General features: G+C 38.5%; 3 protein-coding genes across 3 annotated transcripts; 1 reads left to right on the forward strand and 2 right to left on the reverse strand.

Annotated features, from left to right (window-relative positions):
* The first annotated feature begins 1,775 nt into the window (after positions 1 to 1,775).
* Positions 1,776 to 72,428, forward strand: LOC109064709 (integrin alpha-M-like). Its single transcript, XM_042767136.1, has 29 exons — positions 1,776 to 1,930; positions 2,631 to 2,736; positions 3,759 to 3,862; positions 3,961 to 4,031; positions 57,249 to 57,360; positions 57,478 to 57,608; positions 57,708 to 57,856; positions 58,102 to 58,249; positions 58,646 to 58,796; positions 58,958 to 59,031; positions 64,084 to 64,201; positions 64,284 to 64,423; positions 64,520 to 64,666; positions 64,778 to 64,981; positions 66,801 to 66,934; positions 67,028 to 67,164; positions 67,669 to 67,820; positions 68,004 to 68,135; positions 68,450 to 68,523; positions 69,308 to 69,449; positions 69,832 to 69,930; positions 70,007 to 70,086; positions 70,216 to 70,789; positions 70,918 to 71,013; positions 71,100 to 71,180; positions 71,297 to 71,407; positions 71,504 to 71,617; positions 71,890 to 72,000; positions 72,111 to 72,428. Exons 1-23 carry the CDS (start codon positions 1,891 to 1,893, stop codon positions 70,364 to 70,366), a joined length of 2,796 nt encoding a protein of 931 aa, XP_042623070.1. The 5' UTR covers positions 1,776 to 1,890; the 3' UTR covers positions 70,367 to 70,789; positions 70,918 to 71,013; positions 71,100 to 71,180; positions 71,297 to 71,407; positions 71,504 to 71,617; positions 71,890 to 72,000; positions 72,111 to 72,428.
* Positions 72,429 to 81,073: 8,645 nt separating this feature from the next.
* Positions 81,074 to 112,171, reverse strand: LOC109099391. Its single transcript, XM_042768258.1, is given in 26 exon segments — positions 81,074 to 81,545; positions 82,346 to 82,491; positions 82,603 to 82,871; positions 87,550 to 87,666; positions 87,668 to 87,746; positions 88,151 to 88,177; positions 90,033 to 90,168; positions 90,298 to 90,390; positions 90,643 to 90,789; positions 90,881 to 91,005; positions 91,121 to 91,195; positions 91,289 to 91,292; positions 92,059 to 92,334; positions 92,427 to 92,548; positions 93,810 to 93,945; positions 94,052 to 94,144; positions 94,667 to 94,788; positions 95,051 to 95,183; positions 95,298 to 95,393; positions 96,904 to 97,025; positions 97,729 to 97,969; positions 98,183 to 98,340; positions 99,177 to 99,466; positions 99,672 to 99,843; positions 99,919 to 99,942; positions 111,898 to 112,171. Coding segments are annotated over 26 exon segments (3,864 nt in total). The 3' UTR covers positions 81,074 to 81,158.
* LOC109099388 (sushi, nidogen and EGF-like domain-containing protein 1) lies at positions 93,159 to 95,388 on the reverse strand. The gene is made up of 7 exons (XM_042767141.1): positions 95,298 to 95,388; positions 95,051 to 95,183; positions 94,667 to 94,788; positions 94,250 to 94,528; positions 94,052 to 94,144; positions 93,525 to 93,945; positions 93,159 to 93,412 (listed from the first exon to the last, which is right to left on the reverse strand). Exons 1-6 carry the CDS (start codon positions 95,340 to 95,342, stop codon positions 93,793 to 93,795), a joined length of 825 nt encoding a protein of 274 aa, XP_042623075.1. The 5' UTR covers positions 95,343 to 95,388; the 3' UTR covers positions 93,159 to 93,412; positions 93,525 to 93,792.
* Positions 112,172 to 113,822: the final 1,651 nt, after the last annotated feature.

The raw sequence follows: 113,822 nt of genomic DNA on the forward strand, positions 1-113,822 counted from the left end.
AGCAGTGTTGCAGTTGCCTTTTTCCATGCATTTCCTGGAAATGTCTTAAATCAATTTCCATATTTCTAAATTGCGTAGGAACCCTTATTGTTTTAATTTAGGTACTTAAATATCTATTTATTGGATCACAAAGGGTCCCCAAGCTGGGACGTTAACGCACGTTGCTTGAAGCACTGCTTGTACAAGGAAATCAGCTTCGACTGTTAGAAGATGTTTAAATAGGCTAAATGTTATAATCATAACAAAATTATTATTTAAGTTAAACATGGCATAACTACGAAAAAAGATGGCTGTAAGACCATAAACATAACAGTATTATCAAACACTGTACGAAATTCTGGTTCAAGCTCCGCCTACTTCTTTTATCCAAATACAGATACAGATACGAATACTTCTGTGACTGATACAGATACAAATACAGATACAAATACTGGCTTCGCTGCACACCCCTAATATATATATATATATATTAATAGCTATTTATTGGACACTAGTACTTACAGTATGTAGTTACTAGTATTTATTTATTATTTACTAATATTCATTCATTAGCTACAACTTCTTATTTTTTAGATACTAGTACTTATTGATTTGCTACTAGTATACATTTATTAGATACTAATACTTATTTTAAATGTTACGACTAAGATTTTAAAGGCCATTCTGACTAACCATAAAATAAGTTAAGTTAATGTTTCTAGTAATCGTTACAAAAGATACTAGTGCCCAATGAATGACAACTAGTATCTAGTAAATAGGTATTGGAATCAAATGAAAAGTAGTAGTATTTAATAAATAAGTACTATTAACTAATGAATGCATACAAGTAATATTTAAAAAGATATTAGTCACAATTGGAATACATACTAGTCAGAACTGAATAGTTGAATCTGAATGACAGATCCCCATAGAAGTGAATGGCAAGGATTTAACTGGTTTACTAGTAACAATAGAATGTTTACTAATCACTACTGAAATAAGTACTAGTATCTAATAAACACAAACTATAATATCTAATGAATAAGTGCTGTTATCTTTAGAAAGATGCTAGTACCTAAAGAATAATCACTAGTACCCAACAAATAAGTAGTCCCCAATGGAATAGATAAAAAATAGGTATTAGAAGAATCTAAATAGATACTATGTTTTATATATTAAATGTTAAAATGGCTTGCCATACAGTTTTGACTGGTTGCTATTATTAATTACTTAATACTTGCTATGGGGTTCTCAAAACATTTCTCTCTGAGTCAGAGGCATTTTTTATGCAAAATCATCTTAGTATTACACAAATCTTGGTAATACACTGTAAAAAAATGACTTTTCCCCCCTAAGTTGTAAATAAAGATTATTGGAGAACATTTTACAGGAAAATATAATTTGAATTTTCCTACTTTCACTACTTTTCAGTGTAGCACCGAAACCAAGCATTTCAATCAGATAGTCAGGGACTGGAGCAGTGGTTATGGCAAAATAAAATATTACAATTGTAGGTTATGATACATTTAAAAACTCTTTAAACAACTCAGCTTTTTAGTTAATGCTTACTTACTATTATATTCACATTTTGGCGTTTCCGTTTCAAATTTAATGTCAGCATCATTGCTATTGGTTTTGAATTCAAAATATTATTTCCGAAATGCTGAAAGTTATTTCTCATTTAACTTAGTCACAGTAATGGTTTTAGAAAGAGGTGAGACACTGAGAAAAAAGAGGTTTTGTTGGTACCTCGTTTCCTCTGTGGAAGTTCCTCTTTAGTCACATGCATCACTCTATTACCATTAGATTTTTCTCTCAGTCCCAGCTAAGATTCTTCACTCAGACTTGTGACTCAATGAGTATCAGTCTCTTTTGTTCACCCTCCACCTCTGTTTGTACCTTGGTGCAGAAATGGACCAGAATTTCTGGTTGCCACTGTGTTTGTTTTATGGTAAGTTAAATTTTATCTGTAATTAAATATGTGGCATAAGCTATGAAATTACCAAATGCCATAAAGATAGCAATTAGAAATAAAAAGTATTTTCTTCACCTGTATACTTGTTGTAAGATGAACAGATTGTGGATTCTGTGATATTTTGCTTGATTATTTTTATTGCTACTATATAAATAAAAACATTATTACAAGAAAATTTCAGTGTGCAGGTATTTTGTCTAATCTGTTAGATATGCATTGCTGCCAAGCCCATGGTATTATATTTGATATGCAAATAATAATAATAATAATAATAATAATAATAATAATAAAAACAACTTGAAGTGATGTGTGAAGTGACTAAAATGTCTGAGCTGCTTTAGGTGAAAGAAACTTGCACTTAAAAATTTGTCAGTGCCATTTTTTTTTCCTCAACATGCACATCAGTATTTTTTATTTTTTTCTTAGGCATGTTCATGAAAGTTACTTAAATGTCCTAATTGAACTATGGCCTAATTTTGGCTTAACCAAAGCCCTGTCTTGTGAAACAAGGCCATAGAGTGACAAATGATATTTATATGCATTTTATGTACATATTCATTAATTTACATTAAGCAGAATTTCTTTTTCAATATCTGCAACAAATTGTTACAGAGGAAAGTACTTAGTTTCATAATTCATTTAAAGACTTGTCATTTTGCTTTCTTTTACATGATAGTATTCCATTCATTAACGGCCTTCAACATTGATCCTGCGACATGGAAGACCTTCACAAACAATGAAAACAGTGGCTTTGGCTATAAAGTGATACAGAAAGGTGCAAGGTGAGCTCACTCGACTTTACTACGGATCACTCAGAATAGCTGGACTGCTAAAAATAAATTCACGGCTGACTTTAAGAGCTACAGAATATTTGAATCCAAGACTGATGTGCATATTAAAGCCAGTAATATAAAAAGCCTTAATACCTGTAACAAATTAATGAATTACTCAAGTAATATCATTTAAGATGACAAACTCAGATAACGTATATAACAGAAGGCCGTCATTTGAATTTCTAAGCAAAACATTATACATCAGAGTTGTGCAATTGTGTTTCTGTTTTTCATTTTTAGTCAGAAGGCACTGTAAAGTAATTACATCTCTACTTTACAAATAGCTACTGTTGTCACTGTAATGTAGGTCAAGCTAGACATTTTCATTTGTCAATTACTAAATTAACATAAGAAAACAGAGCCACTGCGACTGTTCTGGTCCAGTTAAAAATATTCTTTGAACATTAATACTGTTTAATCAGAAAGCAAACGTTTTGAATTCCAAATTTTCCGGTAGTTTTAATTTCCCCTTTCTGTGATTTACTGTAATAGAAAAATATTTTGCAACACTATCCAAAAACCAAGCTGATGTACACACTTTTTTGTCTTTAATTTTGAAGTGAAGTGAAGTGAAGTGAAGTGAAGTGAAATGAAGTGAAGTGACGTGTGGCCAAGTATGGTGACCCATACCTGGAATTTGTGCTCTGCATTTAACACATCCAAAGTGCACACACACAGTAGTGAACACACACAGTAGTGAACACACACACCGTGAACACACACTCAAAGCAGGGGCAGCCATATTGCTGTTGCGCCCGGGGAGCAGTTGGGGGTTTGGTGCCTTGCTCAAGGGTCTCACCACAGTCATGGTATTGAGGGTGGAAGAGAGCGCTGGTTATTCACTCCCCTCAACGACAATTCCTGCCAGACCTGAGACTCAAACCCGCAACCTTTGGGTTACATAACCAGCTAAGAACGCCACAGACTTCTCTTTTATTAACATCTTATATTCTTTCTGTCGTCTTCCATAGTCTGCTTGTGAGTGATCCTTTAATACAACACAGCCAAACTCAAAGAGGACAAATTTATGACTGTTCTGTTACCAGAGGAAACTGCGTGCCACTGGCCATTACTGGTACTTAGTTTTTTTGTATGATGCTTTCAAGTATGTAAAATAGGATACTATTTTTATTATTTATGATAATAAATATTTCCTCTTTTTATTCAACAAAGTCCCAGCTGAAGCTGTCAACATGTCCCTTGGACTTTCAATGTCTCTAGATCCTCAGTCTTCAAGAACAGTGGTAAGTTTCATACAAACGTAATTCCAGAAAAGTAAGGGCATTTTATAAAATGCAATAACATCAAAAATATGTGATTTGTTAATTTGTTTATTTAATTGACAGAAGTACAAAGAAAGTTTTCCAATGTTTTACTGACCAACTCAACCTTCTGGTATTGTTCGGTCATTTTAGAATGGATTTTTATTTATTTTATTTTTTTATTTATTTTAAAAATCACTACTACATCAGAATGGTACAAAGCTTGATGACTTTTATGGCAGTCACTATGTGACCACAATAAATAAATAAATAAATAACTAAATAAATAAATAATACATGGAATTGATTCGAAAAAGCTAAATGATCGTAAAAAAAAAAATAATATTCACACTTGTGTTGTTCGCAGTCAAAAATGACTGCCATTGGAAATGAATGGGAAATATGCAAAAAAAAAAAAAAAGAAATAATATTTTGTGTGTACAGTCTACATATCATTCACAATGCAGAAAAAAATGCACAGCAATGAAGGGGTGACACTCTATAACAGGGTTCCTCAAATCTTGCCCTGGAGGGCAGAGTTTAGCTCCAACCTTGATCAAACTCACCTACCTGTGATTTTCAGATTTGAGGATCCCTGCTCTGTTATATCAAGAGTGCAAAACAGACACACCTCATGCCCCACCCCATCCGACCACAGACACACATTTATGAATTAGTCTGACTGGTACACACAGCATGTTTTTGCAAATACTGAAATACAGTTAATAATTTAGCTACAATTACTTAGCTATCTAAATGGGGAAATTACATAGACTTATGTTTTTATATACAGGTACATTTTTAACCTAAACCCACCCCTACCCCTAAGCCTACCCTTCACAGAAAACTTCCTACATTTTTACAATTAAAAAAAAAAACCTTTATTTTTATAACAGTTTTACAAATGAGGACGTCCCCAAATTGAGGTTTTTGGTGATTTTGTCAGGTTTTGCTCACTTTTGGGTACAAATTTGTCCACAAAATATGGTTAAGTAGGTACACACATCACATCACACACACACACACACACACACACACACACACACACACACACACACACACTATTATACACACACAAATGAACTGGATTGGCTGTAACAATAGGGCAAAGAGCAAGAAGACTCAAATAAGTGAAAGTGAAAGGACATACAGCCAAGTATGGTGACCCATACTCAGAATTCATGCTCTGCATTTAACCCATCCAAAGTGCACACACACACACACGCACGCACACACGCACGCACACACACACACACACACACACCCGTAGCAGTGGGCAGCCATTTATGCTGCAGCACCCGGGGAGCAGTTGGGGGTTTGGTGCCTTGCTCAAGGGTACCTCAGTCGTGGTATTGCCGGCCCGAGACTCAAACCCACAACCTTAGGGTTAGGAGTCAAACTCTCTAACCACTAGGCCATGACTTCCCCCTTACATTTTTGTTGAACTTTGTTGTTATGTGTAATACAAATGTATTTCTTTGTGTTCAGGTTTGACTGTAGTAAAACTAATGCAAAAACTGATATTTCAAACCAACATAAAAAAAATAACCTTTTAAAAAATCTAATCCTTTACAAAAAGTTGTTGTTGAGAATGTCTAAATATAAATCCAAATCCACAACTTAAAAAAGTACTATATATATATATAGTAAAATTATATATATATATATATATATATATATATATATATATATATATATATATATATATATATATATATATATATATATATATATATATATATAATATTTACAAAATTAATTGTTTGTGCAATTAATCGTTTAAAGACTTATTTCTTATTCCTGAATGACAACGATTCAGCTATGTCTATTACGACTGTTTCACATTTCGAGTGTCAGTGGAGCGTGAGAAGCACTTTTTGTCCATGTTAATGAATCATTCATGCTGCTGCTGATCCAGAAAGAGCAACACAAACAGTCTTTTCAATCAGTGTGTCCCCCCATAGATCAGCAATGGTTTGTTCCAAAGTCACATGTCCAACATCACGTGATGTATTTTCTTTTTTGGAGGGAAATTTGAAGACAATGTGGAAAGTCATAACTTCTCCTCTTCAATATTTAATCTAGATTATTGTCTGCACATAGAGTAGATGAATTGACCGTCAACTGTGTTATCAACATGTTCTGGTGAACTTGCGTCACATGTTATATTTATAAATATGTAGAGAAAGAATATAAATACAAAAGTTAATCAAGGTCATGTACTAACTTTTCCAAGGTCAGCCATTTGCACAAGGCACCAAAAATGGCCGAAATGTCAACTGTGTTATTGGTCAACTGCGTTACCCATCAACTGTAACACAGTTGACAAGGATTAACACAGTTGACAATGTTGGCAATTCAGTGTGTTGTTGATAAAAATATACTGTATATTCACAAACTATAGTCATTACACAGAAAGTACATAGGAATTGCCTAAAACCATGGAAAACAATGGCAAGGCAAGGCAAGTTTATTTATATAGCACATTTCATACACAATGGTAATTCAAAGTGCTTACATAAAAGAAAGTAAAATAATCATTTAAGAAAAAACAAAACAAAGTAAAACAATGAATTTAAAAACTTTGAAAATTATTGAAACATTGATTTGAAATTAATTTAAAACAGTTAAAAATAGAAAATGATTTTACATAAAATAAAGTGAATACATAAAATACAGTGCAATCAGTTCGGACATCGCACAACTAAAGAGATGAGTTTTGAGTCTAGATTTAAAAGTGGCTAATGTTTTATCATATCTGATCTCTTCTGGAAGCTGATTCCAACTGCGGGCAGCATAGTAACTAAAAGCAGACTCCCCTTGTTTTGTGTGAACCCTTGGTATTTCTAACTGACTCGATCCTGCTGATCTGAGAACCTCCCCCCACATACACATCGAAATGTTGTAAAGTGCAAATTAATGCCAACAACTCCCTTTCAATGGTTGAATAATTTCTCTGACACAAATTAAACTTCTTAGAAAAGAAGCTAATTGGTCGATCAATGCCGTTGTAATCTTTCTGCAATAATGCAGCTCCAGCACCCAGCCCACTCACGTCTACCTTTAAATGGAAAGGATGGTCTCAACAAGGTGCTGTTAATACGGGAGCAGAACTCAGCAAAAGTTTGGCATTATCATAAGCATGTTGACAATTTCAGGACCATTCATATTTCTGTTTGCCTTCTAACAAATCTGTTAAAGGAGCAGCCACTGTTGAGAAATTGTCACAGAATTTTTGATAGTACCCAATCATTCCTAGAAATCTCATTAGCTCTTTCTTCGTAGAAGGAACTGGGAAATTATCAATGGCATGGACTTTTGCCCGAACAGGACACACTTTACCTTGTCCTACCACATTTCCCAAATAGACCACAGTGGCAAGTGCAAATTCACATTTCGCTAAATTTACCATCAACTTTGCTGTCTCAAAATGAGTAAATAAAGTGTGCAATTGGCAAAGATGTTACTCCTATGTCTGGCTATACACCACCACATCGTCCAGAATTACTGCACATCCTTCAAGCCCAGAGATTACCAAATTCATCAGGCGCTGGAATGTAGCTGGAGCATTTCGAAGACCGAAACTCATTCACTTATAAGAATATAATCCAGGAGACGTCATGAAAGCACAGACTAGTTTGGCACATCACGGTCAATATATAGATGGAACCAGTTTTAGAAGGAGGTAATGGCCCCACACAATCAATCGTTAGATGCTCAAAGGGATTTTTCACCACAGGTATAGGATACAATGGAGCAGGAGATATCACTTCGTTCGGTTTTCCGACCAATTGACAGACATGGCAAGTTTTTATAAAAGCAGCCACGTCTCACTTTAATCAAGGCCAAAAGAAATAACGCATCATGCTGTGATAGGTTTTCTTCACTCTGAAATGACCAGCAATGTCATCGTGAGCAGTTTTTAAAATGAACTCCCACAATCCCTTTGGTATCACTATTTGAACCACCAGGTCACCCATGATCATAACATGGTTTTAACAATGGGAAACACTTCCGTACCCCATATTTTACTCCCAGCCAAATTATTTCCCAAAATCAAATCCACCCCTTCGATAGGCAAAACTGATCTTAATGCAATTTCTGACCTCTCCTTTCACAACATCAGAATCTATCTGAACTCGGTGCAGAGAAAGCCGAAAATACGTCTAATCCAATACCTTGAATTAGAGCGCTTTTCCCCGTATCTGATTTTGAAGAAAACGGTAGTTTCTAATCCAATAAGAAAGATTCAGATGATCCCGTGTCACATAATATCATAACAGGTACCCTCGTCAAATCTTTCAAAGACACAGTCCCCATAGTTATGAACGGTTCGTATCCTGCTTGCAAAATACCCTTATTACTTCTGTAAGTCTTTACTTCTCCTTCATCTGATTTTAAAATCAATCCGGTAGTAGACATGAGACCAACGGCTTTGGGAACCACAGACTTATACTTATTTCTTAATATAGGGCAGTCTTTTTACCAGTGATTCTTTTCCAAACAATACCTGCAACTCGAATCTGGATCCACATTTCTAGCATGCTCTGATTTGTTCGGACCCATTTTCACTGCATTTCCGCTGTTATTTGGCTTTTTATAAAAATAATCACTGGCGCTTTTATGGATTAGTACATATTCGTCCGCAAGAATGGCAGTCTCAGCAGCCGTTGTCACATTATGTTCATTTACATAAATCGCGACACGCTCTGGGATAATGTTTTTAAACTGCTCCAAAACTATTAGATTAGAAAGTTCTTCAAAGGTACTAACACACAATGATGTACGCCAACGATTAAAGAGACTTGCCAATTCCCTTGCCACTTCAATGTGTGTTTTACGCTCATCTTTTTTATGCTTTTAAAACCGCCTCTTTTACTACCTTATTGTTCTTTCGATTTTCAGAAGAAAGTGAAATGAAGGCTTCCTGAGATTTTCCTTTCAAAACACTTTGTAGTAAGAGTGTACGTTCAGCATCGTTCCATCCCCTATCCTCAGCCAAGCTCTCAAATAGAGAAAAAAACACATCTGGATCTCGATCATTGAATTTAGGTAATCAGAGTTTAATCATCTGTACTAAACCTGTTATTCGATTTCCACTCGCCCCTGCAATTTCCTGATCATTGAATCAACATTACCACCAGAAAGCTTTCCTTGTCCGATCAATTTTAACCGTTCTGCATCCTGAGCTAATTTCACTTCTTCCATTCTTTGTTGCATTCTCAATGTTTCAGAATTCTGTTCTTGTTCTCGCTCTTGGCTTTTCAGTTTCTGTAATTCAAGTTGTCTGTCCAATTCACGTTCTTTATTTTGTATCCTAAGGATTTCTAACTGTTGCTCGTAGGTTAACTTGTTAGGTTATAACAACGCATGAGGTGTCGAAGTACCTTCAGGTGTCACCTCTTTATCAGACTGTGTCTCGGAAGTCAAAACTAACATCTCTCTTAATTTCTCCTCTACAGCCCCTCGCAGAGGTTTTACCTTAGTACTTTTTGTTAAAGCCAATTCAAAATCGAAATGTTCAGCTACTTTAAATAATTGCTCTTTTGAAAGAAACTCTAATTTACCCATTGTAGGAGCAACAAAAAAATCCTGTTACAAATCCATTTTAACCTGACCTTGTTGCTAAAAGAACATTTGAACAATAAAATGGCCACTTGAGTGACAGGTGGATTGCCGCTGCTGACAATGCCGTCACGCTAGGTGGGCGTGGCTTCAGCAACCAGCTCCCGCCTTTTAGCCCATTTTCGATTATCCGGGAGAGTCGTGCAGTGACGCGCTGCCAAGATGGCGACGGACCGATCTGCACACTTTGAGCTTTAAAAAACGCTCTTCAGGAGTCTACGGGTGACGTCACGGACACTACGTCCATGTTTTTATACAGTCTATGGTATTAGTATGTTATGATCGACAGTGTCAAACGCAGCACTGAGATCTAGCAATACCAGCACTGATATTTTGCCAGAGTCAGAATTTAAGCGAATATCATTTATTATCTTAATGAGTGCTGTCTCTGTGCTGTGATGCGTTCAGAAACCAGATTGAAAATTTTCCAGGTATCCATTTGAGTATTGTTCAGCTGATTAAAAACTACCTTTTCTATAATTTTGCCTATAAAAGGAAGATTTGATATTGGTCTATAATTGCTCAAAAATGGTGTTATCAAGATTGCTCTTTTTTCAGGAGGGGGCTTAACAACTGCAGTTTTCAGTGAGTTTTGGATATGTCCCAGAAAGAAGTGAGGCGTTCACCACTTCTAAGAGATCTGCTTCTAAACAGTTAAGCACACTTTTGAAAAAAGATGTGGGAAGTGTGTCAAGCAGGTTGACGATTTTAGATGCTGCACTATTTCTTCCAACATTTTGCTATGAATTGCTTCAAAAATAGACATAGTATCCTTTTGATATTGCGGCTGAATCTGTCTGACCTCTGCATTACTTGAGGATGTGCTAATCGCCTTCCTGATATTGAGGATCTTCTCAGAAAAGAAGGAAGCAAACTCATTGCATTTGCTGACTGAGAGCATTTCAATGGGAATCTGACTTGGGGGGTTTGTCAGTCTCTCAACAGTAGCAAAAAGAGTACGAGTGTTGTTTAAGTTACTGTTTATAAGGTTTGAGAAGAAACTCTGTCTAGCTATGGCTAGTTTCACATTAAAAGCATGAAGGATGTCTTTATAGATGCTATAGTGAATTGCAAGTTTCGTCTTCCACCACATCCACTCAGCTTTTCTGCATTGACTTTTCATACTCTGAACTGCTATTGATTTTCTCCAATCTGATTTCTGTCTGCTAATTTTCTTATTGACTATTACAGGCGCAATATCATCAATAACATTCTTAACTTTTGAGTTAAAGGAATCAAGGAGAAGATCAACAGAGTCTGCAGAAATGCTTGGTGTAAGTCGCTTTGGATAAAAGTGTCTGCTAAATGATTAAATGTAAATGTAAAGATATAGTCTCCATAAACAGCACACTAGTGTTCTTGTTAATGCATCTCTTTCTGACAGAGACAGACCTAGACATAGTGGTAGCAGTGATCAATAAATCAAAGAAAATACAGAAGTGATCAGATAGTGCTACTTCCTTAATAACAATGGATAAAATGTTTACACCCCTACTGATGATTAAATCTAGAGTATGTCCACCTTTGTGTGTGGGTCCAGGCACATGCTGAATCAGGTCAAAAGTGTTTAAAACTGTTATCATTTCTTTTTGTAGTTTTGTTTTCTGCATTATCTATATGAATATTAAAATCCCCTGCAATAGCAAAACAGTCAAACTCTGAGGAAATCATTGATAACATTTCTGTGAACTCTTCAACACAGGCTGGAGAGTATTTTGGAGGCCTGTAAATAATGATAAACTGAATGTGTGGAGCACCTTTCAGCACAATCCCTAGATATTCAAAAGACAAGTACTGACCAAATGTCACTAACTTGCATTGGTAGACATCTTTAAATAGAGCAGCTACACCTCCACCTCTCCTAACAGCCATGCAGACACTCATGAAAGTAAAGTTAGGAGGGGCTGCTTCATTGAGGACTGTTGCACTGCAGCTGTCTTCTAGCCATGTGTCGTTTAGAAACATAAAATCCAGATTGTTTGTGGTTATTAAGTCATTGATTAGAAATGATTTATTTTTTAGTGAGTGAATGTTTAAAAATGCTTACTTGATGGCAGAGCTTTGTGTCTTTACATTAATCTTAGTTTGATGCATAATAGGCCGCAGATTAGATGATTTTTCCCCTTCGGCTTGAAAAGGCCCTTGGACTTTTCTATCACATGATATAAAACTGAAATAGAGAAAGCTACAGGTACACTGGGTTCCCGCTTATTCTGTAAACATTTGTGAATGTTGCTGCTGTTATAGCGGGGACCCGACACATATCACTGAGTGCTGCTATCAGTTGTTTTTTGTTCACCTACAGCAGATGGAGGGTTTGGGCCCTGGCGTTGTGGCAGAGCTGTCACAGGAGCAGGGCCTGTGAGAGCTCTAGATGATTGGCTGATACTAGCACAATCTCGGGATCAGTTGTGCGAGCACATGGACCTGGTGCTCTGGCACCTCAGCCTGTTGGGCCTTCGGGTCAGCTGGGGAAAGAACAAACTCTCCCTGATGCAGAGGATCTCTTTTCTCGGTATGGAGTTGGATTCGGTCGAACAGACAGCACGCCTCACAGAGGAACGTGCGCAGTCAGTGCTAGCCTGCTTGAATACGTTCAAAGGCAGGACAGCGGTCCCACTGAAACTTTTTCAGAGGCTCCTGGGGCATATGGCAGCTGCAGCGGCACTTACACCATTCGGCCTGTTACATATGAGACCGCTCCAGCACTGGCTTTATGGCCAAGTCCCGAGGTGGGCGTGGAAGCGCAGCACTCACCGGGTCCAAGTTACACCGGCCTGTCGCCAAACCCTCACCCCGTGGTCAGATCTTGCGTTTCTCCGGGCAGGGGTGCCCCTAGAGCAGATCTCCAGGCATGGCTGTGTTTTAAACGGGATGCCTCCACCACCGGCTGGGGGGCCACGTACAATGGGCATGCAGTCTCAGGGGTTTGGACGGGCCTGCAGCTGCAGTGGCACATCAATTGCCTAGAGTTGTTAGCAGTGCACCTTGCCTTGAACCATCTCAAAGGTCGCTTATGAGGCAAGCATGTGCTGGTCCGAACAGACAACACAGCGACTGTTGCCTACATCACCCGACAAGGTTGTCTGCACTCCCGTCGCATGTCACAACTCGCCCACCACCTCCTCCTTTGGAGTCGGAAGGTTCTGAGGTCATGCCGTTCACATTCCGGGCTTGCTCAACCGTACAGCCGGCGAGCTGTCTCGAGCAATGCTCCTGGGAGAATGGTGACTTCATCCCCTGACGGTCCAGCTGATTTGGAGATGGTTCGTTTCCGCTCAGGTAGACCTGTTTGCTTTTCCAGAGACCTCTCACTGCCAGATGTTCTACTCCCTGACCGAGGGAACTCTCGGCATGGACGCACTGGCACACAGCTGGCCACGGGGCCTTCGCAAATATGGGTTTCCCCCAGTGAGCCTTCTCGCACAGACACTCCGGGAGGATGAGGAGCAAGTCTTGCTAGTGGCGCCGTATTGTGTGTATTTGCCCACTCTGACCTGGTTCCCCCGAACTAGGGCTCCTCGTGACAACCCCTCCTTGGCCGATTCCTCTGAGTAAGGATCTACTGACTCAGAGACAGGGCACCGTTTGGCACCTGCGCAGACCTTTGGAAACTCCATGTCTGATCCCTAGATGGGACGAGGAGGTTCTAGGTGACCTACCCCAGGAGGTAGTGAACACCATCACTTCGGCAAGAGCACTGTCTACGAGACACGCTTATGCCTTACAGTGGAACCTGTTCGTCGAGTGGTGTTCTTCTCGCCGAGAGGACCCCCGAAGATGCCCGATTGTGGTCGTGCTTTCCTTTCTGCAGCAAGGGCTGGAGCGAAGGCTGTCTCCCTCCACCCTCAAAATCCAGGTTGCTGCTATTGCTGCGTACCATGACCCCATGAATGGGAAGTCTTCAGGTAAGCATGATCTCATCATCAGGTTCGTTAGAGGGGCCAGTTAAATCCTTCCCGGCCCCCCTCTATACCCTCTTGGGACCTGTCTCTAGTGCTAAAATCACTACAGCAGGGCCCATTCGAGCCTTTGCATTCAGCTGAGCTAAAGTTCTTTCATTGAAAAACTCTGCTCCTGCTTGCACTGGCCTCCATCAAGAGGGTAGGGGACCTGCACGCATTTTTGGTCGACGATTCGTGCCTAGAGTTTGGGCCGGCTGACTCCCAGGTAATCCTGAGGGCCCGGCCCGGCTACGTGCCCAAGTTCCCACTACACCCTTCAAAGACCAAGTGGTGAACCTGCAAGCACTGCCCCTGGAGGAGGCAGACCCAGCCTTGGCTTTGCTCTGTCCCGTCCGAGCATTGAAATGCTACGTAGACCAGACACAAAGCTTCAGGACCTCAGACCAGCTCTTTGTCTGTTACGGAGGCTGGCAGAAGTTGAGAAGGGTAATGCCGTCTCTAAGCAGAGGATGGCCCACTGGATTGTGGATGGCCATAACCCTGGCTTATCAGGGCACAGGGTGTGCCCTGCCCATTCAGGTTGTGAGCTCACTCAACTAGAAGTGTTGCATCCTCCTGGGCACTGGCTCGTGGTGCCTCGCTGACAGATATTTGTAGAGCTGCGGGCTGGGCCACCACTAAAATGTTCACTAGGTTCTATAGCCTTCGTGTAGAGCCGGTATCCTCCTCTGTTCTCACCTCAAACGGGTAGTGGCCCCGGTTAGTGTCGGCTTGCTAAAACTGCTCCAGAGTGTCCGTACTGTAGACCCTGTTTAGATCCTCCATCACCCTAGGCAGCTGGACATGGCGGAACTCGTATGTGTAGAGTCCATGGTATAGCCTTAGAGCCCGTGTTTCCCCGGCAGACTTCTGCCTTCCCAAGAGGGTTTGAATCACCTCAAACTTCTCCATATACACCTAAACGGATGCTATGTGTGTATTTGCTTACAAAAACTTCGGGAAGGATGGGGCTTCCACAGCGTCCCTGTTCCAAGCGGAAAAGGTACGTTTTCCCAGTGTTATCCAATCTCACCCAGTGAGGTAGTGCTTGACAAGAGTGGAACTACTTGTTCCGAGCCCCGGCCTACACCTAATAGGGGCACAGGCGGCTCGCACAGGGCACTGGAAGGGGCAGCACCCATGGCGCTTTGGTAGGGATCCCAATTAGTCGGTCACTGACGTGACGTCGAGAGTGACCCACTGAAAGGGAACGTCTCGTTTACATATGGTAACCCTCGTTCCCTGAATGAGGGAATGGAGACGTCACGTCCCGTCGCCACGGTTGCTGTACCACCGCTGAGCCGCCGGGTCTCCGGCTTGGCTCCTCAGCGAAAGCCTGGAATGCATTGCACCTGCTGCCTTATACTCACGCTGTGATCAACGGCAGCTGGATGCAATAATTGCATGCCAATGTGCATTGGCTCGTTTAGTTTACACTCAAAGTAGATTGGTCTATCGAAGCGATATCCCAATTAGTCGGTCACCGACGTGACGTCTCCATTCCCTCCTTCAGGGAACGAGGGTTACCACATGTAACCAAGACATTTTGGCTTGTTCCTCTACACTTGGTATAAACTGTTGAGATGCTGAGGGGGTCCCTGACAATGGTCTGCTGAGTGTTCCGCCTGTTTTGGAAGTCCAGCAAGTAACTTTGTCTCAAGAACCACAATCCATTGTAGAAGTTTGCAAAAGTTCATGCAACAAGTATATTCAACAGGAGGCATTTTCTCTCTCTTCTGTTAGAATATAGGCAGTTGTTTTCCCGTCTCTGGAATGTAAGCTGCTGGAAAGTGGGAGGCAAAGCCTTCTTTTTGTAGTATTATTCCAGTCCCAAAGAGTTTTTAGTTTTAGTGTTTGTGCCAAAAATCTGTTGTTTGAGCACTGTGCTGATCTGCTGAAGTAAAAATCTTAGAAAAATCAGAGAAAAGTACAGAAATAAGAAGCAAAGCGCAGAGCAGTAAGCAAGAACGTCCGAATGGTAGCGAAGCCCGCTATATATAGATAAACTTAACTGATCTAATTACAGCCACAATTTCGATGAACTCCATATCCATAATATTATATACACATTATATTCACATTTGTCAAGGGTTAAAATGCATTCAGAATTCCTGATGAACCTATATAATATTATAGATTTGACATATATCTATTTCTGCTTAGTCATGACTTCATTTACTGTTATAATAATATAATATATATTTATTAACGTTAAAATGTATATTATAATGTGTGTGCGTTTAAACTGCTTTATGGATACTAAGTTCATTCCTACCTGTCAACTGTGTTACTTTGTCAGCTGTGTTTTGTGTGGTTTTTATATTATAAATCTTTTAAATGTGAACTAAACCGTCAGAAAAAAAGATGGGGATATAAGTTTTTGGTAAGGATGGTGAATAACACTAAATTCAGCATACTGCAGATTTATGTTAAAAAAAGTAAAAAAAAATCCTTCATGATAGCATCCCACAGTACGCCCATTCATATTTTCAAATCAGTTAGACATTTAACCTTAAAAGTGGTGAATACACTCAAAAACCTTCAAACAAATGTGTAATCAAACATGTGGGACTTCATTCATGTTTCGTATGACACAACATTTGTCCGTAACACAGTTGACAAAATAATGAATCAAATGTTAATTTTCATTAACATATTTAAAAAGTCATTAGAGCTTAAGCTTGCCAAACAATTAATTTAGCACATTAAAGGGGTCATATGATGCTGCTAAAAAGAACATTATTTGGTGTATTTGGTGTAATGAAATGGGTTTATGTGGTTTAAGGTTAAAAAAACACATTATTTTCCACATACTGTACATTATTGTTTCTCCTCTATGCCCCGCCTTCTGAAACACATTGATTTTTACAAAGCTCATTGTTCTGAAAAGCGAGGTGTGCTCTGATTGGCCAGCTATCCAGTGCGCAGCATATTGTGATGCCCTGTCCGACCGGAGCAACGAGACATAAACATAAAAACCATTATACAGTCGAGGCCAAAAATATTGGCCCCCTTGGTAAATATGATGAAAAAAGGCTGTGAAAATTCATCTGCATTGTTAATCCTTTTGGTCTTTTATTTAAAAATTTCACACAAATGTATCTTTTCATTGGATAATAAGAATTTAAAATGGGGGGAAATATCATTATGAAATAAATGTTTTTTTTCTCTAATACACATTGGCCACAATTAATAGCCCCCCTTTATTCAATACTTTTTTAAACCTCCATTTGCCAGTTTAACAGGTCTAAATTTCTCCTCCTATAATGCCTGATGAGGTTAGGAGAACACCTGACAAGAGATCAGAGACCATTCCTTCCTTCATCCAGAATCACTCCAGACCCTTTAGATTTCCATCTCCATGTTTGTGCTTCTCCTCTTCAGTTCACATCCTCTCATTTTCCATAGGGTCAGGTCAGAGGACTGGAATGCTATAGACAAGCTTGGTTTTTTGAGCTCAGTGACCCATTTCTGGTGTTGTTTTTGAGGTTTGTGTTTGGGTTATTGTATGGTTTGGAAGATCCAACATGGCCCATTATAAAGATTTCTAACAGAGTCAGTCACTTACTGATTTTTTATCTGCTGGTATTTGATCAAATCCATGATGCCATGTATTTAAACAAGATGCAGGACCTCCAGCAGAAATATAGGTCCACAACATCAAAAATACAGCAGCAATATTTCATTGTAACACATGGGGTACTTTTTTTCTCTGTGTTCATCAAACCCATCTTGAGTGTTTGCTGCTAAAACGAAGCTCATTTTTTTAGTTTCATCTGATCATAGAAGCCTGGGGGGGGGTTTCGTTTTTCCGGCCTGGGTTTAGACCGTTTTGCTTTTCCCAAGCCCCTCTCACTGCCAATGTTCAAACCTCCCGGGCCCAGGGAATTTCGGCTTTGGACGCACGGGCCACCAGTGGCCCCGGGGCCTTCGAAAAAGGGGGGTTTTTTCCCCCCAGTGGGGCCCCTCCCCGACCCCCTAAAGGATGAGGACAAGTTTTGCTAGTGGCCCCGTTTTGTGTTTTTTTTCCCCCAAACCTCTGACCTGTTTCCCCCGAACTAGGGCCCCTTTCGTGAAAACCCCCTCCTTGGCCGATTCCTCGGAGAAAAGGATCTACTGACTCAAAAAGGGGCCCCTTTTTGGCACCTGCGAAACCCCTTTGGGAAAAATTCCTTTGTCTGATCCCTAGGGGGGCAGGGGGTTTCTAGGTGACCACCCCCAGGGGGAAAAGTAAACCCACCTCATTCGGCAAGAGCATGTTACGAGACAGGGTTTACCCCTTACGGGGAAAAACCTTTTTCGTCGGGGGGTTTTTCTTCTCGCCCGAAAAAGGGACCCCCGAAGATCCCGATTGTGGTCGTGTTTCCCCTTTTTGCAGAAAGGGCTGGAGCAAAGGGCTGTCCCCCCCCCCCCAAAAACCCAGGTTGTGCTATTGCTGCGTACCTTTGACCCCATGAATGGGAAGTCCCGGAAAGGCTGATTCATTGGGTTTCTTTAGAGGGGCCATTTTAAACCCTTTCCCCGGGGCCCCCTCTTTTCCCTCTTGGGACCTGTCTCTGTGCTAAAACCTACACCCAGGGCCCATGGGGCCCCTTTTTGCTTCAGCAAAGGAAAAATTTTTCTTTCATTAAAAACTCTGCCCCTGCTTGAAGGGCCCCCAAATAAAGGGAGGGTTTAGGGGCCCCTGAAACCTTTTTTGGGTCGACGCCCGTGCCTAGAGTTTGGGCCGGGGGGACTCCCAGGTAATCCTGGGCCCCCGGCCCGGTACTGCCCAAAAGTTCCCACTACCCCCTTCAAAGACCAAGGGGTTTAACCTGCAAGAAAGGGCCCCTTTAAAGGGGGAAAGACCCAGCCTTGGTTTTGGGCCCTTGTCCCGACCGAGTTTGAAATTGCACTTAACCAACAAAAAGGGCTCGGGACCTGCCCAAAGCTTTTTTTGTTGTTACGGAGGCGGGGCAAAGGGGTCCGGGCCCCAAAACAGGGGGAGGCCCCAACTGGATTGGTGCCAAAACCCCTGGTTTAAAATCGGCACGGGGGTTTTGGGCCCCTGCCCTTTCCCGGGTTGTGAGCTCACCAACTAAAAAGTGTTTTAAAACCCCCCTTTGGGGCCCAACGGGCTCGGGTCCCTCGCTGACAGATATTTGTAACTGCGGGGGGGGCCCACCACTAAAATGTTCATTGGGTTTTCTATACCCTTCCCGTGTAGAGCCGGTACCCCTCCCCTGTTCTCACCTCAAAAACGGGTAGGGGCCCCCGGGTTTGGTTGCCCGGCCCTTCCCAAAATGCTCCAGAGGGGGTCCGAAACTTTAGACCCTGTTTGATCCTCCAAAACCCGGGGCCACCGGCCCATGGGGGAAACCCGGGATGGGGAAGTCCATGGTAACCTTAGACCCCGGGTTTCCCCGGCAGACTTCCCCTTCCCAAGGGGGGTTTGAACACCTCAAACTTCCCCCTTCCACCAAAAGGGTATGTGGGTATTTGCTTCCAAAAACTTGGGGGAAAGGATGGGTTCCCCACAGCGTCCCTGTTCCGGGGGGAAAAGGTACGTTTTCCCAGTTTTATCCAATCTCCCCCCATGAGGTAGGGGTTGACAAGGGGGAACACTTTTTCCGGGGGCCCGGGCCTAAACCTAATAGGGAACAGGCGTCCAAGGGGCACGGGAAAGGGGGAAAAGCCCCCCAAGGGGCCCCTTTGGTAGGGACCCCAATTTATCGGTCACTGAGGGGGACGTCGAGAGTGGACCCACTGAAAGGGAACGTCTCTTTTTAAAATATGGTAACCCTCGTTCCCAAAGGGGGGAAAAGGGGAACTTCACGTCCCTTCCCCCAAAGGGTTCCCGGTCCCAAACCCGCTAAAAAGGGGGGTTTCCCCCGGCGGGGGCCCTCAGCAAAACCCGGGAAATTTCATTGCAGGGCCTGTTTTACCTTAACGCTTTTAATAAGGGCCCACCCGGGAAATGCAAAAAATTGAAATTCCCAATGTGCTTTGGGCCCCGTTTAGTTTCACTCAAAGTAGTTTGGTTTTCACAAAGCGATTCCCAATTTTTTTCGGCCCACCGACGTAAAGTTTCCATTCCCTCCTTCGGGGAACGGGGGTTTTACCACGGGAAAACCAAAGGGACATTTTGGCTTGTTCCTCTACCCCCGGTAAAAACCTTTTTGAGATCGGGGGGGTTCCCCTGAAAAGGGTTTGCGAGTTTTTCCGCCTTTTTTTGGGAAGTCCAGAAAAGAAACTTTGCTAAAGAACCCAATTTTTTTGTGAAGTTTGCAAAAGTTAATGAAACCCAAGTTTTTCCCAACGGGAAGGCATTTTCTCTCTTTTTTTTTTTAAAATAAGCATTTTTTTCCCCGTCTTTGGAATGAAAGCTGCTGGAAAGGGGAGGAAAAACCCTTCTTTTTGTAGTATTTTTCCATTTCCCAAAGATTTTTTTTTTTAGTGTTTTTGGGCCAAAAATCGTTTTTTAAAGCACTGTGTGTTTCCTGAAGAAAAAATCTTGGGAAAAATCAAAAAAGGAAAAGTACAAAAATAAGAAAAAAAGCGCGGGCCCCGGGGTAAGCAAAAAGTCCGAATGGTGGGCAAACCCCGCTATTTTATAGATAAATTTAACCCGGGATCAAATTCAGCCAAAAATTTCGATAAAAATCCATTCCAAATTTTAAACCCATTATATCCCCTTTGTAGGGGGAAAAATTTCTTCCCCAAAATTTCCCCTGATGAACCTATTAATAAAATGATTTGAAATATATCTATTTTGCTTGGGTCCTTTTGACTTTTTTTAAATTTTATAATAAAAAATTTTATTAACGTTAAAATGTATTTTTAAAAATGTTTGTGCTTTTTTTAAATTTGTTTTAATGGTTTACTAATCTTCCTCCCCTTAAACTGTGTTACTTTTTTCAGCGGTGTTTTTTTTTGGGGTTTTTTTTATTATAAATTTTTAAATGTGAACAAAAACCGCGGGAAAAAAAGATGGGGATATAAGTTTTTGGGTTAAGGGGTGAAAAAACCAAAATTTCGCATACTGCAGTTTATTTTAAAAAAAAGTAAAAAAAATCCTTCATGATACATCCCACAGTCCCGCCCTTTCATTTTTTCAAATCATTTGGGCCCTTTTTTAACCTTAAAAGGGGTTTGAACCCCCCAAAAAAACCTTAAAACCCAAAGTGAAAAACCCAAACAATGGGACTTCATTCTTTTTCCCGTAAAACCAAAACATTTTCCGAAACACGGGTTGCCCAAAATAATGAATCAAATGTTAATTTTCATTAACATTTTTAAAAAAGTCTTTTAGAGTTTAAAGCTTGCCAAAAAATTTAAATTTTAGCCCTTTAAAAGGGGGTTCTTTTGGATGCTCCTAAAAAAACATTATTTTTGTTTTGGGTTGTAAGAAAGGGGTTTTTGGGTTTTAAAGGGTTTAAAAAAAAACCACTTTTTTTCCCAAATACTGAAAATTGGGGGTTTCTCCTCATGCCCCCCCTTTTCTAAAAACACATTGTTTTTTACAAAGTTTCATTGTTCTAAAAAAAGCGGGGTTTTCTCTGTTTGGCCAGCTATCCAGTGCGCAGCATATTGGATGCCCGGGTCCAAACCGGACCCACGGAAATAAAAAAAAAACCCCAATTTACAGTCGGGGCCAAAAATATTGGCCCCCTTGGTAAAATATTGAAAAAGGCTGTAAAAAATTCATCGAAATTTTTAAACCCTTTTTGGTTTTTTAAAATTTTAAAAAAATCACACAAATGAACCCTTTCATTGGTAATAAAAATTTAAAAGGGGGGGAAAAATCTTTATGAAAAAAAGTTTTTTTTTAATACACATTGGCCAAAATTTAAATACCCCCCCTTTTATAAAATATTTTTTTAAACCCCCATTTGCCATTTTTAACAGGTCAAAAATTTCTCCATAATCCCTGATGATTTAGAGAACCCCTGCCCAAGAGATCAGAGCCCTTTCCTTATCCAGAAAAACCCAGCCCTTTAATTTCCAGTCCATTTTGGGTTTGTTCTCCTTTTCAGTTCATTTCCTTCAATTTCCCCATAGGGTTCAGGTCGAGGACTGGAAGGGCTTTTGCACAAGCTTGTTTTGAGTTTCAGTGCCCCATTTCGTGTTTTTTTTTGAGGTTTGGTTTGGGTTATTTTTATGGTTGGAAGACCCAAAAGGGGGCCCCATTATAAATTTCTAACAGAGTAGCCCAACTTACTAAATTTTTTATCTGGGGGAATTTTGGGATAGAACCATATGCCCTTTATCTAAACAAGATGTCCGGGGAACCTCCAGCAGAAAAATGGGCCCACAACATAAAAAAAACCCGCAGTATTTTCATTGTACACTGGGGAAACTTTTTTTTCTGGTTTATAAAACCCATCTGAGTGTTTCCCGTTTAAAAAGGGCTCATTTTTTGTTTCATTGTCAAGAAACCCTTCCCCATTTAAAGTTCCAGACATGGTGTAACGGAATATGCTTTATTTTGGGGTTTTTAAATGAGCGGGGTTTTAATTTTTTCCTTGAAACCCCCCCAAAACAACGTGTTGATGTAGGTTCTTTTTGCAATTTTTTTAAAGGGGTTTTCTGAACCAGGGGAAAAAAACTATTTTGAAATTCTCCTGCTTTTCCCCTTGGGGGAGTTTTTTACTCCTAAAATTTCCCCTTCTCCCCGCACTTTAGGAAATAGACACACGTCCTCTTAAAAGGCATTTTTTGTAACATTTTTCTTTTGGGGCTGGGGGATTTTAAAATTTAAAAAAACGAATTTCCTCTTTGGTTTTTGAACTTTTTTTTTGGGGAACTTTACAGATCTTTTTTAAATTGAAACCAAGATTTGTAAAAATCCAAAAAAAAAAGGGAAAAAAAAGGGAAAAATTATCATATAAACCCCTTTGGGGTATTTTTTATTCCCCCAACCAAATTTTTTTAAGAAAAAAGAATACGGTTTTTTTGATTTTTTTGGGCTTTGGCCCTAAATGTAGCCCTAAATTTAGAATGACTGTGTATGATAAACATTTTCCCCTCTTCGGCCAGGGGGGGTTGCGAAAACGGCCCTTTAAAAAAAAAGAAATTTGTCATTAAAACCCCATTCATTCGGGAAAATTTTCCCAAACCCTGTAAAAACATGCCCCTTTATAAATTTGAGACAGACCCCTTAAATTGATTATTTTTATTTTTTATTTTTGGTTAAAAATTAATATATAGTTTAAAGATTTAAAAAAAGGGCCCAATTTGAAATTTTTTGGGTCAAACCACAGTTTTTAAAGGGTTTATTAATTTTCAAATCTTTTTTTAAAATTTTTTCCTTCCCAAATGGGAAATTCTAAATTTTTAAAAGAATCTTTGCACCCTCTATTTTACAGGGTTGTTTTAGTGTGTAAAAAATTAAATTTTAAAAATAATTTTAAAAGGGTTAATTTCAAAAAGCACAAGTTGATTTAAAAGGGCACTCCCTTTTTTGCTTTTTGTGTTTTTCCAGTTGAATAAAATACTATTTTCACTTATACTGTATACTCTTTGGGATTTTTTTTGAAAACGTCTAAAAATCTTTCTGGGTCTTGTTCTATGAACCCAACTAGGGTCTCTCTCGTCTCTTTAAAAGTTCTCGTCACACCCCAATATACATTTTCTGCGGGAAAGCGGGGGTTAAAGGCTATTTTTTTGGGGCCCAAAATTCCCATGACAAAATTTTATTAAAAAAATAAAAAATCCATTTCCCAATGAAAAATTGAATAGGGTAAAACTTTACTTTAAGGTTCTATTTGAAAACGGGTTTATAAAGGTGCTCATAAACCCCCTAAAAAGTAATTTCAAATGCATTTTTAAAGTTTTTAATAAGTGGGTTATAAAGGGCTAAACAGTTTCCCTTCCCCTTTTCAGAGAAGAAGTCACCCCTTTTAGGATATTCCAATGTGCTTTTGTAGCAAAATTTTAATCTGACATAGGTTTATTTGTTTTTCCGGTAAGCTAACTTTTTTAATGACATTGCTGTGTTTTTCAGGTTTAATGGTAATCGTTTTGTTATTTCCCAAAAAAATTTTTTCCCAACCAAACAAAACTGAAAGGGCGTTTCCCACAGACTTTTTTCCTTTGGAAACGGGTGGGCCCTCTGCAAGTGGGGCTTTATCATTTTTATCAAAAAAAATTATTAATTGTTATTAATATTTTTTAATGCTCTTTTAAAGGGTTAGGTCATTTTTAATGTTATTAAAAAAAAAATTTAAAATTAGTAAAATATAAATTTTTTAAAACTTTTTTTCTTTTTTCCATTTATCAAAAAATTTTTTGCTTCTAGGTGTGATATTTTAAAAATTTGGTGGGAATACTTGATTGTGTGAATTTAAACACTCGGGAATGATTTTCTTTTAATTTTGGGGTTAAAAATGATTATAGGGGCCTCATCAAAAAAATACACCCCCACCAAAGAAACTCCTCTTCTGTGTGGCCTTAATAATTAAAAAAAAATTTATTATTGGTTCAATTTCCAAATTGGGTGCTTTTTAGGATTTTATGTTTTAAAAATAGGACCCATGCTTTTTTGGGAAAAACTGTTTTTTCCATCTGGGTTTTTAGGGAAGGTTTTTTTTTTACAGGCTTTGGTTGAGGGCCAGGGGTTTTTAACCTTCCCAGTTTTTCCAAAGATTTGTTTAAAAAACAGTATAAAAAACTTTTAAACATTTCTTTTTTGATTTTAAATCTTATCAAACCCTCAGAATAAATCTAAAAAGTAAAAGGGGGTTGCAAAAAAAAAGCAATTAAAAACAAATAAAATTTGGACAAAGATCCCAAAAATAAATAAAAAATTTGTGTTTTTGGGGGGTTTTTTTTTTTGGTTTTTAAAAACAGAAATTTTCCCAGGCCAAAAAATTTGAAATTAAACAAATGAAAAATTTATTTCCCTAAAAATTAAAAGATCATTTTGGGTTTTGAAGGGATAAAAGAATTTTAAATAAAGGGAAAAGTGAGGGGATTTTCCTTGTTTTTGGGGTTTTTTACCCTTTAAAAATAAAGCCAGTGGAAATACTTTTCACAAATCCTTCCACTTAGGCTATGATACCCAGGTATCATTTTAATTTTACTTTTTTAATTCAATCGGCCCAAACCCTTTTTGCGGGGGTTTACCCAAAGTGCGTGCCCCCCCCCCAATTTTTGACCCAAATTGGTTTTTTGAAGGGCAGTTTCCAAAAAAGCCCAAAAAAATAGTAAATATTTTTTATTGGAATACATCAACCGGTGTTTTAGAACTTAAAGGGGCAGCCATCGGGCGCAATAAATTCAAATCTTGGGGGTTCGTGTTTTAGGCTTGTGGGAGCCAAGACATATCGTTTTTAAAGCTCTGTGCATTAAAACCCGTCACACACGATTCTTAGATTTGCAATGGCCAATTAGAGGCTTTTCAGAGAGTAAATTTTAAAAACGCTGGTTTTTTTGTTCATTTTCCCCCCCAACTCGCAAACGGTTTTTTTGCTCTCATCGAAACAACATTTGAGATGTGTGTAAATTAAGTAAGAAAATTCATTTCAAAAATTGTAAAACATTTTTCAGTGTTAAATAAGGGGGATTTTTTGAGGGGTGCTTAAACTCTGGCTAATGGAAAAAGCCCTTGAAAGTTTCATTAAAAATGTAAATTGTTCTTTGCTCTTTCGTTCAATATCTTACAGTGTTTATTAAATTTACTTTAAAATAAAAAGGGGATGAAAAAATTTGGGAGGGCAGGCCCCCAATCTGTATTTGAATTCAGATAAAAGGGCCTTTAAAGTTTTATTTCACCCCAAAAAAGGGAAAAATTTTTTCTTTAAATTTACTCCCCTACATGTATTCCAAACCGAAAAACCCTTTGCCCTCTTTAAACAAAAATTAAAATTTTTTGATAACGGAGAGTTTCTACCCCCCAACGCAAATGTTCCCGGGCCCCCCCAAAACATAGTAAATACAAATTTTTTTTTTTTTTTTGGGCAAAGAAAACAAATAACAAAAATTTACTCAACCATTCTTCTCCCCCATCATTGGCTTTTTGAGGTTTTTACAATGTAAAATATGCTTCCCCTAAGCATAACCAGCGCTTATTAGCTTATTACGTTTTTTCCCCCCCAAACGTTAAAAAAAAAAAAAAAAAAAAACTGTTCCGTCCAATACATTTTTGGGGTACCCCCAAAAATTTGATGGAAGACAAAACCCCGGGGGGAAAAAAAGGTTAAAAATTATTTTAGTTTTTTTCGCTAAAAAAAAAAAAAAAAAAAAGTTTTCTCAAGCATTGGAAAACTAAATTTAAGGGCCAAAAGGGCCAGGGACTTTTTTCCCAAAGTGTTTATACGTTTCTTTTCCGGGGGCCATTTTCAATTGCGTTGGTCTAGGGAAAGGGTAAATTTTTCATCAAAAATATTTTAAATTTTTGTGTTCCGAAAAAAGTTTTGATTTTATTGTGCTAAAGGGGATTTACACTTAAAAAGGGTTTTAAAAAAAGGGGAAAACTTTTTCCCCCAAATGAAAAATTTTGGGTTTGGGATGAAATTTAAAACTGAGGGGTTTTGGGGGGAACACCCAAAAGGGAAGGAAATCCCCTTATGAGGGGTTCCGGCTTTGTTTTTTTCCTACGAAACAGGGCTAAAAATGCAAAAATTAAAAATTTGGGTTGGGTTTTTCTTTTTAATTTGTTTTTAAATATTGTTGGCTCAAAACGGTGTGTAAATATTTTTGGGGTTCAACGATACAAAAATCTGAAAAATATTAGTCTTCCATTTAAATTTGGGTTTTTTGGGTTTTTTTGAAAGAGCCCTTTCACTCTCTATAGATATTTTTTTTAAAAAAAGAAACTCTACCGACCTCAGTTTTAATCAGTCCCCTCCTCTCCCCCTTTCCGGCAAACGCCCTTCCCCTGCAAAAAAATTTTAATTACCACGACAAGTTTTAAAAAACTGTTTGTGACCTGGGACACTTTTCCCCAAAACCTTCTTTTTTTTTCTTAATCCGCCTCCCCCTCCCCCTCAATCGACCCTTCCCGCTGATGACTTGCAGTTTTCCTCACAAAAAAAGAAAAGAACCATCATTGCCCAAATTCCCCACCCCGCAGACGAGGATAATTCAAAACGACTAATGCTCATTTCTTCTCCTCCTTCTCTCCACTCTCAGAGAGGGATTTTCCCAAAACTTACCCTGCCACCACCCCTAAACCTTCCCCAAAGGGATCCAAACCCCCACTCACCCCCTCAAGCAAAAATTTCTTCTTCAGCGTACCTTCACTTACCCCACATTATAAAACCCTCCTCTTTTCCCCCGGAACATTTCCCCTCACTTTAAAGCAGGTTTGGGGAAAAGCCCCTGCGAAGAAACCATCTCAAAAATTCCAGCACTTTCTAAAAAAACTCCCAACCCTTTATCCCTTCTTCCATTCATTGCAAAGACACCAAAAACGGCTGTTTTAAAAACCACTCTCTATGTTTCTGTACGAACAACCTCCTTGGGCAGCAAAACAATCTGGCTTCAAAAGTGGCCACTCAACTGAGACGGCCCCCCTTTTGGTTTGAAGCCCGGTGACGGGGAAGACAGCTTTAAAAACCCCAGTACTTCCCTTTTGCGGACCCGTCTGCTGCTTTTTGAAAACTGTTTAAACACCAGATTTCCTATCCACCCTCAGAAAAAAGGGGGATCCCCTGGAACCGCACTCCAGGCTTAACTCCTACCTTTGATAGATCTTTATGGTGCCCGGGGGGGTGAAGTTTCTAAGTCACCAAATTTTGGCCCCGTACTTTCCGTTCTCTTCTCCCTCACAAGACGTCCTTAGGAAAATTTTCATTTAGACGCATGGCTTTTCCTATCACTGCAGGTGGGTGACCCAAATCTACTTCCCCATTTTCCCAAACCGATGACCCCACGGTAGTTTTTCTCGCATTTCACCTGTCTGAGTGAATTTTTAGCTGGGTGAATGACCTCCCCCTTCAGCTCAACTTTTCTAAAATGAACCCGTGGGGGTTCCAGCTAAAACCCCTCGTTTCATCAAAAACTTTTCTTTACAGCTGGGTTCGTCAACCAAAACCCCTTCCAGGAAAGCCAGAAACCTAGGAGTTGTGAGGGATCATCAGTTAAGCTTCCCCAACCATATTTCTAAAAATTTCCCCCGTCCTGTAGATTTTCCCTTTTTCAAAAATTAGGAAGATTTGAACCCCTTTCCCTCAGAGCAATCCCCCCAACTTCTTGTCCAAGCCTTGTTTCTCCTCCAGACTGGGCTATTGCAAAAACTCCCTTTCGGGCCTTTTTCATGTACTTAAGCCTCTAAAAATTATCCAAATGCGAGAGGGGTTTTTCTTTAATGGCCAAAAAGCCCATGTTTCCCTCTCCTCATCAGGGTTTAAAATGGCTTTCCAGTCCGGGTTTTCATCAAATTCAAGGTACTGGGTGCTTGCCTACAAAACGAAACCAAAGGCCCGGGGCCAACTTACCTAAAAACACTAGTTCAATCTTATGCACACTCCAGAAATTTTTGGGTCTGCAAGGGGAACGCGCCTTGTTTGCCATCCCCAAAAAGGTTTTAAAATCACCTCCAAAGACCTTTTTCCTTTGGGCTGTCCCAGTGGTGGAAAGACCTCCCGATTCATTCGAACCGGGTGAGGGCTTTTTCCCCATTTTCAAAAAAAAACTAAAAAACTCATTTTTTCGCCCGCATTAAAACCCAAATATTTCTATACTTCCTTTTTTTTTTTTTCTATCATTTCCCAAAAAAAAAAAAAAAAAAAAAAAAAACCTGGCTAATGTTTTCCGGGACTAGGCTAAAGGAAGGGCTTGTCCCTAGAACCCTTTTATTTCCTTTTTTGTTCTCGTTGATCTGATTGTTTACTGTTTCTCATTTGTAAGGCACTTTGGAAAAAAAGCGTTGCCCAAAGGGTTTTAAAATTTAAAGTAAATGTTTAAAATGTCGTAAGGCAAAGAAACACGGGGTTTCGTGCTCAAGTACATAGGGGATGACAGAAAACCAAACCTTCTGAGTTCAAATTTTTGATGTTTTTTTGGGAGTGCACAAAAATAAATGTAGAAGCTTTACCCAAATTTTAAAAATGTATAACCCCTTATCGTATGGCAAAAAAAGAGGGAGTATTTTTTTAAAAGCAAGTGAGTGCACCAGCCCGACCTTGTCATTCAGTGAGCAGGGTTTCTTTACAAATCCCCAAAAGACACTATTTTGGGCCCCGTCCCAAAAAGGCCAAAAACCCAAACCCTCGGGTCTTTTTTCGGGGTCCGCACTTTCATGAGTAAATTCCGCCGGTTTTACTGTCGGGTAAAAAGTCTGCTGGGAGCCGCCCCCGTACGGGTCGGCAGAAGTGCGATCAAGGGGGCTGACGGCCCCCCAAAAAGGGGGGCCCCGTGAGCACCCTTTTAACATTTAAAAAACAAATGGGACACCCTAGGGCTCATAGACTTAACGGAAAACGTGCCCCCCCGGCCATTTTAATCTGTAAAAACCGGGGAAAGGGGCAGATAAAGGTTTTCCCCTTGGTACCAAAGGGCCCCTAGCGGAAAATTTCTTTGGCCCCAAATCAATTAGCGGGCCCTGTAAAGTTTTAAAACATATTTTGATTATAAAACCTATTGAGGTTTATGATTTGGCAAGCGTTTTGGGGTCCACCTATGCCGCTTTTTCCCAATGGGGGAACAGGGTGGGGCCCCCCGGGGGGGGGCCCCCGAACACTTGGGAGCCCCCGATTTAATTTTCTTTAAATTTTTTTATATTTTCCAAAATGTTCCGTATAATAAAGGGAAACGTTCCCCATATTTAAGGCATCATTTTTTTTTCCTGTATTTGCAGGGGTAAAAAAAAAATTTTTAAAAATAAAAAAATATTTTTTTTTTTATTATTTTATTAAATTTTTTTTTTCCAAAACCCCTGCCCCCTAAACGCTCACATTCACCCGGGGACCCGGGAAATCATGTTTTGATTTCTGCAAACAGTTTTTTTTGAATGCAAAGACAGGATTTTTTGATCATAAGCCCCAATCCAGTTTGAAAAAATTAAACTTTCCTTTTTACTGTTTTCAATTTTTGGGAACCCAAAGGGTAAAATGGAATACCTTTCCCCCTTTTCTGTGAAAGTTCAAAAATTTGGGCTATGAGTTTAAAGCCTTTAAATTTAAAACTTATTTTTTTATTGGGTTTTTAACTTTGTATTTTAAAAATTCCCCTTTTAGTTTCTGATTTATTCTTTTTTTCTGTTTTATTTATTTTATTTTACACACTATGGGGGGAAAATGCTGTTTTTGGGTTTTTCCCGTGCTTAAAAAATACAAAAACCCGAAGGGGGAATTTTCTTTCAAAAATTTAAAAAAATGCTGTTAAAAAGAGGACAATTAACATTTTTAAAAAGTCTATAAATTTTTAGGCAAAATTATAAAAGAGGGAGGGAAAATCCCTTTTAGGGGGTGAGTGATATTTTTAAATTTTTTTTGCTGGGTTTTTGTGTTTTTTAAGATTATTACTCAAGATAATTTTTTAATTTATTTCATATTTTTTTTTCCTCCCTTTGGGGTTAAAAAATGCGCATTGAGTTGGTTTTTTTTTTCATGAGTAATCGTGAAAATCGACTTTAAAATAGGGTTTTATGCAGTTTTTATTGGCGAAAAAACAATAAGCGACAAAAATTTTTGGGTTTGACCAAGCCTTTCTGGTCCTAACAAATTTGTTTTACTATTAAGGGCCAAACCCTACCAAAAAATTTATTAAAAAAAACTGATAAATTTCCGGGTTTTTTTATAGTTAAAAAGTATGGGTTTAATTTTTTGAAAAAAGAAATTTAACTGCAGTCACGAAATTTTTAAAAACGAGATTTTAGGAAAAAAAAAAAAGAGAAATGAAAAAATCGGGTTGAAGTTTTTTCTGGGAGTGAAAAAAGGTAGAGGAGAAAAATGTAGATCATTTAAAAATTTAAAACTTTAAAAAATAACACAATTTAAAAATTGGGTTTCCCCACGTTTGGGGTTTCCAAATGGATAGAGAGGGAGGGGGGAAAAATTTGGGGAAAAAATTTATCCCCTTCTTTTTTGTTAAAACAGGGGTTGAATCAAAAAAGTAAAGGGGCAAAAATTTAAAAAGTTACAAGAAGCACTCAAATGAGAAATCACCGGGGCCCTTTATTTTTATCCCCTTTGGGGAATTCCTGCAGGAGGGAAAAGGAAAACGCTTTGGGGGGCTAAGCAGGGGCCCGGGGAAAAAAGTCGCAACCTTTTAGCCCCGGAAAAAGAGGGGGAGGTGGCGGGTGTAAGGGGTATGGGTTTAAATGGGGAAACCCGGGGCCCCCTTTAATTTGTAATTTTTTTTTGGGTGATAGGGGTCTTGTGTAGGTGGCTGGTGAATCTGGACATTTAGAGGTATATTGGGTATATAAAAAAAACAAAAATTTTTTTTTCGTTTTGCACCATTTTAAAAGTTCTTTTTATTTTTTTGCCTTTTGGGTTGCTTGTGTTTTTCACATTTTTTAATTGTAGGTTTTTTTTTACAATATTCAGATTTTTTACTATTCGGGTATTCAAATTTAATCCTTTTTAAAATTTCAACAAAAAGTTCATCAGTTGTTTGGAAAATTTTTTACTAAATTAAGATGTTTTATTGATTTATTTTACTCAAACCTATCCCCTTTTTTTTACATGGAGCAAGCCCGTTTTGTGGAAAAATTGGGGGCAAGACCCTTTTAGGTTTATTTAACCCACTCTTTTTGGGCAATAAAGGAAGAATTTCCAAAGTGCCGGGGGGAAATGGTTAAAAAATTTTTGCACTACAAAAAAGGGGATTTATAATTTAAAATAAACAGAAATTTACATTACATTTTCATTTTAAACATTTAGCAGCCCCTTTTTTCCCAAAAAGACCTTTCAAATGAGAACCCAAGGGAAACAATCAATCAAAAAGGGGGCCCAAAACGGGATCCCAAGGGCTAATTTTTTTTTTAAAAAAATATGTAGGGCCGAAAAGAAAAAAGGGAGTTTCTTATTAGTTGTTTTGACAGGCCCAAAAAGATGAGTCTTTAGATGTTTTCTGAAAAAAGATAAAGACTCAGCTGTTCGAATTGAGATCGGGGGGGGCATTTCCCCCAGGGGCGCCCGTCCAGGAAAAATTTTGTTTAGAGTGATTTTGAACCCCCTTTTGGGGTGGGCACCAAAAAGGGGTTTTCACTTGCAGAGCGCAAACTTCTGGAGGGCGCATAAGATTGAAACCCAATGAGCTTTGGTAAAGTTGGGGGTGCCCCCCGGGGGCCCTCTTGTAGGCAAGATCAGTAAAACCCTTTAATTTGATTTCAAGCGGGGTACTGGTTTGCCAGTGTAACCTTGGGTGAGGAAGGAGTAACGTGAGCGTTTTGCTCCATCAGAAACAACAGTGCAGATGTGGTATGAATGTAAGTAAGAGATTCATTTCACAGTGTAACAGCTTCAGTGATTATAACGGGAGTTTTTGAGAGTGCTTGAACTCTGGCTAGAATGAAGTCATTGAAAAGTTTCATTAATAATGTAAATGTTCTTTTTGCTCTTTTCTGTTCAATGAATCTTTACAATGTGTTTATTAAATTTCACGCTTAATACAAAGGCAGTCATTAAAAATTGTGTAGCATGACATCCCATATCTGGTGAAGCTGAATTCAGATAGAATGGGCTTTTAAAGGAGTGTTAGTTCACTTTAAAATGAAAAATTATGTCATTAATTACTCACCTACATGTATTCCAAACCTGTAAGAGATTTGCTCATCTTCTGAACACAAAATTAAGATATTTTTGGTGAAATCGGAGAGATATCTGACCCTCCAACGCAAATGTTCCCAATTTAGAAACATAGTAAATACAATACTTTTTTTTTTTTCGCAAAGAAAACAAATAACATAATTTACTCAACCATTCTTCTCCCCCATCATCTGGCATTTTAGAGAGTATTACAATGCATACATATGCTTTCCCCTAAGCATAACCAGCGCTTATTACGCTTATTACGCTTTTCCCCCCCAAACGTAAAAAAAAAAAAAAAAACACTGATTACGTCCAATACATTCTTGGGTACTCTCCAAAATGATGGAAGACATAACTCAGGGGAAAAATGGTTGAGTAAATTATTTTAGTTTTCTTCGCTCAAAAAAAAAAAAAAAAAAAGTATTCTCGCATTTGGAAAACTGAAGTTAAGGCCACTGATGTCACATGGACTGTTTCAATGTGTTTATCGTTCTAGTCTAGGAACATTTTCAATTCGTTACTGTCTATGGAGGTCAGATTTCATCAAAAATATCTTAATTTTGTGTTCGAATAAGATTGATTGTATTGTGCTCAATGGATTTACACTTAATATGGTTCTTAAATAAAGGGACACTATTTCCTAAATGATAAATAGTTTTGGTTGATGCAATGTTACACTGATGGGTGTGGGCCACACCTAAAGGAAACTGCCTTATGTGGTTCCTGCTTTGTTTGTTACTACAGTAACAGGGAATAAAATGCAAAATTACATTGTTAGTTTTTCTTGTAATGTGTTTAAATATTGTTGGCTCACACGGTGTGTAAATATTGTTGGTTCATACAGATACATAATCTGAGAATATTAGTCTTCCATTTGAATTGGTTATTTGGGTTATTTGAAAGTAGACATTTCACTCTCTATAGATATATTTTTCAAGAAACTCTACCGACCTCAGTGTGTATCAGTCTCTCCTCTCCTCCTTCTCTGCAAACGTCTTCACTGCTAAAACATCATATTACCACGACAAGATTAACAACTGTTGTGACGCTCGGACACTCTTCAAAACCTTCTCTTCTCTTCTTAATCCGCCTCCACCTCCTCCTCAATCGACTCTTACAGCTGCTGACTTTGCAGTTTTCCTCACAAATAAGACAAGAACCATCAGTGACCAATTCCCACACCGCAGACTGAGGATAACTTCACAACGACTAATGCTCACGTCTTCTCCTCCTTCTCTCCACTCTCAGAGAGGGACTTTTTCCAAACTTATCCTGTCCACCCACCCCTACACTTCCCCAAAGGGAAATCCGACCCCCCACTCACCCCCTTTCAAGGGGTTTCTTCTTCGCGTCCCTTCATTTCCTACTTTATCAACTCCCCCTTCCCTCTGGAACATTTCCCTCCTTTTAAAGCAGGCTGGGGTAAGCCCCGCTGAAAAAACCCATCTCAAAAATCCAGCATTTTCTAAAAAACTAAAACCCGGGTTACCCTTCTTCCATTCTTTGCAAAGACACCGAACGGTTTGTGTTAAAAACCACTTCTAGTTTTTTGTACGAACAACCCCCTTGGACAGAAAATCAATCTGGTTTCAAAAGTGGCCACTCAACTGAGACCCCCTGTTTCCGGTTCTGAAGCCCTGTGCGGGCAAGACAGCCCCAAAACCCTCAGTACTCTTTTTGCTGGACTGTCTGCTGCTTTTTAAACACTTTTTAATCACCAGATTCCCTATCCACCCTCAAAAAGAGGGGCACCCTCGGGAAACCCGCACCCCAGGGGTTTAACTCCTCCCTTTGATAGATTTTCAGGGTTTCCTTGAGGGGTGAATTTTCCCTAAGTCCCCAAAAATTTTGGCCAGGATTTGGGCCCGGGCTTCTCTTCCCCCTCTAAAATGACGTCATTAGGATCTGTCTTTCAGAAGCATGGTTTTTCCTATCCCTGCTAGGCTGATGACCCTAACTTATTTCCCTCTTTCCCAACCCAGATGACCGACGGTATTTTTGCTCGCTTTTTCACCTGTCTGATTTGACTTTTCTAGTGGATGAATGACCTCACCTTCAGCTAAATTTGCTAAAAACTAAAACGGCGGGTTTGGTTCCAGCTAACCCATCTTTTCATCACAACTTCTTTTTTACAGCGGGGGGTTTCGAAACCCAATAACTCCTTCCGGGGAAAAGCCAAAACCTGGGAAGTTTTGAGGTCATCAGTTTAAACTTCCCCAACCATATTTCTAACCCAATTTAACCCCGTCCTGGAGATTTGCCTTATTCAAAAATTTGGAAGATTAGACCCTTCCGTCAGAGCAATCCACCCAACTTTTTGTCCAAGCGTTTTTTCTCCTCCAGACTGGACATTGAAAGGCTCTCCTGGGGGGCCTTTCCCCCCAGTACTACAACCTCTCAACTTTCCAAATTTCGCAGGGGGGGTTTTTTTTTCAATGGCCAAAACAGCCCATGTTTCCCTCTCCTCATCCGGGTTTCACGGCTTTCCCGTAACCGCCCATCCCAAAATTTAAGGTACTGGGTGCTTGGGTACAAAAGACCAAATGGCCCGGCGCCAACTTTCCCAAAATCACTAGTTCAAACTTATGCACCCTCCAGAGTTTTTGGTCTGCAAGTGGGAAAGCGCCCTTTTGTTGCCATCCCCAAAAAGGTTTTAAAATCACCCCTCACGACCCTTTTTTCCCGGACTGTCCCAAACTGGTGGAAAGACCTCCCGATCCCCAATTGGGAAAAGCTGAGTCTTTTTCCCCATTTTTAAAAACAACTAAAGACTCATTTTTTCGTGCACTTAACCCAAATAAACTATACTTCCTTTTTTTTTTTTCTATCATATTCCCAAAAAAAAAATAAAAAAAAAAAAAAAACCTGGCAAGTTTTCCGGGACTAGCTAACGGGGAATTTTAAAAGCACCCTTTTATACCTTTTTGTTCTCGTTGATCGATTGGGTTTTACTGTTTCTATTTGTAAGTTTACTTTTGGGTAAAAGGTTTTGCCCAAAGATTTTAAAATTTAAAGGGAAATGTTTAAAAAGTCTGTAAGGCAAAGATTTTAAAACGGGGTTTCGTGCTCAAGTCATAGAGATGAAGAAAGCGCATCCTTTTGAGTTCAAATTTTGATTTTTATTGTTAGGGGCACACAAATAAAGTAGAGCTTTCAAATTTTAAAGATGTTAACTCTTATCGGATGGCAAAAAAAAGGGAGTATTTTTAAGAGCAATGGGGGCACCAGCCCGACCTTGTCATTCAGTGAGGGAGGGGACTCTTCACACTCCCAACAGACACTATTTTGGCCCTGTCCCAAATGGCACCCCCAAACCCCCCGTGGTCTTTCTCGGGGCCGCACTTTCATGATGAAATTTTCCGCGTTTTACTGTCGGGTAGAAGTCTGCTGGGAGCCGCCCCCCGTACGGGGGTCGGCAGAAAGGGGCAGTCAAGGGCGCATGACGGCCCCCCAAAAAGGGGGGGCCCCGTGAGCACCCTTTTGAACATTAAAAAACAAATGGGACACCCTTTCCGGGAATCATAGACTTAACGGAAAACGTGCACCGGCCATTGTAATCTGTAGACCGAAAGGCAGGGTAAAATGTTTTCCCCTTTGGGACCAAAGGGCCCCTAGGGACATTTCTTAGGCCCCAACCCTCAATTAGCGGGCCCTGTAAAGGTTTCCCAATACATATTTCGATTATAAGCCATATTGAGGTTTATGATAGGCAAGCGTTTGGGGTCCACCTATGCCCCTTTTTCCCAATGGGGGAACAGGGTGCAGCCCAGGGCCCCGAAAAACTTTGGGGGCCCCCATTCAAATTTTCTTTTTAAATTTTTTTATATTTTTCCAAAATGTTCCCATAAAATTTGGAACCGGGCACATATTTTAAAGGGATCATTTTTTTCCTGTATTTTAAGGGGTAAAAAAAAAATTTTTAAAAATAAAAAAAATATTTTTTTTTTTATTATTATTTTAATTTTTTTTTTGCAAACCTCTGCGCCTAACGCTCACACTTCACGGCGACCCGGGAAATCATGTTTTTATTTCTTTCAAAAACAGTTTTGGGCGAATGCAAAGACAGGATTTTTGATCATAAGCCCCCAAAATCCAGCTTTTAAAAAAAAAAATCTACCTTTTTACTGTTTGCAAAAATTGGAAACCCAAAGGGTAAAATGGAATACCTTTCCCTTTTTCTGTGAAAGCTTCAAAAATTTTGTCTATGAGTTAAAAACCCAAATTTAAATCTTATTTTCTTTTGGCTTTTTAAAATTTGGATTTTAAAATTTCCCCTTTTAGTTTTGATTTTTTTTTTTTACTGTTTTTATTTTTTTTATTTTCCCCACTATGGGGGGAAAATGCTGGGGTTTATCCCGTGCTTAAAAAATACAAAAAAACCCGAAGGGGAAAAAGCTTTCAAAAATTAAATTAATGGGGAAAAAGAGGGCAATTATACATTTTTAAAAAGTTTTATAAATTTTTAGGGAAAATTAAAAGAAGGGAGGGAAAATCCCCTTTTTGGGGGTGAGGATATTTTTAAATTTTTTTTGCTGGGGTTTTTGCTGGTTTTTTAAAATTATTACCAAATATAATTTTTTAATTTTTTAAATATTTTTTTTCCTCCTTGGGTTTAAACATGCGCATTGAGTTGGTTTTTTTTTTTATTTAGTATATCGGCACCGGGCTTTTTATAGTGTTTGATCGCTTTTTGATTTGGGGAAAAAAACAAAAAGCGACAAAAAATTTTTGGGTCGACCAAAACCTCTTCTGGTCACTAACAATTTTTTGATATTTAAAGGGGGGGCCCCACCAAATTCATTAAAAAAAACTGATATTACCGGTTATTTTATAGTTGAAATGTATGTTTAAATTTTTTGAAAAAAAGAAATGAACTGCAGTCCGAAATTTTAAAATCGAGATGGGGAAAAAAAAAAAAAGAACTGAAAGGCAGTGAGGTATGAAGTTTTTAATCTGTGGAGTGAAGAAAGGATAAGAGGAGAAAAATGTAGATGCATAAATTTTAAAGTTTTAAAAATATAGACACAATTAAAGATTGTTTCCACACGTTAGGTGTCACAACTGGATAGAGAGGCAGTGGAAGACAGTGGAACATAATTTATCCGCTTCTTTATTGTTGAAACAGAGGGTTGAATCAAAACAGTAGGTGCAAACTCAAAACAGTCAAAGAAGCACATCAACTGAGAAATCACAGTCCTTATCTTAATCCTTCGGGAATTCCTGCAGGAGGAAAAAGAGACACGACGCTTAGGGAGCTAAGCAGGTGCCTGGAGAAAGTCTGCAACCTTCAGACCAGCCAATGAGGGAGTGAGGTGAGCGCTAGATAAGGGGTATGGTAAGTGGAATCAGGTGTCCGTAATTAGTAATTGGGTGATAGGGATCTTGTGTAGGTGGCTGGTGAATCTGTGACATTTAGAGAGTATATTGGCTATATAAAAAAAACAAAACTTTTTTTTACGTATGCTTACCATTTTAAATGTTCTTGTTATTTTTTAGCCTATTTGTTGTTGCTTGTGTTATCACATCTTTAATATATTGTAGAGTTTATTTTTATCAATATTCAGATTTCTTAATATTCTGATATTCAAATTTAATCGAATTTAATGTCAACACAACATGTTCTATCAGTTGTTTGGAATTTTATACATAAATTAAGATGTGATTTGATTTATTTTACTCATAACCTATCCGCCTTATTTTTCTACATGGAAGCAAGCCAGTTCTGTGAATGTGCAAGACTTGTAGTTCATTAACTACTCTAGGGCAATAATGAGAAGAATATCAAAGTGCAGTAAATGGTAAAACTGTTTGCACTACAAACCAGTGTATTCATAATTGAGATAATACATTGAAATTTACATTACATTTACATTTAATCATTTAGCAGACGCTTTTATCCAAAGAGACTTACAAATGAGAACAATAGAAGCAATCTGATAAGAGAGTTAAAAATGAGGTATACAAGTGCTAAGGACAAGTCTCAGTTAGTCTAGTTACAGAACATACAGTGAGGTTGGGGTTTTTTTTTTTTTTTTTTTTAAAGAATATGATAGACAAGAAAGGAAAGGTAAGTACTAGTATTAGTTGGTTATGCAGGCTGAAAAGATGAGTCGTTAGATGTTTTTTGAAAATGAGTAAAGACTCAGCCGTTCGAATTGAGATCGGAGGTCATTCCACCAGCTGGTAGCGGTCCAGGAAAAGGTCCGTGGAGAGTGATTTTTTGAACCTCTTTGGGATGGCACCACAAGGCGCCGCTCTCACTCTGCAGAGTGCAAACTTCTGGAGGGGAAGCATAAGATTGAAATAAACGAGCTTAGGTGATGTTGGAGCCGAGCCAGTGGTCGCCTTGTAGGCAAGCTTTATCCGTACACTTCAGGAATTTGATGCGAGCATGCTGGTAGCCAGTGTAACCCGATGAGGAGAGGAGTAACGCGGAGCTGTTTTTGGCTCATTGAAGACAGCCCTCGCTGCTGCATTCTAGATCAGTTGGGGAAGTTTGATATGGTATGCAGGAATGCCAGGAAGAGCATTATGTAAAACATTCTAGTCTGGAGAGGAATAAGAGGCTTGTGGACGTGAAGAAAGTTGGGTGGCTTGCTCTCTGACAGGAAGGGTCTAATCTTCCTAATGTTGTATAAGGCAAATCTGCAGGACCCCGTCATTGTAGCACATGGTCTGTGAAGCTTAACTGATGATCCATCACAACTCCCAGGTTTCTGGCCGTCCTGGAAGGAGTTATGGCTGACTTAACTGCAGCTGTATAGAGAAGTTGTGATGAATGAAAGCGATGGGCTAGCTGGAACCACCAGCAGTTCAGTCTTAGTGTAAGGTTGAGCTGAAGGTGATGGTCATTCATCCAGCTAGAAATGTCACTCAGACAGGCTCGAATGGCAGCAACTACCGGCCGGGTCATCTGGTTGGAAATGAGAAGCAGAGTTAGGAGTGCCACCAGCGAAAGCAGTGATAGGAAAGCCATGCTTCTGAATGATGGCAGATCCTAATGACGATCATGTAGATGGAATAAGAGAAGTGGTCCAAGTACTGAGCCTTGAGGAACCCCAAGTAGCAAGTTGTTGTGACTTAGGAAACTTCACCCCTCCAAGACACCATGAAGGATCTATCAGACAGGTAGGAGACTTAAACCACTGGAGTGCGGTTCCAGAGATGCCCACCTTCTGAGGGTGGACAGGAGAATCTGGTGATTAACAGTGTCAAAAGCAGCAGACAAGTCCAGCAAAATGAGAACTGAGGATTTTGAAGCTGCTCTTTGCCAGTCGCAGGGCTTCAGTAAACCCGAGAGCAGGGCAGTCTCAGTTGAGTGGCCACTTTGAAGCCAGATTGGTTGCTGTCCAGGAGGTTGTTCTGTACAAGAAACATAGAGAGCTGGTTGAACACGTTGAGTGGCCAAAGTGTCTTTGCAATGAATGGAAGAAGGGATACCTGGTCTGTAGTTTTCTAGAAGTGCTGGATTTAGAGATGGTTTCTTCAGCAGTGGGCTTTACCCGCCAGCCTGCTTAAAATGCTGATAATGTGAGTAAGTGAAGGTATGACTGAAGAAGAAATAGCTTGAAGGGGGGGTGAGTGGGGATCGATCAAGTGGGCAAGCAGAAAATGACTGACAGGATAAGTTTGGAAACAACCGCCTCTGAGAGTGGGAGAGAAGGAAGAGAGAGAGTGTGCATTAGCTGTTGTGAAGTTATACTTGGGGTCTGGCGTGTGGAGAATTGGTCGATGGTTCTTGGTCTTATTAGTGAAGAAAACTGCAAAAGTCAGCTAGCTCTAAGAGTCAATGGAGGAGGAGGTGGAGGCGGATTAAGAAGAGAAGAGAAAGTTTTGAAGTTTTGAGTGTCCGAAGCATCACAACAGTTGTTGAGCCCCTGTTGTGGTAGTATGATGTTTTTAGGCAGTTAAGACATTTGCAGAGAAGGAAGAGAGGAGAGATTGGCCACTAGGATGGTGAGTTTTCTTGATTTAACCACCATTTCTCTCTCTGCGGCCCTGAGTTTTAGAGCGGCGTTCACAGGAGAACATCCGGACAACCAGGGGGCGAATGGGGTGGTGCGATGCTGTCCTAGGCAGTGAGCAAAAAGTTGTCCAACAAGAGGTAGAGTGGGCAAAGTGTTCTTAGCACTGTTTGTGTCCAGAGCTGAAAACTGCAGAGTGAAGGAAGTGAGGATGAAACCACAGAGGATAGGCGAGATGGACAGAGTAAGCATAGGTTCCGTCGAAGGTGACCTGCGTTGGAGCGTGTGCCGCTTCAGGAGTAAGTACTAGGTTAGCAGTAATGAGGAAGTGGTCTGAGTGTGCAGTGGAGCAACTAAAGAGTTGTCCACAGAGCAACAGCGTGTGTAGATGAGGTCCAGTTGGTTGCCCGATTAGTGAGTCGCTGTAGTAGACACTCGCTTGAGATCAAATGAGGCGAGCAGAGTGTTGAAGTCAGCAGCCTGGGGTTTATCTAGGTGGATGTTGAAGTCACCAAGCAGTACCAGAGGGTACCATCCTCAGGATAGTTTGATAGCACACACCCAACTCCTCCAAGATTTTCCCAATTGCCCTGGGGGACAATAATAACCACAAAGTGGATTTTAACAGGGTGGTTACAGTAATAGCATGTGATTCAAATGAACCGTTACCTGTAGGTGATGGTGAAGATCAAATTTCCAATCTTCGATATAAGGAGACCAGTACCTTCACCTCTCCCAGTGGTACAAGACGTGTGGGAACAAGTGAAGCCAGTGGAGAGGGCTGCGGGAGTGGCAGTGTCCTCAGGTTTGATCAAGTCTCAGTCGTGCCATGAGGCTGAGACTGGAATGAGTAGCAATAGAAGAAATGAAGTCTGCTTTGTTAACAGCAAACTGGCAGTTCCAGAGCCCAAACCGGAAATAGAGCGTAGTAGTAGAGGTCGAGGGACAGGCTGTATATTTGTCGGGCAGGCCTTCCTTCGACGTACAAAACATTGTAAGACACACTAGTTTGCAATATCAAACAGCAAAATGAACTGTTTTGTACAGCTAAAAATAGGTGGAAGCGAATGACACCAGAAGCCTCGCACATAAAACTTACAAGTGAAAGTGAAAGTGACGTGACATGTGGCCAAGTATGGTGACCCAAACTCAGAATTTGTGCTCTGCATTTAACCCATCCAAAGTGCACACACACAGCAGCTTGGGAAGCAGTTGGGGGGTTCAGTGCCTTGCTCAAGGGCACCTCAGTCTGGTATTGAGGATGGAAAGAGTGCTGTACATTCACCTCCCAACTACAAATTTCCCGCCGGCCCGAGACTCAACTTGCAACCTTTGGATTACGAGTCCGACTCTCTAAACCCTTAGGCACAACTTCCCCAAATGGGCACTCCAGCTTTTACAGGAAAAATAAGATTGATAGGTTATATATTTTTGGGTTTGTTAAAGATGTGTTAAAATGTTTGTCTGATATATGTATTAAAAGGGGCCATGTGTAATGTCTGCAAAAAAATCAAGTTCTACTACTCCACATTCCCATTATACCAGATGGGGGCGTAGTCGCCTCAATAGAAGTGGAATTGTGTCGTACTCTTAGCGTAGGGACAAACGAGAAACGGCAGTAGTTCTCGATGCTCCGCCGCACTACCTTCACATTTCACAACCCTAGAGCCATACTCGCGAGCCTAAAAGGAAGTTTTGCATTCCAGAGGAACGCTGGGTGCTGTCAACGTGATTTTGAAACCATGAACATCTCAATGCGACTGCCCCTGTCACCTTACACAGGTGGAAATATGTCATTATTTCGTGTTGTTCATATTACCATTTTTCTGAATTGTATATACACATTATTGAATTAAATTAATTTGGACAGACAGCATTCTGTTACAACATCATTGGTCAACATAAGACCAGTCGTGATGTTGACTCCACGCTAGCAACCAACCAAACGTAACCAGAGAGCTGCCAAAGGCATCATCAAGCATTTCACAGTGATGACACCCACGCAATTGACTACTTTTCTACACGCTTTCAAAAACTTGCCCGCTCCGAAATATAGTGAGGGAGGGAGCGGCCGGGGGGCGCTGCCGCTGCGCTCTCTATCTCTCTATCTCTCTCTCTCTATCGCTCTCGGGTGTCTTAATCGAAGACATTCACAACTCAACTATTTTCTGCAATTCTCCTGCTGTGACCCTTGGAGAGTCTTTAGCTACTCAAACTCTCCTTCTCACCGCACATTAGGACGATATAGACACACGTCCTCTTCCAGGCAGTTTTGTAACATTTTCTGTTGGTCTGGAGGAGTATTAACTTTCATAACGAATATCTCTTTGGATTTGAGACTTTAGTCTTTGCAACTTTACAGATCTTCTTTATGCACCAAGATCTTGTAACACTCCAAAGAGAAAGGAAAAATGGAAATTGCATCATATGACCCCTTTAAGGGTATATATTATTCCACCACCTAATTTATTTAAGAAAAAAGAATACTGATTTTCTGACTTTTTTGGCTGACATGAAATGTAGCCCTAAATTTAGAATGACTCGTGTATGATAACAGTTATCCTCTTCTGCCAGGAGGTTGCGACAACTGCCCGTTTAAAAAAGTATTTGTCATTGAATCATTCATTCAGGAGATTCCAACTGTGAAACATGTCTTTATGAATTGAGACAGACTCCTTCATTGATTATTTTTATTTTTTATTTTGTTTAAATTAATATATATGTTTAAAGACTTAAGCAATGAAACTTTTTGTCAGAACCACTAGTAAATTATGTTTATTATAGTTTTCTAATCTTTTTTTTAGAATTTTTCTTCAGAATCGTGATCTCAATTTATCAAGAATCGTGCAGCTCTAGTTTACATGTTGTTTTATTGCTGTATATAATTAATTAAAATAAGTTTAGAAGTTTAATTTCATAAAGCACAAGTTGATTTCAAAATGCATCTACATTTTTTGCATTTTGTGTTTTTCAGTTGAATAAAATACTATTTTTCACTATATACTGTATATCATCATTGAGGATTTCTTTGAAAACAGTCTAACAATCTTTCTCGTCTTGTTCTCGTGAACCCAATCTCATGTCTCGTCTCGTCTCGTAGGATAAGTGTCTCGTCACACCCCTAATATACATCTCTGCGAGGAATGCTGGATTATGGCTCATTATTTTGTGCCAAATTTCATGACAGAATTATTAAACAAATCAAAAATCACATTTCTCAATGCAAAAGTGCATAGGGTAACACTTTACATTAAGGTTCTATTTGTAACAGGTTTATAAAGGTGCTCATAAATTACTAATAAGTAATTTACAAATGCATTATAAGTCTTTAATAAGTAGTTATAAATGCATCAACAGATGCATCTCATTTTCATGAGAAGAAGTCACGCTTTTAGGACTATTCCAATGTGCTCTGTAGCGAAATTTTAATCTGACATAGTGTTTACTGATTTTACAGGTAAGCTAACTGTTAAGTGACATTGCTGTGTTTTTCAAGTGTTTATATGTGTAATCGCTTTGTTAGTTCAATAAATTAGTTTCCACACAAACAAATAACTGCACTGGCGCTCCCACAGACTTTTCGCTTTGGCACAGGTAGGCCTACTGCAAGTGTGGGCTTTATCATGATATCAAAAATAATTATTAATTGCTTATTAATATTATAATGCTCTGTAATGGTAGGTCATTGATTTAATGATTATTACAAAACAGTTAAATTAGCTAAAATATAAATATTTTGAAACTTTATTCTGTTTCCATTTATCAAATAATTTTTGCTTCTAGGTGTGATAGTTATAATTTGGTGGAATACTTGATTGTGTGAAGTTACACTCAGTAATGATGTTTCAGTTTTAATGTTGTGTATACTGATATAGTGCATCATCAATAAAATACATTTCACCAGAAGAAAATACTCTCTTCTGTGTGTGCCTTAATAATTAATAAATAAATTATTAGTGTGTTCACTTTCCATTGAGGTGCATTTTCAGGAGTTTATGATACAGAATAGGACACATGCTTATTCGATAACTGTTTTATTTCCTATCTGGGTTTATGGAAGGTTTTTTTTTACAAGGCATTGTTAGATGCCAGTGTTTTACTGTCATAGCTATGCAAAGATTTGATTTCAAAAACAGTATAATAGCTATTAAACTATTTCTTGTTATGATTTTAAATCTGTATCTAACCTCAGAATGATCTCAAAGTAAAAAGAGGTGCAAAAACAGCAATAGAAAAACAAATACAATGGAGCAAAGATACAAAAATAAATAAATAAACTGTGTTTTTCAGGTGTTTCAGGTGTTTAACAGTAATTTTCAGGACCAGAAAATTGAAATTAAACAAATGTAAAATATTTCACTATAAATTAAAGATCAATCTTGGTTGAAGTTATAAAAGCAATTAAATCAAGAGAAGTGAGTGACTTCCTTGTCTTTTGTTGTTTATCATTAAAAATAAAGACAGTAGGAAATACGTTTCACAGATCCAGTCCACTAATAGGCTACTGATACACATGTATCAGTCTTACTTGACTGTTTACGTTCAAGTCATGACCAACCATATTTGCAAGGATACTCACAAATGTGCGTGCCCCCCTCAGATTTTTGAGCCAATTGGATTTTGAATGCAGCTTCCAAAAGACAAAAAATAGTAGTATAATATTTTTTATATCTGATACGATCACACCGGTGTGTTTAGAACATTCAGTGCAGCACATCAGCAGCTACTAAATTCAAATCTGCGTTCGTGCTTAGGCTTGTGCTGAGCCAGAGACATACTCGTTTTTACAGCTCTGTGCATTATAACCAGTCACACACGATTCTTATGAATGCAATGGCCAATTAGAGGCGTTCAGATGAGTCATCGTTGAAACGCTGGTGTTTTGTTCAGTGCCCACACTCGCTGACTGTATTCTGCTCTCATCAGAAACAACAGTGCAGATGTGTGTACGAATGTAAGTAAGAGATTCATTTCACAGTGTAAACAGCTTCAGTGATTATAACGGGAGTTTTTGAGAGTGCTTGAACTCTGGCTAGAATGAAGTCATTGAAAAGTTTCATTAATAATGTAAATGTTCTTTGCTCTTTCTGTTCAATGAATCTTACAATGTGTTTATTAAATTTACGTTTAATACAAAGGCAGTCGTAAAAATTGTATGGCATGACATCCATATCTGGTAGTTGAATTCAGATAGAATGGGCTTTAAAGTGTTAGTTCACCCCAAAATGAAAATTATGTCATTAATTACTCACCTACATGTATTCCAAACCTGTAAGACATTTGCTCATCTTCTGAACACAAATTAAGATATTTTTGATGAAATCGGAGAGATATCTGACCCTCCAACGCAAATGTTCCCAGGCCCAGAAACATAGTAAATACAATACTTTTTTTTTTTTTCGCAAAGAAAACAAATAACATAATTTACTCAACCATTCTTCTCCCCCATCATCTGGCATTTTAGAGAGTATTACAATGCATACATATGCTTTCCCCTAAGCATAACCAGCGCTTATTACGCTTATTACGCTTTTCCCCCCCAAACGTAAAAAAAAAAAAAAAAAAAAAAAACACTGATTAAGTAAAATAAATTATTGGGTACTCTGATTAATTGTGTAAGAAATTTCTCATGGTGGTAATGGTTGAGTAAATTATTTTAGTTTTCTTCGCTCAAAAAAAAAAAAAAAAAAAGTATTCTCATAGCATTGGAAAACTGAAGTTAAGGCCACTGATGTCACATGGACTGTTTTCCAATGTGTTTATACGTTTCTAGTCCTGGGAACATTTCAATTGCGTTGCTGTCTATGGAGGGTCAGATTTCATCAAAAATATCTTAATTTGTGTTCCGAATAAGATTGATTGTATTGTGCTCAATGGATTTACACTTAATAATGGTTCTTAAATAAAGGGACACTATTTCTCTAAATGATAAAATAGTTTTGGTTGATGCAATGTTACACTGATGGGTGTGGCCACACCTTAAAGGAAGACTGCCTTATGATGGTTCCTGCTTTGTTTGTTACTACAGTAACAGGGAATAAAATGCAAAAATTAACATTGTTAGTTTTCTTGTAATGTGTTTAAATATTGTTGGCTCACACGGTGTGTAAATATTGTTGGTTCATACAGATTACATAATCTGAGAATATTAGTCTTCCATTTGAATTGGGTTATTTGGGTTATTTGAAAGTAGACATTTCACTCTCTATAGATATATTTTTCAAGAAACTCTACCGACCTCAGTGTGTATCAGTCTCTCCTCTCCTCCTTCTCTGCAAACGTCTTCACTGCTAAAACATCATATTACCACGACAAGATTAACAACTGTTGTGACGCTCGGACACTCTTCAAAACCTTCTCTTCTCTTCTTAATCCGCCTCCACCTCCTCCTCAATCGACTCTTACAGCTGATGACTTTGCAGTTTTCCTCACAAATAAGACAAGAACCATCAGTGACCAATTCTCCACACCGCAGACTGAGGATAACTTCACAACGACTAATGCTCACTCGTTCTCCTCCTTCTCTCCACTCTCAGAGACGGATGTTTCCAAACTTATCCTGTCCAGTCATCCTACTACTTGCCCACTGGATCCGATCCCCACTCACCTCCTTCAAGCGATTTCTTCTTCAGTCGTACCTTCACTTACTCACATTATCAACTCCTCTCTTCACTCTGGAACATTTCCCTCAGCATTTAAGCAGGCTCGGGTAAGCCCAATGCTGAAGAAACCATCTCTAAATCCAGCACTTCTAGAAAACTACAGACCGGTATCCCTTCTTCCATTCATTGCAAAGACACTCGAACGAGCTGTGTTCAACCAGCTCTCTATGTTTCTTGTACAGAACAACCTCCTGGACAGCAATCAATCTGGCTTCAAAAGTGGCCAATCAACTGAGACTGCCCTGCTCTCGGTTACTGAAGCCCTGTGACTGGCAAGAGCAGCTTCAAAATCCTCAGTACTCATTTTTGCTGGACCTTTCTGCTGCTTTATGACACTGTTAATCACCAGATTCTCCTATCCACCCTCAGAAAGATGGGCATCTCTGGAACCGCACTCCAGTGGCTTAACTCCTACCTGTCTGATAGATGCTTCATGGTGTCTTGGAGGGGTGAAGTTTCTAAGTCACAACAACTTGGCTCAGTACTTGGACCGCTTCTCTTCTCCATCTACATGACGTCATTAGGATCTGTCATTCAGAAGCATGGCTTTTCCTATCACTGCTATGCTGATGACACTCAACTCTACTTCTCATTCCAACCAGATGACCCGACGGTAGTTGCTCGCATTTCAGCCTGTCTGAGTGACATTTCTAGCTGGATGAATGACCATCACCTTCAGCTCAACCTTGCTAAGACTGAACTGCTGGTGGTTCCAGCTAACCCATCGTTTCATCACAACTTCTCTTTACAGCTGGGTTCGTCAACCATAACTCCTTCCAGGACAGCCAGAAACCTAGGAGTTGTGATGGATCAGTTAAGCTTCACAGACCATATTGCTACAATGACCCAGTCCTGTAGATTTGCCTTATTCAACATTAGGAAGATTAGACCCTTCCTGTCAGAGCAATCCACCCAACTTCTTGTCCAAGCTTTTGTTCTCTCCAGACTGGACTATTGCAATGCTCTCCTGGCGGGCCTTCCTGCATGTACTATCAAGCCTCTACAACTGATCCAGAATGCAGCAGCGAGGGTTGTCTTCAATGAGCCGAAAACAGCCCATGTTACTCCTCTCCTCATCAGGTTACACTGGCTACCAGTAGCCGCTCGCATCAAATTCAAGGTACTGATGCTTGCCTACAAAATGACCACTGGCACGGCGCCAACTTACCTAAACTCACTAGTTCAATCTTATGCACCCTCCAGAAGTTTGTGCTCTGCAAGTGAACGACGCCTTGTGTTGCCATCCCAAAGAGGTTCAAAATCACTCTCACAGACTTTTTCCTGGACTGCTCCCAGCTGGTGGAATGACCTCCCGATCTCAATTCGAACAGCTGAGTCTTTACTCATTTTCAAAAAACATCTAAAGACTCATCTTTTTCGCCTGCACTTAACCAACTAATACTAGTACTTACCTTTTTTCTTTTTATCTATATATTTCCAAAAAAAAAACAAAAAAAAAAAAAAAACCTGGCTACGTGTTCTGTACTAGACTAACTGAGACTTGTCATAGCACTTGTATACCGTTGTTGTTCTCGTTGATCTGATTGTTTCTACTGTTCTCATTTGTAAGTCACTTTGGATAAAAGCGTCTGCTAAATGATTAAATGTAAATGTAAATGTAAAATGTCTGTAAGGCAAAGATATACACGGAGTTTCGTGCTCAAGTACATAGAGAGATGACAGAAAGCTCATCCTTCTGATGTTCAATTCTGATGTTATTGTGAGTGCACACAAATAAATGTAGAGTCTTTACAAATTTGAAAGATGTATAACTCTTATCTGTATGAGCAAAAATGAGGGAGTATTTTTAAGAGCAAGTGAGTGCACCAGCGCTGACATCTGTCATGCAGTGAGCATGCTACTCTTCACACTCCACACAGACACTATATGGCCCTGTCCCAAATGGCACCCTAAACCCTCGTGGTCTTTCTCTGAGTCCGCACTTTCATGATGTAATGCCGCGTTGACTGTCGGGTAGAAGTCTGCTGTGGAGCTCGCCCCAGTACGGGCTCGGCAGAAGTGCAGATCAAGGGCGCATGACGGCCGCAAAGGGGGCGCTCGTGAGCACCCTTCTGAACATTAAAATGACAAATGGGACACCCTACGGACTCATAGACTTAACGGACACGTGCACGCGGCCATTGTAAGTCTGTAAGACCGAAAGTGCAGATAAAGTGTTCCACTTGGTACAGGGCCTCTAGCGGACATTTCTCTAGGCTAACATCAGATTGAGCGGCCATGTAAAGTTGCTAATACATATTTCAGATGATAAGCCATATCTGAGGTTGATGATAGGCAAGCGTTTGGATGTCCTACCTAGTGCCGCGTTATCCTAATGGGCAACATGGGCTGCAGCCCAGGGCCTCGAACACTTGGGAGCCCCCTGAGTCAATTCTCTTTTGCATTTTATTATATTTGCCAACTGTTCCGTATAATATGGAATCGTCACATATTTAAGGCATCATTTTGTCCTGTATTTGCAGGCATAAAAAATAAATTTATAAAAATATAAAAATATTTTTTTTTTTATTATTATTATTATTATTTTTCCAAACCTCTGCCGCCTAATCGCTCACACTTCACGGCGACTGGGACTCATGTTTTGATTTCTGCAAATCAGTTTGGTCGAATGCAAAGACATGATTATTGATCATAAGCACAACATCCAGCTTGAAAAAATACTATCTACCTTTTACTGTTTGCAATAGTTGGACCAAGGCTATATGGAATGGCCTTCCTTTATCTGTGAAAGCTTCAAATTCTGTCTATGAGTTTAAAGCTAAATTGAAATCTTATTTTCTTATTGGCTTTTTAAACTTTGTATGTTAAATTATCCTTTGAGTTTACTGATTTTATTCTTTTTACTGTTTTATTTTATTTTATTTGTACAGCACTATGGTCAACTGCTGTTGTGTTTATCAGTGCTTAATAAATACAAAAACCTGAGGGAAAATGTCTTTCACTAATGTAAGTTAATGCTGTTAAATAGAGACAATTATACATTTTTAAAATGTCTATAACTTCTAGCACATTATAAGAAGAGCAGGAAGAATCCCTTTTAGTGGTGAGTGATATTTAATTTTATTTGCTGGGCTGTTGCTGATTTGTAAGATTATTACTCAATGATATTGTTTAATTTATGTACATATTTTTTTGCCTCCTATGGGATTAAGACATGCGCATTGAGTTGGTTTTTATTTCATGAGTATATCGTGCACATCGACTTTATATAGTGTTTGATCGCATTTTTGATTGGCGTATAACACATAAGCGACAAAAATTTGGGTCGACCAAGCCTCTTCTGGTCGACTAACAATTAGTTGACTATTAAGGGGCAGCCCTACCAAATTCATTAAATAAACTGATATTTACTGGTTATTTTATAGTTGACATGTATGATTTACTTTTTTAGAAAACAGAAATGAGACTGCAGTCACGAAATTAAAGTCAGAGATGGAGAAAAAAAAAAAAAGAGAACTGAAAGGAAGTCGAGGTATGAAGTTTAATCTGTGGAGTGAAGAAAGGATAAGAGGAGAAAAATGTAGATGCATAAATTTTAAAGCTTTAAAATATAGACACAATTAAAGATTGTTTCACACGTTAGGTGTCACAACTGGATAGAGAGGCAGTGGAAGACAGTGGAACATAATTTATCCGCTTCTTTATTGTTGAAACAGAGGGTTGAATCAAAACAGTAGGTGCAAACTCAAAACAGTCAAAGAAGCACATCAACTGAGAAATCACAGTCCTTATCTTAATTCCTTCGGGGAATTCCTGCAGGAGAAAAAGAGACACGACGCTTAGGGGAGCTAAGCAGGTGCCTGGAGAAAGTCTGCAACCTTCAGACCAGCCAATGAGGGAGTGAGGTGAGCGGCTAGATAAGGGGTATGGTAAGTGGAATCAGGTGTCCGTAATTAGTAATTGGGTGATAGGGATCTTGTGTAGGTGGCTGGTGAATCTGTGACATTTAGAGAGTATATTGGCTATATAAAAAAAAACAAAACTTTTTTTTACGTATGCTTACCATTTTAAATGTTCTTGTTATTTTTAGCCTATTTGTTGTTGCTTGTGTTATCACATCTTTAATATATTGTAGAGTTTATTTTTATCAATATTCAGATTTCTTAATATTCTGATATTCAAATTTAATCGAATTTAATGTCAACACAACATGTTCTATCAGTTGTTTGGAATTTTATACATAAATTAAGATGTGATTTGATTTATTTTACTCATAACCTATCCGCCTTATTTTTCTACATGGAAGCAAGCCAGTTCTGTGAATGTGCAAGACTTGTAGTTCATTAACTACTCTAGGGCAATAATGAGAAGAATATCAAAGTGCAGTAAAAGGTAAAAATGTTTGAGACTTCGGATTCTTTAGCTGTAATTGAGATAATACATTGAAATTTACATTACATTTACATTTAATCATTTAGCAGACGCTTTTATCCAAAGAGACTTACAAATGAGAACAATAGAAGCAATCAGATCAACAAGAGAACAACAACGGTATACAAGTGCTATTTTTTTTTATAAGAATATGATAGACAAGAAAAGAAAAGGTAAGTACTAGTATTAGTTGGTTAAGTACAGGCGAAAAAGATGAGTCTTTAGATGTTTTCTGAAAATGAGTAAAGACTCAGCTGTTCGAATTGAGATCGGGAGGTCATTCCACCAGCTGGGCGCAGTCCAGGAAAAGGTCAGTGAGAGTGATTTTGAACCTCTTTGGGATGGTACCACAAGGCGTTGTTCACTTGCAGAGCGCAAACATCTGGAGGGCGGCGCATAAGATTGAACTAATGAGCTTAGGTATGTTGGTGAGTTGTTTTGTTCTTGTTTGGTAGGATAGGTTCATTAATTTGTGTTTTTTGTGAGAGGGTATTGTTGTAGAGTGTGTAATGTTGTGGGGAGGGGTGTAGTGTGATGTTTTTTTGGCTCATTGAAGACAACCCTCACTGCTGCATTCTAGATCAGTTGCAGAGGCTTGATAGTACATGCAGGAAGGCCCGCCAGGAGAGCATTACAATAGCCCAGTCTGGAGAGAACAAGAGCTTGGACAAGAAGTTGGGTGGCTTGCTCTGACAGGAAGGGTCTAATCTAATGTTGTATAAGGCAAATCTGCAGGACCGGGTCATTGTAGCAATATGGTCTGTGAAGCTTAACTGATGATCCATCACAACTCCTAGGTTTCTGGCTGTCCTGGAAGGAGTTATGGTTGACGAACCCAGCTGTATAAAGAAGTTGTGATGAAACGATGGGTTAGCTGGAACCACCAGCAGTTCAGTCTTAGTAAGGTTGAGCTGAAGGTGATGGTCATTCATCCAGCTAGAAATGTCACTCAGACAGGCTGAAATGCGAGCAACTACCGTCGGGTCATCTGGTTGGAATGAGAAGTAGAGTTGAGTGTCATCAGCGTAGCAGTGATAGGAAAAGCCATGCTTCTGAATGACAGATCCTAATGACGTCATGTAGATGGAGAAGAGAAGTGGTCCAAGTACTGAGCCTTGAGGAACCCCAGTAGCAAGTTGTTGTAACTTAGAAACTTCACCCCTCCAAGACACCATGAAGGATCTATCAGACAGGTAGGACTTAAACCACTGGAGTGCGGTTCCAGAGATGCCCATCTTTCTGAGGGTGGACAGGAGAATCTGGTGATTAATGGTGTCAAAAGCAGCAGACAGGTCCAGCAAAATGAGTACTGAGGATTTTGAAGCTGCTCTTGCCAGTCGCAGGGCTTCAGTAACCGAGAGCAGGGCAGTCTCAGTTGAGTGGCCACTTTTGAAGCCAGATTGGTTGCTGTCCAGGAGGTTGTTCTGTACATGAAACATAGAGAGCTGGTTGAACACAGCTCGTTCAAGTGTCTTTGAAATGAATGGAAGAAGGGATACCGGTCTGTAGTTTTCTAGAAGTGCTGGATTTAGAGGTTTCTTCAGCAGTGGGCTTACCCGAGCCTGCTTAAATGCTGAGGGAACTGTTCCTGAGTGAAGAGAGGAGTTGATAATGTGAGTAAGTGAAGGTATGTCTGAAGAAGAAATCGCTTGAAGGAGGTGAGTGGGGATCGGATCAAGTGGGCAAGTAGTAGGATGACTGGAGAGGATAAGTTTGGAAACGTCCATCTCTGAGAGTGGAGAGAAGGAGGAGAGAGAGTGTGCATTAGTCATTGTGAAGTTATCCTTGGTCACTGATGGTTCTTGTCTTATTTGTGAGGAAAACTGCAAAGTCGTCAGGCGGATTAAGAAGAGAAGAGAAAGTTTTGAAGAGTGTCCGAGCATCACAACAGTTGTTAATTTTGTTGTGGTAGTATGATGTTTTAGCAGTTAAGACATTTGCAGAGAAGGAAGAGAGGAGAGACTGATACACACTGAGGTCAGTAGAGTTTCTTGATTTATGCCATTTTCTCTCTGCAGCCCTGAGTTTAGAGCGACGTTCACGGAGAACATCGGACAGCCAGGGGGCAGATGGGGTGGTGCGTGCTGGTCTAGATGACAGTGGGCAAAAGTTGTCCAAGCAAGAGGTTAGAGTGGAGCAAAAAGTGTTCTTAGCACTGTTTGTGTCCAGAGCTGAAAACTGCGAGAGTGAAGGAAGTGAGGATGAAACCACAGAGGATAGGCGAGATGGACAGAGTAAGCATAGGTTCCGTCGAAAGGTGACCTGCGTTGGAGCGTGTGCCGCTTCAGGAGTAAGTACTAGGTTAGCAGTAATGAGGAAGTGGTCTGAGATGTGCAGTGGAGCAACTAAAGAGTTGTCCACAGAGCAACAGCGTGTGTAGATGAGGTCCAGTTGGTTGCCCGATTTGTGAGTCGCTGTAGTAGACACTCGCTTGAGATCAAATGAGGTGAGCAGAGTGTTGAAGTCAGCAGCCTGGGGTTTATCTAGGTGGATGTTGAAGTCGCCAAGCAGTACCAGAGGAGTACCATCCTCAGGATAGTTTGATAGCAGCACATCCAACTCCTCCAAGAAGTTTCCCAATTGACCTGGGGGACAATAAATAACCACAAAGTGGATTTTAACAGGGTGGGTTACAGTAATAGCATGTGATTCAAATGAACCGTTACCTGTAGGTGATGGGTGAAGATCAAATTTCCAATCTTTCGATATAAGGAGACCAGTACCTTCACCTCTCCCAGTGGTACAAGACGTGTGGGAACAAGTGAAACCAGTGGAGAGGGCTGCGGGAGTGGCAGTGTCCTCAGGTTTGATCCAAGTCTCAGTCAGTGCCATGAGGCTGAGACTGGAATGAGTAGCAATAGAAGAAATGAAGTCTGCTTTGTTAACAGCAAACTGGCAGTTCCAGAGACCAACCGGAATAGAGAGCGTAGTAGTAGAGGTCAGAGGGACAGGCTGTATATTTGTCAGGCAGGCCTTCCTTCGACGTACATAACATTGTAAGACACACTAGTTTGCAATATCAAACAGCAAAATGAACTGTTTTGTACAGCTAAAAATAGGTGGAAGCGAATGACACCAGAAGCCTCGCACATAAAACTTACAAGTGAAACTTGATGTTTAGTTTAGTGTGGTCTTTTTTGTTGGAATTTGATAATAATTTTTGTTGTGAATTTTATATATGAGTTGTGGATGGATGCAGATGCTTGGGAAGCAGTTGGGGGGTTCAGTGCCTTGCTCAAGGGCACCTCAGTCATGGTATTGAGGATGGAAAGAGTGCTGTACATTCACCTCCCCAACTACAATTCCTGCCGGCCCGAGACTCGAACTTGCAACCTTTGGATTACGAGTCCGACTCTCTAACCATTAGGCACAACTTCCCCAAATGGGCACTCCAGCTTTTACAGGAAAAATAAGATTGATAGGTTATATATTTTTGGGTTTGTTAAAGATGTGGTTAAATATGTTTGTCTGATAATATGTGTTAAAGGAGCCATGTGTAATGTCTGGCAAAAAAATCAAGTCATACTCCACATTCCATACCAGATGGGGGCAGTATGCCTCAATAAAGTGAATTGGTCTACTCTAGAGTAACAAAAACGAGAAACGGCATAGTCTCTATGCTCCGCCCCTACCTTCACAACAACCCTAGAGCCATAGCCGAAGCCTAAAGGAAGTTTTGCCTCCAGAGGAACGTTGGGTGATGTCAAGTGATTTTGAAACATGACATCTTCAAGCTACTCCCCTTCACCTTTACCAGTGAATATGTTCATATTCGTTTTGTTCATATTACATTTTGAATTGTATATACACATTATTTGAATTAAATTAATTTGACAGACAGCATTCTGTCAACATCATTGGTCAACATCAGACAGCTGATGTTGACCAAACTAGCGCCAACCAACGTAACCAGAGCTGCCAACTCTCAAGCATTCACCGTGAGACACACGCAATTGACTCTTTTCACACGCTTTCAAAAACTTGACCGCTCTGAATATAGTGAGTGAGTGCGCGCGCGGCCGGGGCGCTCTCTCTCTCTCTCTCTCTCTCTCTCTCTCTCTCTCTCTCTCTCTCTCTCTCTCTCTCTCTCTCGGGTTCATTATCATCGAAGACATTTCAAGCTTCTTAGGTAATGTTACATTTTAGCATCAGCTTGGTAGAGACGGGCTTTGGTAGATAACAGGTGAAAACCGGATCGGATCTGTGGGTAAGTTATAGCTAGCTTACTATCAAACGCAGCTACGGTTAGCCATCGCTAACATTAGCACGTTTATCGAACAGCCTTCGATACATTTCTATGTTATAACTTCCCGAAAAAAAATACGCAAACATATAAAACAAACTTCTAGAGAAATACTAACAGCATCTTACTTATTAATCCAAAAGAAATGTTGCAAGTTCGGAGTCGAAGCTCATTTCTTTCAAGTCCATCAGTTGTCTCCAGCGATGGAAAGCAGTGCCGATGTTTGCTCTGGTTCGGCTCCTTTTCTTATCGGATTTGATTTGTGATTCCGAGCGCGGTTTGCTTGACATCAGCTTCAAGTACGCCCACAAGCCGTGCGAGTTATTCGTGTATTGCAGGTTGGCTGGTGGTTATGTTGCCCGCATATCGCCTCCCATGGCCGAAACTGGTATTACGACACCTGTCGGGCCGTGGCTAGTAATGCTAATGCTAATTAAGGTTGATATCTCTGCAGCACTATAACTTGACATTTTTTTAATGACATCATCGCCCTTATTTCTTCTCATTCTTTTGATGCGTGTAGGTCATTTTTTGGATATTTTTACCTCAATTTTTACACATGGCACCTTTAAATGGAATTTTTATTTAATTTTGTTTTAGTATTGGTTTTTTTTGTTATAAGGGATGGCCACTTCGACCAGATGGCCAACTTTACCTGAAAAGAAATTTGTCTGGAGTGCATGATCTCAAAATGTTTATTGGTATACCTTGCAAATAACACTTTATCTGAACTGTATTCAAATTGAAATATTATGGCTGGACCTTAAATTTAACAGAAGTAAAGGAAAAAAAAAATCAACTAAATGTTTCAAATAAAAAGGAAAAAGTAAATAAAACAAGTCTACATCAGTTACACAGCGCTATTGTGGCTGATGTGTGTCACATGACAAGCATGACGAGACAACCCGCATTGTGGGGGTGAATCGTGCTTTTTCGGTTTGAGTATCGTCTCACACCTTCTTATTACATTTAAGGGTATAACTTGTAATCTGTAGGCTAACCTATTACATTTCCAAAGATACCTTCCCAACAATGGTTATTAGACATTTATGAACGCCTTAATGAACATTTACATTTTCATTGGGGAAACATTTTGCTTGCAAAACTAAAACTTTGGATTCTTAATTCCCAAATGAATAAACATTGCAAAAAAGGAAAGATGATGTGAAGATGGTAAATGGATCTGTCACAACTTTTTTGGAGTGTGTTGCAGCTATCAAAATCACAATTTGTTCCTTTTTTACAAAATACAATTAAGTTGGCCAGTGAAATCATTGGAAATCTTTTCTTTGTACTTTTGTCAATTAAATAAAGGTTAAAGAGAACGAACAAATTACATATTCTTGATTTTATAGAATTTTGCAAAACTTCCCTACTTTTTTAGAATGGGGTTGTATGTTTAACAATCCCTGTCAATGTAAGAACATAAAATATTAGTGCTGTTTTTATACATTTCTAAGACAATTTATTTTATGATAGCCTAGAAAATATATTAATGTAGAAAAGTATGGACATCAGAGTGGTTTTGGTTAGTATTTGTATTATTTGAATCGTTGTTAGATATAAAACTTGCAGACAAACTTAAAGATGGACAAAATAATGAAATTTTGCACCTCCTATTTTACATTAGTGTCCAGATTAGAGTTTGTCATGTTATGTTTGTCAAAATAACATCTTAATTTCTCTCAGGTTTGTGGTCCAACCATACCTAAGAATTGTGACGTAACAACTTACAATGGCATGTGCTTTAAAATCAGTTCAGATAATGTTGTGAGCAGATCTGTGCCAAGGACTCTGAGAGGTATTTGAATGGGGTTGTAACAAATCAGTCTTCTTACTGGATATGACACAATTATCACTGCTCAGCAGCTTCAGATTGATGAAAACATGATGCAGTTCTTTGTTTCTTCAACCTCAGAATGCCCAAAATCACAGATTGACATTGCTTTTTTAATGGATGGATCTGGAAGTGTAAATTATGAGGATTTTAAAAAGATGAAGGCTTTTGTTATAGAAATGATCAAAAGTTTTATAGACCATGATGCACAGGTAGGATAATCAATGCATTTATTATGTTCTATATTATGTATTATTTTTTTACCCCCAATTTTCATAGCATCAATTACTAAATTTCTTTCTTTCTTACAGTTTGCCATTGCACAGTTTTCTACAAATTGTTACATTCATTACAAGTTTAAACAAAGTTTCAAAAATGCCAAGCTGTGGGAAGATGCAGTGACTCAGATATCTCAAAAAAAAGGATGGACTAACACCGCAAAAGCTATAGAACAACTTGTGTAAGACATGCTTGCTGATATTTCATTAATATTCTATTTAACCATGAGATACTTCTGACAGAAAATCAAATGAAACTGAGCACAGAAAAAAATTACATCCTAATTTTAAAATACTTCAAGAAAAAAAAAGAAAAAGAGAAACAAAGACAACTGTGATATGTGTCCTTAATAAGAAATGTATCATATACAGTTGCATCATTAAACTATTTATTGATTTAATATTCTGTGCTATTTTCTATAAACAGGAGGGAGCTATTCATAAGTGAAGAAGGTGCAAGACCATCAGCCAGTAAAATTCTGGTTGTTATCACAGATGGTGAATCAACTGATCATTTCTTGTCTGAAGCTGTCAAAAAAGCACAAGCAAAAAATATAACACGATACGCTATTGGGGTAAGATCAATATGTAGCCCTTCCTAATGTGTTTGTCTGGCAAAAGATTTTAAGTTTTCAAAATGATTTTGTTCACTGTGTAATTTAAATGTATATAAAATGTCATTTCTGTCATCATTGGCCTACCTCCTGTGTCATTCCAAACCTGTTCGACTCACTTTCTTCTGAAGAATTTAAATTTTTTATATTTTGTCCATACAATAAAAGTTACTGGGTACCATTGTTGTTTTGTACACAGCTGACTTTCATTTTATGGACAAAAACAGTTAAACATTCATTAAAATAATAAAACAACCTCATGTCAAAATAATAACAATAATGACATGAGGTTGAATAAATGATTCCAGAAGTTATAAACATTATATTTGTGGTATATTGTGCCTACATTTTTCCTAGGTTGGCAATGCGTTTGATATTGACAAAGCAACAAGCGAGCTGGCAATTATTGCATCTTTACCCACCAGTAAGCATGTGTTAAAAGTAACTGACTTTGACGCGCTGGAAAGTATTCGTGAACAACTCAAAGAGAACATTATTGCCATTGAAGGTATGTTTGCAGAGGAAATCAAAGAATGAATGACTAACAGAATGTTTACATTTTACAGTTATCAGCTGTTATGTGAGTACAGGTACCTTGTGCATATGGTTATTTATAATAATAATAATAATCAACGAGTTAACTGTGTTGTTGCTTCTTTTATTTGCTAGGAACCCAGACCTCTGGTGATTCATCTCGGATGGAGTTTTCACAGGATGGGTTTAGTGCAGCATTTACATCAAATGTAATTATATTAATTTATGTGACACTTGTTATGTGATCCTGGAGTAATATAAAGTGCACAACGAAGGAATATAATCCAAAGAGTACTTTAATAAATCCAGGGAGAAAACAAAGGGGGAAAATCAACATCAATACAAACATAATACCAGACAAAGAACTAGGGGGAAACTAAGGGCTTAACTACATGGAGTAATCAGTAAGAACAGAATCAGGTGAGGAGCTAAATAATCAAAACCCATGGAAACAAACAAGGAAACTCAGGCAAATGGGAACACAGGGAAGGTGGGGGCTCTGGAGGTTGACAAGGTTAAGATGAAGGGCAGGCAAAAAAGGAGTCACATTTCTCAGGGCCAGGGAGGTGAAGACGGTGAAAGAAGCCAGGGAGGAGCAAGGAGCAGGAGGAGCCCGATGTTGGTCCATAGACCAGCCAGGATGGGGGAGGGAGGAGCCTTGGTGTTGACTTGGCAGATGACACCCTGGGGACGAGCGATGGAGATGGAGCAGCTGGAGGTGGAGACCCAGGTAGAGCCGAGTAGACAGAGAGCCAGTGTGACACCAGAGGTCCAGAAGGCCAAGGTAGAGCTGATGGAACATGCAAATGAGGTAGAGGCGGGAACCCAAAGGACCATGATGGAGCTGGAGTGACTGAGGACAAAGGTGGAGCCGGAGGGAAGTAGGAGCCAGACAGAGCCTGAGGGAAGAAGGGATGAGGCGAAGCCGGAGGAGTGGAATCCTGTGGTGAAGGAGGGTTGATGACTGACCAAGGCAGAGCCAGAGGGACGAGGGAGCCCAATGGAGCCAGTGGGATGACGGGCCATGGTGGAGACAAGGGAGCAAGGAGCCAAGGCAGAGCCGATGGGTCAGACGGCCGAGGAGGAGTCTGGGTCAAAGCCTGGATGCGGAGACAGGGGATCCTCATGCCTAGGCAGAGCTGGAGACTGGAAGGCCTGAGGCGGATCCGCCCAACAGGATGGAGTGGATTGAGGATGAGCTGAAGGAATGACAGGAACCAGTGGAGGCATGGCTAAGGAACTGGCTGATTCTAGGAGAGGAGGAGTGAGAGAGAGGTTGGGAGGGAACACAGGAGAACATGAGCTGGGTGGAACCAGCATAGACTCAGGAGATGTAGGAGATTCAGGAGAGCTGGACGGAACCAGCAGAGACAAAAGAGATTCAGGAGACGAAGGTGTTTCGGAGAACATTGGGTATTACCTTCCAAACCAATCTATTAAATCCTCATTAAAATGTCCATAAGTTCCTTCTAATAGCTTACAGAGGCCATATCCACTGCATTCACGGCAATGGAGTTGTGGGCAGGGCTTCCCTCCAAGCCGCTGATCTCCACTAATACTCCCTTGACAATCCACGATGTTGCCAGCTCACTCACCTGGTCAGATTCTTTGTGAGGCTCAGGCTCCGAGGCAATGGTAGGCTCAGTTGCTTACTCTTGCGCTGGCTCTTGCATTGCGGCAGGCTTGGGCTTTCTGTCTGTGGAGGGCTCAAGCAACATCTCTGTTGTGTCGCTCGTGGGTAGTGGCAGGCTGGTCTCTGGATTTGGAGTGGTGCTGGTGTCCTCCTCCATGAAGCCGATGGAGAAAGCTGATTTATTAATAAAAATACACTGCATTCCAAATTATGGAAGGATCTTGAGACTCCAGTAGCTTCAAACACCTGTCTGCTGCTCAGCAGTGACTTTTTTACAGCTGATATTGCAATACAGTTCATTGGTTTGACAGAAACTTTGCTTAATAAATCTTTATCTGACCAAGATCATCTGTGCTCTAAGTCAATCACAAATCTTTTGACAGTTCAATAATCTCTATTTGCTGTTCAAAAAATTATTGTTTGTTTTGATGCCTTTTGCAAGACATTGCATTTTTTCATACTTTTCATCTTCAGAAAGATCTTTCTTCCTCACCATATTTCATGAGATCCGTGACTTAATAATTTGGAACAACTTCTTTAAGTAGGGTTTCCATTTACCTAAGAAGACCTGGCAAACTATTGAACAAACCTGTCTGGGATTTATACTAAAAAGATGTAAAAACCACACAAACAAAAATCTGACTCTTTATTGTACCAAAATCCTATTGATATATCACTTGGATAATAATTTGTAACGCAGCGTATATAATAATATATATTATATAAAATATTTAAACCTTTTTTTTTTTTTTTTTTTAGTGTATTACATAAATTTGGAGCTGTTGAATTGCTGCCTTTACTGTTCTGTTAAATTCAAGCATTTGCATGTTATTCTGTTTTTTTTTTCCACTATAACATAGTAATATTAATTTTTTTTTTTTTTACATTAATTTAACATTTATTGTCAGTATTTTACTTAATTGAACAACAATTTATGTTTACCTCTTAATTTGATATAATAATTTCAGGGCATTTGTTTGAAAGAGTGTGGGAGAAAGAAAACGTGATTTCCGTAGATAAAAACTTATTTTCATGGGGGAAAACAAGGAAATAGTTTCTCATTTTATCCTCTTGACTATTACATTTATTTGCTTGGTCAGTATTTTGGGGTTTTGGTTATTTTGATGTTGTAGTTAACCACTATGCTTTTTAGCATTGTTAGCACCACTTTTAAACCCGCACTGGTGCTAAAATTGTACAATGTGAATCAATGCGATGTTACGGCTAGACACTTAATACCCGCTCTTGTGCGTTATATTCTCATGCGTTTGACAGTAACTGAAAGACCATGTGGTGTATGATAAATTGTCGTTTCAGTGGTTGAATGGAAAAAAATCAAATGGTACAGAAAAATTATTTGAAATAAGAGACCATTTCATTATTACCTTTATAATATGAAAAGTCCATTGTGGAAAACTTGATAGTATAGTCGGTAATGTGAGGATGTCCCAGTGCCATACAGATTCATCCAATCAATGATACCAACACCACAAATGTGCAAATAAGGACATTAACCCGGGAGTTAGGAATGTTGGCTACAGTGTGACATGTCAGTTTATGAATACACAGGATTAATTGTGAAACGTGTGTAGCAAGATAACCACGTGTAACAATCAGGGTCATGTAGGCAAGGTCGGAGCCAATTGTAGCTTTTTATTCAAAGACCATAGTCAGACAGGCAAAGGTCATACAACAGCAAACAGTGTCCAGAGGGCAAGGCAAGAGAATAAGCCAACACTGGCAATAGATAGGCAACCAGCAAATGTTCAGAGGCGAGAAACAGGCTAGGGTCAGAACAACAAGACTAGGAAACAATACAAGCACTTGATATGGCAGCTAGGCTAATAAATCCTGTACGTGAGTGAGTGCAACCTTTATAGTGTCCGGGTTATTGGAAACAGGTGAGTAATCAGGATCTTGGGAAATGGAGTCCAGGGTGAATGTCTGAGTGGTATGTGGCAACCTCTGGTTGGAAGCAGGGAATGGATCGTGACAGAGCCCTCCCCCAAGGAGCGGCTTCCAGATGCTCCAAACAGTATAATCCAGGAAGAAAGGGGAGCAGGGAGGAGGAACAGGGGGAGGGATGGAGGACCAGGTCCACGTGCAGGAAGAGAACCTGGTTCCTGAGGCAGAGCCGGCAGAATAGGGAGCCAGTGTGGAGCTGAAAACCACCAAAGCAGAGCTAAAGAGTACCAGGGTGGAGCCAGCAGAACTGAGGACCACCAGGGTGGAGCAGACGGCCACAACAGCAGAGCAGAAGATCCGAAGATCCCCACAATGGAGCAGAAGACCGCCATAGCAGAGAACACCACCATGGTGGATGCAGAAACCAGGGCTGAGACTGAGGAACTGAAACATAGGAAACAAACGGTTTACTTATGGCCCCAAAGACCGAGGTAGAAGGCACCGTGAGTTCATAGACAGGATAGACAGGACTGAATGTTCATTAACAGCCTCCATAGCAGTGACAGGACAGGCAGACAGTTCACATACAGCCTTCATAGCCACAACAGGACAGGCAGAGGGTTCACAGATGGCCTCCATAGCAGTGACAGGGCAGAACGAGGATTCACAGGTGGCCTTCATAGGCACAGCAAAACAGTCAGGAATTTCACAGCCCACATCCTTGGGTGTGACAGACAAAGCTGAGAGTTCTGAGGTAGCCTCCTCGGTTGGGTCAGGGCAGGAAGAGCAACTTTGATGTGATGTGGCTCAGGCTTGGAAGTCTTGACAGGACAAGTCTCAGGAAAGGCCGCCATTTTGTGAAAAGCCTCTGGGTTGGCAGCCATCTTGTGGAAAGTCTCTGGGGCTTCAAAGTCCTCTGCCTCTCCCACAGTGAATGGTGAACCACACAAAATCAAAGCATAGTCCATGAAATCTCTTAAACTGCAATTAAACTCCCCTCCAGGAAACCATGATTTTACAGGCTCGTTCAGTCCAAAATGAAAAATGTCCTTTAAAACAACTTTATCAAATGGAACGTGTCTAGACAACTCACAAAACTGCTGAACATAGTCCTCAATCAATGAGTCTCCTTGCCTGATACGTAGAAGCTGGTTGAATGGGTCCATTGTTGAGCTGTAGAGCCGCTGGATCCTTGCAGGCTCAGTATTCTGTAACAATCAGGGTCGTGTAGGCAAGGTCAGATCCAGTTGCAGCTTTTTATTCAAACAAAGAGCATAGGCAGATAGGCAAAGGTCGTACACCAGCAAACAATGTCCAGAGGGCAAGGCAAGAGAATATTTCAATACAGGCAATAGATAAAGGCAACCAGCAAATGATCAGAGGCAAGATAAACAGGCTAGGGTCAGAGCAACAAGACTAGGAAACAGAATACAAGCACTTGGTATGGCAGCTAGGCTAATCAATCCTGAGCCCCTGTATGTGAGTGAGTACAACCTTTATAGTGTCCGGGTTATTGGAAAACAAGTGAGTGTGTAATCAGAGAGGATCTTGGGAAACGGAGTCCCAGGTGAATGTCTGAGTGGCATGTGTGGCAACCTCTGGTAGTGAGCAGGGACCAGATCGTGACATCAGGATTCTGTTTGAATGGCAAAAGGCTGATATTTAATACAGGCAATTTATCTGCAAATTTATTTTTAATATTCTTATAATATTATGCACTCAGACAGATATAATAATGACTGCAGTGGGAGCTTTCCAGTGGAAAGGTGGATATCAGCTGTATAAACAGAATGAACGGTTAAATGTCTTTCAAGCTGGAAGTGAGCATGACAGTTATTTAGGTAAGATCTCTTCTTTGACTGTGTAAATCAAAATAAATCAGTCATATACTTCAGAATATTTTAAAGTCTATTTTATTTACAGGTTATTCTTTGGCAATAGCGACAATGTTCGGAGCAAAGTATGCAGTCATGGGAGCACCGAGATACAAGCATAAGGGAAAAATAACTGTTTCAAGAATTGATAATATTCGAAGCAATTTAAAGGAACTGGATCCCCCTAAGGTTATAAAGCTGATATTTTTGGAAAATATTAGCAAGTGAAAGTAAGTAAGCTCAAAATAGACTGTATGTTAAACTTTATTGCTTCCCTTTTCTCAGCCTCAGATTGGCTCATATTTTGGAGCCGAGGTTTGTGTGGTGGATTTGAACAGTGACTCCAGAACAGACCTCCTGTTGGTATCGGCACCAACATACATGGAGCCTGACCGGGAGGGCAAAGTGTTTGTTTACACCTTCACTCGTCGGGTAAGTGATAGGGATTAAATGTTTTACAGAATTCTGAAAATCAGTTCTGATTTAAATTTAGATATTTGATTTGGTCGTTTGTTTACTTCTCTCTCTGGTCTGTCTTCATAGTCTCACTTCGTTTTTTCGGGTATGGTGCTGGTGGGAATGGCAGGTCAGAGGGGTCGGTTTGGTTCTTCTTTGGCCAGTCCAGCAGATCTGAATAATGATGGTTATATGGATGTGCTGATTGGAGCTCCTTTAGAGGCAGATGGACAGGGCAGCATCTACATCTTCAATGGAGGAGAAGATCAAATAAATTCTGCATACTCACAGGTACAATGGGTGGAAAAAGAGTAAATAAAATAAAAAAGAGACAAATTAAGTTTTTTTTTTTTTTTGGGGGGGGGGGGTGTTGCACAAATAGGACCAAAACACGTTCATTTACTTACTTTTAAAGTATTAGGGACACTTTTCTTTTAATATATTTATATATTTTAACTTTAAATATTTTAAAAATGTTATTTAAAATTAACCGAGATTCTTTTTTTTTTCCAGTTCAAGTTTCCAGTATTTGTATAGCACTTTTTAGGATACAAATTGCTGCAAAGCAACTTCACAGAAAATTAAGTTTCTACAATATTTAGTAGTAGCTTATCAGTGGTGACTGTCAGTTTAATAGGCAGAAATGTATGGAAAAATTAATTAAAGACGATGAACACTATTAACAGCAATTATTATATGATGCAATCAAACTTTTAGCAAAATTTGGTAGTCCTGTGTGTTGTTTCAGGGTTAGAATCATCTGGGGTCCTTTGAGGTGTTGACATCATTTTTTCTCAGGTGTTCTGGATCCAGACTGAAGCTTATGTAAATCCTAGTTACCACGGGATGAATGGCAAAAACAGAAACAAATAGAGACATAATTAGCGTGGCTGCTGTTCCAACCAAGCAAAATTAATTTGTTTAACCCAAGCTAAAGAATAATAATGCGCATTTGATCAGATATAACTTCAGTTCAAGATTATAAGAAGCATTATTTGAATGCTTGGCCAAAGAGATGTGTCTTTAATCTAAATTAAAACAGATAAAGTGTGTCTGAACCCCGAACATTATCAGGAAGGCTATTCCAGAGTTTGGGAGCCAAATGTGAAAAAGCTCTACCTCCTTTAGTGGACTTCGCTATCCTAGGTACTACCAAAAGTCCAGCGTTTTGTGACCTTAGGGAGCGTGATGTATTGTAGCGTGACAGAAGACTAGTTAGGTACGCAGGAGCTAAACCATTAAGGGCCTTGGAGGTAAGTATTAATATTTTGTAACTGATACGGAACTTAATAGGTAGCCAGTGCAGAGACTGTAAATTTGGGGTAATGTGATCATATTTTCTTGACCTGGTAAGGAGTCTAGCCACTGCATTTTGGACTACCTGTAGCTTGTTTTTTGAAGATGTAGGACAACCACCTAGCAGTGCATTACAATAGTCCAGTCTAGAGGTCATGAATGCATGAACTAGCTTTTCTGCATCAGAAACAGGTAACATGGTTCGTAGCTTGGCAATGTTTCTAAGATGGAAGAATGCTGTTTTTGTAACATGGGAAATATGATTTTCAAAAGACAAGTTGTTGTATGGTATATATGCCAGATTTTTGACTGTAGAGGAAGTAACAGTACATCCGTCTAGTTGCAAATTGTAATCCAAGAGATTCTGTGTACTGCTTTTTGGTCCAATATGTAATATCGCTTTCTTATTCGAATTTAATAGGAGAAAATTATTGGTCATTCAGTCTTTTTAATTTTAACAATGTAAAAATGCTCATTTAAAATTAAGCATGTTCTTATTTTATTTTATTTTTTTACACTGATTATAGATTTGACTACATTTATCAAGCGCAACCATTACTCAAACCTGTTAGCCAAACTGTTGAAAGACAAAAAAAAAAATTCTTTAATGTATTGAAATAGTTTTATTAATAACCACAGAGCAACATTCCAAGTCTTTATTGTCAAAACAAACCAACAGAAAATCCTGTTGAACCCTGTTTGTTGTCAGTGCATATTAAAACTGTCTTAACTGCTACTGTTTTTCTGTTTTACCTCCACCTTGAAATCCTCTTTGTCTCATTCGCCCTCTTTCCTTTACTGTATGTGATGACAGAGGATTGCTGGATCGTCTGTGCGACCAGGTTTGCGGTTCTTTGGGATTTCACTAAGTCAGTCCTCTCTAGACCAGACTCAAGACAGCCTTCCTGATATTGCTGTAGGGTCCATGGGAGCAGTTCTGCTTCTCAGGTGTGTTTTGTTTTATAAAGAATTCTAAATATACAAATATACAGATTCAGTCATGATCATTCATATATGTGTTTGCATATGTGAATCATTCAGGTCCAGACCCATCATGCATTTGGAAACCAGAGTAACTTACAACCCATCCAAAATACCAACCGGTGAAACAGACCAATCACTTAAAAACACCATGAAAGTGTGTTTCACCATGAGGCCATATAGACACAGCATAAGAGGTTTATTCAAAATTATAAATATTCATTGATGTTGTAAAGTGTGTAAAGTTTTTAATAGGCATATAGTTTCTCCTGTGCCAGATTAGACTGCAGGGACAGCTATAAGTTTACTGTCTCTGTGGTGTACCAAAATATATACATGATAATCCCAAATCAGCAGCATTGGCTCAACCAGTGGCATGAATTTGGGGGCGGGGCAATCTGTTGGACCAACCAATGGCAGTAAGGGGGCGTGTTCAGGAAACCCGTCTAAAAACAGACTTATGTTGATGTAACTAATGATACAGACTTAAGCTTTAAACACAAGTTTTATTCACTCTGAGAGATAATTCGTGTAAGTAGACATATAGAATTAGCAGAGTAAGAGACAGCTGTGAAATTTTGGGGTCAGTATTTATTTATATATTTTGGGAAAGAAATTAATAAATGATAAATTAAATTACATAATAAACTGTACTTTAAATTAATTTTATGTTTTATGATTGTTTTATGTTTATTATTTAGGTTTAACAGCAAATATTAATTACACCATAACGCTGGATGCCAAGCGACAGAAATATCGAGCATATTTTTCACCCAAAAACCACTTCCACAATAATGATATGAAGATTAGGTTTTATGACGAAACTTGCAAAAGTCATCCTTTCCTTATAGACGTAAGTCTAAAACATTTTCCTATACTTTTAGATATCTGAGTCTGTTATTCTGGCTGTATGAAATAACAATTATGAATGGGAATAATTAAGTGTTGTATCTTATAGTACGATGCAACAATGTGCCAACACAAACTGAAAATCATGATTTTATGGTACATGAATATCATATATGTATCCCATCAGGCTTTCTCAGAAGATGCTCTGATCCCATTGTCCAATCAGTTAACATTCACATTTGAGGGTCTACCATCTGCCAACTTGAAAAACATAAGGCCAATACTGCTGCCGGGAATAAAGACCACCACAGACCACAATGTAAGAGAAGGCAAACCAATTTCAAAGCAACATCACATGTATAATTCAGATGTAATGTTAAAGGGATAGCTCACCAAAAAATAAATAAATAAATAAAATAAATAAATAAATAAATAAATAAATAAATAAAATAAATAAATAAATAAAGTCATACAGAGAGTCAGTTTGAATGAAACAATAGTAATGATGCAATTTACTACACTCTGTTTGAACATCTATCTAGTGTAATAGGAGATGTAGTTTTATATGATTTAAGAATGTTTGTTTTTTTTTCATCATGTATATCTAAATATCTTAAAATCTTTATTCCCCAGCTGGATTTTGAAATAAATTGTGGACATGATGAAATTTGTGTTGATGACCTCAGGATGGATTTCAGTTTCTCTGGGTGAGCAAATATTTACATTTAGTTATTCTGTATTACATTAACGAACAACACAAATACATTTGCAAAAATAACCTTATTTATGCTTTACTTGTACAAAACCAAATGCAATATTCCAGGGTAAGCAGACCGGTCTGTGTATCTTTTGGTCATTCAATGTAACAGTGTGTTCTATACACAAACAATACCAGACAATGAACTGAGGGAACTGAAGGTCTTAAATACAGAGTGAAACAAACTCAATACAAAACAGGTGTGCTCTAATTAGTAACAATGAATAGCCATGACAACTGATGATAAAAATTAACATTAGTAATCATTTTACTGACTTTCTCATTCAATCTCATTCATCAAAATGATCAAATCTTTATTCAAGTCATTTCGTCCATGCAAGTGGCTTTAAATGGCATACTTTTCACAGCCAAAATCCACCTAAACAATCTTGATCATATTCGGAACTAAGAAATCATTATAATGCAGCGAACATAAATAATTACTTTACCTTTCGAGTCTTTCCTTCATTTTTTATGTGACTGATACAATGAACGGATCGTTCATGAATGACCCACCACTAGTGAACATAGGAACAAGAAAACAAACTAAATGTCAAACAACAGAACGTGACAGTGTTCTCTCATAAAACTTTTGTGTTCTCTTGCAAAAGTATTTCGTTCCACCAAGAAATTTACCATTTTCCCTCCAACCTCATATTATTTCATTTACAAAGATTTTGCTAACAAGCGCAAACTTTCTTTTTTTTTTTTTCTATTTTGTTTCTGTGATCCAGTTCTACAAATATAGAGGTTGGGATCATGCAGGAAATCGATGTGGCAGTGTTTGTAGAGAACAGAGGAGAAAACTCATACAACACATTCTTCACCCTCAACTACCCCTTTGGACTTTCCTACAGGAGAATCACATCTAAACAGGTAAAGCCAGAATGATTTTGAAAAAGACACCAAAAACGATATCTTTAAAGATAACCATAATGATAACTATATTAACATCCACACCATTTCACAATGACGTTCTGTTTATTATATTTTTGTTGTCTTCTGATCTTTAAAGCCGGATTTATTTTAATGAGCGCGTCAGATGGATTTTTTTTGTCTGTTGGTGTTTTTATTGTTTATGAGTTTGATTAAAGAGTTATTGTTAATCTGTGTCATTACCGTAGTTGTGGTGTGGACTTCCCAATTGTCATAGAGTTATAGTATATCATAATAGTTATCATCCTTGGTTTAAATAGCATTTGGAATGACAATTTTTGTTACTGAATGAATGTTTACACATCATTTTCTGTTTGAGCAGGGCAGAGTGGAGTGTGTATCTCTTGACAGTGAGCAAAAAGGTACATTTGGAGAGACCACCTGCAGCATAAGCAAGCCCATCCTCAAGGGCAATGCTCAGGTGAGGTCACTCTTAAAACGGTCCTGTGCATTTGGCTTTTTTAAGCAATTCTCATTTTCTCTGTGTCCACTTCTAGGCTGTGTTTCATATTACATACAGCATTGATAAAGAAAGCACCTTTGATCAAAAGGTCAGATTTACTGCTAGAATCAACAGGTATGACACATTTGATAGATATCACCTTCATCTGCATCGCTCAATTGTGAGCATTTGAGTAGCTGCTCACATATGAGGAACTGATAACTGGAAATAATACTACTAACCAAAACCCTCCATCACTCACAGTGGGAATGACCAACACTCTCAAACCAGTGAATTATCCAAAGAGAAAAGCATTGGTGTCAAATATGCCATGTATATTGCCTTAATAAGGTTAGTGCTTTGGTTCTCTATAACAGACACTCTCAACTGGATTTGTTTCAGCACCCAGATTTGACAATGAATGTTACGTTTTCACTTTATATTCAAAGTAAAATCTGGGATTCTAAAGCAAAACCGATTGGAATTTAATGTTCAATTTAGACAGGGTTATATTTTGTTTGACATGAAATCTAATACAAAAAATAAAATAAAAAATAAAAAACAAATAAATAAATATGTTGTATTACACTGTAGTTATTAAGCTAATTTGGCCAAGCTAAACTGATGAATCTCATTAGACAAGAAAATATTTTGCATGCTTTAACCAAATAAATTCAGACTTGAGTAAAAACATAACATAAAAAACACAAAATATTAAATAACTGTTTGAAACACATTTTTTTCTTTTATTTTGAATAAGCATGAAGATTCAACCCTCCACATTAATTTTACTGCACAGAAAAATGATACTGGTAAACCAGTCAAACAGATACTAAAGGTACTGTAATGAAATTCACACACTTCCATGAACACAAAATTGAATTAGATAAAGACTATCTGATCCAAAACTAGAGTTCAATGTCTTTTTTTCTGTATCAATGTCTTTTTAAAAATGGTCTCTTTCAGGTTGAAAATGACTTTAGAGAACTAAGTTTCAAAGTTTTTATCAGAGTACCTGTGATGTTGGGAGAAAAATCTATCTGGACTAATAAAAACATACAGGTAAGCATGAATGTGTTAGAAAAAGCCAATACTGATTCGCATTCATCAAAATAAAAACAACCAAACACTAGAGTATGTGCTTTTAGATTCCAGGCTGTGTGAAACAGAGGGATAAGCGACCTGTCGTAACTGATTTTGTCGAAGTAATTAAAAAGGATCGTGTGGTGGTGAGTGATATAGTTTCATTCCCCGATCTAACATAAACAATTCCATAAAGTATAAGGTTTTATCTTCTCTGCACATTGACCCCATTTCTCCATCTCTCTGGATGTGTTTGGGTCAGAACTGCTCTGTGGCGGTGTGTGCGGAGTTCAGCTGTAATGTCACTCTCATAAAGAATGAAAGGATGCTCTATAATATAACTGGCAATGTGAGCTCTGGATGGATTGAGCAGGTCTATGACTTTTAAAGCAAATTCATGTAACAAAATAGACCATATATTCATATTTTAGTGTCATAATTTGTTAATGTCACGATCTGTCTCTCTTAGACTGGACTCGGAGCTGGTGTTTTTCAGCTGGTCAGTTCAGCATCTCTGGATTATAACCAGAGTAAATATGTTTTCTTTTCCTCTGATTCTCAACAAACTGTACCATCTGTTCAGGTAATGCATTTTCTTTACATATTATCCAGAAATGTTAGAAAATGTAAATGAAATTTGAAAAAGAATAAAATTTAAACCTAAAAATGAACATTTAACCTAATTAATGTTCGGTTATAATATGCAATGTAAATGTTCATATGATAGATCTTAGATTTTCCAATCCATGTATACATGTACCTATACAACCACGATGTTACCCATAATTGTATTATATTTATATGGGAAAATGGATTGTCTACAGGTAATATTGTATTATGTATGTGTGTATGTAGATTAATACTCAAGTGGAGGTGTACGAGGAGGTGAATCTGACTAAAGAGATCGCCGGAGGCATAATAGGAGGATTGCTGCTACTGGCTCTCATCACAGCTGCTCTCTATAAGGTGTGTATTCTGGATGTCTAGTTTCAAACCTTTCATTTTCAGCAATCTACATACTGTACCTTGGGTTTCATTTTTCAATGTTGTAATGCATATGCTTTATTTCCTTTTAGTCTGGTTTTTTCAAAAGCCATTACAAGCAGCTGCTAGAGAACGCAGAGGAAAGCCCTGAAGAGGGACCAACCACAAAATATTTTAACTAATATAACAAACCCCTTTAGATCAACCACAAAAGTGATGCATTAAAGATACAAATGTGGCTTTACATGCAAGTGAAATTATTTTCTTGGACCAACTTTAATAATGAGGTTTATTACATGCATATGAATGCAAATATTATTGAGATACTGCTTGTACAATAATCATAAGCTTTCCGTTAACCAACTCTGTAATGTCTTTATTAAATAAAAGGGCCTGCTGCACAGTTAAAAGTTCTGATGATTTAAATGGAGGAGAAACAACTACTGACATCTCGAGTTCTGTTATGACTACATCAGGGAGGTTTAAATCTGTAGTGTGTGATTTCAGTGCACTTAATGAATTAGCAAAAATAATGACTGCTTTCAAACATGTTTCCTAAACACATTACATTTCATTAGAGGTAGGGCTAAGGTGAGTTAGTAGTTTGTGACCAATGAAAACTTTAGAATCGGTTACAGGACAGCTTTGTTCTTGAGTGGTTTGGGTGGGAAAAAAAAAAAATGTTCTGAGGCTCCATTTCAGACTTTTAAAAACTGAAACATCTTATTCTGCAAAAAAACAGGAAATGTGAGCGGAACTATTTAAAATGAGAAGTGAAAGCAGTGCAAGTCAGCGAATTAATTCGAAACACGGAAAGCATGCATTGTGTTGATAAGGAAACCGACATGTTCAAACAGATAAAACTCATTAGCTTGTGGAATTAATATAAACCAAAGAAAATAAAAAATAAAAAAAATAAAAAAATAAAAATATAACCCATGTGAAAAAGAAGTGTAAAAGTATACTTTAAAAAAAATCCACTTGCAGATAATACAATTTAAATTAAAGGCAACTTAAGTGTACTTAAAGTGAGTACACTTTAATGACAATATTTATTAACATACTTAATTGCACTTTATAATACATTCACAATACATACATTTTACATAGTTATGTTTTTATAGTATTTTAAATAAGTACACTTATTTTGATATATTTACCCATATACTAAAGCACATGTAAAATAATTGGTTTTAATTTCAACTTAAGTGTGTTGTCCAAAATTACATTTGTAAATGTATTTTACATGTATTTAGTCTATAATATATACTGTGCGCATTAATGTACTTGAAATGTATTTTTCTTCTAAACTTCAATACACTTTCTTATACATTAGTCTCCAATACAATTTTCATCACCAGCTCCTGCTCTATAAACTCTATGAAGTTTAATTTTCTACATAATATTTGACAGTGTAATTTATGAGAGTACTGTATTTGTACAGTATCTGTATGCAGTATACTTTCAATGTCATTATGTCATTATGTTGTTCTAATTCGCTTAAACATTTAATTGCATTAATTGCAAGCAAAAGTTTAACAAATGTACACAAAATTAATTTGGATTCAAATACATTTTATTTTAATTATACTAGGCTACACTACACTGTAAAAAATCATTGACTTTTAGTTAGGTGACAGAGTCATGAATGTGTCTCACCATAGTCTTTGGTCTAACTACACGATGAGTTAGAACAACTTGAACTAAATGGAAAACTTGAAATAATAACATTTAAAAATGTTTACTCACCCTCAAGCCAACCCAGGTGTATATGACATTCTTCTTTCAGACGAATACAATAAGAGTTTTATTAAATAATATCCAGGCTAATCCATGCTTTACAATGAGAGTAGATGGTAACCCAAAATTGAAGTCCAAAAAATTGCAACCATCAATTATAAACTCTGCTGGACGCCACTCTCTCGTGAACATGCATACAACAGTTAGTGGAAGCTCCAAATTAAGGTTTATAAAGTTGTAAATATGGATATTTTTCTTACACAACCACATAGCTTCGTTTCAGAAAGCCTTTATTAACCCCCTGGAGACGTGTGGACTTCTTTTATAATGGATGGGTGCAATTTTTTGGGATTTAGCATGGATTAGCCTGGACATTTAATATAACTCTGATTGTATTTGTCTGAAAGAAGAATGTCTTATACATCTAGGTTGGCTTGAGGGTGAATAAATCATGGGGCAATTAAATTTTTTTGGTGAACTATCCCTTTAAGTATGAGCATGCACCAAAAATACTACGTCATGATGTCACACTACTTCACTAGAGTTTGAAAAATGAGCTATCCACCATGTTTCTGTAATCGCGATGCGTGAGGGAACTTTGCTGATCAAACAAGGGGAGAACAAAGAGTGTCACGTTTAGATGATTACAGATGATACTTTATGGAGGGAACGGAGACATCACGTCGGTGACTGACTAATTGGGATAACGCTCCGATAGACCAATCTACTTCGAGTGTAAACTAAACGGTTTTCGCTGAAGAGCCGAGCAGGAGACCAGGCGGCTCAGCGGTGGTACAGCAACCGTGGCAACAGGACGTGACGTCTCCGTTCCCTCCTTCAGGGAACGAGGGTTACCATACGTAACTGAGACATTCCCTTTCAGTCGGTCACTCTCGACATCATGTCGGTTAAATGGTGGTTGGGTTATGTATCTAGATGTCACATCAGCTGCCCCTTCCAGTGCCCTTTGCGAGCCGCCTGCACCCCTAGGTGTAGGCCGGGGCTCAGAACAAGTAGTTCCACTCACCATTGTCAAAGCACTACCTCACTTGGTGAGATTGGATAACACTGGGAAACCGTTCCCGTTCCACTTGGAACAGGGATGATGCAGAAGCCCCATCCTTCCCGAAGAAGTTTTCAGAAGCAAATACATATATGGCATCCGTTTAGGTGTATATGGAGAAATTTGAGGTGATTCAAACCCTTTTGGGAAGGCAGAAGTCTGCTGGGGAAACACGGGCTCTAAGGCTATACCATGGACTATACGCATACAAGTACAGCTTAGGTCTCAATATGGAACCCAGCCTTCCACGGCATCATGAAGGCCTGGCGCCGGACGTTCCGCCGCGTCCAGCTGCCTAGGGTCTACAGTACGGACACTCTGGAGCAGTTTTAGCAAGCCGACACTAACCGGGCCCTCTCGGTGCCACTACCCATTTGAGGTGAGAACACAGGGGGATACCAGCTCTACACGAAGGCTATAGAACCTAGCGAACGTGTTAGAGGTTGCCCAGCCCACAGCTCTACAAATATCTGTCAGCGAGGCACCACAAGCCAGCGCCCAAGATGACCTGAATCAGGATGCGCCCAGGCAACCTGAATGGGCAGGGCATAAGCCAGGGTAATGGCATGCCTGATAAGCCAGGGTAATGGCATCCACAGTCCAGTGGGCCATCCTCTGCTTAGAGACGGCATTCCCCTTCTGCCGGCCCCGTAACAGACAAAGAGCTGGTCTGAGGTCCTGAAGCTTAGTGTCCAGTCTACGTAGCATCTCAATGCTTGGACGGGACAGAGCAAAGTCAGGGCTGGGTCTGCCTCCTCCAGAGGCAGTGCTTGCAGGTTCACCACTTGGTCTTTGAAGGATGTAGTGGGAACCTTGGGCACATAGCCGGGCCGGGGCCGGGGCCTCAGGATTACCTGGGAGTCAGCCAGCCCAAACTCTAGGCATGAATCATCAACCGAAAATGCGTGCAGGTCCCCTACCCTCTTGATGGAGGCCAGTGCAAGCAGGAGCAGAGTTTTTAATGAAAGGAACTTTAGCTCAACTTAATGCAAAAGTTCGAATGGGACCTGCTGTAGTGATTTTAGCACTAGAGTCAGGTCCCAAAAGGGTATAGAGGGGGGTCAGGAAGGATTTAACCTCCTGGATCCCTCTAAGGAACCTGATAACAAGGTCATGCTTACCTTCATGGGGTCATGGTATGCAGCAATAGCAGCAACCTGGAATTTGAGGGTGGAGGGAGACAGCCATCGCTCCAGCCCTTGCTGCAGAAAGGAAAGCACGACCGCAATCGGGCATCTACGGGGGTCCTCTCGGCGAGAAGAACATCACTCGATGAGCAGGCTCATCTACCTGAGGGGCTCCGAACCGTCTCCAAATCAGCTGGACCATCAGGGGATGGAGTCGCCATTCTCCAGCTCGTCAGCTGTACGGTTGAGCAGGCCGGAATGTGAACAGCACAAAGTGACCTCAGAACCTTACGACGCCAAAGGAGGAGGAGGTGGCAGGCGAGTTGCGACAGGAGCACAGACCACCTTGTCAGTTGATGTACGCAATGGTCACTGTGTTGTCTGTCCGGACCAACATGTGCTTGCCTCATACGCGACCTTTGAGACGGTTCAAGGCAAGGCGCATGCCCGGAGATCTGCTCTAGGGGCACCCCTGCCCGGAGAAATGCAAGATCTGACCACGGGGTGAGGGTTTGGCGAAAGGCCAGTGTAACTTGGACCCGGTGAGGCCGCGCTTCCACGCCCACCTCGGAACTCGGCCATAAAGCCATTGCTGGAGCGGTCTCATATGTAACAGGCCGAGTGGTGTAAGTGCGCTGCAGCCGCCATATGCCCCAGGAGCCTCTGAAAAAGTTTCAGTGGGACCGCTGTCCTGCCCTTGAACTTATTCAAACAGGCTAGCACCAACCGCGCATGTTCCTCTGTGAGGCGTGCTGTCTGTTTGACCGAATCCAACTCCATACAGAGAAAAGAGATCCTCTGCATCGGGGAGAGTTTGCTCTTTTCCCAGTTGACCCGAAGGCCCAACAGGCTGAGGTGCTGGAGCACCAGGTCCCTGTGCTCGCACAACCGATCCCGAGATTGTGCTAGTATCATCACAAATAGCTGTGAATGCGAACACCCTGCTCTCTGAGGGGAACAAGAGCCACCTCCGTGACTTTCGTGAAGACACAGGAAGGCAGGGACAGCGAGGGCAGGGCAGGACCTTGTACTGATATGCCCGTCATTCGAACGCAAACCGTCTGTGGCGCGGAAGGATCAATACATGAAAGTACGCATGAAAGGTTGATCGCTGCAAACCAATCTCGGGGACGGAGGCACCTGAAGATACGTTTCTGTGTCAACATCTTGAACGGTAGCCGATGAAGGGCCCAGTTCAAAACTCGCAGATCCAAGATTGGTCATAACCCACCGCCTTTCTTGGGTACAATGAAGTAAGGGCTGTAAAACCCCGTCCTCATATCTGCTGGAGGGACCGGCTCTATCATGTCCTTCGCCAGTAGGACTGCACTTTCTACCCGCAGAAAAGGGGCATCGGATGCTTTCACTGTAGTGAAGCGGATACCGCTAAACTTGGGGGGACGCCGGGCGAACTGAATTGCATAGCCGAGGCTGATGGTCCGCAGAAGCCAGCAAGACGGTCTGGGTAGCGCTGACCAGGCGCTTAGAAACCGAAGAAAGCACCGGGTCTCCCCGACAGCAGGAAACAGACTAAGGACACAATTGCATCGCTACCGGCTGCTCCACTGGGGGAATTACCAAATACCCCTTCGCAGCACCAACTTTGAGGGTGGTGAGGAAGGAGGAGCCCACCAGCCGGTTTCTGGCAGTAAAAGGTGCCATCCATGACCTGGTGAGCTCGTCATGCACTTCTGGGAAGAAAGGCACCGGGGTGGGGTGCTGAGAACCGGCGCGAGCCACCTTGAGAAACCAATCATCCTGCCTTGAGGGCTTGGGACACGGTGGAGATTTCCACTCGAGCCCTACCCTCTCGGCGGCCCAGGAAAGCATAGCTGTCATCTCCTGATTCGATTCAGGCTTTGCCACCACCCCGGGAGGTGGCAGCACGGCTGAATCTTCATCAGACAGCTCTCCCTCCGATGCTGAGATCGACATCTGGTCAGGGGGAGGGCCCACTGGATACCGCTGGTACGCTCCTTGAAGAGGGCCCAGCACATTCTGTGGGTTGCTCCACTGGATCGGAGGTGCAAGAGGAGTGATGCTCCCCAGAGGGTTGGTTCCCTGCAGGATTTGCCACCACTGTAATCCTCAAACCACCCGCGCTACTGCTGGAAGTGGTTCTCATCTGTCGGCCACCAGAACGAGCCCCAGATCATGGCAGCGGCCCTGAAGGTAGCGGAGTCTGGTTCGCAGCCCCCGAGATGGTCATCTTCCCACAGTGGGAAGATGACTCATCCACGAAGGCCACCTCAGCGTGCTTGATGCCCAGACACGTGAGACAGCGATCGTGACCATCACCCATTGCCAGGTAACAACCGCACCCAGAAACGCACGGGTGAAACGGCATTCTTATAAGGGCGATTCGTCATCTTTACAAAGACGCACCTGTGAAGCTCTTTTAGAGAAATTTGCTCTTTAGGAAATGCTCTTTTAGTGCTGAGGCGCACAGGGGAGTTGGCCGCTTGCAGCATGACAGGGGGTAGTGCAGCCTGAAGTGTGCAACCCACTCGACTCTGGAATGACCACCACTGAAGCGCCGTCTCGACAACACACGAAGCATTCGAGAGCGTGCTGAACTCGTAGTTCACAGCAGACACAGTTGAGCAGAACGATACTAACGCTCGGTTCCGAAGCGAAAAGCTGGTATGCATTGCACCTTCTGCCTTATTATACTCATGCTGTGATCAGAGGCAGCTGGATGCAATAATTGGCTCATTTCGTTTACACTCGAAGTAGATTTTTTTTATTTTTTTTTATTTAACATTTATTTAACCTTTATTTGATGTTGAGAGTGACAGACTGAAAGGGACCTACAATTCTCCAAGATCACAGTATGAAAAGTAAATAGTAATGCAAATAGTAAACAGATGAAAAGAGGATTTTAACAAAATTATGACTTTACAAAAACACTAAAAATAAAACAATGATATATATATATATATATATATATATATATATATATATATATATATATATATATATATATATATATATATATATATATATATATATATATATATGGTAAATAAAACTGTATTTAACAAATATTTTTACAATTTTCTGACTATTTAACATTTTTACAATCTGATTAATTATAACTTTTGAAATGTTTTTTTTTTTTTCTTTTTTTTTTTTTTTTTTTCAAGTAATGTTTATGCTTTTGGAAATGGATCTTTACTACCTCTAATCAGACTAATTATTTATCATTTTAGGCTAATTTTGACCACAAAGTGTATGCTTTTTGCAAGTGTAATAGTTTATTTTATTATTATTATTATTACTATTATTATTATTATTATTATTCATATCGAGTTTTGACGGAGGAAGTTGAATGAAGGTAAATGTTTATGAATGGATTTTGGTTTTGAATGGTTTTGAATGGATATCAATGGAGGAGAGGCTTCACTATGCTGAATAAACAGCTTTATGGAGGAAGCAGCTTATCATTTAATGAATCAACAGCCTATCGGCTAATCTCCAACATGTTTTACACTAAGCAACACTTTTGGATTTAACTATTTTTAGAGTTTACACCGAAAAAATGTGGTTTTATAAGAGAAGTCACTGACTTTTTGCGACAGGTGGGATACAGCTTACGGCATTTCTCATTTATTCCTATGGTATCCGTAAACGGGGATTGAGTGTCGCACAACTGTAATGTGATTGGTTATTAAGGCACACGTGATCCAAGTTGACTGTTACGCTTTCTCAGATAGGTCCTAAATGTCTGTTAGACAACTAGGTAATTAAGAAATTTTTAAAAAAATGTTTTAAATATACTAAATTACAACTTCATTATTAGAGATATAACTAGAAATATATTTAATTATATAGAATACATGTAAATGACATTAAAGTATATTTTAGTTCACATTAATTGCTTATTCAGAAGTACACATTTACCATATTTCAAAATCCGTATAAAATGTAAGTCCCATTTAAGTGGTTCAAAAATATCACGCAAAAGTTCAACTAATTGCATTTAATGTAATTTCAAATTGTAAAACATATAAAAAATGTGTTACAAATAATATACATTAGATGGTCGAAAACATTATTTAATTCACACTTAAGTGTATTGTTAACTGACATTAAAGTATATTTAAGTTCACATGAATTGCTTGTCAGTACATTGATCAGTACACTTTAACCATATTTTAAAGACACTAGAAGCAATTATGAAAGTACATATAAAGATGTACTTAAGTCCCACTTAAGTGGTTTAAAAAAATCACTCAAAATTCAACTAATTGCATTTAATATAACTTTAAAATGTAATACATTTAAAATTAAATACAAATAAAATGCACTTAAGCACCAAAAACAATACATTTAATTTACACGGTTGTGTGTCCTTTTAAAGTACATTATTGTGCAATAAGTACACTTTAAAAAAGTATACTTAAGTGCACTTCTTTTTCACAAGGGAAACCTATTATATGCATTACACCACCACTACAACAATGAAATTATGATATAATAATATGTAAAAAAAAAAAAAAAAAAAAAAAAAGTGTATATCCTTTATGTACATATAATTTAAAAAGTGTATTGCATAAGTATTTAATATTTATTCCTTTGCTAAATTAAATTAGAGGGTGTAAAGGTAAAAACATAAACACAATAGGAAATAGAATGGAAGTGACAATTTATGTTGCTACATCAATAATCAGTACAATAAATGTAATATGTTTACATTTATATGTTTACATATAAAATAATATGTTTTTTGATTTGTGAAACAACATGCATCTGTTTCTTCACAAATGATTTGACAAACAATATACGTGTTAACAAGGTAATTAGAAATAAAAGATAAATGAATTATCATTATCCAGTATATACTGTATAAATTGATGTGATGCAGGATATAAAATGAATTATTATTTGGAGCTATTTAAAAGTGAAAATTAAAATTGTGAAGGGATAATCAAGAAAACAAGAGTCAAAACTCTTTAAATTAATGTATTTGACTGAGAATAAACCCCACTTATGTCAACACCACAATGTATATTTTTATACATACACTACCGTTCAAAAGTTTGGGGTCAATATGATTTTAATGTTTTTGAAATAAGCCTCTTTATTTTAATATTGTGAAATCTTATTTAAATGAACTGTTTTCTATTAGAATAGCCTATATTTTAAAATGTCATTTATTCCTGTGTTGCATTTATTCCTTGTTGAAAGAAGAAGAAGAAAAAAAAACCTTACTGACCCCAAACCCTATAAATTATGAAACACATTGGTGGAAGCAACAGAAAATATGATCGCAAAGAATTTTGTGGAGGAGATGTTGCAGAAGATGGAATTTTAGATTCTGTATCTATTAATAAGGAAGGAGGAAGAGGAAGATCAGGATGAGGAGGAAGACCAGGACAGCTGTAACTGTAGTCAGGGTCAGCTTCAGCAGAGGTAAAGTGCACAAAACCTGGAGGATCACTGCACACGAAGGAGCTGATCCATTCCTGATAACGTGATACTCTGGTGTACACACCAGGAAGTTCAGGTCGAGCACAGCCAGTCCCAAAGCTAACGATACCGGACTGAACCCATACAGAGCTCTGTCTGCTCACCATCGGACCTCCTGAATCTCCCTGAAAATGCACATCATTAAAATAACCGTAGAAAGAAACATACACTACCATTTAATGATATTAATATGATTTTTTTTTTAAAGAAATTAATACTTTTATTCAGTAAGGATGCATTATATTGACCAAAAGTCTTCAACATGGATAATAATCAGAAATGTTTCTTAAGCAGCAAATCAGCATATTAGAATGATTTCTGAAGGGTTAGGGTTAGACTAAATTAATGATGCTGAAAATTCAGCTTCGGAATAATTTACATTTTAAAATATATAAAAATAGAAAACAATGATTGTAAATTATATGTAAATTATTTTACAATATTACTGTTACTGTATTTTTGATCAAATAAATCCAGCCTTGGTGAGCATAAGAGACTTCTTTCAAAAACATAAAATCTTACCGACCCCAAATTTTTGAATGGTAGTGTACGGTATGTTGGCTATACTGTATTTTAATAATGAATGCACATTTGCCAATATGTTATTAAAAGCTAACTATTGTAAAGACAAGACTGGGGAAATTTAAGTAAAATAAAAATAATGGTGCATAGATTTATTTTATGTATGTATGTATGTATGTATGTATGTATTTATTTTTGTCCATCAAGAACTACCAAACACCAATTACTTGGGAATATCTTGTTTGCTTGTTAACAAGTGTCTGAAAAAGTCTCTGAATATCTTTCAAAGACTTGACATAAACCTCACAATTTTTTTTGCAAACCTAGTTATTTATTCCTTATTTGAAGCACTCATTGTTTATCTTGTAAACACAAGTTTGGGCTGAACAGAGGGTTTCTGTACCTGACATGAGTCCTTGCCTCCTTCCAGGAGACCAGCACAGATCATGTTGTCTGTTATCTCTCCAACTCCATAGAGACAGTTGCACTGTCTGTTACCAATTACAGGAACCTCCACTTCCTGTAGAACTTCAGGGGATGGAAGGGGCACTATAGGAAAGACATGAGTTGTTTTTTACTCTGCACAACTGTCCTGTTTTGAATGGCACTGTAAAAGGCTTTTCATTTTGATTTTAATGTGAAATGGGAATGAATACTCACCTCCTTCACCAATGTTTCCCCATCCAGTGATCCAGCTGTCTGTGCCGCTGTTGAACACACTGGTATAAGCTGCTAGACACACGGGTCTGATGTAGTCAGTGAATGTGACTGGAGAGCTCAGTTTGAGAAGAGCAATATCATTGTCATTTGTTAAATGGTTGTAACTAGGATGTTTGTTGATTAATCTCACATATCTGAACACTTCATTGGGGTTGAAGCCTTCCTGGGTGTGTCGCCCCAAAGACACAGTGTAATAATATGCAGGATCCCTGAGGAAGTTAAATAAATAGATAGTGAAAAACTAGAGAGAAATGAGTTTTAACCATGTAAAACCTGAAATATAAAACAACAGTGAGAATTTTTTTTAACAGATTCTTAAAATAAATATAAAAATCTAAAATGTTTTATATTTGATACAATCTTTTATGGCCCATATACTATGATATAGTGAGAATATGGAACTCAAACTCTAGGAAAAAAAATACAAGTCAATTTTTATACTGAGCAAAATATGCATTTTGGTACATATGTTGTTATTTATATGACCAAAATGTAAGATTAAAGTTTGATTGCTTGTAATGCAAATCAATGAGATCTTTATAACTGTAACAGACTACTAACATAAAATGCATAAATATTAGCTGTCACTCTGAATCTCCCAATAATATTTTCTCTTTAATTTATGCAGTGTCTTGTTCAATACTCAGGGAACATGGGTTAAATCTGTAACCCTAGACATTAGCCTACCTTTCATAGGTTCACTCGACGCTGCGTCAGCGCTAACGGTATGGGAACTGAGTCCAATGAAGCTCTGAACTGAAAACTGTCATAATCTGGCCCCAGAGGTGGAAAGTAACTATTTCCATTTTCTCGTGTTACTGTAATTGAGTAGCTTTTCTGTGTACTTATACTTTTTAAAGAAATTTTTTAAATCTGTAATTTTACTTTTACTTAAGTATATTTTAAGTATTGTACTTAAAATATACTTAATTGTAGTTACTGAGTAAAGAAAATAAATAAATACATAAATAAATAAATGAAAGGACAAACTGGTGCTTAAATCACAAGAAAGATGGAGACAAACAAGACCGATGTTAGTGGCGCAGATTGCAGACCCAGCAGAAAATGAAACCAGGGCCCTATGATTTCCACAATGCAGAAAACGTGGACGGAATTGCAGAATCCAGTCATAAAATGGAATTTACCGTATAACGCGGAATGTCACGGAATGTAGTTTGGGTGAATTAATCAAAAGTAGGTCAATACACTTAAATAAAATCGTGATACGGACTAGTATCAATAAATATTAAGGGGGAAAAATACTATTTAAATATGAATCCTGCATGTTCTGTGTGTTTTTGTGTGAAAGAATGGCGCAGACTTGCGGTTTCGTTTACTACACACATAGCTTACTGAAGCACGCGTGATGCTTACGGTTATTTCAGCATCTGCCGCCTCAGTATATGAGTACATGAACATAAACAATCTCTAGAACTGCTTTAAGTCACTTCATGAGTATTTTCCCATTTCATTTGAGAAAAACTATCGTCATATCATATGGACACAGACATTTAAAAGTATTTACGGTGACCGGAAGGCGACATGTTTGGTTCACTTATTTTTGCCGTGGCCACGACATATTAACTCATGGGAATGTGAAATTGGGCAAATTCCAAACTGAAGTGAGCATCCCTATGCCCTACTCCCTTCAAAGGACAGAGCCCTTGAAGTGTGTTCTTTGAAGGGTGTAGGTCATTACTGTCTCATATAAGTGTTAGGAATTCCCTTGGCGAAGGGAATGAATGACCAAATTTTACCTTGACAACGCTGCGCCTGCGTGCTGCATTCAGCACTCCATCAGTTGTTGCAAATAAATATTTCCTCTTATTATTATTTTATTCAAATATTGAATTGTGTCTTATTTACTATTAAATATTTTCAAACTAAACTTGCCTACACTACCATCTTAAATCATATTTCTATCACTAATGAAAAAAAAAATGAAAAAAAATCTGGAAGGGCCCTTCGTGAAGGGATTAAGTTGTTTACTTTTGTTTGGAACATCCCTACAAATGGCGTCCTCTTCCCGAAGTGCCCTTCAAGGCATGTTTGGAGTTCACCCATTATGTCGAGGCCATGAGATATTAATTATGTAATAAACGTAAGGAACGTTATAAAATGTTGTGGCCAGGAGGTCATTTTGTCGAGGTAACGACAGCAACGCGATGTAAAGTCGTGGCCTTGAGATCCTATGTTAAGCATCCATTTCTCGTGGCCATGACTTCTTATGTTGAAGGAATTACATATTTTTTCTCGTGGCCACAAGTTTAATGTGTAAACAAACCTGCATGACCATAGCAACCTGCGATTATCAGAGATGAATTTATTAATATTTTCTGAATTTAAATTGCCTGAATTATATTACTGTTATTCAGTAGAATGTACCTACTACTACTACTACTACTACTACTACTACTACTACTAAAATTATGAAAAGATTAATTAAATTAATGTTACCGATGTTTTATGCATTCAAATAATTAGACATTTGTAAACAGAATTTGGTAACAATAAACCAGGTGAGAAAAAAAGAAAACATTTCAAAGGGCCTTAAATGTAATTTTTTTTTTTTTAAAAAAAGCTAGAACTATTACGGTGGTCACTATTTAAGTGTAATGTGAAATTAATGAAAAGTTTTACATTTTAGAGTAGATCTGCTGATGTTACATCAGATTTCTTTATACTCGCAGTTTGCAGAGTTGAGCATTGTAACCAATCACACACCTTTCTGTTGAGCTTATGAATGCAATGTCCAATCAGATCAATTTTGATTTGAGAACGCCAGAGATGTTCAAGTGTGCACGCTCACTGACTGGATTCTGTATCTGCATTCACGAATTCTGTCATAATCATAATCATAAACAACAAAGTGCAAAATAAATGTAAGCCATTGATTTGCTTCAGTTATTTATGACTATTGACTAATTTCTAGTTCACATTAGACTGAAGTCATGGACTGCTTTAGTGTCCGTTGCTCACTTTCTTTGTGTAATTTATAATAATAATTGTTTTGGGGTCCAAGATTGTGAAGCACCAACAAATTGTGAAGTCTAAATTTTCTAATCCTTAAAAAGCAATTAAAATATTCCGAAACCGTTCTTAGCTTGTTTTGTCGGTAGCCATTGCTTTTTCTGCCTGCTTAAAGTGGGATGGTCTGCATTAAAATGACACATACCTCCCTAAATGTTTTAAATGTCATGTGTTGACGTTTTATTTTGATATTTCAGTTTAATTTGTAAAGGTGTTCCTTTAATTTAAAACAACTAGTTTGAGTTTTATATCCCCTTTTTGCTCTCTCCCGCTGTTAAAATGTAACTAAGTAACTTTTACTAAAACTTTCAATTAGCTACTTTTTACTTGAGTAGATTTTTAGACTGGTAATTTTACTTGTACTTAAGTAAAATTTAATTAACAAAATAGTATTTTTACTTGAGTAGATTTTTTCAGTACTCTTTCCACCTCTGTCTGGCCCATGCACATCACAGACCAGAGAAATCAGACACATAGATAACCACAATATCCAGGTTATAAAACTTGCAGGGAAAGGACCACTGATCTGAAGTGCAGGGGGCCTTCCCCAGATCATGGACCCCAGATAGTCTGAGGAGGTGGACTCACTGGTTTGTTTCTCTTGACGTGACATGACATACAGCCAAGTATGGTGACCCATACTCAGAATTCGAGCTCTGCATTTAACCCATCCAAAGTGCACACACACAACAGTGAACACACACACACACCGTGAACACACACCTGGAGCAGTGGGCAGCCATTTATGCTGTGACATCCGGGGAGCAGTTGGGGGTTCGGTGCCTTGCTCAAGGGTACCTCAGTCAAGCTATTGCCAGCCCGAGACTCGAACACACAACCTTAGGGTTAGGAGACAAGCTCTCTAACCACTAGGCCACGACTTCCCACATGGAGAGTGAGCAGGCCAACTCAGGGTGGTGGTCAGAGTTCTCACAAGAGTGTAGTGAAGCAGCTGATGCCTCACATGTTCAATGTGGAAGCAGCAGCTTAAACACTGCCAGTTGCTGTTTCACCATCTGAAACTTTTCAAAAAACAAGAAAGGCGAAACGAGAAAACACTTGTTGACCTCCCCATGCTAAACAGAAGCCAGCCTTTCAAATCGTTCTCTCTCTTGCAAGAGACAGAAAAAGAAAATCCCATCTGCTCACTCTCCATTAACTCACATTTACCCAATGCTCGGTCTTGTTAGGCACATCGGCAACATCAGAAACAGAGTGATTGGTGGAGTATGATGTTTCGTTCTTGTGAAAGAATTCAAGCCGCGATCACAGCAATTCCTCAAGTGACAACGAACTTCTCACACCTACCGTGTGGATCACTGATGTCAATGAGGCAATGACATGGAGAAACACACTTCAAAAATGACATGACATGAGGAAAACAAGTGTTTTGCTTGAAACAGCCACTGAAGCACAGTACAAGTAATCCAAAAAAAAAAAAAAAAAAAACCTAGCAAGAGACAGATACGTCAATCTCTTCTTGAAGAAAAAGAAATCTGAGAAATGATGGCACGTGCATGGCTGATATAGGGTGAGTGACGCAATATCTCTTAAAGGGGCATGTCTGCGCCATCTGCCATGATTCTACTCAGGCTTCAGACAATCAGTACCATCCACGGGTGTTCCCACACTGTCAGCACTGGTGCAACACTGAGTATAACTGAGTGAACATATGAAAGGGAACATAATGCAATGCAATAAAATGATGACTGAAAGATGAACAAATAAACATTTTTTAAAAGCCTGTTGATACAATACTGTTGATATGATACATTAGGCTTTTAGAATTAAATCAATTACTCAGTTAAATTGTAAACTACTTTAGTATTTATTTGCAAGTAGGTTGAATGAGTTTACCCATTAAAGCAGTGGGCAGCAGACAGCACCCACTCTTTGTTGATGAGAGAACCTCCACAGATGTGCCTGCCTTGCCAGAGGAGACTAGCCTGCCAGGGCCAGCGTCCAGCTGAAGCGCTGACCTCCTACTATCCTGCTGCTGGCGGTAACTGGGGTTCTTCCACACATCAGAGCACTAGAAACATCATCTGAGGAAGCTAACACAAAGGACACAATATTACCCAAGAACTTTTCAAGCAATACTGCTGCAGATGCATGATGCACTTCCATTTTTTTATTTTTTTGAGGGGGACCCATGTTTAAATACTTATTCAATATGTAATTACTCATCAGTTCTGCATGAATTATGAACATTCAAAAGATTCAGAACAGCAAATCTCATCAAAAGGTGGCAAGTTTTCAGCACTGATATACTTCACCTACAATAATCATTACATTTTTAAAGGTCAAAATATTATTTTGCTGTTTTGGAAGAGTCATTCAAAATTCAACTGACTCAAAAATCTGAGGGGCATGAGCAATTGTGAATGTATTTTTATTATATTTTACTCTATATAACTGGAAACCTGGAAATTGTTGATATAAAATATACTGTATGTACCTTGTGGATTAGTTTTAATACAGAATCCTGCAAAACAAAACAGAGGCAACTGTTACATATATATATAAAACACAACTACACACTATTTAAAGAATTTAAAGGGGTCATGAACTGGATTTTATCCTGTGGTCCGAGGTCCACTTATGACGTTTGCATGGTTTTTGCACTTAAAAACATCAAAATCAATAAGCAATAAAAAATAAATAAATAAAAATTCTACCCTGGTTTTGAAGCCGGTTCGAGAAACGCTCGGTTTTTATGGGTGTGCCGCATTGAAGACTTAAAAGTAAATGCTCACTGCTATGATTGGATAATAGTTTTGCATAGTAAACTAACTTTCTGTGTGTCTGTTTGACAAGCTACGTCCTTCATAGTTGGAACCTTCTGTGACTTTGGTTTATGCATGGTTGAACTTTATTTTTAATGTTTTTAAGTTTCAGCTCACATGAGTAAAACACTGAAAAGTGAAAGTGACGTTTGTTTAAGTGAAAAAGTGTATGTTGAGTAGTGTAACGAATTTGTGTTCCGCATTTAACCCATCCAAGTGCACACACACACACACCCGGAGCAGTGGGCAGCCATTTATGCTGCGGCGCCTGTGAGAGCAGTTGGGGGTTTGGTGCCTTGCTCAAGGGCACCTCAGTCGTGGTATTGCCACCCGAGACTCGAACCCACAACCTTAGGGTTAGGAGTCAAACTCTCTAACCACTAGACCACGATACAGGTCGATGCTGGATTTTCAGAGAGACTGAGATTAAAAAGCAATGCTGTGCCATCTATATAGAATCTGACAGAAATGGTGCAGCACACTTATGCTTGGTACACACCACAAGATAATCAGGGGCCGATTGCTCCCCTTACGACAATCCTAGGTAATGTCCCGATTATCTTGGTGGTTCTAAAGATAATCTTATCAGATTTTCCTGTGGTGCAAGGTGTGTTAAGAGTGACTGAATCTGCTCTGAAGAATGTCGGAGGCACTCAGATCGTGAATCGAGAAACATATAGAATATTTATGATCAGAAATCCTGTTGTGTGGGGGGAACCCCGAGGACAAATGTGCATATGATCTGGAGATTATCACGTGAAACAAAACAATATTCAGTCAGAAAGTGAGCTGACAGAAGACGGAAGCATAACAAACGCAGTCATTGTAATTTCTTCCTGCCTATTGTCCGCCATGTTTATTCTCAAGTCTCGAGAGATTTTGCGAGATTTCCTGTGTCACAGTCAGGACTCTGGTTGAAAATCTGTTGGTGTGTGGTGTGCTGTCTTTGTCACATCATGGCACACCACACACTATAGGAGCAAAATGGTTAAATCTACAAATTTATGTCCTCATGTTTGTGGTCTCTCACATTTTGAAAATCTTATAAGATTTTAAAAATCTTTTCGTGTGTACCAAGCATAATATCTAAATCCAAATGAAGGTTATGCAGCGACTGTGTTCTTCCACAACCAGGCTCTGCACAATATTTTGTGATCTTTAATGGCATGTTTATACCTGGGTTGCTCGATCCCGTTTAGCGCCAATCATGTTATTTCCCTGTCATGCGTGAATCAGTAGATGGGGCTACAGAATTGGGCATTAATATTCCTCTGTGGAGGTGGTGTACAACCCATCTATTATGTCATACGCAGGCACATTTCAGGATCTGGCATTCGCTGGGCTTGGTGTCAATAAAAGCTTTTATTTCAGTAACAAGGACGTTTTCAGTTCTGAAACTTTTAGTACGAGGACCTCTTATATATCAAAAGCTCAAGTAAAAGTTGATTTCTAAGTTTATGACCCCTTTAAAAAACCATATGTTTTAAGACAAAAGATCAACTTAGACATCTGAATTTGAGCTAAATGACAAATTTCATGAATACATATATTTACCATTGTTTTCTGATGAATTATCAACACGAAATACCCATCTACCCATGACATTGACATTGCTTGTGAATGACAGATTTGCAACATCAGAAACCGGATTTGAAAAGAAATTAGTAGAGTTAATTGTGTCGAAGCCAAACTGTAAATGAAGAAAAACACAAAGAAAAAAAATAGTAAAATCCACATTAAATCCAAAAAAATTACACACTGCTAAAGATCATAAACTGGGGTAAAACAATATTTTGATGCATTTTTCACACTGCTTTACCTCAACGCTTTCGGTGGGAGTGATATAATCATAATGCATGAGTGTAAATGACATGTTTTTGCCAGACACCAAAACCACTTGGAAGGTTGATTCCTGGAAGAGAGCGGGAATTCTTCATTAATACAAGCATCATTCTGAATATTCCATGAAGTTCAGCTCAATGAAAATACTATGCAACAAAAAGTTAACATGCTAACTGAAAGAGAAACTTACTGCCTTACTGTTTCCAAAATATGGTACTTTATCCCATGTAGCAATAAAAACCCAAGAGGCAGAGAAGTTCAAGTTGGGAAAATATTTCTTTATTTCTCTTGAAGCCCGATTCAAGAGACGAGCATCTGTTACTTGTCTGTAAGAGATGGTTCCTTTCTCATAATTATAAATGTCTGTCCACAGTGGAGCGATGATGTCTATAGACGAGTATGCAGGAAAATAATTGGGATACCACTGATAAAGTGGCCTGTCAAAGGTCAGATCGCCATTATTATTCACCTGTAGGATAAAAACCAGTTATCTGGATTAGTAACATCATCTATGTGGAATATATATAAATTAATATAACGAATATCACAATGCTTCTTACAAATATTTTGTCATAAACACGGCCAAAGTACACAAATGGCTGCAGCAGAGGAATCGGTGGAGAACTTCCATCATCTGACTGGGGGCTCATCTCATCCTCTACACCTCCATATGGGTAGAATATCCCTAATATTCACAATACTATAATTATGAGTGTTTTTCTACCATTTTTTCCCCTGTTATATTTCATGGCTATTTATCAAAATAATTTGATATCCTTTATAATAAACAGTGAAGTTACCCTCCTCAGGTCCACCATCAACACGGAATACCCAGCGTCCCGGCACATTGACATTACTGGAGTTGAACAGCTTATCTTCATCAGGCACAGGGATTGAAAAGTAATTTATGGAGTTTATTGTGTCATAGCCAGCCTGTAAAATTCTACGTACTTTGAAATTCTACGTACTTTGCTGTAAAAAAAGAGAGAAAAGTTAATTAATAAATTAAATATATATGACCAGGTCATATGATCTTTGGAACATTTTTTCTTTACTAATTCCACTGAAAGACATCTAGGGCCCCATTAATATAATCTGAATTTCAAAGTTTTGTAACAAGATTCTTATTCTGTCCTACCTGAAAACTTTGATCAGCTGAGGAGATATTTCCGTAGTTCATTATGACAAAGGAAAGAGTTCTGCAAATGACTAGAATGACTTGGAACGAAGATTCCTAGGCAAAGTCCAGTAAAAACAAAAATTTTAAATGCAAGAACAAAGCTACAAATGGTCTATAATCAAAACTCATTTAGGCTAAATGTATAGGGGCTTTCACACCAGGTAGTTATGGAAATTTAGTTAAACTCATAGAAACTAGCTACAAGGGTGGTCCTCCAGCATAAAATTGTCCCCTTGGGCTTTTTTCCTGGTTTTATTTAGGAATTCTAAAGTTGGATCCAGTTTCCAGAAAACATCAGATGTGCTAAAACAATATCCACATTTAAGTCTAGACTTAAAGTCTTTTACTTAGACCTAAGTAAAATCATTCCCAGTTCCTGCGGTGTGAACACGTTAATAGTAATAGAACTATGAAAACGTTGCTTCGGTGCGAAAGCCCCCTATGCAATCCTTAAAATAAGTGTGATGTTGTCAAGAATTTAAAACTCACTTTCAATTTCTGCCTGAGATTTACAATAAACTTTTTAGGAAGATTAACATAGCCTTTCAATCTACATACCGTCGTGGGGCTGTTCAAGTAAGGCACTCTATTCCAAGTAGCAATGAAGACTGTGTGTACTGAGAACCCAAACTGAGGGAAATACTGTTTGATATCATTTCTTGCCCGGTCCAGAATACGGCCTCGAGTTACCACGCGGTAGGAGATGTTTCCACTGACGCTACAGTCAAACTTTCCCCAGAGTGGAGCTATAATGTCTCTATTAGAGTTGGCAGGGAAAGCCTTGGGGAGTCTTTCATAAAATGGTTCAAATGTCAAAAGTCCATTATTGTCGACCTATAGCAAAGATTTAAACATTTAACTGAAGCAACATGACTTGTAATACATTAATGTACTTTAAATGTAGCATATTTAGCACAGTGTCTCACATATATGTTGTGATATGTGCGTCCAAAGTACAAGAAAGGATACTGCAAATGCAGGGCTGGTGAGCTTTCATTACTTTGACAGGGATTCTGAGAGTCCTGATGGCCAGATGGATAAAAGAGACCTGGAAATGCATGACATCACATATTATGGCCTTGGTACAGAACATAATAAAAGTAAACAACAACAAAAAAAAGAAGTTAATTACATTGAGGTGAAGAAAAAAAGGAACATTACCATGTTCTATTGGCAAAGTAGGAAAAGCCCAACGGCCCTTAACATTGACATTTGTGGAGTGGGTCAGGCTAGCGACGTTAGACACAGGAATTGTATAATAACTGTTGGAATCATCAGTGTCATATCCAGCCTAAATAATTATTACATACATGTTTGTTACAGGTCTGTGGATAAGAAGAGCTGTGGCTAAAATTCTACAGTTTTTTTTTTTTTTACTATATCTCTATAAATACATTTTAACCGTCCTGAATACTGTAAATGAAATTAAATTTTTAAATTAAAAAAACACATGGTTTTGAAAAGCTCTTACCAGTGCAATATGTTTAGTTTGAGGAATACTGCCGTAATTAAATACAATAAATGATAATCCAGAACCAGAAATCAGCAGTACTTGAAAAGAGGAATTCTGCAGAAGAAAAGCAAAACAACATGATTATTATCTCATAATCACAAGACAAGTGAAAGCAAATAATGTAACAAATCTTACCTGAGCTGAAGTGTTAAAATATGTCACATTTTCCCAAGTACAAGCAAAAACTGAGTCGGCAGTGAAATTTGTATTAGGAAAATATTGACGTATATCATTTGTAACTCGCTGTAGTACTCGGACACCCTTGAATTCTTGAAAGTAAACGTCACTGTTATCAATATCTGTCCATAGTGGAGCAACAATGTCTATATTTGCTGGAAGAGTAGGGGGACTTGAAGGAAACAGCGGCCAGTTGAAAGTAAGAAATCCATTTTTGTAAACCTAAAAGGGTTTTTGAATTAACAGATATTACATATTGATGAATACTTTTAAAGGTTAGTATAAGTGATAAAATGCTTTTAAAAAATGCAGCTGCATTAATGAGTGTCCTCACATAAACAGTTCTGTATGTGAGCCCGAAGTAAGAAAATGGTGTCTGCAAATAGAGCTCTGAAAACCCATATTGTTGAAGGTTTAGTTTGTTCCCATTCCTAAATGGATAGAACAGTCCTGCAAGTATACAAGTTTATTTTTCAGCACGCTTATGATTTTAATTAATCTGTAACCCTCAACGTTACCCTACATTGTGTCTAATGAATTGTCCTACATCTATGAAACACAACTATTAAACAAGGTAAGAAATAAATGGCATGCATTTTAAATTATTGTATTAGTTTACCATTGTTTTCTGATGCTTTGTCAGTTCGAAATACCCATCGACCCATGACGTTGACATTGCTTGTGTATGGCAGTTTTGTGGCATCATAGACAGGAACTGAAAATAAATCAGTTGAATCACTTGTGGCACAGCTAGACTGTTAATCAAAAAAAGACAATGAAAAGTTTAGTTAAAATCAAACACTTATCATATAGTGATTTAAAAAAAAAAATGTTTTCAGTGTATTTTTCACATTACTTTACCTTAAATGCATATGTCGGGGCGATATGACCATAATGCATGAGTGTAAATGACATGTTTTTGCCAGACACCAAAACGGCTTGAAAAGTTGACTCCTGGAAGACAAAGGGAATATCTACATTAATACAGAGAACAGGGGAAACGGTTTCCTTATAACAAATTTCAGTGCAAGAAACTGCACCATATAAAAAGGGACTTACTGTCCGCCTGTATCCATAGAACGATACTTTATCCCACGTAACAATGAAAACCCATGTGGCAGAGAAGTTCAAGTTGTGGTAAAATTGGTTTATGTCTTTTGAGGCCCGATTCAAGAGATGGGAATCTGTTACTTGTCGGTAAGTGATTGTTCCTTTATGTGTAATGGCAATATCTGTCCATAGGGGAGCGATGATGTCCACAGATGAGTATGCAGGAAAATAATAGGGTTGCAACTGGTTAATCAGCTCATTAAAAGTCAAATACCCCTGGTTATGCACCTGTTATGGGACCAAAACAGTAAAATTCTCAGTCATCTGGACTTTCAGAGAATATTCTTATAATGTGAAATGTAAAGCCACTCCTGCTGTTTCAGTTAAAAAAGTGTACAATGTCATAAATGTGACAACGCTGCTTACGTATAGCTCATTATAAATAAGCCCGAAGTACACAAATGGCTGAGCCAGAGGGATCAGTGGAGAACTCCCAAAATACTCTGAATGGTTCTTTGTATCCTCATCTCCATATGGGTAGAAAATTCCTGTTTTTGTAAAAGAATATCATCACATTACATGAACTGCAATATTTAATCACTGAGTGCAAATTAAATTGTAAAACAAAAGTATCATTGATGTATATCAGGGCATAGTTTTCCAACAAATTAGAGTGGCTTTCAATTTATACTTAAAGATCTTTACAACTTACGAAAATGAGTAACAAATCTTAGTTGTTCTGATTTGATCAGATGCGCTTCTTGTTTTGAAAAGTCATTGTACGCTATCAAACACAGTCAAAATATTTACCCTCCTCAGGTCCACCATCAACACGAAATACCCAGCGTCCCGGCACATTGACATTACTGGAGTTGAAGAGCTCATTTTCATCAGGCACAGGGATTGAAAAATTATTTGTTGAATTAACTGTGCCATATCCAGCCTGAGTAAACGAAAACATCATCAAAAACACTGTGAAGCGCAAGTTTCTTACAAGTTCTCTAATATCGATATTAATGCCAGAGTTCAGATATATACGGTTCTCATCCTTTCTAACCTGAAACTGTTGATCTGTAGCAGAGATATTTCCATAGTTCATCATGACAAAAGACAGAGAACCACCAGAGACCAAAACAACTTGAAAAGATGAACTCTGTTACAGGAACAGAAAATTATCTTAATAGCTCATAGACAGAGAGTAATTCCATCTTTATTCTTGATTAAATCTGCAGTTTCTCAAACAAAAGCAATTCATCTTCCTATTTATGTGCTTTAATAATAATAAACAGCACTCCCTTTATCGGTTACCCAAACAATCTGAGGTCACATTAGTGAAATGTCAGTGATATTTCTTGAACAAAAAAGGTTGATTGTCTAACAGCACAGTGATTGATAAAGCACTGTTCATGCAGAAATCGTTTTTTTTTTTTTTTTTTTTTTTTTTTTTTTACCAACCATGAATTATTACAAATTAATAATTTTGATAAAAGTTGTCTTGGTTTGGAACAACTGGGAGAGATATGTTGGCGTAACATACTATAAGTTTACCTGCATTCTTAGAGAAATAAAAAAATATAATTTGATCTTAAAAAAAAGAGAGAGACACCAAAAGATATCGTGTTAAAACATGTTAAGATACCTCATCTAAATATGCGAATAATACTTGGAACAAATAAATTCCAAAAGTCTTTCCCCAAACTTTCAAAAACTACCAGATGTGAGTTAGAACAGCAATAAAGATAGATTACCGATTGTAAGTTGTTATAATACGGTACTTTATCCCAAGTAGCAATAAATAGCAGTGCGGCAGTGAAGTTCAGATTGGGAAAATACTGGTTTATGTTATTTGATGCTGCTTGTAAGAGTCCACCTCTGGTGACCTGACGATAGGAGATTGTTCCACTGACAGTGTTGTCCAGATTTGTCCAAAGTGGAGCAATGATGTCTCTGTCGAGTTGCAACTGTAAATAATTGGGTGTTGGCTGTGATAGCGGCCCATCAAATGTCAAATGCCCATTGTTATTAACCTGAAAAAGAGGTAAAACAATATTATAAAGAGCTTTGGCAGTACAAAATAAAAAGTCATGTTTGATTTGTATTCAACAAATGGATAGTTTAAGTTCTTCATTTTTGTGTAATGATGTAAAGTAATTAAGTTTTATATGAGGTTCGCAGTTTAGCAACCCTGTTTGGGACATGCGAGTATGAATGGGAAGGATTGCTAAAAATGTAATGACATTATTGTTATTGTGATTTCTGTTTTTGAGATGAGTAGTTGTAAATATTAATTGAACAGATTATTTATCATTTTTAATTGTTGAATACATTTTAAAAAGTCAAGATTTTTTCATTTGAGAAATAATGTAAAGCTTTAAATTGTATTTTCCCACATAAATCTGTGGAAAAGAATGCAAGAAAATCCCCAAATCAAAGTGTGCAAAGTTTGTAGGATCATACCCAAAAATACTTGAGGCTGTAACTGCTGACAAAGACGCTTCAACTTAATAAGTTTTATTTCAGTTTGTTCTTTTTAATAAATTTGCAAAATTATCACAAATCTGTTTTGTGCATTGCCATTGGGGTTATGGAGTGAATTCTGAATACTTCTGAATGCACTGTACATACTGTACATACAGACAAAGAATTTATGAAGTGAATGTTCTTACATAAACTTGCTCAAAAACATGTCCAAAAAATACAAAGGGCTTTTCCAGTACTAATGGAGAGCTTCCATTATCTTGAGGGGGAATTTCTATGTCTCTATTTCCAAACGGGTAAAAAAGTCCTGAAAATAAAAATGTAAAAATTAATAAGAAAATAAATAAATACAATGATCTGCAACATAATTCCATGATTATTATGTAGCATATTGCATTCAAACATGGTATGAACTGGCTGGAATGGCCAATTTTGCTCAGTTAACTGGCTACTACACAATTTCTAGGGGTTGGAGTGCACAGGTTTAATCAGTCTGACAGGAAACAATACACTAAGAAACAAATAAATAAGATATTTTTAATGCACCTGTATATGATGAGTTTACCTGCTCCTAATCATGTTTAGCAATTGCTAGAATGAGCTGCAAAGTGTATTTTATGTTAAGCTGATAGTTAAAAATCTAGATGACCTCATGGGCTTGTTTGGTTAAATGCCAAGGTTAGGGTAAAAGTCAGTGGGGTTCAAAACACCACTGGATCAAAAACACTGAGACATTTTTCCAAGTATCTTCCTTTGTGTTCCACAGATAAATAAAAGTCATACAGGTTTGGAATGACATGGGGGTGAGTAAATTAAGATAGAATTGTTTTATTTTGGGTGAACCATCCCTTTAATTAATTTATGTTACAAATTGTATATGTAGAAATAAACACAACCCAAGCTTAATAAAAGCTGTAAAAGTATTGTTCAAGTGTTATTTCATTAATCTATCACATTCGCTTGTGTAGAGAGCCAGATTACTGTTATCTGTTATCTGCTTTCACTCTTACCTAGGGCTATATCTTCTTCACTGCACAAATAGCTGCTGTCTTTATCTTCAACATCAGATGAAAAAGTCACAAATCCAATATCTGATCCATTTACATTCTCCAAGATCCAGTTTTGGAATTTGGATACTCTAGCATAGCTGTCAGGTACAATTCCAGTGCCACAAGGAATCCCAAAATTTGTGACGCCAGCTAAGATCCATACAGAACCCTGCTTACACTGTAATGGACCACCAGAATCTCCCTAAAAATTAATGAGAGGGATCTCAATTCATATTATTAAAATATTAATTTGAAAGATACCAGCTATATGTCTGTAGAAAGATTTAGCTTACTCTTTATCATAGTAAGTACATGTACACGTGTTATTGAACAAAGTGATAAGCTGCAATATGGTCATCCTCTCATTTAGAATCAAGAATTCAACAATACTGTGTCATAAACTATTGTAACTTACAAAACATACTCCTTTGCCGCTCTCTCCTCCTGCACACATCATTGCCGGAGTAATTGTTATGTCAAACAATAGGGAGTCTTGAAACATGCAGTTACAGTCCTTATTCTCCACCACATTCATCTTCACCTCCTGCAGAGCTCCAGAACTGGGCTGAGCACCTAAGAGTTAAAATAATAATAATAATAATAATAATAAACAGCTTTTGAGACATTTTGATGTAAATATGATTCACTGTATGATACACTTACAGTCTCACAGATAAAAAATAAATAAATAAATAAATATCTCTTAGCATTAAAAGATAACTACTGTGTGAAGTTTATATTTCATGCATAAGAAAGCACACAAAAGCCCATTCCCTGAAAGATATACAGATTGACAGATCGCTAAATAAATGCATGTTATGAAGATTTGCATTTCATGAACACAAAGTGTTTAAAAGTATGTGCATAAAAGGGAATTAACTGAATTTAGTTTGTTATCAAAACGCTACGTTTGTCATTTTCATATGAAATGCATTAAATGCAAATCGTACCTTCGTTTTATTGCATTAAGTCAATTCATTCAGTCTCATTTGCCAAGTTTGAATATGATAAAAAAATTCAGAACTTTTGGGGTTTTAAGATAACAAGGTTACATGGCAAGAAAAGCAATAGTAAGTATTAGGAAAATGACTGAAACTGGAGTTTGCTTTCTTTTTCTTTCCAGTATTTTGTTAAGTATTCCCTTCTTTCTTTCTTTGTGTGTTTTTTTTTTTTTATTTTTTTTTTTTGGGGGGGGAGGGTGCTTTTGACTAAGGTAAGAGACATCCTACGCTTTCCAGTGTGTTACAATATCAGGTTATATCATTTGGATCCCTACAATTATAAGGAATATAAATTGCCCAAAGTGTCCCACTTCAATAATACACAACAAGTTTACAATTTAATTTAGCACAATTACAAGTATTGATTACATAATCCATATTGCACGTAGTCCAGTGTGTCAAATTAAAGATGATTACCTACAAAACCAGTTTCTCCCCATCCAGTGGCCCAGCAGGTGGTGCCATCATGAAAGACACTGTCATATGCAGCCAGGCAGATCGGGCTGATGTAGTTGGTATAGTTCACTGGCCAACTCAGTCTCAGCAAGGCAATGTCATTGGTGAACTGGTAGGGGTCATAGTCTGGATGTGGAATGATGGATCGGATTCCTCGACTTACCTCATGTGGGTTAGAGACTGAAATATTTTGGCTCTGTCTACCCAGATAAACAATACAGTTCAGTCCAATGTCTGAGGATCTAAATGAGGAAGCAAATACTCTCACTGTGATAGCTCCAAGAGTAACAACTGCACCTTCATATTAAAATGCATATTATTATTTTTTTTTTACATTCAATTAAATTAAATTAAATCAAATGTATTTGTATAGCGTTTTTCACAATACACATTGTTTCAAAGCGGCTTTACAGAAAATGCATGTGTCTACATTATTTGTGTTCTTACAAGAAGTACACGCAGTGAGCTGCAGTGAGCACCCATTCCTGGCTGATGAGGGACCCTCCACAGAAGTGATAGCCAAAATATTGTAGACTGACCTGCCAAGGCCAGTTCCCCACAGCTGCATCCTCACCCCCAACAATACGAGTGCTGAGTGGAGAAACCCCACAGCTCTGGGCTGAAGAGAAAAATGAGAGCTTTAAAAACTTACACCAAATGTAAAATATTTTTTGTACTTTAAATATATTATTACCTTTTATAGCTTTTCTTGTGTCACCTAAAAAATGCAAAAGGAGAAAGGGATAGTTAAAAAAAAAAAAAAAAAAAAAACACAACATGCTTCACACAAAGTGTGTGTGTTTTCAAGATGAATCACAAGATTTCAAAGTCCCTTTCAAGCAAAGTGTGGTTAGTCGGCTTCCGTATTCACAACACCTCCGGACAACTAATGAAGGGTTCACACAGCACAATTTTTTAAACATTTTTTTTTATAAAATAAAAAAAATGCTTCAGTCTTAATGCACATTTTCAAGTATTTTGTCCAATCCATCGCTATAGTTATCACTATGTTGGTCACTGCTATGTCGAGAGTGAATCCTGCATAAATATGAGGATGTCATTCCGGAAACATTGCAGCATGTGTGTGGCTGAATAACAATGACCAAGGAATCTGTCTACACTGTGCAATCAATCTATTATTTTCATTATGTGTATACACTCTGCATGTTATAATGAGAGAATTTGCATGTATAACTCAGCACTGAACAAAAATTGTGTGTGTTGCAGCCTTTAGGCATGAGATAAAACCAGCATGTACTGCCATAAGGATGATGAAAGTGTTTTCATTTGAGTAAAGATTTTAAGTCCCTTTAAGTGTTTTTCTTCATTGAATATGTACAATTTCTCGTGTGATAACATCTAATGTGATTTAATTCAACCCCAAAATATAAACCTAATCCATCTACATTAGGGTTAGATCAGGTAGAAATAGCTCCCTAAGAAAACATTTGCTGGTTTGCACCTCTTAATAGTTATTTTCCCCCTCTCTCTCTCTCTCTCTCTCTCTCTCTCTCATCATTCTCATTTTGGTCATTTTGCAAGCACCCTCTTTTTGAGGCCTGCAGCACATTTTACGGAGGAAAGTTTCCTTAACCTGGGAGAGAGCAAAGCTAGCTGTGCAGAAATGCTGTTTCTAAAAAAAAAAATGGGGCAATTCAAACTTTGCTAGTATAATCTGACACTTCTGAATCAGAGCCTGTAAGTATGTTTTATAATTTGCTATTGACTGTTCAAATGCAGAGTTTGGAGTTTTGCAGAGTTTAGAGCAGTGGTCGGCAATAGGTGTCCCGCGGGTCAAAACTGGCCCGCAAGCAATAATATCTGGCACACGCCTGCAATTAGATTATTTTGATAGTGGCTGGTTCTGAAATACATCTGTCATGACAGCAAAAGTAACTCACAATCAGAGTATGTGGGTGGAGTGGAGCGGTGTGATTTTGACTGGAGTGAGGAACGGATTTTTTAAAAGACAGAGAGTATTTTTTTCACTCGATCCAAAAGCGCTCCACCACCGCTCCATCATGAGTGCAATACATGGCAACAGCCCTTAATATAACTGCATATTTAGCAAGAATTCACGTTAAACATATTTAGCTAGCTTGATAGAGAAGGATCACTCAAATCAGAAAGAATGTGAAGGCTATGATGACGGCGATGGACATGAGCGGGAAGTTATAGTTCTCAAGGAATTTATTTGTACCTTCTAGACGGGCTACTGGATATTTTCATCTGAAAGCATGATTTAATCAAGTACTACAACACTTATTCACACACAATCGCTATCTCAATAATGCATTCAAACAAATCTAATCTTACAGTGCTACTTCATCTGTATCTGATTTCGAATGAGAAGAAATTTGTAAGAAAAGCATTGCATTGATCTGTAGGTAAAATAACTGACGAAAACGTACTGTTATTTTCATCACAAACAAAATGTGCATTGCAAAAAGCAGCAATTATACCTTTTAATGCTAACAACCATGTTATTAGCTTGTCATGTGGTAGGAAAAAAGTTTGCACACTAGTGTTCCAATAAGCCACTTTGAGACTCTGCTGTTATTATTATTATTATTATTTTTTCATATATGTTATGAACAGAACTGTGATATTTCAAACAAACTTAAATACTTTAGACGCGGAGCGAAGGCAGAGCACAGTCTTCACAGGCAATGCTAGTTGCATTTTCATCAATTAATTTCTTAAATTATCCTTTGACTATGTTCTGGCCTGCCATCTAGTGGCAAAATTTCTTTTTGACCCGATGCCAAACTTACTTGCCGACCCCTGGTGTAGAGTAACACATATTGTTTAACGTTCTCAAGTGCAGACAGAGATGGATTTATGTTTAAAAACATAGTATCCTCTGTTCTCTGCTTATAATTGGTGACAAAAAGACGACAAACATGATTCACTACTGTTCTGCTTCACACTGGAAACTCGAGCAGAGCTGAAGCAGGACGCACCCGTTGTGATTTAGTAAGATTGACAACATTATTAACTTATAATTGCTTTGGAAGCTAAATCTCATGATTATGGTAAGGGCCGTTACATTTCTGACACATGCGTGAGATGTTCAGCCAATCACAATGCACTGGGTCAGCTGGCCAATCAGAGCACACTGCACTTTTCAAAGGAGGGGATTTGTAGAAATCAACTTATTTTAGAAAGACTGTGCATAGAGGATCTGCAATAATGAACAGTATGTGAAAAATAATGCATTTTTCGAACATTAAAGCATGCTAACATATTCTATTACACTCAGTACACAAAAAAATGAGCTTTGAAAATAGCATCATATGACTATGGAAGCAGATTAGTCTCAAATATAATTCATGCAAAAAACACGATTCACACATGCGTAGACAATTTCACATGCATGAAACCTAATTCACGTACACACAAAAAAAAATTCACGCTTCTGAGACTGCATTCAGAAGCTCCCAGGCAATCGGGGAGACGTCAAGAGAGAAGCCCATAGAAGCCCTGGCGTTACATTTTAAAATACTATACAAAATAATTAATCAGAATTAATCAGAATACTTACTCCTGCATTTGCATTTGTGAACTGTATTTTATGAATATATAATTTTATTTTGCGCATGTGAATTGCTTTTTGTGAATATATTTTTTTTTCACGCACGTGAATTTTTTTTGTGTGTACGTGAATTAGGTTTCATGCATGTGAAATTGTCTATGCATGTGTGAATCGTGTTTTTTGCGTGAATTATATTTGAGACTAATCTGCTTCCATAGTTTTGCACATGTTCAGATGAAGTCACAATAATGGCAGAAGCTTCCTTTGTTTGAGTCTGCGCGTCAGAAACGGAAGTGCTAAAAATCGCTAAAAATGGGCTTCACTTGTCTCAATTGAGTTCCAAATGGGGCGCTGTGTCCATTTATTTTACTGTCTATGGGATTACTGATGTAAAGGCTTAATTTCCGTTCTAATTAATCCATATTGAGCAAAAGGTGCGCAGAATTGTGCTCCTTCAATGCACTCTCAGTGGCTTATGATATGATTGGTTGAATGGTAAGCTCGCATCTGATTGGCTAAAGAGTACGACAGACCCACGTGGGAAGAGAGCTCTGCCAGGAAAGTCTCAAAAACACACACACACAAATCCGAGTGGATTCGTAGTAAATGACAATTTGTACATTCAGACACTTGTACATTTTTAAACATTCAAAGGTTTTTGTGCACAGTTGTATATCTACGAATTGTGTTTTGCATTTGTGAAATGTATTTTATGAATATATAATTTTATTTTGCGCATGTGAATTGCTTTTTGTGAATATATATTGTTTTTCACGCACGTGAATTTTTTTTTGTGTGTACGTGAATTAGGTTTCATGCATGTGAAATTGTCTACGCATGTGTGAATCGTGTTTTTTGCGTGAATTATATTTGAGACTAATCTGCTTCCATATATGACCCCTTTAAAAAACAAACAAACAAATACTATCGGCCATCCCTTGTGTTTTGTTTTTAAGATTCACAACACTTGCAAAATTAATTGTTCAAATCAGTCAATCAGAATTATTAACATCTTTTCCTCCCAGGTGAGAGTGACAGACGATTAAAAACAAATTTCAGAAATGCATTTGTTTGTTGAAGTGCTGGTCAGGGGCGTCACTAGGCCCTTTTTAGGGGGGCTTCTGCCCAGCCCCCCTAAAAAAATTATTTGATTAATTAATTTGTGATCGCTTCAGTCCCCTTTAAAAACTCATTTGAAACGGCGGCAAGCTGCGTCAAGTTTCGGCTCCTCCCCTGATCTGAGTCAGCATGGATTCAGCGCTTTTTTAAATCCGCAGAGCGCCGAGCAGAGCGAACATCAGAGAGTACAAGGTGTGTGTGTGCATTTATTAATAGATTGCTATGATATGACATCTGCATCGGTGGAGTTCTTGTAATTGCAGTTTACATAATGTTACTGGACCAATACACAGTTCGGTTTCTTATCCAATACCAATACGTCTTCACTGTGTTCACCTTCAGCCCTTACCACAGTGTGATAGTTGTTTTTCTTCCAACAAAAATGAAGCGATTAACATCCATGAAAACATACTTTAGAAAACGATCATGATTTATTTTAATTAACTTTTTAAAATTGAAACATATTATTATGTATTTCGGCATTACATTATGCAGCCATGCACAGAAATGACTGAAGACACACATCATTGTCTGAAAGCACTAAATAGCACAGAAAGAGAAACATCATGTGGAGTTATTTGTTTCGTATTATTAAATATAATTTTGTATTAAGTAATAATGAATCATTAGTGTATCATGATACATATATTAGAGTAAGAGACAAGTAGAGTAAAGGGTAATTGATTTATAGAAGTGGCAAATTGATAATTCATGTTGTTATTTTTAAAAAATAGAAATAAATATAGAACAGATTAAACATATTGCCAATAGACAATTACATTAATACATGATTTGTCTATATTCTTAATGAATATTAGCTGGTTAGTTAAATGATTTGAAATGAAATACATTTTCAGGGGGTGACTTGATGTATAACCAACCGTATTGTTGATTATAAAGGCTAAAAAGCTAATATATTTATATATATATATATATATATATATATATATATATATATATATATATATATATCATTGTAGATGGATATACAACATTTTTTTCTTGTTGTGCGGTCTGCAAATGAGCAACACTCAGGTGAGAATAGAACGTAGACAGCCCTCTCACACACAATACCACTGTGTTAACAAGATTCATTGCAGTCATTGAACCCTTATGTTGTTTTAATTGTCCGCCAATTTCCCCGTACATTTCATAAGAAAAAGCAGTGGTGTCATCAAAGGATAAACATGAATGTCCTAATAATGAACCAGGAAGTCTTAATTGTAAAAAAAAATCTACATTCCCCACTCAAAATTTTCTAGTGACTGGTCACATCTAAATTTGTAAAAAATATTTTACAGTGTTGTATATGGCTCAGTCAGTACTCCTACTCCCATATATGAAATACAGGGAATACAATGGAATAGTGGATTGCAATAAAGTTAGTAGTATACAACCCTACCCTAATAGTCAAATAATATTTTTTTTAATCATACCCTTATTGGGGGCTGAGCCCCCCTAAAATGAAAATCCTAGAAACGCCCCGGTGCTGTTAATTTTAGCTTCAAGGGGTGTTGTATGCTCATTTGAAACTCATTTATTTATTTTGGAGTACTTGTACCAGAGTCCTGTATAATAAACATGAACATGAATGATCTTCCTCTCTTATCTTAAAATTGTATTGTGTATATATATTTTTTTAGTGGGTGGAAAAATGCTCACCATACTGTACCTATCCAAAGCACTTTAGTGCTGAGCATTATATCTAATTTAACTATTTCTAATTGTTTGATGGCCTTCATCTGATATTTTGCTTCTTAAAATAGTTAGTTGTCCATAATACAACTAGACAGCTATAAATACTGTCTATATATTATTAGGATTAGCACCAACAATGGTAAAAGAAAAAAGAAAAAAACCTGAAATAGTTTCTTTTTGCTAAATTAATTCACCCTGAACTCCCTAGATTAACACATATTTGCCACCTGACTTTGTAACACCTATGTAATAGTAAATTCTATGCATTCATTTCTACTCTAAAATGTAATAAAATGGGCAAATATGAAAATAATCAAATATTTTCTCATATAAATCTCTTATTTTAAATGTTAACAACAACAACAACAACAACAATAATAATAATAATAAAAACTTACTGATGATAAATATCAGTATCAGATACTTCAGAAATTCCATTGTTATGTAAGCAGTTTCAGTTGGCTCTCTTAAAATGTAGACTTTGCATCCAAGGAGAAAAAAAATGGAAATATACAATCATGCATCAGTATATAGCAATACCACTATATTCATATGTACCAAAAGAAGTCAAATAATATTTGAAAAACTGCATACCTGAAGTATGTTCACCACTGTTTCTGTTAATAACACACCACTTCTGTCCTCTATCCACTAAAGAAAACTATGCAAATCCACTACACAGAATGACACATATACATCACATGTAGAGTGTGAATATACTGTACACTCCAAATGTTACCATAGTACTGAATGAATTTGCATATTACCAGGCAAACATGTTCTCTTTTTACCTTTCCTCTGACAGCACATAAGCAAATTAGGGTTTTTAGAGGGAAATAAACAAATGCAGTCATATACCATAACTGATTTACATGCAGGCTAAAGATTAGAATAAAATACAGGTATAACTCTACATTAAAAAAAAAAAAAAAAAAAAAGAAATTTCTGATAGTAAATTTAATTGAAAAAATTCCAAAGAAAGTAGAATGACTGAAAACATGTTTCCTTGTAAAAGAAAACAGTTAACATTTAAAGGTGCACTAAGCAATTTTTGCCAAATGATGCTGATATTTGAAAGCATCAAAACAAACATACCCATACCCCAACAGGGCTTCGCCCGTATTTTGATAACTCTGTCCCACATGTACATACACATCCCTGGCAGCAACGATGATGGATTCTGCTATGCCTTCCCCGGCCACAGCACATTCAAGCAAAAGCCAACAACGAATAGTTGTGTGAAAAAGCAAAATCAACTCATCTATCAAGAAGAAACAAAGCAACCTCGCCGTCCGACTCCAGGCCTTCTCGCTCCTTGAGTTCTCTACCCCGGTGGAAAGCTGCTCCAATATTTATGTGGCCCTACCTCTTGCCTGATTGTAACCCTTTTTTTAATATTTTGTTTCTCTGAGATTTTCCACTTTTTTTTTTTTTTTTTTTTTTGTTCCTTCTATTGTTTTCTGTGTAATTTATTTTTTAAATGCGGTAAGCCGTTTTCTGTGAATGTGTGAGACTTCCGGTTCATTAGCCGCTTTAGGGAAATAAGAAGAATAATGCAGTAAACTGTAAAACTGTTTGCTCTACAAACCAGTTTGTTCATAATTAAGATAATACATTAAAATAATGTGGTAAGACACACCAGTTTGCAATATCAAGCCGCAAAACAAGCAGTTTTGTACAGCTAAAAAATAGCTGGAAGTGGAAGACACTGGAAGCCAGACACATTAAATTTACTAATGTACAAAAAACTGAATAGTGATCTACTAATATCTGTCTGGTGCACTCACTGAGCGCTCTCTTCTCCCTATCATTACTAGACATGCCCCTTATTGCTGATTGGCTGCGAGTTTGTTTTGGGACTCAGTCCGATACAGTGGTCAAAAATCGCTTAGTGCACCTTTAAGGTTTATTTTACTTCCTTTTCTAAAATGGTTTTAGTTTTAGTTTCAATTTTAGTTTTAGTTAACTATATTACCCTGGTTCATATTAGCTAACTTATATTAAATACATCCTTTCCAATCATCCTACTACCTGTCCACTTGATCTTATCCTCACCTCCTTCAGGCCATTCCTTCTTCAGTTATATCTGCGCTCAATCACATTATCAAAACCTATCTTCACACTGGTACATTTCCCATAGCATTTAAGCAGGCTTAGGTAACACCACTACTTAAGAAAACCTCTCTAAATCCAGCACTTTTAGAAAACTACATCCCTTCTTCCATTTTAATTGCAAATACACTTGAGCGAGTTGTGTTCAACCAACTTTCTGTGTTCCTTGCACAGAACAACCTCCTGGAAAACAACCAATCTGGCTTCAAAAGCAGCCACTCAACTGAGACTGCCCAGCTCTTGGTTACTGAAGCCCTAAGGCTGGCAAAATCAGCTTCCAAATCCGCAGTACTTATCTTGCTGGATCTGTCTGCTGCTTTTGACACAGTTAACCACCAGAACCTCCTGTCCACCCTCATGAAGATGGGCACCTCAGGAACCACAGTCCAGTGGTTCAAGTTGTACCTAACAGGTAGGTCCTTCAGGGAGACTTGGAGGGGTGAGGTTTCTAAGTCACAACTTCTTGCTACTGGGGTTCCTTAGGGCTCAGTGCTGGACCACTTCTCTTCTCCATCTACATGTCATCATTAGGATCTGTCATTCAGATAAATGGCTTTTCCTATCTCTGCTTTTCTGATGACAGTCAACTGTACTTCTCATTCAAACTAGATGATCCGACAGTAGCTGTTCGCATTGCAGCCTGTTTGACAGACATTTCTGTCTGGATGAAGGACCATCACTTTCAACTCAACCTTGCTGAGACAGAACTGCTCTTGGTCTCAGCCAACTCAGCACTTCATCACAACTTCTCTATACAGCTAGATTCATCAACCATAGCTCTTTCTAGGACAGCCAGGAACCTTTGAGTTGTGATTGATCATCAGTTAAGCTTCAGAGACCATATTGCTACAACGTTCCTGCAGATTTGCCTTATACAACATTAGGAAGATTAGACCCTTCCTATCAGAGCAGGCCACACCTCCTTGTCCAAGCTCTTGTTCTCTCCAGACTGGACTATTCTAATGATTTCTTGGTGGGCCTTCCGACATGTACTATTAAGCCTCATTCAAATCCTAACTCTATTCAAGATCCAGAATGCAGTAGCAAGAGTGGTCTTCTTCAACAAGCCGAAGAAAGCCCACGTCACACCTCTCTTTATCAGTTTGCCCTGGCTGCCAATAGCAGCTCACATCAAAATCAAGGTACTGATGTTTGCCTTGAGACAACCCTTAAGACAACCACTGGATCTTCACTAATATACCTTAACTCACTAGTTCGAGTGAATAACACCTTGTGATGCCATCCCAAAGATGCACAGAATCACTCTCACAGACCAATTCCTGGACTGTTTGCAGCTGGTGGAATGACTTGCTGCTCATTTCATCTCATTTTGAGCAGCTTAGTCTTTAGCCATTTAAAAAAATAAAAATCTAAAGACACATTTTTCTCGTCAGCACCTAATTACCTGATTAATTAATACTAACACTTACCTATTGTATTCTATTCATTTTTTTTCTACGTTTTATATATATATATATAAACTGTCAGTGTTTAGATTGTGACTGGACTTCGAACAGTTGTTATGCATGTCCTTTTCATTACTCCGTGTTTTTTTTTTTTTTTCCAGACCTTTTTTGGCTTTCAAATGCACACTGCTGATCATCTGCTTCTCGTGATGACATCTCTTCAGAGATATGTATAATATTAGATATCCTACGTGGTATCCAGTTGATACATGAGCCTTTGTGTAATTTTATATTTGATAAGATTGAACAAATGAATAAAGATCAAAACCTTAAAAAATCGTGTGTAAAAATTGTGTTGTTCTACCCCGTGCTTGGTGAGGTCTTTGCCATTGGTTCGGGCTGATCATCGCTGCCATCATGACGGGATTGTATACTGCTCCCACAGCGAATGCTTCAAAATGTTGAGTGAATACTCACAAGGGAATGTCTTCAGTTACTGTTTTAACTTTGATTCCCTGAGAAGTGGGAACGAGATCTTTTTCACCAGTCGAGGTCGAGGTACCTGCGGGTGTCGCTGTTGGACAGTGTTTTTCCAGCTTCCTGTTTGTGATCGTAGCTCCGTGTAGCTCCGTGTAGTTGTTGATAAAAATATAACTTAATTCCCACCATATTTCTCATACTATCTATCAATCTAATCTGATTAATTTGATCGTTCGCGTTTATTCTAAATCCGCGAGTGCAGCGTTAGCATTCATTAGCTTGTCATTAGTGTTTCCATTTGTGCCTATCGCTGTTTTCTTTTCTCCTCTCCCCTCCTCTCTCTCGCTCCGTTTCTTTTCTCTCTCACTCCATTTTTTTAACAAGTTCATCAAACAACTCTGGTAAGAATCATTCATCAATCACGGTGAGTAATGGCTTCTCCTGCTATTGTTATTTGCACCTGTTGCCACATGTATAGTTTATCTCTCTCTGTTGGCCACGAGGGATTCACATGTGATAAATACAGGTAATTAGTTAGGCTGACAGAGAAGATTTTAGAATTAGAGACATGCATTCAAACTTTAATTGAGGACAGTAAGAATGTGAGGGCTCTAGATACGGCTTTGGATGTGACTAGCTCAGGGAGTCCTGTACATTGTTCGGTTCCGGTAACAGCACCTCTGCATCAGGGCAACTGGGTGACTGTGAGGCGGCATATTCGGGGGTCAAAACACCACTCTTCTGTTCCGATCAAAACATTAAACAGGTTCTCCCCAGTCAGTGAAGCACCCACTGAGAAACCTGATGAAAGTGCTCTAGTTATTGGCGATTCTATTGTACGGAACGTGAAAATAGAGACACCAGCCACCATAGTCCAATGTTTACCGGGAGCCAGAGCGCCTGACATCTTAGCAAATTTAAAAGTGCTGGCTAATGATAAACGTAAATACAGTAAGATTGTTATTCATGCTGGCGCTAATGATGTTCGACTTCGCCAGTCGGAGATCACTAAAAATAACATTAAAGAGGTGTGTGAACTTGCAAGCACGATGTCAGACACTGTAATATGCTCTGGTCTCCTCCCTGCTTACCGTGGTGATGAGATACATAGCAGATTGTCATCACTCAATGGCTGAATGTCTAAGTGGTGCCCGCAGAATAACATAGGTTTCATAGACAATTGGACGAGCTTTTGGGGCAGACCGGACTTGTTGAAAAGAGATGGTCTTCATCCCTCCTGGGGTGGTGCCGCTCTTCTCTCTAGAAATATGGCACATAGTCTTAGAGTTTGAACTTGACTAACTGGGGCCCAGGTCAGGATGCAGACAGACTGGCTAAACCGACCGTCTGCTAGCCGCCTCACATCACAGAAGTCAGTTAATTCTCAGCACATAGAGACTCTTTCACCTAGATATCACACTATAGAGACTGTGTCTGTTCCCTGAACTAGAAAATACAAAAAAGTCCAAACCAATTTAAGAGTAACAATTTAATTGAGGTTCAACAAATAAAAAACAGATGCAATACAGATAAACAAATGATAAAGTAGGTTAAAAGCACCACTGTTAACGCAGTAGGTTAAAAGCATCTATTAAGTCAAGAAACTCCTGCGACAGGGAATTTGAATGACAGCAGACATGAATATTGAAGTCGCCCATCAAAAGGAAGCGATCATAGTTTGTGGCAATGTTGCCAATGAACTCAGTGAATTGCAGTATAAAATCCTTAGTGAAGAGTATACCGATGGGACCATTCCAATCTAGGTGGAGAAGCTGAGTTTCAAAGCTGGGGAAGGCCGTTGCAGGGACCATCCGGCAGCGTGAGGAGAGAGAGTTATTTAAAATAGTTAAAATCCCACCCCCGCGTCCATTAGGACGAGGAGAGTTAAAAAATGTACAGTTTGCTGGAACCAGTTCTGATAAGGGAGTTAAATCACCGACCTTTATCCATGATTCTGTGATGAACATAAAATCCAAGTTGTGTGAGGAGTAGGAGTCGTTTAATAAAAAGGTCTTATTCACCACGGAGCGGGCGTTTATTAGCGCCAACTTAGGTGGAGGAATAGACACGTGAGATGACGGCGCTTTTCTCAATGAGCGCAGATTTCCGTGATTTACTCCGTTCCGCCGTCAGCCGTCGGCCAGCACTGCGGAGATCAACCTGAGTGGCATGACTCAGATGTAGAGGGAAAACAGGACGAAGACATCGGTAAACCGCGTCCCGCGGATGCCATGCTACAGATCTGCGTCCAAACGAAATGTCAGCTTGTAAATAAGCTTTCAGTTTCGTCATGTAACCTCCGCGGCTACCCTCGTTTCCCTACCTCGTTTCCTCCTTCGCTTCCTCCGCACGGTGTTTAGCGGCCACCGGAAGATATCGTGCAGGAAGATGGTTCGGGGAGGCTCGTACGGTTTGTGAAGTGGGCATTCCACGTCCACGGTGTGAAAGTTCGCGAAAGAATCCCCAACGGAGATGCGGATGTCTAGGAGAGCTTGACGGGCGTACACCAGTCGCGTACAGCAGGTAAAAGACACATCAGACAGAAAGAGAAGAAAACACGAGAGCTGCAGACGGCATGCCAAACACACAGGCGCCATCTTGCACTCAAGTATATATTATATATTATATATTTTTCCGAGTTAGTGCTGGCTGCAGATAAAGTTTTAAATGTTGGTGATTTTAATATCCATGTTGATAATGAAAAAGATGCATTGGGATCAGCATTTATAGACATTCTGAACTATACTGGGGTTAGACAACATGTCTCAGGACCTACTCATTGTCGAAACCATACTCTAGATTTAATACTGTCACATGAAATTGACGTTGATGGTGTTGAAATTATGCAGCCAAGCGATAATATCTCAGATCATTATTTAGTTTTGTGCAAACTTCATATAGCTAAAACTGTAAATTCTACTTCTTGTTACTAGTATAGTAGAACCATCTCTTCTACCACAAAAGACTGCTTTGTAAGTAATCTTCCTGATGTATCCCAATTCCTTAGCATATCCAAAACCTCAGATCAACTAACTTGATGATGTAACAGAAACTATGGACTCTCTCTTTTCTAGTATTTTAAATACAGTTGCTCCTTTACGCTTAAGGAAGATTAAGGAAAACAGTCTGACACCATGGTATAATGAGCACATTCGCACCCTTAAGAGAGCAGCCAGGAAAAATGGAGCGCAGCTAGAGGAAAACAAAACTAGAGGTATTTTGTATTGCTATCCTACAGAAAAGCATTAAAAACTGCTAGATCTGATTACTTTTAGTCTCTTTTAGAAGAAAACAAACATAACCCCAGGTATTTATTAAATACAGTGGCTAAATTAACGAAAAATAAAGCATCAACAAGTGTTGACCTTTTCTCAACAGCACAGCAGTAATGACTTTATGAACTACTTTACTTCTAAGATTGATACTATTAGAGTTAAAATTGTAACCAGTGCACTATAGATCCCCTGAGAAACAGTTCCACTCATTCTTTGCTATAGGAGAGGAAGAATTGTATGTTAGACCCTATTCCATAAAAGAGGTGCTTCCAGAAGTCATAGATCCTCTTCTGACTATTATTAATTTGTCATTGTCATTAGGATATGTCCCCAAAACCTTCAAACTGGCTGTCATTAAGCCTCTCATCAAAAAAACTCAACTAGACCCCAAAGAACTAGTTAATTACAGACCGATCTCGAATCTCTCTTTTCTGTCTAAGATACTAGAAAAGGTAGTATCCTCACAATTCTATTCCTTCTTAGAGAAAAATGGTATCTGTGAATATTTCCAATAAGGATTTAGACCGTATCATAGTACCGAGATTGCTCTCCTTAGAGTTACAAATGACCTGCTCTTATCATCTGATCGTGGTTGTATCTCTCTATTAGTGCTATTGGATCTGCTATTAGTGCTGTGTTCGTCGCTATTGACCACAACATTCTTTTGCATAGACTAGAAAACTTTGTTGGCATTAATGGAAGTGCATTAGCATGGTGTGAATCATACTTATATGACCGCCATCAGTTTGTAGCAGTGAATGAAGAGGTATCATATCGATCACAAGTGCAGTATGGAGTACCTCAAGGCTCAGTACTAGGGCCGTTACTCTTCATGCTTTACATGTTACCCTTGGGAGATATCATCAGGAAACACGGTGTTAGTTTTAACTGTTATGCTGATGATACTCAGCTCTATATTTCATATATACATTCTCAGCTCTGCATTAATTAGATAAACTGGAACCGGGAACAC

This window comes from Cyprinus carpio, chromosome A12 (genome assembly GCF_018340385.1).
Source record: "Cyprinus carpio isolate SPL01 chromosome A12, ASM1834038v1, whole genome shotgun sequence".
Taxonomy (NCBI): Eukaryota; Metazoa; Chordata; class Actinopteri; order Cypriniformes; family Cyprinidae; genus Cyprinus; species Cyprinus carpio.

What these genes read in the sequence shown, in the direction of transcription:
- LOC109064709 (XM_042767136.1), top strand. Translation starts at nt 1,891, where the DNA reads ATGGACCAGAATTTCTGGTTGCCACTGTGTTTGTTTTATG. An exon ending in TGAGCATGACAGTTATTTAG is followed by an intron (nt 64,202 to 64,283) that starts GTAAGATCTCTT and finishes TTTTATTTACAG; the next exon opens with GTTATTCTTTGGCAATAGCG. An exon ending in GGAGAATCACATCTAAACAG is followed by an intron (nt 69,450 to 69,831) that starts GTAAAGCCAGAA and finishes CTGTTTGAGCAG; the next exon opens with GGCAGAGTGGAGTGTGTATC.
- LOC109099388 (XM_042767141.1), bottom strand. Translation starts at nt 95,342, where the DNA reads ATGATGAACTATGGAAATATCTCTGCTACAGATCAACAGTTTCAG. An exon ending in CTACAGATCAACAGTTTCAG is followed by an intron (nt 95,184 to 95,297) that starts GTTAGAAAGGAT and finishes TCGTTTACTCAG; the next exon opens with GCTGGATATGGCACAGTTAA. An exon ending in CCCCGACATATGCATTTAAG is followed by an intron (nt 93,946 to 94,051) that starts GTAAAGTAATGT and finishes TTTGATTAACAG; the next exon opens with TCTAGCTGTGCCACAAGTGA.